The 144,179-nt window shown below is 42.0% G+C and overlaps 2 protein-coding genes across 2 annotated transcripts in view; both read left to right on the top strand.

Annotated features, from left to right (window-relative positions):
- The first annotated feature begins 31,011 nt into the window (after nt 1–31,011).
- On the top strand, nt 31,012–101,155 carry LOC120051851 (regulator of G-protein signaling 3-like). The gene is made up of 16 exons (XM_038998740.1): nt 31,012–31,159; nt 36,599–36,680; nt 45,328–45,433; nt 51,228–51,618; nt 53,473–53,588; nt 58,495–58,738; nt 59,376–59,456; nt 69,344–69,455; nt 70,060–70,103; nt 71,581–71,703; nt 72,218–72,997; nt 81,106–81,176; nt 87,630–87,728; nt 88,253–88,314; nt 90,187–90,353; nt 99,986–101,155. Exons 1-16 carry the CDS (start codon nt 31,106–31,108, stop codon nt 100,181–100,183), a joined length of 2,730 nt encoding a protein of 909 aa, XP_038854668.1. The 5' UTR covers nt 31,012–31,105; the 3' UTR covers nt 100,184–101,155.
- A 42,524-nt stretch (nt 101,156–143,679) lies between these two features.
- cmlc1 (cardiac myosin light chain-1) overlaps nt 143,680–144,179 on the top strand; it is a 765-nt gene continuing 265 nt past the window's right edge. Inside the window, exon 1 of the mRNA XM_039003479.1 lies at nt 143,680–144,179. This exon is cut by the window's right edge and continues 265 nt beyond it. Within this exon, the coding sequence (XP_038859407.1) occupies nt 143,734–144,179 (446 nt within the window). The 5' untranslated portion in view covers nt 143,680–143,733.

Genomic DNA, 144,179 nt, shown 5'->3' with positions numbered 1-144,179 from the left:
ATATTAATTGAAGCAAGACAAAAACAAACAGCAACAATACACTTCTTCCCTTTTGACACATGACTCACATTGTGATTTATATTTTTGTCACGTTCTGACCTTAGTTCCTTTTTTATGTCTTTATTTTGGTTGGTCAGGGCGTGAGTTGGGGTGGGCATTCTATGTTGTTTTTCTATGTTTTGTTCTGTTGTTATATTTCTATGTGTTTGGCCTAGTATGGTTCTCAATCAGAGGCAGGTGTCAGTCGTTGTCTCTGATTTGGAGCCATATTTAGGTAGCCTGTTTTCTATTGTGTTTTGTGGGTGATTGTTTCCTGTTTCAGTGTTTGCACCATACGGGACTGTTTCGGTTGTTTGTTCGTGTTTTGTTATTTTTGTTCTGTGTTCATTTTGATTTATTAAAAATCTATTATGGACACTTACCACGCTGCACATTGGTCCGATATTTCCTACTCCTCCTCAGACGACGAAAAGCCGTTACAATTTAAAAAAACAACAACAACACTGCCGGTTAAATCAAAATAACAAATACAATTTGAATTACAACCCTTGATAACTCGATCTTAAAATAATTGTATTGCATAAGGTAATTAAAGGAATAGTAAAATAGACTAGAGACAGGTTTCTCTCATTCAGGGGCAGCGCTCTCTCTCTGTCCTTCTCTGGTGGTCCAAATCACACGTAGGACTGTTGATAAATTATAAACTTCTTCACAATGATCAGTGTTTGCATATTACATTTAAATCTTATCCAATGTCTCTAGCCTGTGTTGTTATTTTGCTGAACACTAGATGGTTGAATTTTATTTTTGGCAGTGAAACGAGGCTACTCAGGCAAGAAAAAAAACCTCACCAAAAATGTTGTTTTGTTGTATTTAAAAAAAAATGTGAATCACGTTTTTATTTGGCATAGCCCCGATGGCATTGCCAGGGGTATGTGTGCCCCAGTTTGGGAATACCTGCCCTAGTTGATCCTGCCCAGTGGAGGCTCCTCAGAGGAGGGAGGAGAGGACCATCTTTCATTCAGAGACTTGTCCCGAAGCCACTCCTGCATTGTCTTGGCTGTGTGCTTAGGGTCGTTGTCCTGTTGGAAGCTGAACCTTCACCCCAGTCTGAGGTCCTGAGTGCTCTGTAGCAGGTTTTCATCAAGGATCTCTCTGTACTTTCCTCTGTTTTCTTTCCCTAAATCCTGACTAGTCTCCCAGTCCCTGCCGCTGAAAAACATCCCCACAGCATGATGCTGCCACCACCATGCTTCACCATAGGGATGGTATTGGCCAGGTGATGAGTGGTGCCTGGTTTCCTCCAGACGTGACGCTTGGCATTCAGGCCAACGAGTTCAATCTTGGTTTCATCAGAGCAGAGAATTTTGTTTATCATGGTCTGAGAGTCCTTTAGGAGCCTTTTAACTTCTCTAGGATAGGGGGCAGCATTTTCACGTTTGGATGAAAAGCATGCCCAAATTCAACTGCCAGTTACTCATCCCCAGAACATAAGATATGCATATTGTTAGTAGATGTGGATAGAAAACACTCTGAAGTTTCTAAAACTGTTTGAATCTGTCACGTTCCTGACCTTATTTTCCTTTGTTTAGCTGTGTTTAGTTGGTCAGGACGTGAGCTGGGTGGGCAGTCTATGTTGTTTGTTTCTATGTTTAGTTTCATTGTTAATTAGCCTTATATGGTTCTCAATCAGGGGCAGGTGTTTGACGTTTCCTCTGATTGAAAACCATATTAAGGTAGGCTGTTCACACCGTTTGTTTGTGGGTGATTGTCTTCCGTGTCAGTGTATGTACCACACGGGACTGTTTCGTTTGTCTAGTCTGTTCCTGTTCGTGCGTTCTTTGTTTTATGTAAGTTCATATGTTCAGGTCGGTCTACGTCATTTGTTATTTTGTAATTTCTCAAGTGTGCTTTGTGTTCGTCTTCTTTAAATAAATTCATCATGTATTCCACACAAGCTGCGTTTTGGTCCGATCCATGCTCCTCCTCAGACGAGGAGGAGAACAATCGTTACAGAATCACCCACCAACAAAGGACCAAGCAGCGTGGGAAAAAGCAGCAGCAGCGATCGCAGGAAATACTGGACGGTAAAGGACCATGGGCACAACCTGGAGAATATCGCCGCCCTCGTGAAGAGCTGGAGGCAGCTAAAGCCGAGAGGCGGCGGTATGAGGAGGCAGCACGGAAGCAGGAGCAAAATCTGGACTACACTACGTGAGAGGAGATCGACAGGTGGGCGATCGACCCAGGGAGAAGGCCGGAGCCCGCCTGGGATTCTCTGGCGCAGTGTGAGGAGGGATACCGGCGAATGGAGGAAGCACGACGACGCGGTAGGAAGCCTGTAAGTCAAGCCCAAAAATTTCTTGGGGGGGGGGGCCAGGTGCCATGAAGCCGGCTCAATGCGTCTGGTCTCCAGTGCGTCTCCTCGGGCCGGCATACATGGCACCAGCCTTACGCATGGTGTCCCCGGTTCGCCAACACTGCCCAGTGCGGGTTATTCCACCTCCCCGCACTGGTCGGGCTACGGGGACCATTCAACCAGGTAAGGTTGGGCAGGCTCAGTGCTCAAGGGAGCCAGTACGCCTGCACGGTCCGGTATATCCGGCGCCACCTCCCCGCCCCAGCCCAGTACCACCAGTGCCAACACCACGCACCAGGCTTCCAGTGCGTCTCCAGAGCCCTGTTCCTCCTCCACGCACTCGCCCTATGGTGCGTGTCTCCAGCCCGGTACCACCAGTTCCGGCACCACGCACCAAGCCTCCTGTGCGTCTCCAGAGTCCTGTGCGTCCTGTTGCTGCTCCCCGCACTAGCTTTGAGGTGCGTGTCCTTAGCCCGGTACCTCCAGTTCCGGTACCACGCACCAGCCTGCCCAGAGCCGTCTGCGCTGTCCGTCTGCCCAGCGTTGCCTGCACTGCCCGTCTGCCCAACGCCGTCTGAGCCGTCCGTCTGCCCAGCGCCGTCTGAGCCGCCCGTCTGCCCAGCGCCATCTGAGCCGCCCGTCTGTCCTGAGCCTTCAGAGCCGCCCGTCTGTCCTGAGCCTTCAGAGCAGCCCGTCTGTCCTGAGCCTTCAGAGCCGCCCGCCAGCCAGGAGCAGCCAGAACCGCCCGCCAGCCAGGAGCAGCCAGAGCCGCCCGCCAGCCAGGAGCAGCCAGAGCCGCCCGCCAGCCGGGATCAGCCAGAGCCGCCCGCCAGCCGGGATCAGCCAGAGCCGCCCGCCAGCCGGGATCAGCCAGAGCCGCCCGCCAGCCGGGATCAGCCAGAGCCGCCCGCCAGCCGGGATCAGCCAGAGCCGCCCGCCAGCCGGGATCTGCCAGAGCCGCCCGCCAGCCGGGATCTGCCAGAGCCGCCCGCCAGCCGGGATCTGCCAGAGCCGCCCGCCAGCCAGGATCTGCCAGAGCCGTCAGTCAGTCAGTCCGGAGCTGCCCCTCAGTCCGGAGCTGCCCCTCAGTCCGGAGCTGCCCCTCAGTCCAGTGGCGCCCTCTGGGATGGTCTTCAGTCCGGGACTCGCTGCAAGGGTCGCCGTTCCAGAGGCGCCACCAAAGCGAGTCGTGACTATGGTGAAGTGGGGGCCACGTCCCGCACCCAAGCCGCCGCCATAAGAAGGCCCACCCGGACCCTCCCCTTCTGTGTCAGGTTTGCGGCCGGAGTCCGCACCTTTGGGGGGGGGGGGTACTGTCACGCCCTGGCCTTAGTTATCTTTGTTTTCTTTATTATTTTAGTTGGGTCAGGGTGTGACATGGGGGATGTTTGTGTGTTTTTGTGTAGTCGAGGGAGTTTGTAGTGTCTAGGGGGTTTTGGTAGAGTTTATGGGGTTGTGTTCAGTGTAGGGGTCTAGGTATGTCTATGGTTGTCTGAGTGGTTCTCAATCAGAGACAGCTGTCTATCGTTGTCTCTGATTGGGAGCCATATTTAAGGCAGCCATAGGCATTAGACAGGTTGTGGGTAATTGTCTATGTCTATGTTGCATGTGTGCACGTAGGTTTGTAGCGTCACGGTCGTTTGTTGTTTTGTATTAGTTTGTAAGAGTGTTTGTTTCGTCTTCGTTATAATTAAAGAAGATGTATTCGTATCACGCTGCGCCTTGGTCCTCTCTTCCACATAAAGACGATCGTGACAATAATAATAATTAATAATAAATCTACTTCCTGTTTCCATGTTGACCAATCCATCTGTGAACTCCGAAAAGCCATTCAAGGACCGCTCCACAAGGCCGTGCTCCCAGGGAATGACACTGGTTCCTGTAGAATACGCCTCACTCTCTTCCACAATGTTATAGTGTTCTTAACTATGAAGTTGTTAATGTTCTTAGCTTTATCCTTTGAAAATGTACAGGTAAAAAGATTCTGGGGGTGAGCATGCACACCTATTGTTCCTCTTTGGTGCATTTAGCTATATGTCGCAAGTAAAAGCCTTGGGTAGCGAGTTGATAAAATTCTGTCTGGAATGTTAAAACCACCCTCAGACTTAAGAAGATGTAAAACGTTCATTTTTATACTATGAATTTGCCCTCAGAACAGCCTCAATTCGTTGGGGCATGGACTCTACAAGGTGATTCGAAAGTGTTCCAAAGGGATACTGACCCATGTTGACTCCAATGCTTCCCACAATTGTGTCATGTTGGCTGGATGTCCTTTGGGTGGTGGACCATTCTTGATACACACGGGAAACCGTTGAGTGTGAAAAATTCAGCATCATTGCAGTTCTAGACACGAACCAGTGCGCCTGGCACCTACTACCATACCCCGTTCAAAGGCACTTAAATATTTTGTCTAGCCCATTCACCAGCTGAATGGCACACGTAGCACACCGCTGTGGCGGTCCCGAAATTTCGTCAGCCGGTGATTGTCAAGCAAATAACATGAACACATTTAGCATCTCCTGGCTCCCACACATAGCCTACAAGCCACTGCTACTGTCACGGATCCCCCCGGTAATGCTGCGCATTCTGTTTCCCAGTTCCAGAGGTCTACGTCACCGGCTTTCTAGGCTTCACTGAACGGGATTCATTATCATCAAACCCGGAATGTCTTGTCTGATTACACACACCTGGTTTCCATTTCCCCTGATTAGAATGTTATATAAACTCAGCAAAAAAAAGAAACATCCCTTTTTCAGGACCCTGTCTTTCATAGATAATTTGTAAAAATCCAAATAACTTCACAGATCTCCATTGTAAAGGGTTTAAACACTGTTTCCCATGCTTGTTCAATGAACCATAAACTAGTAATGAACATGCATCTGTGGAACGGTCTTTAAGACACTAACAACTTACAGACGGTAGGCAATTAAGGTCACAGTTTTGAAAACTTAGGACATTAAAGAGGCCTTTCTACTGACTGAACAACACCAAAAGAAAGATGCCCAGGGTCCTTGCTCATCTGCGTGAACGTGCCTTAGGCATGCTGCAAGGAGGCATGAGGACTGCAGATGTGACCAGGGCAATAATTTGCAATGTCCGTACTGTGAGACGCCTAAGACAGCTGATCGTCCTCGCAGTGGCAGACCACATGTAACAACACCTGCACAGAATCGGTACATCCGAACATCACACCTGCGGGACAGGTACAGGATGGCAACAACAACTGCTCGAGTTACACCAGGAACGCACAATCCCTCCATCAGTGCTCAGACTGTCCGCAATAGGCTGAGAGAGGCTGGACTGAGGGCTTGTAGGCCTGTTGTAAGGCAGGTCCTCACCAAACATCACAGGCAACAACGTCGCCTATGGTCACAAACCCACCGTTTCTGGACCAGACAGGACTGGCAACAAGTGCTCTTCACTGACGAGTTGCGGTTTTGTCTCACTAGGGGTGATGGTCGGATTCGCGTTTATCATCGAAGCGGGATCGATTTGGAGGTGGAGGGTCCGTCATGGTCTGTGGCGGTGTGTCACAGCATCATCAGACTGAGCTTGTTGTCATTGCAGGCAATCTCAACGCTGTGCGTTACAGGGAGGACATCCTCCTCCCTCATGTGGTACCCTTCCTGCAGGCTCATCCTGACATGACCCTCCAGCATTAAAATGCCACCAGCCATACGCTTGTTCTGTGCATGATTTCCTGTAAGACAGGAATGTCAGTGTTCTGCCATGGCCAGCGAAGAGCCTGGATCTCAATCCCATTGAGCACGTCTGGGACCTGTTGGATCGGAGGGTGAGGGCTAGGGCCATTCCCCCCAGAAATGTCTGGGAACTTGCAAGTGCCTTGGTGCAAGAGTGGGGTAACATCTCACAGCAAGAACTGGCAAATCTGGTGCAGTCCATGAGGAGGAGATGAACTGCAGTACTTAATGCAGCTGGTGGCCACACCAGATACTGACTGTTACTTTTGATTTATTTTGACCCTCCCTTTGTTCAGGGACTCATTATTCCATCTCTGTTAGTCACATGTCTGTGGAACTTGTTCAGTTTATGTCTTAGTTCTTGAATCTTGTTATGTTCATACAAATATTTAGTTTACTGAATATTTATATTTACTGAAAATAAACGCAGTTGACAGTGAGAGGACGTTTCTTTTTTTGCTGAGTTTATGGGCCCTCTGTTCCCTCTGTCTTTGTCGGTTATTGTTCCCATGTCCGTTGGTCGTGTGAGTACCTATGCGTTGGTGCAGCTGTTATGCTGCGTGCTTTATATATTGTGTATTACGGGTATCGTCCCATGTCGTTCAGCGGTTAACAAAGAAATAGGTATTCCTATATGCTTAATTTAGAGTTATTAATGTGACTTTAGTTGTACAAACGTTGGGCTATATGTTTTGATTTTTAATACATTGTAAGGCTGCATGATGCGACTCTAATGATGTCGCTTAAAAAGGCAGATTTTTTTTGCGCAGGCTGTACACACTACATCATTCACAATTTGACAAGCACTTGATAATGCCTAGAATTTCACGGCGGCATGCCCTTTGTATGGCCTAAAGAATTCTATGCTTTTCTAGCCAATGGCCGTTGTGCCCTTCTGCCTGAGTGCTGCACGTGCCATCATGTGATCAGGTCTTTCTCATAGGCTACAAGTGAAGACAGACACATCGGGGACGCAACTGCGCGCGTCCTTATCCAATTGAAGATATTGAAGATTTTATAATATTGGAAGAATTGTCCACATTTACTTTTCGTCAGCCAACAAGATGAGTAGGCCTAACAAACAGCAAACGCACTAGCCTATATCAATCTACTATCCCCCGTAGTACAAAGGACTACCTATTCTGTGCGAGAAATTAATATTCAAAACATAGTCTGGGACAGTTGTGGGATGCGATAGATCCCAAACAAATACAACCACTAGATCCCAAATTAATACAACATCAATACAACCACCTTTTCTACGCAATATGGCTGACACAACAGATCAGAACGTTTAGCTTAAAATGTTGATAAACTATTAGGCTATTTCTTCACATTATAAGCGCAGCAATGCGCACATGGTAGTAGGCTATAAGCGCGAATGTTCCATTAGCTGAAAACACCATTATCAAAAGTGACCACAAATGCAATTATGCAAGTAATGCTTTTATTATAAAGGTGCATTTTTATGGTGAAAATTATCTTCATTTGTATGGTGAAAAGTATCTTCCCCAAACTTGAAACTCACCCGCTGCTTATGTATGGCAGTTAGGTATTACACCCCTTGTAAAGTGGATTCATGTGCTTAATTTATTTGGCCACTTTAGTTGTGATATAAACCTTATTGAAACATGTAGTCCTATGGGCTAGGCTACATGAAGTGTGCGACTATGATTCGAAAAACTCTCAAAAAAGTGATAATATATAATTCACAAGTGATAGGCTAATATTGTCACCCATTTATTAATGATTTTATCTTGTATTTACGTATACTAAATAATATATGAGTGACATTTTTTTAAATTTATGATGGAACGTTATCATGCACCTGTATTGAAACAGGGGTAGTGGGAAAAAAGATATGTCATCTATGCACTTAAATAGCGAATGGAGGACGTTTTCCCCCGTGATTTATTTTCATGCAAGCCAGGTAGGCTATACTCCTGTTGTAAAGATAAGCAATGTGCTTAATATTAGGAAAGTTGAGAAATAAATATAGTAGGCGTAGTCTATATAAAGCTGATCCTCCTCTTTTTACTAGAGGCCATCACTCGTGCAATTGCATAGCCTATTGAAATGTTGCGCAACATGAGCTCATGGGCTCTCAATAAGTGTTTGATTAGATTTTCAATAACATTTGCATTGATGTCAGAGTGATTACAGGGACAATCGAGTGCTGAGTACAAGACAGTTAGCAAGTTTGGTAGGGTACTAATGACCATCAGAACTTGGAAAAGCCTAATTACAGTGACTAAAAGGTCACGTGGAATTTGACTGCCATCATGACTCGTGACCGCAGGTGTGGCAGCCCTAGGCACATGTACACAATCCATATCTCAATTGTCTCTAGGCAAATCCTTCTTTAACCTTTCTCCTCCCCTTCATCTACACTCATAGACTGACTAGGTGAATCCAGGCAAAAGCTATGTCATGGAAAGAGCAGGTGTTCTTAAAGGGGAATTTAACCCTGGGGGAATCTGGGCTTGTTTTCATCATGTCTGAGGCATTTCTAGGACAGTGGTCCCCGTCCCTCCCCCAAGGCGGAATTTTTTGAAAAGGGGACAGACACTAACAACAATCCTTTAAACAAAAGTGAAAGAACTGACCATACACAATGGCTTCAAGTGATATCTCTCATCAACACGAATTAGACGATGGAGCATCTATTAACTACATGGTGACATTCAACATGTATTGCATATCCAGCAAGCTAGCTAGCTTACTCCCAAGTTTACTAGTAAACAGTGAGGAGAACCAATAATACAACCATTTACTGTTGTAGATCTCTAAAACTGAAGCTGGTTTTACCATAAAAAAAATATTTGCCTAAGCATACCTGATAGCCATTGCTGTAGGTATATCCTGTCTGCCTACCTAGCAAGGCTCATTTGTACGATCTGGTCATTGTGCAAATGTTGACGGTTATGCCATATTTCTTTCTATTAGGCTATATATTGTTGTGAATGTAATATCTGTGCCTGTGCACATGTATGCACGTTTAACTAGTCTACCCTAATGTTGATGTTATGCTGGCATGGTTCAACTGTTGTTCAAACTGTACAATAGATAATTAATATTTTTTTTGTCTTACATACGGTATAGTGCCTGGGATTCTTTCTGGAGTGGATTCTAGATACAGAAACAGAATTCCATTACCTGCGTGTGTCATTGTAGCAGAACTGTATCCTGTAAACTTTATCCCTATTGAAAGATTAGACATTATGCTGGATTTCAAGCAGATGACTCATGAGGAACTGAATGGTAGTTTGATCATGACAACACTCCTCCCACAGCTTTACAAGTATTCCCTGAACTACTGTATGTGTCTTTGGAATGGCAATTTCACCATGACCCATCATCTGCTGATCACCAGTTCTCTTAGCTACAGATTTTTACACCAGATAATGTGATTTAACCAAAGATTTTTGCTATCCATTACTGGGAGTTACAGGATAGGTACTGTTTGGTGTAGCACAGAGAATTTTTGACCAACCTTAGCGATGCTGTCTTCATCCTCGATTCAGGGAAAAAGGAGCCTCATAAAATGTCCTTGTCCAGTGGCAGGGGTCAGTTCGAATTTAGAAAATGCTCCGTTATTAAAATAAAATAATTCTCCATAAAGTAACTCATGGAGTGTCTATTTCAAGTCTTCTCACTCATTGATTGAGACAGGTCTCTGACATGCAGCACTTTGGGGTGGACACCCACCTGTCTCGATCAATGAGAGAAGACTTGGAATCGACAAGATGTCAGCAGAAATCTTTGGGTAAATCACATTATCTTCTGTAACAATCTCTAACTACAGTTCTCTGAACTTGTGTGTCTTTACACCTGAAAAATACTTGGACACACTGAACTGTACTACACTATTGATACTATTTGTTTTGTATGTTACTTTTACCATATAACATTGTTCTTGAATACCCAGGTCTCTTGAGTTAGCATTAAATATTGTACACTCTAATGTATTTTACATTTGACAAATAAACAAACATTATTTTGATATCTGGTTGATGCTACATAGCCCTGTACATCTTATTTAAATACTTGATCTTCTGTGAATCCATAAGGGCAGACAAATTTAGAAGATTTTGATAAAAATATATCCATATTTATGCTATGGTGGTTCTACATCAGGGCTATCCAACCCTGTTCCTGTAGCGCTACCATCCTGTAGGTTTTCACTCCAACCCTAATCTAGCCCACCTGATTCTAATAATTAGCTGCGTTTACACAGGCAGGCCAATTCTGATATCCATTAATTGGTCTTAATCACATCAGATCTTTTTTAGAACTGATCTGATTGGTCAAAAAAATCTTAATTGGGCTGCCTGTGTAAAAGCAGCCATAGTCCTTTATCTGGCTTCGATACACTGGCAATGGTGGGCTGGGGAAGCTGATACTCTTTGTGCTTATGGCAATGGGCTTGTCCTGTCTGCGGTGAATAGCCAGCTGAATAAGACTCTGCCGATAATGGTGTAGGGCTTCTTAACCACCAACTGTTTGCTCCTCTTGCAGAATATTTGCTTGTACTGCACCTCTCCTGGAAAGACATGGTTGTTGTCTTAGCATTTTACACTTTTTGTGGAAGGGACGTAGGGCAACACACCTTTGTTGGTAAAGGTATCAACCTAATGGGACCAGCTAGCATATTCATTATGGACAATGAGAGGACATTGGGAGCTGCTTTTGAGAGGAAAGATCAGTCAACGAAGTGAATGGGCTGGGAGACTAAAGGTGTGAAAAGTCTTAGGAAGGCAGTTCTCACACAGTATGAATTGTTGTGTATGGGAGATTGAAGAGAAATGGCACCTCAATCGCTCTCATACACAACAATACATTTACTGTCTAAGCACAACTCTTTCAACCAAAACCCCCTTCCTCATCTCAAAGTACTGTATGTAAACCTCCCCCAGCCCATTGACTTGACTGATCATTCTTGTCAATAGTAGCCCTTTGCAGGGGAATTTTGTAGACGTGTCTTGGTATTGTGTTTTGAGGATAATCTCTGCAGAGAGAATAATGAGGTGGTTGAAATTACTGTTGTAGTCTTGATTTTCTACCTTTCAGTGTCCCTTACTGGTTTGTGTTCCACAATATTGTTGTGCTCCATAACCGCAAGGTGTGTCAGCTCCCTCATGCTTGTGTACACAAAAGGCCCCCGCTTTGCAGTATTTTTCAGCAAGGCACTGTGGAATGACTCCAGATAACCTGAGTTTTACAAAGAGAAAAGGTACAAATTGAAGATTAGTAGACTAAATTGATTACATGGTCCATAACACAAACCATACAAACACTACCCAATTCATGTGTATACCATGTTAACCCACTATTCCCCGGGCACGATGGCCTTTCCCTTGCTGTGAGCTAACTAGTGTCACTAAATTGGCAGCAACATTGCCAGCCAGCTGAGATTGGCTGAGAACCAGCTAACCAACCATAGACGATTTATAGAAATGCATCATTGCTACCAACACAGAGTTAGCTATATCGACAATTATATTTTTAGTAATGGAGTGTTTTCCAGACAAGTGTAGAATAGATGGCTACCAAATTGAGATACTCTTTATCTAGTAAAATTAACTAGTTTACATTAGCTAACATCAGTCAAAGATAGAACGAAAGAACAAACAAACATATTTACTCTACTGTAGGTAAGCTACCAGTCTAGCAGTGACTACCATGGCATAGACAAAATTGAATAACAGTGTTGTGGCAGACCAGGGGGTTGGGTCAAAACGGGTACACAGATTAGATACGGACAGAATAGGATTAGCTCAGTTTCAAAGGTGTTTATTTAAATAATAGTTCAAAAGAAAAGAATAGGTCTCCCCCATGAGACCCTATCCGGGATACCGTCTTCTTGGCTCCGGGACTTGCTGTATCCTGTGGGGATCAAAAACTGAACTCACTCCTGTTACCTCTGTCCCCAACTATATGGGAGTCCTGTCTTCCCCCACTCTCTCCCCTGTGTGCTGCCCTTCTGGCAGCTTTATGGGACTGGTACCGCTGGTGAGCAATCAGTCCCAATTAGTCCTGGCACGTCCAGCAGATGGAGCCATCGCCTCGTGATGTATACTCTGTCTGTCACCAGGCCTCGACGAGTCTCCCCCTGGTGGCTGACCTGCTGTATGCCACAGTGTGTATACCAAAAGATAGCTATATGATTTACAGGACTGTAACGTTAGCTAGTTAACTTAGCAAGCTAGCTAACGTTAATTGAGAATGTTCCGTTTTCTGGTGAAGAAAAAACATTGCTGGTATCGCATCACTTCTCAGCTGTCGTCGAAATGTATCAGTTCAGCCTGAAAATCCTTCTGATAATGTTTGGTCACCTATCATTCTTGATAGCCCCAAGGCACTGGCAGAATCGGAGTGAATCTCTGGTAGGCAGAATGGTGAAAGATAATTAATTTTCGCGCTTGTTTGTAACTAGCACAGCCACAGAACACCACACCGTCATGATGACAAACAGTGATAAACAAAGGTTATCATAAAAAATCTTGCCTAGAGAAGTTCTGAGATTACTGCGTTCGAAGTAAACAATGACATTATTCAGGTTTGTGGGCATTCCCCCTCTACCTAGCGGGCGGTATCAACATTCGCTATATGTTTTGTATACTCAGTGTAGAATTTCAATACTTATATCGGCACCTAAGTATCATTGTAATATCGTATCGTGAGGTCCCTGGCAATTGCCATTTTATAACCTCATATAGAAGCACAATGTTGTATTCAGGAATTCCTATAATTGATTGAAAATAAATGTTCTCAGTAGTAATCAAGCATGTGTTGTTTGCTGTTGTTGCTAATATTTGAACGATTACGCTCTTTGTTATTTGTGTCATGTATTGTATATGATCTATCCTACTGGATGTCATTTTTCAAAGTTCTATGTAGCACTCTCATATCCTCCCCTCCCTAAGGCTACTAGGTAAATCCATTGCTCCATTGAAAAGGGAAGTGACCCCTGATAAAAAAAAAGTACATGCCGTATATCTTGTGACAGAAAAATATGAAGTGGCGTTATATAAAAGGCTGTTGTTTTGCCGTATCAAAACTACAGTCATGCACTGTTGCTTGAGTGCTTGCGTTGCTATCAACATTAGCCTTGCATAGAGCGGCTGTGGTCTTGTGTAGCCAGGCGTCATGTTGTTTTCATGTTGTAAGGCAACAGCAGCAGCAAAAGTGGTTTCTTTACTCTTTAGAAATCTTGAAACGCATTGACACTAAAACACAATGGCTACCGTTCATTACAGTGCATTTTAGAAGACAATCATACCAGTCTGTATGATTTCCTGTCAAAAAGTTGCTACTCGTTTAGCACTACTGATATACCATAAACCAAGTGCTACTTGCTTTGTAAAAATGCCATGGAATGAAGCAATGGGATGCATTGTTCACCTTTTGTTGTCTGTGACCCACTCTGGCATTCATCACCATCTTAGTGTGGCTTTAAGTTGCTGCTTGGCTGGTGAGAATGAGTAACTCATAAAGATGAAAGTCCATTAACAGATAACAGACCACTGCTTGGATGACTAGGATCTTAGAGCTCACCTGAACTGGCAACAGTAAAACATGGTGTAGGGTAAGGTTGCCCCCTAGACGCTGATCTTGGGTCAGTTTATTATATCCCCCACTAATGGTTAAAGTAACTGTCCAGTGTTTACCGATGAACTACAATATGATTTAAATATTTTTCCATCCAAAAAAGGGCAATTAAGTCTGTTAAAAGGAAAATGTTCTGTTGTAATAGTGTGGGTGTACCCCCACAACAGAATGGTGTGGGTGTGTACCGGTCATTAAAAATATGAATGATAGTAGACCGCTGATTGGCCAGCTCATTCTCCTCAAGAGGAGGACATCCTCTATGAGGAAATAGCAAGCATTTTTTAAACAATCTGTTTGAGATACAAGTTTGAGGTGGGGTTTTTGAAGTGCTTTTTCTCCAATTTATTCTTTGGCCACATATGAGTATAATACAACAACATTGTTTGGGTATGTGGTAGCAAAATATGAACTTTTAAAAGTGAGATTTTCGCTGGACAGTTACTTTAAGGTTAGGATTGGGAGAGGGGAAGCTGATCCTAGATCTGTGCCGAGTGGGAAACTTTACCCCGGAGCTAGTTGGAGGGGTTTTAATGTGTTGGGAAGGGCTCAGGTGGTTCCTCAGAGCATTCCAGGGGCCCATGAGTGGTCTGGTCCATGTTTTGAGTGTGGCTGGCTCCAGGGTGAAATCCCGTCATGATGCTCTGGTGTGAAAGGGCAATCTGGAGCACGGAAGAGGCAAAGAAGTCACTCAATTGTTTCTAGCCGTAGCAGCAGGTGGACTGGCCCCTCCCTCCATTCAAATGAGTCCCCAACCAATCAGAGGACCCCCATTTCCAACCTCTGTTCAAAACCAAAAGGTGGGTAAGAATTATGAGCACACACAGTTGTCTTTTTCTCTCTGACTGGCCACACATTCACTGACAAACTGATTTATTTGGGTCATTGAGGATTCCTTTGGAGCATGGATTGAGCCAAGTAATGTGGAGAAGGGTTTTATTTAGGCTAGCAGTCTTCAGTCTTTGTTTACTGTTGAGCATCATTATGATATGGACGACTGTCAAGTTGCAGTGATAAGTTCAGGCAAAGTCAAGTTACAGACATCCTCAACCCTTTTACAAACCTTTGGTGAGTTTTTCTGTTTCTACTTTCTTTATGGGTTTGTCTGTTTCTGCACGCTGACAATATGTTACTGTTTTAGTAACCTAATGACCTAATATGCCTTTGTTTTTATTTTGAAACGTTGAATCAACCCAAAAGTTTGTATTTTATTTAGGTTGTTTTTCATCCTATTTATGTGCACATTTTTATGGTGTTCTTTAGGGGGCCTTTTGGAGGCTTAGCGGGGGGGTTTTCTAAAAGGAGATTGGAATTCCAAACCCCCTTCGTATTTAATAATTAATGTTTGGCACAACAGTAGGAAGCTTGAGAGAGTAATAGAGTAGCATGACGGGAAAGTGGGAACCTGGGGTTCGACTGTGTGTAGTCTTGATTTGGCAGCGCTGCCACTACACCCAACCCTGGCTTGCATTCCAATTGGCACTCTATTCCCTATTTAGTGCACTACTCTTGTCAAAAGTAGTGCAATATATAGGGAACAAGGTTTAAGGCTTTGTAAATTACAGTTTTAATTGTGGAATTGAATTAGTTAGAATATTAGAAGGATTGGTTAGTTCTGCTCTTCATTATGGCCTTCATGTGACCAAACATGCCTAATCATCCATACGGAGGCCATAATTATCTGATTAATAAGTTATTAATGTGGCAAACTGTCACATTTTAATAACATACTGTCATCATATGATCCAGGACAGCCCTTCCTGCGCCTTGCTCCTGTTTTTTACTGTACGCCCTACTGAATGTTTCTTCTTTCACATATAGGTCAGCTGAGAGTGTCAATAATGCCACAAAATGGCTGCCTTAATATTCAGAGTAAGTATGTTATGCAGTATACTGAAGATCAGGGCCCATATTCATAAAGGGTCTCAGAGTACGAGTGCTGATTTAGGATCAGTTTGGTATTTAGATCATAATGAATAAGATTACTTGGACAGGGGTGACCTGATCCTAGATCAGCACTCCTACTTCCTAGATACATACGGCCCCTGGTTGTGGTTGAATCTTGAATGTGTGGTAAAGTTAATGAAATTATTAATGATAATATGGGTCTGTGATTGAATAAACCGTTTGGACAACTATCCCGGGCTCAAGTTGTTCTCCCCATTAAACACCATTTTCTTTTATTGATGTTAAATAAGTGTAAGTATTCCATGTTATTTGGTCTGCAGTAGACGGTTGGATGTGTAACCTCTTGTGTACTCGTCACAACTCTTCATTCACAGTCATTGAAGCCAGAGGACTCCTGGGGAATGAAAATAGGAAATGTGATTTTTATGTCAAGGTAAATTCTTGCTTCCCTTAGTTTGTTTACAGTTGAAACTAACACCGGGATTCAATCTGATCATTCGTTGTAGCGCGCTTGACATTGGTTAATTTTTGATTGAGCCGGCATAAGCAGCATTTCTCTCTGTGAAAAGGCGCATTATCGACATGGCTCTACAATGTGTAATTGGATTGAATCCCGGCCTAGGTGTTCAAACAATTACTCCATTCTTTACAAACAAGAACATAAACAAAAAATGCATAGCTCCAAAAATTCAACTACCATATGGATGTCACCTTCTAGCATTACATTTACCCACCAAGTGGCAGGGCTGCAGTTTTTCTGAAAAAACTAATCCCAGATTTTAACTTTAAATGTCTTGTCTGCTGGTCTGTTTGTGTATTATGAGTCCAATTATTGTCAATTTCAGCTAGCGATGATCCCAGACCTCAATCACAGTACTCATCGGAAGACAGAAACTGTACTAGACTGCAAAAATCCTCTCTTCCTTGGGACCTTTTTGCTGTGAGTGGTGTTTTTTGAAATTCTTGTGAAATCCCCTTCAGTCTGTTGAAATGTTTGATACATACATATGTTAAGCCTTATTATAAGATATTATGAGAGCTCTTACATACTTCAAGATTTTAATAAGCTAAAGTGTTATCTATCTCTGTTACTCAGGGCTATTAGTGTGGAGGATTATCAGAAGAGACTGCTGGTCACTGTGTGGAATTGCAACCCATCCTCCAGGTATTTGGTCTTTCATGTTTTTCATTATTTCAAGTATTATTTTGTTTTTGATAATGATGATAATTATAATTCTTATTATTAGTTGTATATAGCTTTGTTCGTTGAATATATGGTTTTATTATGGTATTATTATATGGTTAATTAATTATATTATTATATGTGTGATGAAGTTTGTCAACCTCCGGTCCATGGAATGTTGTTGGCTGGTCCCTAAGATGGTTAACTGACCCTAATTTAATCAGTTATACAGTGCTAATGTAAGCAGCCCCTTAAAGAGGATAAACTATAGCTTGCCAGTCCCTGGCATCAGAAAGGTTGAGAAACACTTGGCACAGGGCAGTACAAGAAGATCATTTTGAATTTAGGCAGATTTCACTGTGATCTAGATTTCACATTTCCAGGCAAGCATCTCCTTGAAGCCCTCTCCTGTCAGCTGTTCCAGTATTGGGCAGATTACAATTTATGATATGGAGGAAGGAGAACTCGGATTACATTTTCATTGACTGGAAAAATGAGAAAAATAAGGGTCATATTTCTAGTGACATTTCCCTTTGGAACCGTGGATGTAGGGTATAGTTGCCCCTATATCTTGGGTCAGTTTAGCATTTTCTCCATTAAAGGTTAGGAATGGGGGAGGGGAAGCTGTTTCTCGATCTAAGGGAAACTTAACTCTGGAGCTCTTGTGTCTACAGGAGGAGTGAGTTCCTGGGCTGCATGAGTTTTGGAACACACTCGCTCATAACTTCATCAAAGGTGACTATAACCCCCACGGATTATCTTCTAATACTACAGGTTGGGACTCCTGTTTTTTGTTGTGTGTTTGAGAAGAAAAACCGAATAAAAATGTTTTGGTCAGGTACACAGTTTTGCAGATGTTATCGCTGGTGCAGCGAAATGCTTACGTATGTTTCTAGTGCCAACAGTGCAGCAATATCTAGCAATACAATATCAAAAAATTAAGACCTATCAGAATGAGTAATATCAGATTGAGCAGAGTCCGGAATATAAATATGCAGTATATAGGATGAGAACCATGACTAGAATACAGCATCTACACAAAACATGGGCAAAACAGCATGCAAACATCATTAAGTGACCAGAACACATGCTTGTGCTGTCGAGACAATTATTTTATTAACTGCTATTTTTTTTAAATCTCATCCACTGTTTACCGCTACACAGCTTTATATAACACACACACACACACACACACACACACACACACACACACACACACACACACACACACACACACACACACACACACACACACACACACACACACACACACACACACACACACACACACACACACACAAACAGCCATCTGTGGGCTCTGGGCTGGCCTTCGGTTGGGCATCAGCTGCTGGAGTGCAGTGAACCTCAAAGTTACTGTGCATGCAACCCTGAGGGAGGCGGTCATGAGATAGATTAAGTTAGCTGGGCAGGGCTTTGGCGCTGCTACACGTCCTCGTCATGAAAGCATTCTGAAAGTCACAAAGTAGAATTTAGAAAATCAACCTCCCTGCAGTCTCTGTTATTTTAACCTATTTTATTCTCTCCTCTCCTCTCTTTCTTCATTGTCTCTATCAACCCTGTCTCTTCATTCATTCTCTCCTCTCTCTCTTTAATGCCCTACTCTCGTTTTCTTACTCATCCCGTTTCACAACAACAAACACATTAACCCACAGAAACATATAAATGTTAACACTAGCGTGACCAATCATCAGACAGATTTTGTTTAATTTTGACACCCCCCCCCCCACCATCAGAGGCTTATGACTTTTGACTGACCGTATTATACTGTGTCTGCTAGGTGATCAGTGGCTGGTATTATCTCCTGGGCGAAGAGCTGGGGAGAAGCAAGCATCTGAGAGTGGCTTCGAGACACCTCACAGGCAGGCAGGACTCTGCTGGTGAATTGAGACGGGCGCATCTGGCTTCTAAGCCACGGGGTAGGTGGGATTCACCGGATAATGAGTCCAGTTGGACAGATTTTTCTCATTCTTTTTCCTGCTTACAACTGTGGAAAAGGAAAGTGCTGCGCAGCTACTCTATATCTAATAACATTTTATGGCTTTTCGAACGTTACTATTGTAACGGCTCTCGTTTGTAGAAGGAAGAGTGGACCAAGGCGCAGCGTGGTAGGCGTACATCGTCTTTTTATTGATGACACCAAAACAAAATAACAAAGACAAAAACGAAAGTGAACAGTTCTGTCAGGCACAGACACTAAACAGAAAACATGATCCCACAAACCCCAAAACGAAAATGACAACTTATATATGATTTGACAGTACCCCCCCCCCCCCCAAAGGTGCGGACTCCGGCCGCAAACCTGAACCTATAGGGGAGGGTTCGGGTGGGCATCTACTCTCGGTGGAGGCTCCGGTGGGGGACGCAGGCCCCGCTCCGCTTGAGGCTCCCCCCACTTCGGTGGTGCCTCTGGTGCAGGGATCGTCGCCGGGACCTCCGGACCATAGATCGTCGTCAGGGACTCCAGGCTAGGAACCCCCCCCCCCCCCTGTAAGCTCCGGACTGGGAACCGTCGCTGGAGGCTCCGGACTGGGGACCGTCGCTGGAGGCTCCGTGCCATGGATCATCACTATAGGCTCCGGGCCATGGATCTTCACTGGAGGCTTCGTGCCCTGGATTTTCACTGCAGGCCCTGGGCCATGGATCATCACTGGAAGCTTCGTACCATGGATCATCACCGGAGGCTCCGGGCCATGGATCATCACCGGAGGCTCCGGGCCATGGATCATCACCGGAGGCTCCGGGCCATGGATCATCACCGGAGGCTCCGGGCCATGGATCATCACCGGAGGCTCCGGGCCATGGATCATCACCGGAGGCTCCGGGCCATGGATCATCACCGGAGGCTCCGGGCCATGGATCATCACCGGAGGCTCCGGGCCATGGATCATCACCGGAGGCTCCGGGCCATGGATCATCACCGGAGGCTCCGGGCCATGGATCATCACCGGAGGCTCCGGGCCATGGATCATCACTGGAGGCTTCGGGCCATGGATCATCACTGGAGGCTTCGTACGTGAAGCCGGAACAGGTCTCACCGGACTGAGGAGACGTACTGGAAGCCTGGTGCGTGGAACAGGCACCGGATACACTGGGCCGTGGAGGTCTCGAGTGTAGAGCTGGCTTACTTTCGCCCGGCAAATGCGGGGCGCTGGCGTAGGACTCACTGGGCTGTGAAGGCGCACCGGAGACCGGAGGGCCGAAGAGACGTACCAGAGACCAGGAGCGCTGAGCCGGCACAATCCGTCCTGGCTGAATGCCCACTCTAGCACGGCAAATGCGGGGAGCTAGCACAGAGCGCACCGGGCTGTGAATGCGCACTGGAGACACAGTGCGCATCACCGCATCACCACATAACACGGTGCCTGACCGGTCACTCGCTCCCCACGGTAAGCACGGGGAGTTGGCTCAGGTCTAAACCCTGACACCGCCATTCTCCCCATTTTTTTTGGAGCTGCCTCTCGGGCTTCCATTGTTGATCTAATTCCTCGTATCGTCGCCGTTCCGCTCTCGCTGTCTCCATCTGCTCCCTTGAACGGCGATACTCTCCAACCTGCGTCCAGGGTCCTTCTCCATTCAGGATTTCCTCCCATGTTCACTCATCCTGGCCACGCTGCTTGGTCCATTTTTGGTGGGATCTTCTGTAACGGCTTTTGTGGTAGACGTACATCGTCTTTTTATTGATGACACCAAAATAACAAAGACAAAAAACGAAGCGAACAGTTTGTGTCAGTCACAGACACTAAACATGATCCCACAAACCCCAAAAGGAAAATGACAACATATGATCCCCAATCAGAGTCAACGATAGACAGCTGCCTCTGATTGGGAACCACACTCGGCCAAAAACAAAGAAATAGAAAACATAGACTTTCCCACCCGAGTCACACCCTGACCTAACCAAACATACAGAATAACAAGGATCTCTAAGGTCAGGGCGTGACAACTATGCCTTTAGTGAAACCGATATGTCCCGTAAACAAATTCATTGAAGTGTTTCACTTTGGATTGTCCTGAGTGATTCAACATCAGGGAAACAACTCAATTGGAAAGGCAAGCTGCTGAATGGGATGCCTGACATATACCTCAACGTGCTCTTTACTCATCCATTTTTCTCATCCACTTTGACATGCAGGCGATTACGTTTGATTTCCTCCGAGTGGAAGGAGGACAGGTGGGAGAGAGGGAGGAGGCTCTCTCTGACATGGAGCTGTTTAGAATGTGCGAAAGCAGCCAATGGTATTGTCTCTGTTGAATGGCTCCCTTTCATCCAGGATGTTTTAGGAGACAGTGTTACTTGAGAGAGTTGTAATCACCAAGGTTACACTGAGGAAGCCCTAGTGACAGGATAGGGGGTAGGAGTCAGGACGCATCCCTTTTGCTCTGTGTCTCTGTAAACAGAAGTCTATGTAACCGCAATCTAGAGTGATCTCCACATCCCAGAGCTCTCAGCACACTACTCTCTCTGAGTTGAACTCCAGAGACTTGACTCGCTACTGGAAAGCTTAGCAGTGCACTGCACATCAGAGTGCAGAGAGCTAGTCCGGACGCTGTTTCTTTCATTGCAAAGTGGCTGCTACTTTTGAGCTGAGATGTTTTGGAAGAGCAGTGCTTCAGCTTGGGATTCTTTGGACTATGTTTCAGAAGCTGCCTTGTCCAACCATGATGCTCCAGCCTCTGAGACGGTGCTGCCTCCAAGCCCAGAGAATATGCTATGCATAACAGTGAGTAGTACTCCATCTCTCCTCCTTTCTAGTTCTAGATAGGACAGTACAGTATAGATGAAAGTGTGTTTGACATCCATGTGATTGCCAAAGCATGTGTTGGAAAAATTCATACTGATTCATGGATATCGGCAGTGTTTCTAAAAGCTTTAAAGGCACATTTTCATATTTTTATTTTATTTAACCTTTATTTTAGCTGGGAGTCCCCTTGAGACCAAGTGCTCTTTTTCAAGGGAGCCCTGCATGAACACAATTTATTACATTTACAACATACAAAGTAATAAGTATACTTTGTTACAAGCAATTTAAAAAGCAAAACACATTCCTCAGCAATTAACACCTGAATTGCCCTAGAGGCACCAGAGCATGAAGGTGCAGAGTACTCTGCAGATCGTTTCATAAATGGGGCGCAAAGAAAGTTTACTGTATTTAATTCTGTACTGATCAACGGGACCTCTAGAGTTAGCCATCCCTGTGATTGGGTCTGGTGGCTCGTATGTCTGTAATTTAACAATGAGTAATCTGAGAAGTTTGAATGAGGGCTTTATAAACAATAAGAGAGTAGTGCATTGATCTATGAGACTTGAGAGAGCCATCCTACTTTCTGATACGGAATGCAGTGATGTGTACTGAACCTATTGCTCGTAATAAAGTGTAGTGATATAATGATAAACTATGATTTGTTTTATGTTATTTAATGAAAAGCATTACCTATTCCTATAAAAATGTATTATACATTTCTTAACTACATCATAAACATGCGTTTTTTTCATCAGTCCAGATGCCCAGATATTTATATAGTACCGTCATACCTTAATGGCTCATGAGCTAAGTACAACTAATTGTCTTACCCTATCATAACCCAAAGTAGAAGGTTGTTGTACTCCATTGTTTATCTTTTTGTTGTAATTTAGTTTTTGTAAACAAACAATGTACAGTGGCAAGAAAAAGTATGTGAACCCTTTGGATTTCTGCATAAATTGGTCATAAAATTTGATCTGATCTTCATCTAGGTCACAACAATAAACAGTCTGCTTAAACTAATAACACACAAACAATTATACGTTTGTCTTTATTGATCACACCGTGTAAACATTCACAGTGCAGGGTGGGAAAAGTATTTCAACCCTTGGATTGAATAACTGGTTGACCCTCCTTTGGCAACAATAACCTCAACCAAATGTTTTCTGTAGTTGCGGATCAGACCTGCACAAAACGGTCAGGAGGAATTTTGGACCATTCCTCTTTACAAAACTGTTTCAGTTCAGCAATATTCTTGGGATGTCTGGTGTGAACTGCTCTCTTGAGGTCATGCCACAGCATCTAAATCAGGTTGAGGTCAGGATCCTGACTGGGCCACTCTAGAAAGTGTATTTTCTTCTGCTGATGATTTACTTCTGTGTTTTGGGTTGTTGTCCTATTGCATCACCCAACTTCTGTTGAGCTTCAATCAGTGGACAGATAGGCTAACATTCTCCTGCAAAACGTCTTGAGAAACTTGGGAATTAATTTTTCCGTCGACGATAGCAAGCTGTCCAGGCCCTGAGGCAGTAAAGCAACTCCAAACCATGATGCTCCCTCCACCATACTTTACAGTTGGGATGAGGTTTTGATGTTGGTGTGCTGTGCCTTTTTTTTCTCCACACATAGTGTTGTGTGTTCCTTCCAAACAACTCAACTGTAGTTTCATCTGTCCAAATAATATTTTGCCAGTAGCTCTGTGGAACATCCAGGTGTACTTTTGCAAACTTCAGAAGTGCAGCAATGTTTTTTTGGACAGCAGTGGCTTCTTCCGTGGTGTCCTCCCATGAACACCATTCTTGTTTAGTGTTTTATGTATCGTAGACTCGTCAACAGAGATGTTAGCATGTTCCAGAGATTTCTGTAAGTCTTTAGCTGACACGCTAGGATTCTTCTTAACCTCATTAAGCATTCTGCACTGCCACCTCTACGGAGAGTAGCAACAGTGCTGAACTTTCTCCATAGACAATTTGTCTTACCATGGACTAATGAACATCAAGGCTTTTAGAGATACTTTTGTAACCCTTTCCAGCTTTATGCAAGTGAACAATTCTTAATCTTAGGTCTTCTGAGATCTCTTTTGTTCGGGGCATTGTTCACATCAGGCAATGCTTCTTGTGAATAGCAAACTCAAATTTTGTGAGTTTTTTTCTATATTGCAAGGCAGCTCTAACCAACATCTCCAATCTCATTTCATTGATTGTATTCCAGGTTAGCTGACTCCTGACTCCAATTAGCTTTTGGAGAAGTCATTAGCCTAGGGCAGGGGTCGGGAACCTATGGCTCCCGAGCCAGGTGTGGCTCTTTTGATGATTGCATCTGGCTCGCAGATAAAACAAAATATTCTCACTTGTTTTAATCCATCCATCGATTTTTCACTGCTCATGTCCTGTTCAGGGCTGCAGGAGCAATTGTCCATTATTTTTATTAAATGATACTGGCCTACGTTGGCCGTTGCTAGGTAAAACAGGTAAACGCCTCCTTTTGAATCAGTCTGCTCGGTCATTAGCTCAAAGCTAACCCTTCGACGAAGAAGATGGCGAAAAGAAAAAAAGATGACGAGTATCGTACATTTCAGGACGAATGGACCGAAGAATTCGCCTTTGTGGAGAGAGCAGGTTCTGCGGTGTGTCTAATTTGCAATGACAAAATTACATCGATGAAACGGTCGAATGTAAAGCGGCACTTCGACACGCGCCATGCTACCTTTGCATCAAAATACCCTGCGGGAGACAGCAGAAAGAAAGCGTGCCAAGAGCTACTGAGCAGGGTGCAAGCTAGCCAGCAGCAACTCCGCGTATGGACCCGGCAAGGTGACTATAATTCCGCTAGCTTTGCTGGATCTTTAGCAATAGTGAGGAACGGAAAACCATTCACAGATGGCGAGTATGCTAAAACGTTCATGCTGGATGTAGCCAATGAACTTTTTGATGATCTTCCGAACAAAGACAAGATAATTAAACGGATACAAGACATGCCTCTGTCGGCAAGAACTGTTCATGATCGTACCATCGTGATGGCAAACAAAGTGGAGGAAACGCAAGTGAAGGACATAAATGCAGCGCCGTTCTTTTCCCTGGCTTTGGATGAGTCAACAGACGTGAGCCATTTGTCGCAGTTCAGCGTGATTGCAAGATATGCTGTTGGTGACACACTGCGCGAAGAAAGTCTTGCAGTTCTGCCATTAAAAGGGTCCACAAGAGGTGAGGATTTATTTAAGTCTTTCATGGAGTTTGCTCAAGAAAAAAATCTACCTATGGATAAACTTCTCTCAGTGTGTACTGATGGTGCTCCGTGTATGGTGGGGAATAAAAAAGGATTTGTGGCGCTTCTCCGTGAACATGAAAATAGACCCATCCTAAGTTTCCATTGCATTCTACACCAGGAGGCACTTTGTGCTCAGATGTGTGACAGGCAGTTTGGGGAAGTGATGTCGCTGGTCATTCGTGTGATCAACTTTATTGTTGCTCAGCCTTAAATGATGAGTATTAAATTAGTATTATAACAACATTATTTAAGAATAAATTCAGAGGCTTATTATACTGACATTTAGTTGAATTCACTTTTAAAATATATTATATGGCTCTCACTGAAATAAATTTCCAAATTTTTTGCTTTCATGGCTCTCTTAGTCAAAAAGGTTCCCGACCCCTGGCCTCGGGGTTCACATACTTTTTCCAACCTACACTGTGAATGTTTAAATTACGTATTTAATATAGACAATAAAAATACAATAATGTTTGTGTTATCAGTTTAAGCACACTGTTGTGACTTAGATGAAGATCAGATCAAATTTGATGATAAATTTATGCAGAAATCCAGGTAATTCTAAAGAGATCACATACTTTTTCTTGCCACTGTATAGCTTCAAAATATGATTGAAAGTTGATGTCATGGATGGTCAGTCTTTGCATCCATAACACCATCTATGTGGTTACATTTCTCTAGCGCCATCCCTCAGCTTTTTTGTAAACACAGTGGTGGTGCTACCATTGGGCTAAAACACAAACTCGGGATTGTGGCTTTAACTTAATTGAGTATGTGTTAGGAAATAATTTTTCAGACGTGATCAAACATTCGTAAATTATGAATTGATGTGCACTCACACAGTTGTATGAGCTGATTGCATGTTGGTCCCACCAGTGCTAAATGTTTTTCATTTTGACTGTCATTACAGAAGGCAGATTTTTGTATGCATATTGGAATTGTTCTTTTAATTTTCCAAACATGAACCAGACATTACTAATACTATGTGTTCAAATTGAAGATGCATGGATGATGTGCATAGGGTTTGGCTTTGTATCCCGTTACACTACTAGCTAGCTATTACATTAATTGTTTCATTCCTTTTTACTTAGAAAGGTCCTTGTTTTGAAAGAAAAGCACACAAAAAATCCATTAAAATAACATCACATTGATCATAAATACAGTGTAGACATTGTTAATGTTGTAAGTGGCTATTGTATCTGGAAACGGCAGATTTTTTAAATGGAATATCTACATAGGCGTACAGAGGCCCATTATCAGCAACCATCACTCCTGTGTTCCAATGGCACGTTGTGTTAGCTAATCCAAGTTTATCATTTTAAAAGGCTAATTGATCATTAGAAAACCCTTTTGCAATTATGTTAGCACAGCTGAAAAGTGGCCTCCTTTTAGACTAGTTGAGTATCTGGAGCATCAGCATTTGTGGGTTTGATTACAGGCTCAAAATGTCCAGAAACAAAGCACTTTCTTCTTAAACTCGTCAGTCTATTCTTGTTCTGAGAAATGAAGGCTATTCCATGTGAGAAACTGAAGATCTCGTACAACGCTGTGTACTACTCCCTTCACAGAACAATGCAACCTGTCTCTAACCAGAATAGAAAGAGGAGTGGGAGGCCCCGGTGCACAACTGAGCAAGAGGACAAGTACATTAGTGTCTAGTTTGAGAAACAGACACCTCACAAGTCCTCAACAGGCAGCTTCATTAAATAGTACCCGCAAAACACCAGTCTAAACGTCAACAGTGAAGAGGCGACTCCGGGATGCTGGCCTTCTAGGCAGAGTTGCAAAGAGAAAAACATATCTCAGACTGGACAATAAAATAAAAGATTAAGATTGGCAAAAAAACACAGACACTGGACAGAGGAACTCTGCCTAGAAGGCCAGCATCCCGGAGTGTATATACAATTGAAGTCGGAAGTTTACATACACTTAGGTTTGAGTCATTAAAACTCGTTTTTCAACCACTCCACAAATTTGTCGGTTAGGACATCTACTTTGTGCATCACACAAGTAATTTTCCCAACAATTGTTTACAGACAGATGATTTCACTGTATCACAATTCCAGTGGGTCAGAAGTTTACATACACTAATTTGACTGTGCCTTTAAACAGCTTGGAAAATTCCAGAAAATGATGTCATGGCTTTAGAAGCTTCTGATAAATTATGTAAATTAGCCTGAGTCAACTGGAGGTGTACTTGTGGCTGTATTTCAAGGCTTACCTTCAAACTCAGTGCCTCTTTGCTTTACACCATGGGAAAATCAAAAGAAATCAGCCAAGACCTCAGAAAAAATTAGTAGACCTCTACAAGTCTGGTTCATCCTTGGGAGCAATTTCCAAACGCCTGAAGGTAAGGGTGTTCATCTGTACAAACAATAGTACGCAAGTATAAACACCATGGGACCACGCAGCTGTCATACCACTCAGGAAGGAGACGCGTTCTGTCTCCTAGAGATGAACATGCTTTGGTGTGAAAAGTGTAAATCAATCCCAGAACAACAGCAAAGGACCTTGTGAAGATGCTGGAGGAAACAGGTACAAAAGTATCTATATCCGAGTAAAACGAGTCCTATATCGACATAAACTGAAAGGCTGCTCTGCAAGGAAGAAGCCACTGCTCCAAAACCGGCATAAAAAGCCAGACTACAGTTTGCAACTGCACATGGGGACAAAGATCGTACTTTTTGGAGAAATTTTCTCTGGTCTGATGAAACAAAAATAGAACTGTTTGGCCATAATGACCATTGTTATGTTTGGAGGAAAAAGGGGGAGGCTTGCAACCCGAAGAACACCATCCCAACCGTGAAGCATGGGGGTGACAGCATCATGTTGTGGGGGGGTGCTTTGCTGCAGGAGGGACTTATGCAGTTCACAAAATAGATGGTAACATGAGGAAGGAAAATTATATGGATATATTGAAGCAACATCTCAAGTCATCAGTCAGGAAGTTAAAGCTTGGTCACAAATGGGTCTTCCAAATGAACAATGACCCGAAGCATACTTTAAAAGTTGGTGGAAAATGGCTTAAGGACATCAAAGTCAAGGTATTGGAGTGGCCATCATAAAGCCCTGACCTCAATCCCATAGAAAATGTGTGGGCAGAACTGAAAAAGCGTGTGCGAGCAAGGAGGCCTACAAACCTGACTCGGTTACACCAGCTCTGGAATGAGCCAAAATTCACCCAACTTATTGTGGGAAGCTTGTGGAAGGCTACCTGAAACGTTTGACCCAAGTTAAACTATTTAAAGGCAATGCTACCAAATACTAATTGAGTGTATGTAAACTTCTGACCCACTGGGAATGTGATGAAAGAAATAAAAGCTGAAATACATAATTCGCTGTACTATTATTCTGACATTTCACATTTTTTGAATAAAGTTGGGATCCTAACTGACCTAAGACAGGGAATTTTTACTAGGATTAAATGTCAAGAATTGTGAAAAACTGAGTTTAAATGTATTTGGCTAAGGTGTATGTAAACTTCCAACTTCAACTGTATATAGTCAAACGTTTGGACACACCTACTCATTCAAGGTTTTTCTTTATCTTTACTATTTTCTATATTCTAACACATATGGAATCATGTAGTATCCCCCCCACCAATTTTTAAAAATATTTTAGATTATTCAAAGTAGCCACCCTTTGCCTTGATGACAGCATTGCATGCTCCCAAACAGCTTCACCTGGAATGCTTTTCCAACCTTTTTGAAGGAGTTCCCACATATGCTGTGCACTTGTTGGCTGCTTTTCCTTCACTCTGCGGTCCAACTCATCCCAAACCATCTCAATTGGGTTGAGGTTGGGTGATCGTGGAGGCCAGGTCATCTGATGCAGCACTCCATCACTTTCCTTCTTGGTCAAATAGGCCTTACACAGCTTGGAGGTGTGTTTTGGGTCATTGTCCTGTTTGAAAAACAAATGATAGTCCCACTAAGCACAAACCAGATGGGATGGCGTATCGCGGCAGAATGCTGTGGTAGTCATGCTCGTAAATAAATTACAGACTGTGTCACCAGCACAGCACCCCCACACCATCACACCTCCTCCATGCTTCACACTGGGAACCACACATGTGGAGATCAACCGTTCACCTACTCTGCGTCTCACAAAGACACAGCGGTTTGAACCAAATTGTTTTAATTTGGATTCATCAGAGCAAAGGACATATTCCACCAGTCTAATGTCCACTGTTCGTGTTCCTTGACCCAAGCAAGTCTCTTTTATTGGTGTCCTTTAGTACTGGTTTCTTTGCAGCAATTCAACCATGAAGGCTAGATTCACGCAGTCTCCTTTGAACAGTTGATCTTGAGATGTTCACATTTTATCTTGAGATGTGTCTGTTACTTGAACTCTGAAGCATTTATTTGGGCTGCAATTTCAGAGGCTGGTAACACTAATAATCCTCTGCATCAGAGGTAACTCTGGATCTTACTTTCCTGTGGTGGGCCTCATGAGAGCCACTTTAATCATAGCGCTTGATGGTTTTTGCGACTGCACTTGAAGAAACTTTCAACGTTTTTGAAATTTTCCGGATTGACTGACCTTCATGTCTTAAAGTAATGATGGACTGTCATTTCTCTTTGCTTATTTTAGATGTTCTTGCCATAATATGGACTTGGTATTTTACTAAATAGGGCAATCTTCTGTATACCACCCCTTGTCACAGCACAACTGATTGGCTCAAACGCATTAAGAAGGAAAGAAATTCCACAAATTAACTTTTAACAAGGCACACCTGTTAATTCCATGTGACTACGTCATGAAACTGGTTGAGAGAATGCCAGGAGTGTGCAAAGCTGTCATCAAGGCAAAGGGTGGCTACTTTGAAGAATCTCAAATATAAAATATACATTGATTTGTTTAACACTTTTTTGGTTACTAAAGGATTCCATATGTGTTATTTCATAGTTTTGATGTTTTCACTATTATTATTCAATGTAGAAAATAGTAAAAATAAAGAAATACACTAGAATGAGTAGGTGTGTCCAAACTTTTGACTGGTACTGTATATATAGCCTTATCCATATAGATCATCTTTTTACATTTTAATGTTAAATTTGACTTCTGCTATTAGGTTTTGCGTTAGCAGAGTTTTAATGGAAAGGAATGGCCTAACAACAACATCCACAAACCAATCATGTCAATGGTGGACCTCCCCCCACCCCCCACTCTTACTGTAATAAGTTATAAGTGCTTATGCTGATAATAGAAAAAGGCAAAATAATGACAGGGAAGTGTAGGCTATTGATGTTGGTGTCTTTCAAATAGCACTTCATTGTCCTGCCTTCTAACTCTCTTACTCCACCTTCCCCCGGTCCGCTTGGCAGTCGCTACTTTTCCTAGTCCCACAGACAAAGATGGGAAGTAGCATTTTTTTTATTTTTTTATTTTTTTAAATCTGCTGTTTGATTCCACTTACAAGTACTGTGGGTGTGTCCGAAATGGTACCCTATTCCCCATGTAGCCTAGTGCACCACTTTTGACCAGAACCTATGAGAATAGCACTATGAAGCTCTGGTCAAAAGGAGTGCACTACAGTATACAGGGAATATGGTGCCATTTTGGAAGCACACTGTGTTTTCCCTCCTGTAGAGGGAGGGGCCTTTTCAGCCCACAGTGGAAGCTGGTCAAACAAATAACTCAAATAACCTTTTCTTCGCCTCAGAATCAGGGATTCACAAACCCTCACTTTTTGAATCATATTTTAATCTCTTTACGATTAAAAAAAAGTGTTGTATTGTCTGCTGTCCAAAGCATTACTGTTATTCTGTGGTGGAAATTAAAAAATACGTTATGTTGAGTCATTTAATCGTAACACAATAAAAACAACACAAAGATAATATTTGGAAATAAATATAAAATAGATAGTACAATACACTTTTTTCTAGTAAAACCATCCTTCCTAGTCCTTCCATGAAGGCACTTCAAAGTACTTTACACATCTTTTCACAAACCCTGATTCCTATGAAGGTGACAAAGTCAATTTATTGGAAATTTGTGTGTGGGTTAACATGAGTCACATGAGACTAGTGTAAATGTACTGAGAGTGGAGGGACACCACTGTGCCTGTTTAGTTCAGGAAACACGTTGGCTTATCAAGCACAGACATACTGCTTGGCCACAGGTTGGGGGTTGGAAGGTGGTTTCCTGCTATTCTTCTGCCGAGTTGGGTTCCCATGAGTGGAAATGCTTGGTTCACAGCATTAGAGTCCAGCAAAGCAGGCTACTGGTCCAGCTTCACATTGCACTTGCTCTATCTGATATCCTACTGAATAATATGCTATCTGCCGCATGTATAATTTAATCTGCTGAAGCTATGCATACCATTCACGGGCTTTGCAGGGTCTGCATCGGACGGAATCTGCCTCAGGTTTGTCACACTACTTTCTTCAGGTCTGACACAGTTGGGGGGTAGAGAAGGACTGGGGAACTTCAGATTACACTGCACACAGTGATAGTGTGCACTGGGAGACTAATAAATATAATACATCAGCAGTGTTGTATTAGCAGTGCTCTCATTAGACTGCCACTTCCATTATACTGTATAGGTGCAGGGGGAAATTGACCCTAGACACTGATCTTGGCATTTTCCCCACTAATGGTTATGGTTAGGATTGGGGGGAAGGTGATCTGAGATCTGTACCTAGGGGATTGTATTGATAGCTTCTAGTTAGTTTCAGTCATGTCAATATTCTGGATGGTACTGTAGTTTGGATGTTCAACCGGTAGAGTAAAGACTTGATGGAGAAATGTTGTTCATACTTCAAGCTTCAGGGATTTCATCTGAGCTGTACAGCTGAGTTCCAATGTACACCTTAGCCAAATACATTTAAACTCAGTTTTTCCACAATTCCTGACATTTAATCCTAGTAAAAATTCCCTGTCTTAGGTCAGTTAGGATCACCACTTTATTTTAAGAATGTGAAATGTCAGAATAATAGTAGAGATAATTATTTCAGGTTTTATTTCTTTAATCACATTCCCAGTGGGTCAGAAGTTTACATACACTCAATTAGTATTTGGTAGCTTTGCCTTTTATTAATTTTTTACTTGGGTCAAATGTTTCAGGTAGCCTTCCTCAAGCTTCCCACAATAAGTTGGGCAAATTTTGGCCCATTCCTCATGACAGAGCTGGTGTAACTGAGTCCGGTTTGTAGGCCTCCTTGCTCGCACACGATTTTTCAGTTCTGCCCACACATTTTCTATAGGATTGAGGTCAGGGCTTTGTGATGGCCACTCCAATACCTTGACTTTGTGGTTGTTAAGCCATTTTCCACAACTTTGGAAGTATGCTTGGGGTCATTGTCCGTTTGGAAGACCCATTTGTGACCAAGCTTTAACTTCCTGACTGATGTCTTGAGATATTGCTTCAATATATCCACATAACTTTCCTACCTCATGATGCCATCTATTTTGTGAAGTGCACCAGTCCCTCCTGCAGCAAAGCACCCCCACAACATGATGCTGCCACCCCCATGCTTCACGGTTGGGATGGTGTTCTTCGGCTTGCAAGTCTCCACTTTTTTCCTCCAAACATAATGCTGGTCATTATGGCCAAACAGTTCTATTTCTGTTTCATCAGACCAGAGAACATTTCTCCAAAAAGTACGATCTTTTTCCCCATGTGCAGTTGCAAACTGTAGTCTGGCTTTTTTATGGCGGTTTTGGAGCAGTGGCTTCTTCCTTGCTGAGCGGCCTTTCAGGTTATGTTGATATAGGACTTGTTTTACTGTGGATATAGATACTTTTGTACCTGTTTCCTCCAGCATCTTCACAAGGTCCTTTGCTGTTGTTCTCGGATTGATTTGCACTTTTTGCACCAAAGTACGTTAATCTCTAGGAGACAGAACACGTCTCCTTCCTGAGCGGTATGATGGCTGCGTGGTCCCATGGTGTTTATACTTGTGTACTATTGTTTGTACAGATGAACGTGGTACAGGCGTTTGGAAATTGCTCCCAAGGATGAACCAGACTTGTGGAGGTCTACTTTTTGTCTGAGATCTTGGCTGATTTCTTTTTATTTTCCCATGATGTAAAGCAAAGAGGCACTGAGTTTGAAGGTAGGCCTTGAAATACAGCCACAAGTACACCGCCAGTTGACTCAAATTATGTCAATTAGCCTATCAGAAGCTTCTAAAGCCATTACATCATTTTCTGGAATTTTCCAAGCTGTTTAAAGGCACAGTCAAATTAGTGTATGTAAACTTCTGACCCACTGGAATTGTGATACAGTGAAATCATCTGTCTGTAAACAATTGTTGGGAAAATTACTTGTGTCATGCACAAAGTAGATGTCCTAACTGACTTGCCAAAACTTTAGTTTGTTAACAAGAATTTTGTGGAGTTGTTGTAAAACGAGTTTTAATGACTCCAACCTAAGTGTATGTAAACTTCCGACTTCAACTGTAGATCTAAGTTGGCTAAACTTGAAATACATAGCTTAGCTAGCTACTCACAAGCATGTGAGCTTGAGAGATTGTTTATGAGAACTGTGCTAATTCTCTATAATGCCTGCTACATGTACATTATTAGTGAATGTGCATGGTTCTGGTTAAATTTGTAACAAAAGGGGCATTTTCATAGACCGACTTGAAAGCCAGATCAGTGATTATTGCAAAAAGTGCAGGTTAAACTATTTTGATAAAATAATATAATTATTTGTGGGTCTTATGGTTGTGGATAGGCTAACGTGTAGCCTACAGAATATAGCCTTTTGGAATATAATCAAATATGGGGCCTATTGCAACCATCGATGGCACTAGATTATCGCCAGATTATGACTCGCCAGCTGACGTCTCGTCGAACCGTGCTGAATTCCATTGCACAGCTGATCTCAATTGCAACCATTATAGGTCACCCTAAAATATGATGTCCGTATTACCTTAGTCCTGTTTGCAACCAAAGTCTTTCAAGATATGTTCGCCCTCTGGTTGGTATTGTATGATTGGAAACTAATGTTGGTGTGGCTTATTGTTAATACTTTATTTGTTTCCTATTTTATGTAATCCTAAAGTGTCTGGTATGGTACTTTCTTATCAAGATCGTGGGTAAAATATCCCTGGACAGTCCATATTTGAAATGTGTAAATACATAAAGTCAATCAAGGGGATTGAGTACTTTGTGCAGAAGAGTGTGGGCCAGAATCAAACCCACACCGACCTGGTAGGCCTATATGTGCACGCTGAAGGCAGTGGCCTAACCCCTAGACCACCGCATGCCATGTTTGAACAAAATTTTGATCTTAGGATACACTTGTATGTCATATTCTAGTGGGGTTATGCAGACATACCAATATCTATCTGGGGTTATTCATCTATAGAGAACGATGGTTGTTGACGTGTATGTCTGCATTTCAGATACATTTTTGTACATTTGAACAATCGGGAGATAATTATTTTGATAGCAAGCCCTGATCCCAATGACTTGACTGCCCCTGCATGGAGAGAAACTAAACTGCCATTTTTCAGTGATTTGCAAAGTTCATTTGAATTTCCTGATGCAGCAGGAAAATCCTCTGCGACAAAAGAGTGATCAAGTTAAGATCCAACATCTGTAAAGCCAGTCAACATCTGTGATACACATTGTGTTGAAAACCTGTTTATCATCCTTAACAATGACTGCTTTCTTGGCACCAACCCATACTAAGCTAAAGGAATTCATTGGAATGCTAGTTGAATCATTTCAGAATAACTGTGCCAGTAGCTCGAGTGTTGTAGACCTAAGTCCACATAACCAGAGCTGAGATGCTTTATTTCCCCATTTCTGTTTGAACTGGTGCCTCTAGACAGACATCTTGATTGGGACTATTCAAACACTGTCACTGTCTTTACTGTTAGTCCAGGCCGTGGTTAGTAAATTAAAGGTCAGTCCACCTCAAAAACCACAAGAAAGAGGATTTCGACCCCCACCATCTCAGATTGTTGAGAAATTAATACTGCAGTTAAAAAAATATGACTAGCATTCCTTATTTTGTTGAACTATAATTTGATCTCTGAGAAATTAAGCTAATTGATTGCACCCAAATTGGCCATTTAAATGTATAGGATTCATATAATATTCAATAAATATATTACCTAACATCCGATTTGAATCACACTTTTTTCTAAAAATGACTGACTGCCCCTGCAGTTAGACCAGAAGAATCCATACAAATAGTTCTGACCACTAGATGGTGCTGTTCCTGGTATTAATGTTAAAGGTATAGTTCACTCAAATTACAAAATGAAATATTGGTTTCCTGTAAGCAGTCTATGGACAAGGTATGACAGCAATCCGTGCTTTGGTTTTGTTGTCCACTGTTTCAAATGCTAACTTTTTAGCATTTGTGGCACAAATCCAATGCAAGTCAGTGGTACCTAATATTATCATTTTCACGCTTCATGGCCAAATCATCCTAAAGTATCTACAAATATATTGTGTAGCTCAATGATGTTACTTATAGAAATGCTAATATAGTGTCCATTGAATTGCATTGGATTTGTGCCACAAATGCAAAAATGTTAGCATTTGAAACCGTGGCCAGGTAAACAAAACCAAAACATAGGTTGCTTTCATACTTTGTCCATAAACTGCTTACAGGGTAAGGACACCAATGTGTAATTTGGGTGAAATATCCCTTTAAAGTTGAGCGGGGGAATATTGTTTTACAAAAAAATCACCTAATAGCAGGAACAGCACCACCTAGTGGTCAGAACCTAGTAATATCAGGTTGTAGTATGCGACAAACCTAACAACTTCAATAACTAATTTCTCTGATCACCAAATTCACTGAGAATGCATTACATAGGGTGAAGAAACAATACTCAGAGCCACAGCTCCATACTACTTGTCAGACATAGAGAACTGATACTGTCGATTTGTTGTTGGGCTGGGATTGGCGTGGGGCGTCCATGGGTGGCTTTTGACCATTTCTTTGGATTCCTCAAAGTTTAGTCCAAATTGGATGTCAGGTACTGTTGAATATTATATGAATCCTATCAAATGAAATGGGCAATTGGGGTGCAATCAATTAGCTTAGAGATCAAATTATATTTAAAGAAAATAATGTTGCATGAATGCTAATCTTATCTGCTTTTAACTACAGAAATGATTTCACAACAATCTGAAATGACGTGGAACGACCCTTAAGGATGTTCGGAACAGTTCCCATGTTTGTCAGCAAATGTCTCCTTGGTCAGATCTCCCAGCAACAGCGTGCTCCGCTGTTTCTCTGGCTTCTCCACTCTTTAGTGTTTTTAATATCGCTGGCGGCTTGAGGCCGTGGCATTAAAGCTTTTGTCCTGGGAAAGCTCCCATGGAGCCCAACTTTTCATTCTTTACTGACCTGGTTACAAGGGACTCTGCACTGCTGCTGCTGCTATTAGTGGCTGTAGGGGGTCCAAGCCAATGGAAGATGTCACATTTGTAATGTTTACTTCTGGCCTTGGGATTTTCATGAGAAACTGATTCTCATACTGTACTGTATAGCTGCGATCACACTGCACTTAGCCCAGGGTTAACAACCTTCCTAGCCCTGGGTTAAGAGAGATTTCAGCCCAGGCTAAGAACAATGCAGTGTAAAAAGGCATTATTTCTCAATGTTTGTACACTTAGACAGTGATTGATTAATTCTACGATTCAGTGTCAGTTTTTCCTTTTAAATTTGTATGAATACAATTACATGGAGGAGGGACCTCATTCTACATCAGCAGTTCTACTCTGAGACGCTTTATGAATGTGCTCCCTAATCTAGCTCCACTTTCTTACATGGGTAGGAAGGCAGCAAGTTCAATGGGAATTCAAAGTAATATGATCTCTTTGGCTCTGGCAGGTGACTATCCTTCGGGGTAAAGATGGCTTCGGCTTCACCATCTGCTCGGACTCACCTGTGCGTGTTCAGGCTGTCGATCCAGGTAAGTTGTTGCCTGGTCCCAGATCTAATTGTGCTCTCTTGCCAGCACTATGGTAAGGATGTTTGAGCAAGGCACTTAACCCTAATTGCTCCAGGGTCGCATGATAACAGGGCAATTCCACGGTTACAGAATGATGCTGAATCTCAGATTCTTTTGTTTAAAATGTATATCAAACCGAAAACAATGATTGCAAAGTTTAAAAAAAACAACATATGCATAAGGACGACTTTTAACATTTTCCACTGACTATTTCATAAAAACACATTTACTTGAAGAACAGTGCAGATGCAAAGTTTGGTAACAGAATGACAGTTTGTGCCGTCATTCTGTTACCAAACTTTGCATCTGCACTGTTCTTCAAGTAAATGTGTTTTTAAATAAAATATTCAGTAAAAATTGTTAAAAGTTGTCTTTGTGCATGTATGGTTTGTTTAAAGCTACAATCCTTAGTTCCTACAGTGGTTCCTCAATTTAAAGTTTTGAAGTTATGCTACGGTGCATTGAGATACATTATGATATAGTACAGTATATTGCGTCACCGCAAGGGGGAGTTAGAATGCTGATTATGCTTTTGGGTTCAGTGTAATGCATTGGTACAGAGGCGCTAATATGTGTCTCTCCTCACTGAATGAATGACGTCAATTGAAGAATGATGGAAACCAGATAGAAACTGATAATTGTGCATATGACTTCACAATTGAATTTGAATGAACTGAATAATGAGGATAAAGAAGAAGAGGGTGATTTGAATTTAGAACAATAGTGTAAGAATTGTTCTTCTTCTGGGCCTCCGAGTGGCACAGCGGTCTAACATGCTGACCAGACCGCTCGCGTCTGCATGTTGATTTTGTCCACCCACATCAGACGCGTATCAGGACACGCAGGTTGAAATATTAAAACAAACTCTGAACCAACTAAATTAATTTGGGGACAGGTCGAAAAGCAATTAAACTTGCTTGCTGTTGTCCAGGGATATAAACATTGTTGTTATTTTACCTGAAATACACAAGGTCCTCTACTCCGACAATTAATCCACAGATAAAAGGGTAAACAGAGTTAATTTCTAGCAATCTCTCCTCCTTCAGGCTTCTTCTTCTTTGGACTGGCTGTTGGCAATCAACTTTAAGGTGCATTACCCCCACCAACTGGATGGGAGTGTGGACCTCAGTTCATCTTTCAGTCACCCACATGGGTATATGCTCCTAAAAACCAATGAGGAGATGGAAGAGGCGAGACAACCAAGTTCTATTTTAGTGCCTGGCAATGCAGATGCTCGCGAGCAGTGTGGGTGCAATGTTTGAATAACATGTATGTGTAAATTTATGTTGCGACGCAAGCGGGGTGGTCAGCATGTAAGGCACTGCATCGCAGTGCTAGAGGCGTCACTACAGACCTGGGTTCGATCCCAGGCTGTATCACAACCTGCCATGATCAGGAGTCCCATAGGGCGGCGCACAATTGGCACAGCGTCGTCCGGGTTAGGGGAGGGTTTGGCCAGGGGGGCTTTACTTGGTTCATCGCTCTCTAGTGACTCATTGTGGCGGGGCGGGTGCCTGCAGGTTGACCCCGGTCGTCAGTTGAATGGTGTTTTCTCTGACATCATTGGTGCAGCTGGCTTCCGGGTTAAGCGGGCGGGTGTTAGTGGTTCTTCCTTTAAAAGTTGCGTCATACTGCAGCACACCTTGCGGGCTGCCGCAGAATTCTATGGCACGTTATTTCATTGTCAGCCGTTGTTACCATTAATGCTAGTTAGTGCTAGTTTGACCACCAGAGAAGCATTTGATAGCCTTCAATATTGGCTGTACTAGAGAATTTAAATATTTTTTGTAAGAACACTATACGGGATTGATTTTAAGAAATGTAGCTTAATTAATATGATACATTTTATGGTGTTTCTATTCCATGACATGAAAAATGAAACCCTTAGGGTTTCCGTTAGGATGTAACGGAAAATATGGCGCTGTACAATGTGACGGTCGGGAGTAGGCTTCAGTACTAAGAGCATAACATTTCCACACCCTAATTGGAGTCTAACCAATACCCAAACGGAGATTCAGTGAAAATAAAAATGTTATTGATTTATCAAGACCAGTCCCCATGCTTGTCTCAGAGCAGCGTGAAACGTTGCTGAAATAGTTGACCACAGCGGGTAGGTTATTGCTTCATATCCTATTGCTTCTAACTTCAATATGCTTTTTAAATAAATAAGACCAACACTACTTTTAACAACACATTAATCAACACTAGTGAAACTCATGTCGCCTACTCTAGGCCTACAGCCAATAATTAGATTTAGAGGTTTGGAGGGGCATTTTTCATTAGGGCAAATCTGATCTGTGAGAATATCTAAGGGGCTTTTGTATAATTCTAAATTAATTAATAATAATAATAATCGCTTTGTTTAAAAATAACAATATTTTAGAGATTTCATTTTTAAATAACCTAAAGTGAGTGAGGAAAAAGACAATTCTTGAACATGGGGTGAGACATTGTTACTAATTTGTAAAGAAAGCCAGTTTGTTATTTAGAATGATTTATTTCTGTTTTTAGAGGGAGAGAAACCAAAAGCCTACCGTCGCCTCATGGTTCTCAAAGGTCGCGGCCATGATTGGGAGTCCCATAGGGCGGCGCACAATTGGCCCAGCATCGTCCAGGTTTGGCCGGTGTAGGCCGTCATTGTAAATAAGAATTTGTTCTTAACTGACTTGCCTAGTTAAATAAATGTCACGTTGTACAGGGCCATATTTTCCTAACGGAAACCCTGAGGGTTTTGTTTTTCTTGGAATAGAAACACAATAATATCAAAGTAATTAAGCTAAAATTCTTAAAATCATTCCCATATACTATATTCTTACAAAAAATGTTTTAAATTCTCTAGTACAGCCAATAACTTTCGGTTATTTGAAAACAAAATTATCTCCAAAATTTCGTTAATGTTTTCAACCACTTGTTTTTCACAAGGGATATTAGCAGAACAATCGACACGATGTGGTCCCAAAAACACCTCTGATATAGGGTCCAGCATATCTCTTGCTGATGTCATTGAATGTCTCTGTTTAAGTAGTATTTTAGTATTTTGATAGTTTGACTTAAACAAAGTATGTGGATGGGGCCTCCCGAGTGGCGCAGTGGTCTAAGACACTGTACCGCAGTGCAAACTGCGTTGCTACAGATGCTGGTTTGATACCCGTGCCGCCCGACACAAGGAGACCCATGAGGCAACGCACAATTGGCCCAGCGTCATTCGGGTTAGGGGAGGGTGTGGCTGGCCGGGATGTCCTTGTCCAAAAAATAGGCATGTGGGCTTTTGTTTTTTTCTCCCTCTAAAAACAGAAATAAATCATTCTAAATAACAAACTGTCTTTATTTACAAATTAGTAAGAATGTCTCACCCCATGTTCAAGAATGGCCTTTTTCCCTTCATTCAGATTACAATCGCTCACTTTCGGTTATTTGAAAACTAAATAATCTCCAAAATATAGTTATTTTTTAAACAAGCCATAGAAAGTTGGTTGCAATTTCAGTTTAATCCACCAGAAAAGACAGAACAAATAATACAACAAATATTGTGGTTAAACTCAAATATACTGATAAAAAAAAACTATCAATTGGAACCTTTAACAACTGGAAGGGAAAAAGTATTATTATTATTAACCCTGCATTATAATTATATAAAAGCCCCTTTTAGATATTCTGTGTTTTTATTTACAATAGTGATGGACAGCTGGAGGTATTTTGTTTTTCACAAGCGTAGCAGGCTGTGAATTCTGTAAACAAGGTTTCTAGGATGGGCTATTAGCAGGACAATATATATAGGTCATATTGGTCATGGCTCCTGAGTGGCGCAGTGGTGTAAGGCTCTCCATCTCAGTGCAAGAGCCATCACTGGTATGAATCCAGGCTGTATCACATCTAACCATGATTGGGAGTCCCACAGGGTCGTGTACAATTGGCCCACTATCAACTGGGTTTGGCTGTCATTGTAAATAAGTATTTGTTCTTAACTGGCTTGCCTAGTTAAATAAAGGTCCAATTTAAAAAACAACTGTCAGCAATATTATTTGGCCCCCCAAATTAATTATGAAAATAGTTTTCATAAAAAAATAACAATAAAAGAAAATACTCCCAAATGCAATGTCCCAAGAAGGAAGTCACCGAACCTAAAATATATATATATATATATATATATATATATATATATATATATATATATATATATATAGCTAACTTGTTATGCAAGTGTTGCACACCAACAGATGGGGAAAAAACAATTAATTTCTACAATACTCTTCATTTTAACTTGACTTTCCAATTAAGCCCTCTTGTAGTTTGTAGTCTATTTCTTCGGAGCCTAGGCCTATGTAAAATAACTTAACTGGCAGAGGTAGGCTATGAGGCTTAAACATCCACTATTCCAAGATTAACCTGTAATGTGCCACATGTAGAAAATACATTAGCCAATTCATTCTTAATCAATCCAAACAATTCAAATTCGAATTTGACTTCTCCAGGATAGGGGGCAGCATTCGGAATTTTGGATGAAAAGCGTGCCCAAATTAAACTGCCTGCTACTCATGCCCAGAAACTAAGATATGCATATTATTAGTATAAATGTTTTTTGGGGGGATTCAGTTCATTTGCATGGCAAAGAGGGACTTTGCAATTAATTGCAATTCATCTGATCACTCTTCATAACATTCTGGAGTATATGCAAATTGCCATCATACAAACTGAGGCAGCAGACTTTGTGAAAATTAATATTTGTGTCATTCTCAAAACTTTTGGTCACGATTGTACATCCATGTGTGGATTTACCTAGGAATGATATATAAATACCCATTTGGTTCTTGAAGAATATCACTTTAAAATTTCTCATGAGCTTAGTTCAAATGTCGTACCCCATCAGAACCCAAAATATAAGCTTGTTTTACACCAATGTTTGTAAATGATGTACGTGTAAACAAACACTCTACAGCCTCAAAACATGGTTAAAACTATAATGTTTATCATGGCTGGTCAGTACTTGCATCAGCTTTTTAGGAAAACAGAGGCATGGTGTCCGATTTGTTATTGTTTCAATTAAGGTTTAACTTTGCAATCATTGGTTTTTGTTTGGCATACAAATTAAAGTGAAAAGTCTGAGTCTCAGCATCATTCTGAGGGGTATTCCAGAAACCAGAAGTTGTGCAAACTCAGAATTTCCGACTCCAGAAAGAGAGCTTGAAAGAGAGCCTGATCAGAAACCATAGCAATGTATTCTCTGAAGCAAACCTGCTATCTACTAGTTTAACCTAATCTTAACTTGTCCTGGTGAATAGATACGGGACTTCTGGTTCGTCACTATGGCCTTTCCCTTCTTGGAAAATCCACTTGACATCGGAGTCTGCTTTGTTTGCCGTGCTTTACAAAGGGAACAAATTATTGGACCTCGAATACATCCTTTAGATCAGTGGTTCCCACACTTTTTACACAACCTCCAGCTGCGTATCCCCTCTAGCACCAGGGTCAGTGCACTCTCAAATGTTGTTTTTTGCCATCATGAGTGCCATCATGAATGAGTGTGAGTTTGTCACAACCCGGCTCATGGGAAGTGACAAAGAGCTCTTATAGGACCAGGGCACAAATAATAATATAATAAATAATTTTGCTCTTTTTTTAACCATCTTACATATTAAACCTTATTTGTTCATCGAAAATTGTGAATAACTCACCACAGGTTAATGAGAAGGGTGTGATTGAAAGGATGCACATAACTCTGCAATGTTGGGTTGTATTGGAGAGTCTGTCTTAAATAAATAATTTTCCACACACAGTCTGTGCCTGTATTTAGTTTTCATGCTAGTGAGGGCCGAGAATCCACTCACATAGGCACGTGGTTGCAAAGGGCATCAGTGTCTTAAGAAGGATTTGCCAAGGCAGGATACTCTGAGCGCAACCCAATCCAGAAATCTGGCAGTGGATTCTGATTTAATTCAATTTTCACAGAACCGCTTGTTGCAATTTGAGGTTCTCCTGTTCAGATATCGGTAAGTGAACTGGAGGCATGGCATGAAAGGGATAATGAATCTTGAGTTCATTTGAACTCAAAAAGTCATACAATGATGGAAAGACCTGTGTGTTGTCCTTGTTAATGCAGACAAAGAGCTCCAACTTCTTAATCATAGCCTCAATATTGTCTAGCACATTGAATATAGTTGTGGAGAGTCCCTGTAATCCTAGATTCAGATCATTCAGGTGAGAAAAAACATCACACCGATAGGCCAGTCATGTGAATAACTCGTCACCATGCAAGCTTGGGTGCTGCCATAGAGTTACGTTAGAAGTGCCCATCCAAGAAGGCTCAAGGTCATTGGCCATAGATAAAATGACGTCAAATCACGTTATATCTACATTAGCTTTGATTGGACTGGTCATGTCAACATCATACTTTCAAAATCTTAGCTAGCAAGCTGGCAGTCATCATCATGAATCAAATCTCCTTGCAAATGCTTTTTAATCCTTTTCATATGAAGAGAAATAATGAAGAGAAATTATAGATAAAACGTATCGGTGCTCAGACAAGGCTCCGCTGATAGCCAGGTGTAGCAGTGGTAAGGTATTGGGACTGCTGTTGACAGCTTTATGTAGGCCCTAACAGTTTGTGTGCACTGTTTGTCACCGTTATAGTGTAATGAATGTGTTGTGTAGTGGCTTTGCTGGCATGCATCAAAAAAATGTTTTGGGGTTTGCCCCATCAAAATGTGCATGCTAAAATCGCCACTGCTAACGTCATTGGTGCTATAGATGGGACACATTCCCCATTCAAAGACCCTCTAGACCAAATGGAGACTACATGAATAGAACATCTTTTCACAGCATAAACAGGTAGCTATTGAATACTGTAGCCTACACTTTCACCAAACCAAATCATTTTCAGAAACAGTCATTAAATTCAATGATCTTCCTTCCTTCTTTTGTCAGATGATCTGTGACTACCATGGGGTTACAACTAAACATAGAACAAACACATTATTACCTGTGTTGTCATGAAAAGCACTCTAGGAATTCAATCAATTATTATTCATCTGACATAGGCTATGGAATGATCCTACCATTGCAATTGTGGCATAGGCACAAATTACATATTAGGCCATAGCCTTGACACTTAATATCACCAGCGTTGCAATAAAAGTGCTCTATAAAGTGAAAGCATTATTACTAAATCACCCATGTGTAAGTTAGGCCTATTAGATATTGGAACCATGCCACTTCACTTGCGCATGTACTCTGTGTGCAATTTTTTTGCCAGTCTCCCACTGGCTTTTGCAGTGGGGGCTGTATTACTTTTTTGGGTAAATATGTGAACATATTCGTTGTATGTTACAATTGTTTGTTGTTCTGGACTTATGAAATATCAGGCTCTGTCTTTTGACTCCGTATCTATTGTCTTTTCTGTCATCGACATGAGGACCTTTTTGAATGTTGCGTGCACACCCCAGTTGTCAGATCAACCAATTTGCGCTTCGCTTAGCCTAATAACTTAAATGAGAAGCAGCCGTTCTGGAACCAAAAAATCCTGGAGTCCCTCATCTGGTTAAGACAAGCCGGATATGTTTAGGAAATCCTGAATTTGTTAAACAATCTTTCTGGAATACCCCTCTGTTATCTTGGACTTGCCAATATGGCAGACCCTAGCTGTGACCCCACTCTCTGAGGGTGTCTCAGGGAGAGTTAGAATATGCGAAGAACACATTTCCTATTCACACATGCATATTAATACACACGTGTAAATGTGTGAAATAGGACAAATATAGGCACCCACCAAATTATTATTTATTATTATTGTCAGGTAAGTGGTAATATAATCTCGGGCCCACCTATAACCTTAAATTTCACAATTTCAACAATTCGGTTTAGGGGGGAGAAGTATGAGATACAACACTAGCGTAAGTGCCAGAACCACTTTAGTAAATCCACCCACCTCTTTCCACATGTCTGAGCCAAATGTCCTCTGCCCTTCCAAAACTCAAAACATGCTCGGTGCAGGTGAATTCTGATTTGTCCTAATATCCAGTGACACAAAATCAGCACACAGGAACAATAGTTCCTCGTTATTCGTCATATCCCACAGTCTGGTGACAGATGTAACGATACCAATTATGTTACGTAAGTCTGTCCACGAGAGGTAAGGTGTAATAATATGACTATCTGTTCAATGAGGAGTCTGAGAGTTACCTTTTGGCAATTCATCCACCCAAACAATCATTTCATTGAATGGTGTTGTCTATAAATTAGTCTCTTGTGATAATGAAAAAGCCTTGGTCAGGAGGGGTGTGGATGAACCTACACCTGGCATCTTTTGAATTTCATAAGGAGAGGTCTTCATTTGGCCCCGAGACTTGGCCCGAGAGTGTCTCAGAGGAGAGGGTGTGGACTTGTCTGCTACCCTGCCAGCTCGCCGCAGGCCAATGCTCACGCAAGATTTGGTGTTGGGTTGGCGAGATTAAACATTAGTGGTTGTTCATGGAGTTACTGGATGAGTATGGCTTCTGTTACTACCATACCGTGTAGCATTATTGTTAATATTGGTTGCATTTTCATTTATACCTTCTGTTTCGTTATGAGTCATTGTGTTCTGTGTGTGTGTGTGTGTGCGTTTGTGTCTCAGGGAGTCCAGCGCACCAGGCTGGCTTACAGCAGATGGACACTGTGCTGCAGCTCAATGGCCTACCAGTGGAGCAATGGAAGTGTGTCGACCTTGCTCACGCATTCAGGTAGCCTACAGTCCTACACTGTCCGATCTCCCTTTGGGTTTCACCTGTCCTGAACATACAGTAGATTAGGGCTGACCCGATTTTGTCGACTAGTCGATTGTTTGGTCGATAGGCTGTTGGTCGACTGAGATTTCTTTAGTCGAGCAGTCGCAATATTTATTTATTTATATATATATGTATATATACACTGCTCAAAAAAATTAAAGGGAACACTAAAATAACACATCCTAGATCTGAATGAATGAAATATTCTTATTAAATACTTTTTTCTTTACATAGTTGAATGTGCTGACAAGAAAATCACACAAAAATTATCAATGGAAATCAAATTTATCAACCCATGGAGGTCTGGATTTGGAGTCACACTCAAAATTAAAGTGGAAAACCACACTACAGGCTGATCCAACTTTGATGTAATGTCCTTAAAACAAGTCAAGAGGCTCAGTAGTGTGTGTGGCCTCCACGTGCCTGTATGACCTCCCTACAACGCCTGGGCATGCTCCTGATGAGGTGGCGGATGGTCTCCTGAGGGATCTCCTCCCAGACCTGGACTAAAGCATCCGCCAACTCCTGGACAGTCTGTGGTGCAACGTGGCGTTGGTGGATGGAGCGAGACATGATGTCCCAGATGTGCTCAATTGGATTCAGGTCTGGGGAACGGGCGGGCCAGTCCATAGCATCAATGCCTTCCTCTTGCAGGAACTGCTGACACACTCCAGCCACATGAGGTCTAGCATTGTCTTGAATTAGGAGGAACCCAGGGCCAACCACACCAGCATATGGTCTCACAAGGGGTCTGAGGATCTCATTTTGGTACCTAATGGCAGTCAGGCTACCTCTGGCGAGCACATGGAGGGCTGTGCGGCCCCCCAAAGAAATGCCACCCCACATCATGACTGACCCACTGCCAAACCGGTCATGCTGGAGGATGTTGCAGGCAGCAGAACGTTCTCCACGGCGTCTCCAGACTCTGTCACGTCTGTCACATGTGCTCAGTGTGAACCTGCTTTCATCTGTGAAGAGCACAGGGCGCCAGTGGCGAATTTGCCAATCTTGGTGTTCTCTGGCAAATGCCAAACGTCCTGCACGGTGTTGGGCTGTAAGCACAACCCCCACCTGTGGACGTCGGGCCCTCATACCACCCTCATGGAGTCTGTTTCTGACCGTTTGAGCAGACACATGCACATTTGTGGCCTGCTGGAGGTCATTTTGCAGGGCTCTGGCAGTGCTCCTCCTGCTCCTCCTTGCACAAAGGCGGAGGTAGCGGTCCTGCTGCTGGGTTGTTGCCCTCCTACGGCCTCCTCCACGTCTCCTGATGTACTGGCCTGTCTCCTGGTAGCGCCTCCATGCTCTGGACACTACGCTGACAGACACAGCAAACCTTCTTGCCACAGCTCGCATTGATGTGCCATCCTGGAGCCACTTGTGTGGGTTGTAGACTCCGTCTCATGCTACCACTAGAGTGAAAGCACCGCCAGCATTCAAAAGTGACCAAAACATCAGCCAGGAAGCATAGGAACTGAGAAGTGGTCTGTGGTCACCACCTGCAGAACCACTCCTTTATTGGGGGTGTCTTGCTAATTGCCTATAATTTCCACCTGTTGTCTTTTCCATTTGCACAACAGCATGTGACATTTATTGTCAATCAGTGTTGCTTCCTAAGTGGACAGTTTGATTTCACAGAAGTGTGATTGACTTGGAGTTACATTGTGTTGTTTAAGTGTTCCCTTTATTTTTTGAGCAGTGTATATATATATATATATATTTTTTTATGGTGTACAAGACACCTGTCTGATTCACGCCTGTCTCAGGGTACTAATCCATTGCGGAGGCCACAGGGATAGCACAATCCATTACTGTAAGACGTGATACTGAAATTGTATATGGTTATATTAATTAAGAACAATGGTGCAACATTAATAAATCTAATATTATTTTATAGCAAATGCACTTTCTCCCGCATTGGATACGGTCGTTGTCCGCGGTTCTGAAACATATTCATTCGTGCGCCGTAGAATTTGCACCTTTCCCTTTGTTGCTATATGCATAATAGAAAAGTTAACCAGCATTTTGGGATTGAGAACAATTTTTTATTTAACTAGGTAAGTCAGTTAAGAACAAATTCTTATTTACAATGGAACAGTGGGTTAACTGCCTTGTTCAGGGGCAAAATGAAAGATTTTTACCTTGTCAGTTAGGGGATTCGATCTAGCAACCTTTCGGTTACTGACCCAACACTCTAACCACTAGGCTACCTGCCACCCCAAATTCAGCAGAGGCAGCAGCAGCAGAGACGAGGAGCAGCCCTTCCTTAGCCTAATTGTCTAAGAAAATTGAGAGAATAAACCCTGATTTAATTAGGTCTATAATCAATAGCCTAACTGTTAAATGGGCCTGGCTTTATAAATCATCCATATACAGTCCATTCGGAAAGTTTTCAGACCGCTTGACTTTTTACACATGTTCTTACGTTACAGCCTTATTCTGAAATGGATTCAATTGTTTTCTACATCAATCTACACACAATACACCATAATGAAAAAACAAAAACAGGTTTTTAGAAATGTTTAGAAATGTGTATTAAAAATGTCAAACTTAAATTTTCAATTTACAAAAGTATTCAGACCCTTTACTCAGTACTTTGTTGAAGCACCTTTGGCAGTGATTACATCCTCGAGTTGTCTTGGGTATGACGCTACAAGCTTGGCACACCTGTATTTTGGGAGTTTCTAACATTCTTCTCTACAGATCCTCTCAAGCTCTGTCAGGTCTCTCCAGAGATGTTTGATCGGGTTCAAGTCAGGGCTCTTGCTGGGCCACTCAAGAACATTCAGAGACTTGTCCTGAAGCCACTCCTGCATTGTCTTGGTCATGTGCTTAGGGTCGTTGTCCTGTAGGAAGGTGTAACGGTGTTCCTCCTCCTCTTCATACGAAGAGGAGGAGTAGTGATTCGACCAACGTGCAGCGGGTTGTGAATACATAATGATTTATTAGAAAAACTAAGACAAACACGAAAAAAACACTTGATACTTTTACAAAACAACAAAACGAAGTAGACAGACCTGGACTACGAACTTACACGTAACGAAGAACGAACGAACAAGTACTGACTGCAAACAAAACGAACGAACGATACAGTCCCGTATGGTGCAACAAACACAGCCACAGGAAACAATCACCCACAAACAAACAGTGAGAACAACCTACCTTAATATGACTCTCAATCAGAGGAAACGTCAAACACCTGCCTCTAATTGAGAGCCATACCAGGCAACCCAAAACCAACATAGAAACAGAAAACATAGACTGCCCACCCAAAACTCACGCCCTGACCAATAAACACATACCAAACAACAGAAAACAGGTCAGGAACGTGACAGAAGGTGAACCTTCAAACCAGTCTGAGGTTCTGAGCGCTCTGGAGCTGGTTTTCATCAAGGATCTCTCGATACTTTGGTCCGTTCATCTTTCCCTCGATCCTGACTAGTCTCACAGTCCGTGCCTCTGAAAAACATCCCCACAGCATGATGCTGCCACCACCGTGCTTCACCGTAGGGATGGTGCAATTTTTCTTCCAGATGTTTATGCTTGGCATTCAGGCAAAAGAGTTCAATCTTGGTTTCATCAGACCAGAGAATCTTGTTTATCATGGTCTGAGAGTCCTTTAGGTGACTTTTGGCGAACTCCAAGCGGGCTGTCATGTCTTTTACTGAGGAGTGGCTTCCGTCTGGCAACTCTACCATAAAGGCCTAATTCGTGGGGTGCAGCAGAGATGGGAGAACCGTCCAGAAGAACAACCATCTCCACAGAGGAACTCTGGAGCTAGGTCAGAGTGACCATCGGGTTCTTGGTCACCTCACTGACCAAGGCCCTTCTCCCTTGATTGCTCAGTTTGGCAGGGCCCAGCTCTAGGAAGAGTCTTGGTGGTTCTAAGAATGATGGAGGCCACTGTGTTCTTGGGGACCTTCAATGCTGTGGAAATGTTTTGGTACCCTTCCCTAGATCTCTGCCTCGACACAATCCTTTCTCGGAGCTCTACGGACAATTCCTTTGACCTCATGGCTTGGTTTTTGCCCTGACATGCACTGTCAACTGTGGGACCTTATATAGACAGGTGTGTGCCTTTCCAAATGATGTTCAATCAATTTAATTTGTAGAAATATCTCAAGGATGATCAATGGAAACAGGCTGCACCTGAGCTCAATTTCAAGTCTCATAGGAAAGGGTCTGAATACTTTCCAAATGAACTGTACTGTATATCTACAGAAATAAGACTGATCTAGCTTATGTTGCCTGTTTGAGTGTTTGTTTAATAGACTACTGATTCCGTGAGCACCAAGCCTCAAGCAAAGGAAAAATATCTGATAAAGCAATTTCACAGATTCTGCTGTTTTTATTCTTTGCTATGCTGTTTTTCATGAGAACAGACTGGTATTACTTATAACAGACATAAAAATTATATTGTAATCGAACACCATCTGTTCACCTCGTTCCTATACCCTCCCTTTTCTTGATCTGATTACAATTATTATTATTATGATCATCATTGTAATTATGAATGTCGTTATCGTTAGTAGGCTTTGTAAAATAGCCTTGTATAACCACCATCAAGCCGTAGGCCAAAGAGCGTGTCCTGTTTAGTTTTTATACCTTAACTAACTTAGGCCTATATTTAAATATAGGCTACTATATCAATCAATCAATCAATCAATCATTAATTCATTCAAGCCATCACACAGCATATGAGACATTCATGCTTTGAAATCAAATCAAGGATTTTAGTTTTAAAATGAAATAAGGGGGCTTTGAATAATTAGCCTAAACAATAACTAAACCAGAATTCACGAATGCATGCAACAGGTTTCGTCTGCTGTAATAAAGGCTTTATATATTTATTTATTTTCATTAGAATAGACTCTGTGGTACACTTATTTATTTAGTGTTGTGTATACTGTTCCAAATGGTCAGAAATAATTATAATATTGTAATCTAACAGCAACTGTTTGGCACACATAATACTCACACAACTCTTGATCCTATACTTTCCTTTTTCAGAATCTCCAGTAGTTTCCACAACTAAGTCAAATGTCTTCCCCTTCCCTCCTGAGCAACGAGTAAACATTTGCCCGTTTCAAGTTTATTTTTCACGTCCTCCGCATCCATTTTCCTCTCATGTGTTACTGTGTTCGGAGTTTGTTATAACCAATTTATTGATGTGAATATGATAGGCTATAGATCAGGCCCTGTTGGTCACATGCATGTGATGCTTACATGTTTCACGTAAGGAGAGCACGGGTTGAGAGAATAGGGAATGTTTTTGAGGGATAGGGAATGGATTTGGTATCATAAGTTTTCAGTCAGAAACAAGTAAGAAACTAAATGGCTGTAGTGATGTTGCAGCTTCAGCACAGACAGCGCAATAATCACTTTCTGTGCTGTGGTGCCTTTTAACTGGCTTTTCACTCCAGTCACACGGGCACTCGTAATTTTTTTAGCACAGTTTGACCATCGGTCTCTTTCTTGAGTCGTCATTTTGTTATTTAATCAAACAGTGTGCTTAAAGCATCAGACAAGCTCAGTGCATATGTAGTTAAATTTATTCAAACATATGGATATGGAATATGGAAATATGCATTTAAACATTTAGACCAATCAATTGGTTGAAAGAACAGGATGACTCTCGGTCGACCAAGATTTTTTGTTGTTGTCAGGGACAGCCCTACAGTACATACAGTGCAACAGGTTCTCTCCTATCAAATGTGTTGTCTGAATCAACTGTCCTCTCCGATCACAGAAACTGCCACAATGAGATCACTGTAGTGGTATGGAGGACCCTACCTATCATGAAGCCGTATTTTGAGGGCCTGATCCACAGACCATCTTATAAGGCATCTGCCTACGACACTGTGGTGTCCCCGGTGGGGAAGAAACGAGACAAGACCCCGCCTTTGCTGACCCACCCCGCCCATGGCAGACGGAGTGGACGTAAGCAAGGGCTGGTGTCAGAGGGCGGCCTTGGATCCTTGTGGAGGGACAAGCGAGAAGACAAGGGAGAGTACTACAAGGGACAGGAGCCAGACTACGGGACTACTAAGATGAGGACTCGGACCCTCAAAGGCACCCGGGTGACCTCATCAAATGGTGACAACTACATTATCCTCTCCCCTGTGGACCCGGGAAGCCAGGTGATTGTATAGACTACATTATCCATGGAGCTCAGCAAATCTTTTTGTGACTCATAGGCTGTATTCCCAAATGGCACCCTATCCCCTATGTAGTGCACTACTTTTGACCAGAGCCTTATGGGCCCTGGTCAAAAGTAGTGCACAAATTAGGGAATAGGGTGCCATTTTGAATGCAGGCTTAGGTTTAGCGCTCACTGTTCCTCTCTTGATTCATATTCAGCTTATGTTTACTCAACGTATGTAGTTCTGTCCTTGAGCTGTTCTTGTCTATTGATGGTCTGTATTGTGTCATTCTGTATTATGTTTCATGGTTTGTGTGGACCCCAGGAAAAGTAGCTGCTTCTTTTGCAACAGCTAATGGGATCCTAATAAAATACCAAAATTATACATGTCACCGCATGCACCACCGTCCATACTGTAGACCTTTAACCCCCTTGTCATCTTCTGACCTCACTAGACGGTTTTAATGCTTTTCTACTTCTCAGATCTTGCATCCCGTTTATCAAGACCGGAATGGTACACTTGGTAAGCAACTTTGATAAGATTAACTTACCAGATTTGGTAACACTTTACTAAACACTTTAAAAACGTAAGCTTGCAGGTATAATGCTTTTTAACGCTTGTTAAAAGCATGTATGAGGCTTATAATACGTATTTGTTTGGGTAGTGAAGCTGCTACTTTTAATTTGGCTCTATACTCCAGACAAGACGAACTGGCAACAGACAGGGAACACAGAAGACAAAGGGTTGTGAGACAGTGGATAGTGGAATATATATGGAGGGAACGGGGCAACAGAAGACAAATAGCAGAGGGGCTAAGGATCTTGGAGATGGGGAAAGAGACGATAAAATGGAGGGACAGTTTTCTGGACTCTACCCAGAGGTGCAGATCCCAAGTGGACAGCCATCCCCTCTGCCCACGACGCTAGCGGGGAGCAGGGGTCCGATGGCGGTCCACCTGTCGTCAGTACCTGGAGGTGGTCTGAGAAGAGCGGCCCGGGCTTTCTTCCAGGTACAGCGACAATGAAGGACAAACACCTGGGCAGAAGGTGTGCTGACATCTGCCTCTCGCTCCGGGAAGAGCGGGGGATGATAACCTAGTGAACACTCAAAAGGCGAGAGGGCCGTAGCAGAACAAGGAAGTCTGTTGCGAGCATATTCCACCCACACGAGTTTCTGGCTCCAGGTGGTGGGATTAGTGGAGACGAGGCAGCGTCTCCAGGTTGTCTCCAGGTCCTGATTGGCTCGCTCCGACTGGCCGTTGGACTGGGGATGAAAACCAGAGGACAGGCTGGCCGACGACCCAATAAGGGTGCAGAACGCCTTCCAGAACCGGGAAGAGAACTGGGGACCGCGATCGTAGACCATGTCGACCGGCAGTCGATGGATCAGGAAGCCCTGCTGCACAATGAGCTGGGCCGTCTCCTTAGCTGAGGGCAACTTAGGAAAAGGAATAAAATGGGAGGCTTTGGGAAACCGGTCCCCCGCCACCGGGGTACGGCTGGGAACACTGTGCCTTGCAGACCAGACTCTCGATTCCCCAGACAATAGCAGCCGCTAGAAGGGAGGATGGTCTCGGGGTCCGAGGGTGTAGTAGCGGGGCTGTAAAGACGTGAGAGCACGCCAGGCTTCACATTCTTGGACACCGGGCGGAAGGAAGCAGTGAAATGGAAGCGAGTGAATAACAGGGCCCATCTCGCCTGCCTGGAGTTGAGGCGCTTGGCGGTGCGGAGATATTCCAGGTTCTAATGGTCCGTCCACACCAAAAATGGCTGTTCTGCCACTTCTAACCAGTGCCTCCACTCCTCCAACGCCATCTTGACACTGAGTAATTCTCCTTTTCCCACATCGTAGTTCCTCTCGGCGATGGGAAAGGAAGGCGCAGGGATGCAGCTTCTGGTCTTGGGCAGAGCGTTGGGACATGACAGCCCCCACTCCGACGTCCGAGGCTTCGACCTCCACCACGAATTGTTCAGTGTTATTTAGAATGGAATATGTATGTGTTTATGCAACAAATGTTAGTGCATCGTATTTTCCATATGCACAAAAAGCTTATTTCTCTCAAATTTGGTGCACAAATTTGTTTACATCCCTGTTAGTGAACATTTCTCTTTGGCCAAGATAATCCATCCACCTGACAGGTGTGACATATCAAGAAGAATGTGTTCATTCGTGTTCAAAAACATATTATATTCTTATTTACAATAAGTGACTCCAAAGTGACACAGTACATTATTTAGCATTAATTTCTATTGGGCACAACATAATCTGAAACACAACCAGAACAAGCGTCAAATGTATCCAACAACTTTGTAGAGCCACAAGTTTGATGTGGTCATTGCGTGCTAGGAATATAGGACCAATTACTAAACGTTTGACTACTCTAAAGACCGACTCCCCCTAAAAAGCAACTTCTTGTTTTGAAAATGACCTATGTGGCATCGATATGAGACAAACATTTATTCTGGTGTCAAATTTTACTACAAAGTGTACAGTAAAAATAATAATTCTGGTCATAAAGTCAGTCTCGTCCTAAACTGGGATTTGCGAGTTGAACAAAATGGTATGTCATGGATTGCACGCGACCCCATCGTAATGCCCATGGTCAATTTGGTTTGGCATTCGATATCCCTATGGGGCTAGTTAGGGACCATACTCACCACCTGGATTCGGTCTTATGTAGCAAAATGTGAAAGGGTGTTTTTTACATTGGATAAAAGTAGAGACTCAGAGCTACAAAATGGTATATCATACACTGCATTTGAGGAACAATGGGAAAGTAATTCTGCTTAGAAAGTTGATCAACTTGTAAACTCACTTTTGAGAAAATCGCCTTTGAATGTTTTGGTATCTAGTGAAGAGCTCTTCTTTGTCTACACCCATTCAGCATCGTTCACACCCTGTTAAGCTTTAACCCCACCCATCTCGCTCTCGAAGCGCACACTTGACGCTCTGGCCGATGATTTGTTTACCTCTGGATAACACAAACAGCCTGACCAGCACTGCTGGCAACAATTTCATTACGCTTTTTTTTTGACACCGGCCATATTCAACGGGTGTTGTCACGTTAGATAACAAGCCAGCCAACTAACGTTAGCTAGTTAAACAACAATGAACAAAGTGCCAACACTGCCTAACATTATGCTCTAACTAGAAAAGCAAACAGCTCTGGGAAACGAATAACGTCTGCTAGGGAGCCAGACGGGTGACGTTAGCTAGCTAGCTAACAGTACACTTTAGCTTAAGACATATAGCTAGGTAGGTTAACAACGTTTAAGATCACACACGTCACATAATGTTAGCTAACGAGCAAGCCTGCTAACGTTAGCTAGTTAAACAACAATGAACAAAGTGGCAACAATGCCACAGTGCTGGGAGCTAACCAACCAGGTCCAATGTTAGCTAGCTAACATTAGGCTCTAACTAGAAAAGCAAATGGCTCTGGGAAACAAATAATAAGCTAGGGAGCCAGCCAGCTAACGTTAGCTAGCTAGCTAACAGTACACTTTAGTTTGAAATGAAACCACTTTCTGTCAATTATAAATGTGTAATATCTGAAAATGTAGCTAGCTATCTTACCTGTACATCAACATGCTTCTCCCTGTCAGGAATGCCATACCATGGTTGCCCTTAGTTTGAAGATGTAATCCGGAGACAGGTGTTTTCTCCATCTTTAGCTATCATACACTAATTCCACTGATTTCAAAACGTGATCCCCCAGAAAATGGAGAGCAACACTTATGCAGCTCCACTACACAATACATTTTTTTTAAAGCCGCGTTCGACAGGATTACCAACACAGACTGATGAGCTCAAATAGACAGACGCCTTCAATATGGCAGACCAACCCGAACTCCTCTCTCGGCATGTCCAGCCCACTCATAATCTCAGCCAATCATGGCTAGAGGGACGGTTGCTAACTTTTTCTGGGGCTTAACCAACAAGGCTCGTAAGTTAACAATTTTATTCGTATTTACTGATGGCATACAAGTTTGTTATTAAGGCACATTAAAGTTCACATGTTCGAGAAGGCATTTCTGCCAAAATAAACGCATTTCGATCAATTTTTTTTTTTTCAAATGACTCTCCTGTGAAGTCGTGACTTGTGACATATGCCTAGTTTCCTTAATAGGGTCACAAATTACGCAATGTACATGGGACAATATTTTTAAATGTCAATAGCTCCAAATTTCAATGACTTAAAAACCTTAAATCAACTATACTGTAAATTGTTGAAATTAATTTACAAATATTGAAAGCATTTAATGAGACAACTAAAAGATCCCAAACATGAAAACATTATCCCATTTACATGGTGTAATTTATTGACGGTCCTTAACTATCCCCAGAGATAGGCTATCCAAAGTCAAACCAACTTTGCCACAGTTGCTCACCAGCCGGCTGAAGCTAATTGGCAAAATGATTTGGCTAACTCTTCCCACCTGCAAACAAACACAAGAGACATTCACATCAAACCACACCCCGAAACAACTGACGTTTGAATTCAGTCATGGCTGCTAGAATTTCTTAATGAACCAAATCTAAATATCATACCCCCCCAAAAAATGTATACTCCCCTGTGAGAGGTTAGCATGTCTTGGGAGTATGATCTTTGAGCCTCAGTAACTTTCTCACACATCATTATTCACGATTCATTAATGATTATCCGTAATCAAGGCAGCATCCACATTAATGTAGACGTGTTCAGAAACGATTATATTCTTACTTACAATAAAAGTGACTCCAATATATTATTCACCATTCTTTTCTATTGGGCACAACAACCTCAAACGCAACTAAAACAAACTGCAAATGCAAGTTTGTAGAGTCACAAGCTTGATGAAGTCATTGCGTGCTATAGGAATATGGGACCAAATACTAAACATTTCACTACTTTAATACTCATTGGAATTTGTCCAAATGCTTATGACACCTTCAAAATGGGGGGACTAGATAAAGTTGAAGTCGGAAGTTTACATACACTTAGGTTGGAGTCATTAAAACTCATTTTTCAACCACTCCACAAATTTCTTGTTAACAATCTATAGTTTTGGCAAGTCGGTTAGGACATATACTTTGTGCATGACACAAGTAATTTTTCCAACAATTGTTTACAGGCAGATTATTTCACTTATAATTCACTGTATCACAATTCCGGTGGGTCAGATGTTTACATACACTAAGTTGACTGTGCCTTTAAACAGCTTGGAAAATTCCAGAAAATGATGTCATGGCTTTAGAAACTTCTGAAAGGGTAATTTACATAATTTGAGTCAATTGGAGTTGTACCTGTGGATGTATTCCAAGGCATACCTTCAAACTCAGTGCCTCTTTGCTTGACATCATGGGAAAATCAAAAGAAATCAGCCAAGACCTCAGAATTTTTTTTGTAGACCACAAGTCTGGTTCATCCTTGGGAGCAATTTCCAAACGCCTGAAGGTAAGGGTGTTCATCTGTACAAACAATAGTACGCAAGTATAAACACCATGGGACCACGTAGCCGTCATACCACTCGGTAAGGAGACGTGTTCTGTGTCCTAGAGATTAATGTACTTTGGGGCGAAAAGTGCAAATCAATCCCAGAACAAAAGAAAAGGACCTTGTGAAGATGCTGGAGGAAACAGGTACAAAAGTATCTATATCCACAGTAAAACGAGTCCTATATCGACATAAGCTGAAAGGCCGCTCAGCAAGGAAGAAGCCACTGCTCCAAAACCGGCATAAAAAGCCAGACTACAGTTTGCAACTGCACATGGGGACAAAGATCGTACTTTTTTGAGAAATTTTCTCTGGTCTGATGAAACAAAAATAGAACTGTTTGGCCATAATGACCATTGTTATGTTTGGAGGAAAAGTGGGAGACTTGCAAGCCGAAGAACACCATCCCAACCGTGAAGCACGGGGGTGGCAGCATCATGTTGTGGGGGTGCTTTGCTGCAGGAGGGACTGGTGTACTTCATAAAATAGATGGCATCATATGGAAGGGAAATTATGTGGATATATTGAAGCAACATCTCAAGACATCAGTCAGGAAGTTAAAGCTTGGTCGCAAATGGGTCTTCCAAATGGACAATGACCCCAAGCATACTTCCAAAGTTGTGGCAAAATGGCTTAAGGACAACAAAGTCAAGGTATTGGACCTCAATCCTGACCTCAATCCTATAGAAAATGTGTCGGCAGAACTGAAAAAGCGTGTGCGAGCAAGGTCGCCTACAAACCTGACTCGGTTACACAAGCTCTGTCAGGAGGAATGGGCCAAAATGCACCTAACTTATTGTGGGAAGCTTGTGGAAGGCTACCCGAAAAGTTTGACCCAAGTTAAACAATTTAAAGGCAATGCTACCAAATACTAACTGAGTGTATGTAAACTTCTGACCCACTGGGAATGTGATGAAAGAAACAAAAGCTGAAATAAATAATTCTCTCTACTATTATTCTGACATTTCACATTCTTAAAATAAAGTGGTGATCCTAACTGACCTAAGACAGGAAATCTTTACTAGGATTAAATGTCAAGAATTGTGAAAAACTGAGTTTAAATGTATTTGGCTAAGGTGTACAGTTGAAGTTTACATAACTTCCGACTTCAACTGTACATACAGACAAGTGCTTTCATTTCTAAATGGCAAAACATAAGTATGAAAATACCCTCAAATAAAAGGTGACATTCTATATTGTCGCTTCATATGAACATTTTATCTCAAATCCAAAATACTGGAGTTTAGAGCCAAATTAAATGTTTTATCTTCACTGTCTAAATAAATACGTAGGGGAGTGTACTGTACAGTATGTTAACTCTATGTATATTTTTCTGAGAGGATATTGTTGCATTCATGTTTTACCAAAACAGGTAAGATTTATCAAACTCACCCAAGCGGTGGACTTCAGAAGGGCAATGGCTTTCTACAGGACACTGCTAGCGGGTTACAGGCCACAGGCTTATCTTCTCAACGCTCCATCATCGGTAAGACGGCTACCATGCTGCCCCCATCTGGCTACCAACCCAGCTATGGCAATTACCAGAACTGCACCATTGTCCAGTCTCATCTGCCCTACTCCAATTACGGAACCTATGTCACGCTGGCGCCCAAAACCCTCATCTTCCCCGTCTTTGTTCAGGTTGGCTCTTTTGTTTTATTAATTTGTGTTATTACATGATCATGTTTTTCTAGAGCTGACTGGTGGGTCTGTTGGTGTTGTTGCTGTCAGTCATATTTGTCCCTTGGCTGAACTGATCAGATGCATGATTGGTGTGTCTGGATGAGAAGCAAGTAGAAGACTATCAAACTGACAGCAGGGTAGTGTTTGAGGTGACGTTGTAGCGAAACATATCAAATTGTTGTGGAACGCAAAGCGAAAACGATTGTTTCTTATTTGACAAGTTCCAACAGTACCTCCCCATTTGATTGTTTTCTTCCTTTTCGGGCCTAGTGAACATGACCCAGCATTAGTGAGATTCATGATTGTGATGGTGTAATGTTATTTAGCATCCAATTTAAACTCGACCTAAGAGGTTTGATTTCAGAGAGATAGACAAAATCATATCCTGTGTGTCTAACTTGGTAGAGCATGGTGCTTGCAACACCAAGGATAGTGGGTTGATTCCTGCTGGGGCAAACCATACAAAAAATGTATGCACGCATTACTGTAAGTCGCTTCGGATAAAAGAGTGTACTAAATGGCATATTCAGTATATATGATATAAAATCATGTATTATTAGCACAGTGGTGTTTACTGGTCTGTTCTCTCTTGTAGCCCCTGGAACTGTGTAGCGAGCGAACACTTCTTCTCTCAGAGGAGATGATCCTGCATGAGAGCCAGTACATGGTTATCAAGGTACAACGTCCTTTCTCTTCTGTTGTGTTATTTACGCTGACACTTCACATTGTTGCTCTTCTACCTGTGTAATTACACTGTAATGACATAGTTAGATTATTACATAATAGTTTAGCCGTAGCTTTGTAATTGCACAGCAATGAAGTTGAGTGGTTCTTGTTTTTACACCAGTGGAATAAGGAACATTCCCTATTCTTCTTGTGCATTTAAAAAAAAACTAAACTCCGTTTCTATTGAATTATAACACAACTACTGAATCACCATTGTAATACCAAGTAACTTAATGTTAGAATAATGATCACATAAGCTATGCACAACAATTAACATTGACATTTCCTACAAATACGCCTTTTTTTATTTAGTCTTGGAATTTGTTAAATAGTTATATTTCCTACATTATTGGTCTGCCTTTGCACCAGAGTCATTTTTCAGCACTAATGTAAATTTTCTCTGTCAGGTTTCTAGTTTGCTCCAGTGACACCCCATAGAGAGATGCACAACCATGCAGTATTATTAGGACGGATTAAACATTACCTGGTAAAAGCCAGATCCATATCACTGAACAATGTATTAGAAATGGAATGCTATGACTGTGTCCCAAATGCCATCCTATTGGCTATGTAGTGCACTACTTTTGACCAAGTCACGTAGGGCATTGTTCAAAAGTAGTGCACTATAAAGGGAATATGGTGCCATTTCGGATGGAATGATATGGGTGTCTTTAATGGTGATGTAGGATACACAGAACTTGATATAGTTTCTTCTCAGATACAGACTGACGGTTTATGATAAAGTAATACAAATGTGTGCTGCCTTTTCACCAAGAAGAAAGGAGATGGCTGGATTTGATGTGTCTTACAGTAAACTCAGCAAAAAAAGTTACGTCCCTTTTTCAGGACCCTGTCTTTCAAAGATAATTCGTAAAAATCCAAATAACTTCACAGATCTTCATTGTAAAGGGTTTAAACACTGTTTCCCATGCTTGTTCAATGAACCATAAATAATGAATGAACATGCACCTGTGGAACGGTCGTAAAGACACTGACAGCTTACAGACGGTAGGCAATTAAGGTCACAGTTATGAAAACTTAGTACACTAAAGAGGCCTTTCTACTGACTCTGAAAAACACCAAAAGAAAGATGCCCAGGGTCCCTGCTCATCTGTGTGAACGTGCCTTAGGCATGCTGCAAGGAGGCATGAGGACTGCAGATGTGGCAAGGGCAAAATCCGTACTGTGAGACGCCTAAGACAGCGCTACAGGGAGACAGGACGGACAGCTGATCAACCTCGCAGTGGCAAACCTCATGTAACAACACCTGCACAGGATCGGTGCATTCGAACATCACACCTGCGGGACAGATACAGGATGGCAACAACAACTGCTCGAGTTACACCAGGAACGCACAATCCCTCCATCAGTGCTCAGACTGTCCGCAATAGAGAGGCTGGACTGAGGGCTTGTAGGCCTGTTGTAAGGCAGGTCCTCACCAACATCACCGGCAACAACGTCGCCTATGGGCACGAACCCGTCGTCTGTGGACCAGACAGGACTGGCAAAAAGTGCTCTTCACTGGTGAGTTGCGGTTTTGTCTCACCAGGGGTGATGGTCGGATTCGCGTTTATCGTCGAAGGAATGAGCGTTCCACCGAGGCCTGTACTCTGGAGTGGCATCGATTTGGAGCTGGAGGATCCGTCATGGTCTGGGGCGGTGTGTCACAGCATCATCGGACTGAGCTTGTTGTCATTGCAGGCAATCTCAACGCTGTGCGTTACAGGGAAGACATCCTCCTCCCTCATGTGGTACCCTTCCAGCAGGCTCATCTTGACATGACCCTCCAGCATGACAATGCCACCAGCCATACGCTTGTTCTGTGTGATTTCCTGCAAGACAGGAATGTCAGTGTTCTGCCATGGCCAGCGAAGAGCCCGGATCTCAATCCCATCGAGCACATCTGGGACCTGTTGGATCGGAGGGTGAGGGCTAGGGCCATTCCCCCCAGAAATGTCTGGGAACTTGCAGGTGCAAGAGTGGGGTAACATCTCACAGCAAGAACTGGCAAATCTGGTGCAGTCTATGAGGAGGAGATGCACTGCAGTACTTAATGCAGCTGGTGACCACACCAGATACTGACTGTCACTTTTGATTGTGACACCCCTTTGTTCAGGGGCACATTTTTCAATTTCTGTTAGTCACATGTCTGTGGAACTTTTTCAGTTTATGTCTCAGTTGTTGAATCTTATGTTCATACAAATATGAGTTTACATTTTATGGTCCTTATTGATTTAATTTATAATAACTTTTTATTAGCCGGGATAGTCCACTGAGTAACACTTGCCACTGTTTTCCAGGCAGTCCTGGAACAGTATTTTAGGCATATTGTCTCAGCTTAGCTTTGCTTCCCTTCAACAGTGCGCAGATGTATGTATTTCATGGTTCTGTTATTTTATAAAATGTTATACTATACATTACTACAGTCAGGTCCATAATTATTGACACCATTGATAAAGATGAGCAAAAACAACTGCATAAAATAAATAATACAAATACTGTGCTATATTGCATGCATACACCACAAAAAGTGTATTTTATACTACTACAATTTCTTAGAGACAGATTTTGTTTAACAAGTAGTAAAAAAAAAATATTTAAAAGATAGGAGTCAAAATTATTGCCAACCTTGTTTTCAGTAATCCAGCACCCTGACAGCACTGAGCCTTTTTCTAAAATGTTTTATGAGATTAGAGAACACTCTTCTTTCCAGATCCAGATCCTTCCAGATCCTTGATATTCTTTGTCTGTGCTTATGGACTGCCCTCTTCTACATTCAAACCACAGGTTTCAATGGGGTTCAAGTCCGGAGACTGAGATGGCAAAAGAGTATGAGTCATAATGTCCATTAAACCTAGCGGTCAAATAAGGAAATAGTTCCAATGGTTTTTCCACCATTCATTTTTCCCATAGGGGATTTTAGAAACTCTTAAAATAAGGGTTGTGTTTCGTGTAGGCTTACCCTGGCGTGACATTTTGATAACCGTGTAAATCTCTCTAGTACAAGGTGACTTTCATCACGCGTTCTCTTTATTTTCAAACTTTCCCGCAAGTTATTTTGGCTGCTGTATTTAACATTCAGCAAACTTGCATCCCTCTTCGAAAAGTCTATTAGTATAAGAAAGGCACTCACTTCCTCATGCTCGTTGTGCAGTATGGTAAATCTACACACAGTAACCTATAATGACAAAGCCAAAACAGGTTATTCAAAATGTTTGCTAATTTATAAAAAAATAAAACATACCTAATTTACATAAGTATTCAGACCCTTTGCTATGAGACTTGAAATTAAGTTCAGGTGCATCCTGTTTTTCCATTGATCATCCTTAAGATGTTTCTATAACTTGATTGGAGTCCACCGGTGGTAAATTCAATTGATTTGACATGATTTGGAAAGGCACACACCTGTCTATAGAAGGTTCCACAGTAACAGTTGACAGTGCATGTCAGAGCAAAAACCAAGCCATGATGTTGAAGAATTGTCCGTAGAGCTCAGAGACAGGATTGTGTCAAGTTACAGACCTGGAGAAGGGTACAACAAATGTCTGCAGCATTGAAGGTCCCCAAGAACACTGTGGCCTCCATCATTCCTAAATGGAAGAAGTTTGGAACCACCAAGACTCTTCCTAGAGTTGGCCACCCGGTCAAACTGAGCAATCGGGGGAGAAGGGCCTTGTTCAGGGAGGTGACCAAGAACTCGATGGTCACTATTGCAGTGCTCCAGAGTTAATTTCTAGAGATGGGAGAACCTTCCAGAAGGACAACCATCTCTGCAGCACTCCACCAATCAGGCCTTTATGGTTGAGTGAACACTGGTCAGTAAAAGGCACATGACAGCCCGATTAGAGTTTGCCAAAATTCACCTAAAGACTCTCAGACTCTCAGAAACAAGATTATCTGGTCTGATGAAACCAAGATTGAACACTTTGGCCTGACTGCCAAGCGTCACATCTGGAGGAAACCTGGCACCATCCCTACGGTGACGCATGTTGTTAGCAGCATAATGCTGTGGGGATGTTTTTTAGCGGCAGGGACTGGGAGACTAGTCAGGATGGATGAAAAAATTTATTAAGCGAAGTACAGAGAGATCCTTGATGAAATCCTGCTCCAGAGCGCTCAGGAGATCAGACTGCTCACCTGCCAACAGGACAACTACCCTAAGCACACAGCCAAGACAACGCAGGAGTGGCTTCGGGACAAGTCTCTGAATGTCCTTGAGTGGCTCAGCCAGATTTGAACCCGATCGAACATCTCTGGATAGACCTGAAAATAGCTGTGCAGTGATGATCCCCTTCCAACCTGACAGAGCTTGAGAGGATCTGCAGAAAATAATGGGAGGAACTCCCCAAATACAGGTGTTCTAAGCTTGTAGCGTCATACTCAAGAAGACTCAAGGCTGTAATGGCTGCAAAAGGTGCTTTAACAAAGTACGGAGTAAAGGGTCTGAATACTTTTTCATTTATTTATTTGCTATTTAATTTTTTTCAACTGTATTTAACCAGGTAGGCCAGTTGAGAACAAGTTCTCATTTACAACTGCGACCTGGCCAAGATAAAGCAAAGCAGTGCGACACAAACAACACAGAGTCACACATGGGATAAACAAACGTACAGTCAATAACACAATAGAAAAATCTATATACAGTGTGTACAAATGTAGTAAGATTAGGGAGGTAAGGCAATAAATGGGCCATAGTGGCGAAATAATTACAATTTAGCAATTAAACACTGGAGTGATAGATGTACAGAAGATGAATGTACAAGTAGAAGTACTGGGGTACAAAGGAGCAATAACAGGAGCAAATAACAATATGGGGATGAGGTAGTTGGGTGGGCTATTTACAGATGGGCTGTGTACAGGTGCAATGATTGGTAAGCTGCTCTGACAGCTGATCCTTAAAGTTAGTGAGGGAGATATAAGGCTTCATTGATTTTTAAAATTCGTTTCAGTCATTGGCAACAGAGAACTGGAAGGAAAGGCAGCCAAAGGAGGAGTTGGCTTTGGGGATGACCAGTGAAATATACCTGCTGGAGCGCGTGCTATGGGTGGGTGCTGCTATGGTGACCAGTGAGCTGAGATAAGGTGGGGCTTTACCTAGAAAATACTTATGACCTGGAGCCAGTGGGTTTGGCTACGAATATGAAGTGAGGGCCAGCGAACGAGAGCTTACAGGTCGCAGTGGTGGGTAGTATATAGGGTTTTGGTAATGAAACGGATGGCACTGTGATAGACTACATCCAATTTGCTGAGTAGAGTGTTGGAGGCTATTTTGTAAATGACATCGCCGAAGTCCAGAATCGGTAGGATAGTCAGTTTTACGAAGGTATGTTTGGCAGCATGAGTGAAGGATGCTTTGTTGCAAAATAGGAAGCCGATTCTAGATTTAATTTTGGATTGGAGATGCTTAATGGGAGTCTGGAAGGAGAGTTTACAGTCTAACCAGACACCTAGGTATTTGTAGATGTCGACATATTCTAAGTCAGAACCGTCCAGAGTAGTGATGCTAGACGGGCTGGCGGGTGCGGGCAGCGATCGGTTGAAGAGCATGCATTTAGTTTTACTTGCATTTAAGAGCAGTTGGAGGCCACGGAAGGAGTGTTGTATGGCATTGAAGCTTGTCTGGAGGTTTGTTAAGACTGCCAGAGGTCCGGACAACCGGCCCTCCGATTTGACACACTGAACTCTATCTGAGAAGTAGTTGGTGAACCAGGCTAGGCAGTCACTTGAGAAACCAAGGCTGTTGAGTCTGCCGATAAGAATGCGGTGATTGACAGAGTTGAAAGCCTTGGTCAAGTCGATGAAGAAGGCTGCACAGTATTGTCTCTTATTGATGGCGGTTATGATATCGTTTAGGACCTTGAGCGTGGCAGAGGTGCCCCCATGACCAGCTCGGAAACGAGATTGCATAGCGGAGAAGGTACGGTGGGATTCGAAATGGTCGGTGATCTGTTTGTTAACTTGGATTCCGAAGACTTTAGAAAGTCGAGTGTCGAGTGTCTCCCCCTTTGAAGAGAGGGGTGACCGCGGCATCTTTCCAATCTTTAGGGATCTCAGACGATACAAAAGAGAGGTTGAACAGGCTAGTAACAATTGCGTAGGATAATTTAAGAGAGAGAGAGGGTCCAGATTGTCTAGCCCAGCTGATTTGTAGGGGTCCAGATTTTGTAGCTCTTTCAGAACATCAGCTATCTGGATTTGGGTGAAAGAGAAATGGGGGAGGCTTGGGCAAGTTGCTGTGGGTGGTGCAGAGTTGTTGACCGGGGTAGGGGTAGCCAGGTGGAAAGCATGGCCAACCATAGAAAAATGCTTATTGAAATTCTCGATTATCGTAGATTTATCGGTGGTGACAGTGTTTCCTAGCCTCAGTGCAGTGGGCAGCTGGGAGTAGGTGCTCTTATTCTCCATGGACTTTACAGTGTCCCAGTACTTTTGGGAGTTTGTGCTACAGGATGCAAATGTCTGTTTGAAAAAGCTATCCTTTGCTTTCCCAGCTGCCTGTCTATATTGGTTCCTAACTTCCCTGAAAAGTTGCATATCGCGGGGGCTATTCGATGCTAATGCAGTATGCCACAGGATGTTTTTGTGCTGGTCAAGGGAAGTCAAGTCTGGAGTGAACCAAGGGCTATATCTGTTCTTAGTTCTACATTTTTCGAATGTGGCATGCTTATTTAAGATGGTGAGGAAAGCACTTTCAAGTAGTGACCAGGCATCCTCTACTGACAGAATGAAGTCAATGTCCTTCCAGGATACCCGGGCCAGGTCGATTAGAAAGGCCTGCTCGCTTTAGTGTTTAAGGCAATGAAGCAGTGATCGCTGAGACTTTTGTCAATGTGATGTTTCAGTTAGAATTTTTTTATACATTTGCTCAAATTTCAAAAAATCAGTTTTTGCTTTGTCATTATGGGTTATTGTGAGTAGATTGATAAGGGGGGGAAACGATGTAATCAATTGCAGAATAAGTCTAATGTAACAAAATGTTGAAAAAGTCAAGGGGTCTGAATACTTTCTGAATTCATAAGCATTCACATCCCTGTTAGAATTACCTTTGGCAGTGATTACAGCTGTGAGTCTTTCTGGGTAAGTCTGTAAGAGCTTTGCACATCTGGATTGTACAATATTTGAACATTATTCTTTAAAAAAATGTCAAGTTAAAGTTTGTTGTTGATCACTGCTAGATCTTCAAGGAGATTTAAGGCAGAATTGTAACTAAGTTTTGGAAAGCAACTCTTGTCTATATTTGGCCTTGTTTTAGGATATTGTTCTACTGAAAGGTGAATTTGTCTCCCAGTGTCTGTTGGAAAGCAGAGTGAACTAAGGATTTTGTTGTGCTTAGCTCTATTCCGTTTCTTTTTATTAAAAAAACTCCCTTGTCCTTGTCGATGACAAGCATACTCATGACATGATGCAGCCACCAGCAGGCTTGAAATTATGAACAGTGGTACTCAATAACGTGTTTGGAAGGATGCCTGTTTCTTTTTAGTGACTGGGTGTATTGATACACCAGCCAAAGTGTAATTAATAACTTCACCATGCTCAAAGGGATATTCAATGTCTGCTTTGTTTAATTTGTTTATCCATCTACCAATAGGTGTCCTTCTTTGCGAGGAATTGGAAAACCTCCCTGGTCTTTGTCGTTGAATCAGTGTTTGAAATTCACTGCTCGAATGAGGGACCTTACAGATAATTGTTTGTGTGGGGTACAGAGATGAGTTAGTCATTCAAAAATCATGTTAAACACTATTATTGCACACACAGTCCATGCAACTTATTATGTGAGTTGTTAAGCAAATGTTTACTCCCGAATTTGGGTTGAATATTTATTGACTCAAGACATTTCAGCTTTTAATTTTTTATTAATTTGTCAACATTTCTAAACATAATTCCACTTTGACATTATGGGGTATTGTGTGTAGGCCAGTGACACAAAATCTCAATTTAATCAGTTTTGAATTCAGGCTGTAACACAACAAAATGTGGAAAAAGTCAAGGGGTGTGAATATTTTCTAAAAGCACTGAAGCTACGGCCCTGGGTGGGTTTGACTTTGAAAATCAGAAGCATATGCAGAAAAGTACCTGATACCTACGGGAGAATATGGTGGTGGCTATTTTGCTTCCACTGGTCCTGGGGCCCTTGTTAAGGTCAACAACATCATGAACTTTACCAAGTACCAGGAGGTTTTAGCCAAACACCTGGTTGCCTCTGCCAGGAGGATGACACTTTGCCACAAGTGTATCTTCCAGGAAGACAATAACCCCAAGTACTAATCAATATCCACAAAGAAAATTTGTTAATTGACCACAAAAATCAAAATTTTGCAATGGCCATCTCAGTCTCTGGACTTGAACACCATAGAAAACCTGTGGTTTGAATAGAAGACAGCAGCCGTAAGAGCAAACAAAGGATATCAAGGATCTGGAAAGATCCTGTATGGAGGAATGGCCAAGATCCCTCCCAATTTGTTCTCCAATCTCATAAAACATTTTAGAAAAAGTGTCAGTGTCGTTATCATCACAAGGGTGTAAGAGTATTATAAACAGGGGTGCCAATATTTTTTACCACTATTTCTTTATTTTGTATTACTTGTTAAACAAAATCTCTTTGTCTGAGCAACTGTATTGGTATAAAATAATGTAATTTCCCCATTCCTTTGTTGAATACAATAATATAGCTCAGTATTTGTATTATGGATGGACTTTCCAAATAAAGTGTTACCATTTATTTTATACAGTCTTTTTTGCTGATCTTTTCAAGGGTGCCGATAATTATGGAGCTGACTGTATATACACTGAACAAAAATATAAAACGCAACATGTAAAGTGTTGGTACCATGTTTCATGAGCTGAAATAAAAATTCCTGAAATATTCCAAAGACAAAAAATTTAATAAATAAATGTTGTGCACAAATTTGTTTACATCCCAGTTAGTGACCATTTCTTGTTTGCCAAGATAATCCATCCATCTGACAGGTCTGGCATATCAAGAAGTTGATTAAATAGCATGATCATTACACAGGTGCACCTTGTGCTTGGGACAATAAAAGGCCACTCTACAATGTGCAGTTTTGTCACACAACACAATGCCCCAGATGTCTCAAGCTGAGGGAGAGTGCGATTGGCATCTGTCGAACAGATCCGTTGCCAGAGAATTCAATGTTAATTTCTCCAACATATACCAGCTCCAACCTTGTTTTAGAGTATTTGGCAGTACATCCAAACAGCATCACAACCGCAGACCGTGTGTAACAACGCCAGCCCAGGACATCCACATCCAGCTTATTCAATTGCGGGATCATCTGAGACCAGCCACCCGGACAGCTGATGAAACTGTGGGTTTGCCCGATTGACTTTCTGCAAAAACTGTCAGAAACTGTCTCAGGGAAACTCATCTGCGTGCTCGTTGTCCTCACCAGGGTCTTCACCTGACTGCAGTTAGACTTGATGTCAACATTGTGAATGTTTGGGATGTTTGGGATGCTCTGGATCGACGTGTACGACAACGTGTTCCAATATCCAGCAACTTCGCACAACCATTAAAAAAGAGTGGGACAACATTCCACAGGTCATAATCAACATCTTGATCAACTCTATGCGAAGGAGATCTGTCACCCTGCATGAAGCAAATTACTGGTTTTCTGATCCACGCCCCTACCTTTTTTCAAGGTATCTGTGACCAACTGAAGCATCTCTGTATTCCCAGTCATATGAAATCCATAGATTAGGGCCTAATGAATTTATTTATATTGACTGATTTCCTAATATGAACTGTAACTGTGTTTATTTTTGTTCTGTGTACTACGCTCTGTGACTCAGTGCCTTGCCCTCTGTCTCCCCCTGAAGGTGACATTGCTCATCTACACAGACCTGATGCTGCTGACTAGGGAGGATGAGGCAGGCCACTGTAATGTGCTGCAGAGCCCCCTGTACCTCCACCAGCTCCGCCTGCGGGATGGTGAGCACACACACACACACACACACACACACACACACACACACACACACACACACACACACACACACACACACACACACACACACACACAGAGTTAGACATAGATACACATAGTGCACACACACTTACACACACGCCTGTGTTGTGTTTTTGTTGGCTGATGGGACCTCTTTGTGCTGGAGGGATGGGGCCGGGTGGATTTGGGGACTGTGGAGGCCTCAGTGACTTTGGAACTGGAGCTCAGCTGATGCCCCATTGATGCCTTGTCTGCTTCGAACAATGGACTTGTCTCCCGCTCCGACAAGTACAGAGGCAGGCGAGGTGTTTGGGTGGACGGGGGGGCTGTGTATTCTTGACCTTCCCGTTACACCCCATAGCAGCACTCATCAGCTGGGGGATCTATGTGGGAATGTCCTATAGGGCTGAATTATCAAATTCCTCCCTACTCGTCTGTACTTGGAAATGTCAGAGGATGGAAGTGATATGAAGGATGAATTTTTGGATGATGCGATCAAAGGATAAACAAAGTCTATTTAAGGATGTGGGATTTGCAGTCCGTTTCTCTATGCTGTATGAGATGTCTTTTTTCTCTCATCCTGTACAGTTCCTGCTGATGTTTTGAGGTTGTACATCATCCACTGGACAGAGGTAAACATGAATGAGCTTTTGTAATTTGTTTTAATTATTTGACTTATTATATACAAATCCAACAATACAATGTGTGTCTGGTGTCCGGGGGGTTTTGAATAAGAAAGCAAGAAGACAAATTTCCATACAAAATACAAATACTGTATTATGTTTCAGGTAAAACCCAAATGCAGACTGCATTGAAGTAACAATGTTCATTACAGCAACAGGGATGTTCTGGGACCTAAAACAGTGCATATGAGGAGAGACGAGACATAAACGAGCTGGTTTTAGAATATTGTGTTGTAGGACAGCTGAGTTACTGAAGACAGCGGGCAATCAACTCTCAGTAGTTTATATCGTTTCCACGGTATCATGTATTTACTTGACGTGATGAAACATTGAAACATTTAGTTGCAAGCTACTTTCGTAGCAAGGCATTGTAGAATACAAAGTCTTATGAAACACATTCCTGACACTGGCTCTTTCTATCTTGCCATAACTGATGTGACAGAGAAATATCAGCTGCAGCTGGCTATCCTATCAACTATCATCAAACTATGCTAGCTAGCTGCTGTCAGCTTGGCTAAACACAAGGTCAGCGCAGGCTTTAGCCTACACATAGAACTGAATTAGCTGACGATCTTGAGATGGCAAGTCAGAGGGGAGAAGTCCTCAACTTGAAAACTTTGTTTTCTCCATAGCAAAGCTAGCTTAGTTTACCTCGCTCTACTCACTACTACACTGACTTTTGGTGTGATTGAATAGCAAAGAAACACCCACATCAAACCACACCCTCAAGACAACTGTCGTTTGCCTTCAGTTAAGGCCGCATGAGCATTGATGAAAAACAAAGCCAAATCAGGATGTGCAGTCGCCCTTTAAAAGTAATCCAAGAAGTAATCATCTATTTTTTCAAAAGTATCAGTAATCTGATATTTTAGCTTGAAACGTTACTGATTACAGTAAAAAAAAATGTAATCAGATTATGTAGCTGTGAACAATGTATATCTTGTCCCCACGCACAGTGAAAAGGATGGTTCGGGAGGCAATGAAAAGTCCAAGGGCCACAGGAGAATTACAGAACTTGGTTGCATCTTGGGATCACCAAGTTTCCAAATGTAAAATTAGATGCCACCTCCATGAAAATAGGCTATTTGGAAGGGCAATACTATTTTTATTATTTATTTTATACAGTCGTTTTTGCTTATCTTTATCAGTGGTCATTTTTGAGGTGTCTGTATACATATAACTAAAATGTTTACACGGTCTATTAAAGCCTTGTTTTGACACATTGTATGCCGCATTCGATTCAGGACTAGCTCTTGTTTACAATAGACCACCTCAAAAAAGGCGGTCATGCCTCGAAAAAGGTTTCAAAATGTTTAGCTAAGGTTCTAGAATATTGTGTTGTAGGACAGCTGAGTTACTGAAGACCGCGGGCGTTCAACTCTCAGTAGTAAATACGACCCCTATTTCTCTGTGTTGTCTATTGTAGAGGAGTGAGTGCCTGTTCAGTCTGGAGGCGTACACGGTGGAGCAGAAGAGGCGGGTACATCAGTGCCTGCGGGAGAACATTGACAAGCATCTGGAGCAGAGAGATACACTTGTACATGACCAGGTACACTGCCTACTAGGGTTAAATTGAAATGGACACCCTCCACTTCTTTCCAACTTTCGAGAAATTCTGGTTGGCGAATTCCATATTTCCTGCTTATGCCTTCCTGATTCCAGGAATATGTCAACCAGGATTTCTGGAAAACTAGGACATTTTTGGAAAGTTATGTACATTTTTCAACTTTTGCAATTTTCCTACTGTCTGCATATCTGACATATCTGCATATCTGTTTCTTATCAAGTCCATTCAAACTCACACTGTACAGTGTCAGATGAGGCTAGAATTATACAAAATTATATCCTTTTGTGAAAGGCAAGTTGCAGAATGGTTAACCTTGATCACATAATGATATGTAGTAATTTGGATGTGAGGTGATTTGTAGTTCAGGGATTCTGCACAATCCCACTGCAATGTAGTTATTTCAAAGGCACATTCGCTACATTCTAGATCGCCTCCAAAGCTAAAGCAATGAACCAATGATTGAATAGCTGAGTGTTGCCCCGCTGTGTGTTGACAGATGTTGGAACCAATGGCTGATGTCCATTGTGAGCTTGGTATCCTAAATCTGGGCCGTCAAGCCACCGAAGAGCCCTCCTCGCAAGGCCCTTCCTCCGAACCCTACAGCATGAGCAGCCCGCCAGCCAATATTCTGAACCTCATCCCCCTGGTGGTGCGCAGCACAGAGGACCTCGGACAGAAGTTGCCCCTCACGCCCCCGCCGTGTACCATAGGTAAAACCTGCAAAAGCATGAGCCTGGAGAGAACGGGCATCTGGAAGGAAAGGGAGAATGTAGGGGAGGAGGGATACGAGGAGAGGCAGCAGGGTGAGGGAGAGAGCGCCACTGAGATGTCAGAGACAGCGTGCATGGGTGCCATACCTCTATCCCCCTCTCCGTCCTCCTCGCTCACAGTCCCAGACGTGCGCTTCCTCGATCGCTCCTTCAACACAGAACCCATGGGGGAAGGAGAAGAAGAGGAGGATGAGGAGGACTGTGACAAAGACGGCCTGGAACGTCGGAGCATCGGGGAGTGCTCTCCCTTTAGGAAGCGGGGTGAGGGCGTGAGCGGTGGTGACGAGCCGAGGGTCCTCCACAGACGCACGCTTAGCGAAGGCAGTCTGCTGCAGGAGCTGCGCTCGCCACGTTTCATCTCCGACAGCACCATCCACCGCCTGGACAGAGGCCATGCTCCCCCACCGGGCGGCTGGATGCGGCCCTCCCCCAAGACCCTGAGGAAGGAGTTGACAAGGAACGGAGGCTCGGTGCACCAGCTCTACATGCTCCTCTCAGGGAGGAAGGTAAGTCTCTGCAAGTACCACTGCAAGTAAGATGGCGGTGCTGTTCACCTCAAGATAAAAACGTTAGACTAAATATTAGCACTTCACATACTGGTGGGCAATAACCTTCAATCTGGATAACAACACAAAACGTTTAAGATTGAAATGGACGTTAATGAACTTTAAAAGGAGAACATCTTTCTGAGATTAGCCTTACTTGACATACAGACTAGCTCAAATTTGCTTTCTTTAAAGAGAAATTAATGGTTAAAAGCCTGGGTAAAAGTCTTACTGGCACAAAAATAGGCATGATCTGTTCCCGAAGGAAATTGCAGAACGGCGCAAAGTTCTGTACCCAATCTTCAAGGAGAATAGATTAAAAGGGAAATGTGTAGCTCTTGTAGTCGATAAACTGTATATTGATAATCAAATGTTCCGAGACACAAATACTACTCTATGGCTATTCTAAATATGACAAAGTTCCTATAGAGGAGTCGAATAATGGAACACCCAATAATAGCCATGGTAGGGATTGTGAGAAAAATATAGTGCCTTTGGAAAGTATTCAGACCCCTTGACTTTTTCCACATTTTGTTACGTTACAGCCTTATTCTATAATGGATTAAATAAATACAAATCCTCAACAATCTACACACAATACCCCATAATGACAAAGTGAAAAGAGGTTTTTATAAAAATACTTTCTATTGATCGTCCTTAAGATGTTTCTACAACTTGATTGTTGTCCACATGTGGTACATTCAATAAATAGGACATGATTTGAAAAGGCACACCCCTGTCCCACAGTTGACATAGCATGTCAGAGCAAAACAAACCAGGACGTCGAAGAAATTGCCCGTAGAGCTCCGAGACAGGATTGTGTCTAGGCATAGATCTGGGGAAGGGTACCAAAAAATGTCTGCAGCGTTGAAGGTCCCCAAGAACACAGTGGCCTCCATCATTCTTAAATGGAAGAAGTTTGGAACCACCAAGATACTTCCTTGAGCTGGCCGCCCGGCCAAACTGAGCAATCGGGGGAGAAGGACCTTGGTCAGGAAGGTGACCAAGAACCCGATTGTCACTCTGACAGAGCTCTAGAGTTCCTCTGTCGAGATGGGAGAACCTTCCAGAAGGACAACCATCTCTGCAGGACTCCACCAATCAGGCCTTTATGGTAGAGTGGCCAGATGGAAGCCACTCTTGGAGTTTGCCAAAAGGCACCTAAAAACTCAGACCATGAGAATCAAGATTATCTGGTCTGATGAAATGCCAAGCGTCACGTCTGGAAGAAACCTGGCACCATCCCTACGGTGAAGTATGGGGGTGGCAGCATCATGCTGTGGGGATGTTTGACTGGGAGACTAGTCAGGATTAAGGCAATAATGAACAGAGCAAAGCACAGAAAGATACTTGATGAAAACCTGCTTGAGAGCGCTCAGGACCTCAGACTGGGGCGAAGGTTCACCTTCCAACAGGACAACGACTCTAAGCACACAGCCAAGACAATGCTGGAGTGGCTTCGGGACAAGTTTCTGAATGTCCTAGAGTGGCCCAGCAAGAGCGTGGACTTAAATCCGATACAACATCTCTGGAGAGACCTGAAAATAGCTGAGCAGCATTGCTCCCCATCAAACCTGTCAGCTTGAGAGGATCTGCAGAGAAGAATGGGAGAAACTCCCCAAATACAGGTGTGTCAAGCTGGTAGCATCATACCCAAGAAGAATAAAGGCTATAATTGCTGCCAAAGGTGTTTCAACAAAGTACTGAGTAAAGGGTCTGAATGTTTTTTTTTTAGCTAAAATGTCTAAAAACCTGTTTTTGCTTTGTCATTATGGGGTATTGTGTGTAGATTGATGAGGGAAAAAAACAATTTAGTCAATTTTAGAATAAGGCTGTAGCGTAACAAAATGTGGAAAAAGTCAATGAGTCTGAATACTTTCCCGAATGCACTGTAGAAAAGCAATAAAATACAACGATTGTTAAAGAAATAAACTACAACTACACTATTCCATTCTAGATAGGGGATGTTGGAAAATAATTTGTATTAGATTTTCCATTTATAGTATTTCATCAATTGATAAGACACTATTAGAAGAAAGGATAATTAGCTCAATAATACATCTTCAAATATCAACATGGTAAAGATAAAACACAGCAAACCGAGGACATGGAAAGCACAGTACGTGGGTATGTGCGGATGTATTGGAAGGTGGGGTGTGTGTTTTTGTGTTTGGAAAGTGTGGAGTTAAGTGAGGGAAAAAGGATAAAGGTTGCAAATCCAAGAGCCCATGTGTGTTTGTGAGCAGGGGTTGTGAGAGAGAGCTTTCCATTTTGTGCAGATATTGGATATACCATTTTAAAATAAATGATAAATATAGTTTATTTATTTATTGTCCTAACATGATGGAATGGTCCCCAAACCTATACCCTAGACAGCCACCTGAGTGACCCCATATACTGTTTTTTGGGCCTACTGTAAGTAGCCTATACACATACACATCAGAAAGATGAATGCGGTCAGAGACCGCAGGGTTGCAGGGATGGTCCTACAAAGCCCCCTGATGGGAGAGCATAATATTCAAGGAAATTCTCAAAGCTGCTAATGAGAACCTTGATGACCTTGTACCTAGCCGGTGGGGTGCCCCCACCCATGTAGTGGCAGTGCTGGCAACATTAGCTGCAGTAACCCATGGGAAGGGGGTCACACTCGGACAATCAGAGAGGGGCCATATTATTGTGGCCCTGGTGGCACAAAATCATCAAAGGTCTGACTGCACAGAGATGCCTGGGAAAATGGTCACAACGGGGGACCAGCGTGTGTGTGTTTCAGGGGAATGGGGTGTATCTGATCTCCATCACCTAGGACTTGACAATGGTTAATCAAATCTTCACATCAAATCGCCCGTTTTTGCCCAATTTTGCATGCCTTCTCAAACAGCTGCAACGGTAAATGCATTCGTAAATCAAGTCCTTTCCTGAGTTGGGCTCAGGGATGGAAAAACTGTTGAGAATCTGAGTTTGTTTGTTTGTGGGGGAAAGGGGTTGACTGTGTTTGTGTGTGTGTGTGTATATGTATCCCACAACTTTTTGTAGGGAGTAAAGGTGTTAGGGACAATATAGGATGATTCACAATAATTGTTTGCTAAAATAATAATTGCTTGCCAAAAATTAAATTTTTTGTAATGGCAATCCTGGTTAGAGGTAACAATCCTTTGCAAGAAATGCCTACATTATTACTAATATGGTTTGTTAATTATGGATTTTTATATATATATAATATATATACAGTATATACATATACATACACAGTACCAGTGAAAAGTTTGGACACACCTACTCATTCCAGGGTTTTTCTTAATTTTTTATATTTTCTACAGTGTAGAATAATAGTGAAGACATCAGAACTATGAAATAGCAGATATGGAATCTTGTAGTAACCAAAAAAAGTGTTAAACAAATCAAAATATATTTTATATTTGAGATTCATCAAAGTAGCCACCATTTGCTTTGATGACAGCTTTGCACTCTTGACATTCTCTCAACCAGCTTCATGAGGTAGTCACCTGGAATGCATTTCAATTAACAGGTTTGTTAAAAGTTAATTTGTGTAATTTCTTTCCTTCTTAATGCGTTTGAGCCAATCAGTTTTGCTGTGACAAGGTAGGGGTGGTATACAGAAGATAGCCCTATTTGGTAAAAGACCAAGTCCATATTATGGCAAGAACAGCTCAATCAATCAAAGAGAAACGACAGTTCATCATTACTTTAAGACATGAATGTCAGTCAATACGGAACATTTCAAGAACTTTGAAAGTTTCTTCAAGTGCAGTCGCCAAAACCATCAAGCGCTATGATGAAACTGGCTCTCATGAGGACCGCCACAGGAAAGGAAGACCCAGAGTAACCTCTGCTGCAGAGGATAAGTTCATGAGAGTTGCACCCCAGATTGCAGCCCAAATAAATGCTTCACAGAGTTCAAGTAACAGACACATCTCAACATCAACTGTTCAAAGGAGACTGCGTGAATCAGACCTTCATGGTTGAATTGCTGCAAGGAAACCACTACTAAAGGACACCAATAAGAAGAATAGACTTGCTTGGGCCAAGAAACACAAGAAATGGACATTAGAATGGTGGAAATCTGTCCTTTTGGTCTGATGAGTCCTAAATTTAGATGTTTGGTTCCAATCGGCGTTTCTTTGTGAGACGCAGAGTAGGTGAACGGATGATCTCCGCATGTAATGGCGCCGGAGGGGATGGCTGCCATTTTACGGGCTCCTAACCAACTGTGCCATTTGTTCGTTTTTTCGCATTTTTTGTAACTAATTTTGCTGCTACCGTCTGTTATGACCAAAAAGAGCTTCAGGACATCAGAACAGCGATTACTCACCTCAACTGGACAAAGATTTTTTCTTTAATGAGTCTGACGCGAAGAATATGATAAGAATCTTTGTCAAGAGAAGGCCCAAATCCCAGTCATCAGCGTGAAGAAAAAGACGGAGGAAAGGGGGAGGAGGGTGGGGTGCCTTGTAAGAGTTCACAGACGAGTAGGTAAACCACAACTTCCCTCCATATTATTGGCCAACGTGCAGTCAATGGAAAACAAACTGGATTACAATTATAATTAATCTACAATTAAGACTATCGTACCAACGGGACACTAACTAATATCTTATGTTTCACCGAGACGTGGCTGAACGACGACACGGATAATATAGTAGAGCTGGCTGGCTTCTCCGTGCATCAGTAGAACAGAGCAGGTACGTCTGCTAAGACGAGGTGTGGGGGTGTGTGTGTCTATTTGTCAATAACTGCTGGTGTGCATTGTCTAATATTAAAGAAGTCTCAAGCTATTGCCCGCCTGAGGTAGAATACTTAATGATAGGCTATAGACCACGCGATCTACCAAGAGAGTTCTCATCTATATTATTCGTAGCCGTCTATTTACCACCACAAACCGATGCTGGCAGTAAGACCACACTCAACGAGTTGTATAAAGCCATAAGCAAACAAGAAAATGCTCATCCAGAAGCGGCGCTCCTAGTGGCCGGGAACTTTAATGCAGGCAATCTTAAATTTGTTTAACGTAATTTCTACCAGCATGTCACATATGCTACCAGAGGAAAAAAACTCGAAACCACCTTTACTCCACACACAGAGACTCATACAAAGCTCTCCCCCGCCCTCCATTTGGCAAATCTGACCAATTCTATCCTCCTGATTCCTGCTTACAAGCAAAAACTAAAGCAGAAAGTACCAGTGACTCGCTCAATACGGAAGTAGTCAGATGATGCGGATGCTAAGCTACAGGACTGTTTTGCTAGCACAGACTGGAATATGTTCTGGGATTCATCCAATGGCATTGAGGAGTATACCACCTCAGTCACCAGCTTCATCAATAAATATATTGACGACATCGTCCCCACAGTGACTGTACGACAATCCCCAACCAGAAGCCATGGATTACAGGCAACATCCGCACTGCGCTAAAGGGTGGAGCTGCTGCTTTCAAGTAGCGGGACACTAATCCGGACGCTTATAAGAAATCCCGCTATGCCCTCAGATGAACCATCAAACAGGCAAAGCGTCAATACGGCACTAAGATTGAATCCTATTACACAGGCTCTGACGGATGTGGCAGGGCTTGAAAAATATTACGGACTACAAACTCTGCGATCTGCCCAGTAATTCTAGTCTACCAGACGAGCTAAATGCCTTTTATGCTCGGGTCAAGAAAAGCAACACCGAAGCATGCATGAGAGCACCAGCTGTTCCGGACGACTGTGATTACGCTCTCCGTAGCGGATTTGAGCAAGAGCTTTAAACAGGTCAACATTCACAAAACCATAGGGGCAGACGGATTACTGGGACGTGTACTCAAAGCATGCGCTGACCAACTGACAAGTGTCTTCACTGACATTTTCAACCCGTCCCTGACCAAGTCTGTAATACCTACATGTTTCAAACAGACTGTGCCCAAAAAAGCAAAGATAACCTGCCTAAATGATTACCGCCCAATTGCACTCACGACAGTAGCCATGAGGTGCGTTGAAAGGCTGGGCATGGCTCACATCAACACCATCATGCCGGAAACCCTAGACCCACTCCAATTCGCATACCGCCCTAACAGATCTACAGATTACGCAATCTCAATAGACAAAGGAGCAGATCATGGACTATAGGAATAGGCTCCCATTAACATCGACCAGGCTGAAGTGGAGCGGGTTGAGAGTTTCAAGTTCCTTGGTGTCCACATCACCAACAAACTATCATGGTCCAAACACATCAAGACAGTTGTGAAGAGGGCACGACAACCCCTTTCCCCCCCCAGATCCTCATAAAATTCTACAGCTGCACCATTGAGAGCAATTTGACCAGTTGTATCACTGCCTGGTATGGCAACTACTCAGCATTTGACCGTAAGGCGCTACAGATGATAGTGCGTACAGCCCAGTACATCACTGGGGCCAAGCTTCCTGTCATCCTGGACTTATATAATAGGCGATGTAAGAGGAAGGCCCCAAATTTTTTTTAAAGACTCCAGTCACCCAAGTCATAGACTGTTCTTTCTGCTACAACATGGCAAGCGGTACCGGAGCGCCAAGTCTAGGACCAAAAGACTCCTTAACAGCTTCTACCCCAAATCCATAAGACTGCTGAACAATTAATCAAATGGCCACCCGGACAATTTACATTGACCCCCTCCCCTTTGTTTTTACACTGCTGCTACTCGCTGTTTATTATCTATGTATAGTCACTTTACAATTTACCTCGTCTAACCTGTACCCCCGCACATTGACTCGGTACCTGTTCCCCCTGTACATAGCCTTGTTATTGTTATGTAATTTTCTTGTGTTACTTTTTGATTTTGTATATATATATATTTTTTTCTCACTTTAGTTTATTTAGTAAATATTTTCATAACTCTTTTTAACTGCATTGTTGGTTAAGGGCTTGTAAGTAAGCATTTAACGGTAAGTCTACACCTGTTGTATTCGGCACATGTGACAAATAAAATTTGATTTTGATTTGTGGTTCCCACTGTGAAGCATGGAGGAGGAGGAGTGATGGTGTGGGGGTGCTTTGTTGGTGACACTGTCAGTGATTTATTTAGAATTCAAGGCACACTTAACCAACATGGCTACCACAGCATTCTGCCGCGATACGCCATCCCATCTGATTTGCACTTAGTGGGACTATCATTTGTTTTTCAACAATGACCCAAAACACACCTCCAGGCTGTGTAAGGGCTATTTGACCAAGAAGGAGTGTAATGGAGTGCTGCATCAGATGACCTGGCCTCCACAATCTCCCGACCTCAACCCAATTGAGATGGTTTGGCATGAGTTGGACCGCAGAGTGAAGGAAAAGCAGCCAACAAGTGCTCAGCATATGTGGGAATTCCTTCAAGACTGTTGGAAAAGCATCCCTCATAAAGCTGGTTGAGAGAATACCAAGAGTGTGCAATGCTGTCATCAAGGCAAATAGTGGTGTCACGTTCTGACCTTAGTTCCTTTTTTAGGTCTTTATTTTAGTTTGGTCAGGGCGTGAGTTGGGGTGGGAATTCTATGTTTGTTTTTCTATGTTTTGTTCTATACGTTATATTTCTATGTGTTTGGCCTAGTATGGTTCTCAATCAGAGGCAGGTGTCGATCGTTGTCTCTGATTGAGAATCATACTTAGGTAGCCTGTTTTCCTACTATGGGTTATGGGTAGTTGTTTTCCGTTTTAGTGTTTACACCATTCGGTACGGTTTCGGTTTTCATTTTGATTCTCTTGTTCTTTTTGTATTTTGTATTCATTCTCATTAAAAGTTATTATGGATACGTACCACGCTGCATTTTGGTCCTCCTCTCCTTCCACCAACGAGAATCGTTACAAGTGGCTACCAAATATATTTGGATTTGTTTTAACACTTTTTTGTATACTACATTATTCCATGTGTTATTTCATAGTTTGTGTTCACTATTATTCTACAATGTAGAAAATAGTAAAAATAAAGAAGAAACCCTGGAATGAGTAGGTGTGTCCAAACTTTTGACTGGTACTGTACTTGCTCTCTTCCTTATTTTTCTCTGCCTTTCTCATGTTCTAACTCTCTCTTTTTGTGTTCCTTTCTTTCCTCCAAGGTATGCAGTGAATCTGACTGTAACCGTGAGTTTAAACATGGCTGCACGAAAAAGAAGAAATCCATGAACCTGTAAGTTATGAAAAAATTTGGACATTGGAAAAAAATATATTGTGGTCTTGACAGCATAATAGAAGAACTACACTGAATGATATCCCTATGAGTTTTGTCCCTAGGACATATCAAATATATCCAGATACAACACTATGACACATGAGTGTCAAACAATTTTACCAGTAGGACATTTACGAGTCACTACAGAGAAGTAGCTACCTGATGTTATCTTTTAGCTGCTACCGTAGCTAAAGCCCTAAAGCCAATGTGGCCGACTGTGTTACTTTTATATATGTCACTGGTTGCATCTCAAATGGCATCCCAAATGGAACCCTATTCCCTACTTTTGACAAAGTATTTTCATTTCAATTTAGTGTACTGTTAGCTAGCTAACATTAGCTGGCTCGCTAACTAACATTACGTCATGCGTTGGGATTCATTGTTTACCTAGCCAGCTATCTAGCTACATTTCTTAACAAAAGACTCTCTCGTCTTAGTGTGCCAGAGCGCAGAATAATAAGCATTTTTGAACGCTTTTGAATATGTCCGGTGTCAGTAAACGTTGGCAACAAAGCGCAATTCAATTGTTGCCAGCAGCACAGTTACAGTCACCAACGCTCTGGATAACATGAAAACTGCCTAACCAGCTCTGCTATTGGGAGTAAAATGGTCAGAGTGGGGTGATCTCTCATTATGTGTCTGGAAGTCGCTAGCCAATGTTAGCCAGTTAGCTTAGGTGCTTGACTGTCGTTGTGAGGTCAGAGCTTTCAGAACAACCCTACTTATTGGCCAGAGCGAACAGTGTGCGCTCTGAACGTGAAACCACAGATAAGCTCTGGGCGAGTAATGTTCAGTGAGCTGTTCTCTCTCTCTCTTAGATGTCTGGAAGTAGCTGGCAAGTTAGTACAGAATGGTTGGATCAACCCTCAAAGAGATGGGTGGGCTTAAGAGGGTGTGAACAATGCTTAAAGGGTGTAGACAAAGAAGGGCTCTCCAATAGTTGTACCAAAACATTGAAAGACGGTTTTCTCAAAAGTGAGTTTAGAAGTTGATCAACTTTCAAAGCAGAATTACTTCCCATTGTTTCCTCAAAAGCAGTAGCTCTGAGTCTCTACTTTTATCCAATGTAAAAAACAGAAATTGAAATGTTGCTACATAAGACCGAATCCAGGTGGTGAGTGACGCACTCTATCATAGTCGCTATGGCTAATTTGCATATACATTGTGTTTAGTCAAAATGTAGATTTTTCGCTGTTTGGGAGTTTCATCTGGTTTTAACAAAATAATGTCTTTGCTTTCATAATCTGCATGTCTTTTTGCCAAATTCAGAGTATAAATATAGATTTTAATATTATAAATGTAGAATGAAACATAGCAACTGAGCACTTTCACATCGGTTCGGTGGAGGCTAGCTTGTAACACATCAGGCTAGCTAGATTAGCTTTCTACTGCATTGATGGATTCCCAGGAGAGAGAAATAGTAATGTTGTGGTTGGAGCTGGTTCAGATGATCAGTGGTGACTACTTTTTGACAGCTGAGCTAGAGAACATCTCCATCAGCAACTCCGCAGACAGCACAGACACCGAAGAGCTCGCCAAAGTCGAGGTCAAGCCCCTTAATCGAAGACCACCCCGTTAATGGTGGATCCATCAATTACGGTGCTTCAGTCAGTCGAGGGGGAATATGTCAGAAATGGAAAAGGATCGCGAGTTCAGGTGCACTTGCAAGTCCAACAAAGGGAACCCCTGTTATTTTATTTTTATCCCAGAGGAGATGGTCAAGAGACATGACCAGATGAATTAACTCACCAATGGTAAGTGCTTGTCATTCAACTGTTAGTGAAGTTTAGTTGGCTGTGAGGGAGTAATGTGTACAGTGTGCACGTTTCTGTGTCTGGTTATCTGTCAGCAGGGTTGGGGAGTAACAGATTACATGACATATGTCATGAAGACGGGTTACATAAATGCATGAAAAATATCTAGTGCTCATTGGCAAGATCGCTGGTTCCCGTGAACCTCTGCAAGAAAACGGTCCTACACATGTATGTTTTCTTTAGAGTAATACAACTATGTTTTCTGTTATTATTGGGGCTGCAACAGAATTAAAAAGTTAATGAGGTATTTAAGAACACCTTCCTAATATTGAGTTGCACCCCACCCTTTTGACCTCAGAACAGCCTCAATTTGTCGGGGCATGGACTCTGCAATATGTCGAAAGCGTTCCACAGGGATGCTGGCCAATGTTGACTCCAATGCTTCCTACAGTTGTGTGAAGTTGACTGGATGTCCTTTGGTTGTTGACCATCCTTGATACACATGGAAACTGTTGAGCGTGAAAAAATCCAGCAGCGTTTCAGTTCTTAACACAAACTGGTGCGCCTGGCACTTACTATCATACCCTGTTCAAAGCCACTTCAATATTTTGTCTTGCCCATTCTCCCTCTGAATGGCACACACACACACAATCCATGTCCCAATTATCTCAAGGCTTAAAAATCCTTCTTTAATCTGTCTCCTCCCCTTCATCTACACTGATTGAAGTGTATTCAACAAGTGACAAAAAGGGATCGCAGCTTTCACCTGGTCAGTCTGTCATGGAAAGAGCAGGTGTTCTTAATGTTATGTACACTCAGTGTATGCACATATACATGTAAAGTAAATGTAGCCAATACATTCTGCTGCTTATGTTTCCAAACGTATGTGTACAAATGTGTACATGTATACACGTGCAAGTGTATGCATATACGTGCACGTACGTGCGCAACAACGATGCAGACAGACACTATGTCTGTATAGTTAGAGCAAGATGTAATTTATATGTAGTGTGAGTCTGAGTGACAGTGAAAGAAGAAGAACATGGGCACTCATGTCAATGGAGTTTGTTTTGTATTAAGTAAATAGTTGTTAACTATTTAAATACATGTCTTAAAAGTTACTGAAAACTTTGACTGTTTTTTCTCAAAACATAGTTTGGTGACACTCAGCATGTAATGGCACGTAACTCGCTTTATTTTTGGGATATGCATAGGCACTTAAATAACGTTTAGTCTTGTGTAAACCTTATTTAAAGCTACAAAAGTGTCAGTGTTCAACCTTAACATGTGTTGACAATACAACAGAACAGATTAACCGGAATTACATTTTCTCTCACAGGTGGCCAAAAATAACTATCTGAAAGAACCACCCCTACTAGGCCACGCCTCCAGTCTTCTGATCTGACCCTGTAGATGGCTCAATAACCCAGCATCAACAGCCAAACTTAAAGAAATCATTAGGCCAAAATAACCCAATGTGTGTTCTGTCCAACATTTACCCAAATTGGGTTGTTTTTAAAGCAGCATTTTTTTGAGTGCGCGTAGTCTTCCTAGTCTGTGGATGTTGTAGAGCGTGAACCTGCAAGAGCAAGTCAGTGCTGTGATGTTTACAGAGAACAACAGGCTGTTGTCCAGGGTCACGCCAAGATTCTTTGCACTTTGGGAGGGGGACACTGTGGAGTTGTCAACCGTGATGGAGAGGTCTTGTGGCGAGCAGGCCTTCCCTGGGAGGTTGATCTTGAGGTGGTGGGCCGACATACAAGCTGAGATGTCTGCCAGGCACACAGAGATGTGTGTCGCCATCTGGGTGTCAGAAGGGGGGAAGAGTAGTTGAGTGTCATCCGCATAGCAATGACAGGAGAGACCATGTGACGTTTTGACTGAGCCGAGTGACTAGAGATAAGAGGAAAGGGCCTAGAACCTTTGCCCCGAGGAACACCAGTAGTGAGAGCACGTGGTGCAGACACAGATCCTCTCCACGCCACCTAGCAGGAGCGGGTTGCCAGGTAGGATTGTGCAGAGCCTGAGACACCTAACCCTGAGAGGGTGGAAAAGAGGATCTGATGGTTCACGGTGTCGAAAGCAGCGGATAGATTTAGGAGGATGAGAACAGAGGAGAGAGAGTCAGCTTTAGCAGAGCGTAGCACCACTGTGACACAAAGGAAAGCGATCTCAGTTGAGTGAGTCGCCTTGAAGCCTTACTGGGTAGGGTCAAGAAGATGATTCTGAGAGATAACGATAGAGTTGGTCAGAGACTACACACATGTGTTTTGGAAAGGAAAGAAAGAAGGGATACCGGTCTGTAGTTTTTGACATCAGGGGGGTTGAGTGTTGGTTTCTTGAGGAGGGGAGTGACTCTGGCCCTCTTGAAGTCAGAGGATGCAGCCAGTGGTCAGGGATGAGTTGATGAGGGAAGTGAGGAATGGGAGAAAGTCTCCAGAGATGGTCTGGAGATGGGAGGAGGGGATGGGGTCAAGTGGGCAGGTTGTTGGGCCGGTGGACATCACTAGTCACAGGATTTCATCTGGAGAAAGAGGTCAAGCCGTAAGGTAGTTCTGTGTGAGTGGGAGCAGTTTATGAGTGAATGATGAGCGGATGTCGTCAACCTTTTTTTCAAAGTGGTTAACAAAGTTGTCCACAGAGAGGGAGGAGGGAGGCGGTGGAGGAATAAGGAGGGAGGATAAAGTGGAGAAGATTTTCCCATGGTTGGAGGCAGAAGCTTAAAATGTAGAGTGATAGAAAGTGGACTTGTCAGCGGATACAGAGGAAGAGAAGGTACAGATGTGGGATCTTAACTTGATCACTTTTGTCGCAGAGAATTTTCCTGCTGCATCAGGAGATTCAAATGAGCCTTGTGAATCTCTGAAAATGAGCAGTTCTCCTCTCCATGCAGGGGAAGTCGAGTCATTGGGATCAGGGCTTGCTGTCAAGTAATATTCTCTCTTCAGTGTGCACATATAGTCCTACCGTGTTCGTGTGGGTTTGATTCCAGCCAACACCCATCTGGCACAAATAACTCAATCTCCCCCGATTTACTTGATTAAGTTACACGTTTCAAATATGGACAGTCCAGGATATTTTACCCACAATCTTGATAAGAAATTACTATACCAGACACTTTTGGATAAGATAAATAGGAAACAAATAAAATAATATATATAGGCTACATCAGCATTAGTTTCCATCCATACAAAGTGTTGGATAAATTGCCACAGTAGATTTGGCATGGTAAACAAGGAAATATTTTTTTTATATTGTACGGCCCTTAGTCTGATCAAAAAGGGCTAAATTGTTCAAATGGCAACACCTAGGTAACACCAACATCATCTTTTAGAGAGCGATAATGAGGTAACCAATAATGGTTGCAATTGTGATCAACTGTGGGGGTGAATTTAGCGCGTATTGATGGTTTAACGAGACATCAGCTGGCAATAATTTAATCTAGTGCCATCGATGGTTGCAATAAACCCTATGTTATTTGATTATATTCCAATAGGCTACCCGATAGCCTAGCCATGCGATAATTTGATTTGGGCCATCAGTTGATTGACAGATGTAGGCCTACTGTAGAGCGATAAACTTTCCTCCAGTGTGGATGCTCACCCAAGTTTTATAGTTATGTGACAGTGACTGCATGGAATTCAAATGAGGAGATAGACAGGTGATAGAGGGAATAAAGAGAAAATCTTCACTAAGGAAAAAATGAGTAGCCCTGTGCCACCACCGTGATGACCAGATGCTCTCAGATTATGAGAGCACACATAGTCAGATGATGAGATAGCAGCTGGAGTAGCAGTGTCCTCTGGGGTAATCCATGTCATGGCCAAAAAGTGTATGGACAGAGCGAAGATTGAACACACACTCGCATCATTAGCAAAGAGAAAGAGCAGGCAAGCCAGTGTGAAGCTGTATTGCATTAGTGGAAACCAAGACTGTTCTCAGGGCAGGTCTGACTAGCAAAAGTGACTTTTCGTAGCAGGTTAGGAGAATTTACGCAGCAGTTTTAGCAGAACTAACGTGGCAGGTATGGAGAATTAGGTTAAGGTTAGGAAAGGGTTAGGGTTAGCTAAAATTGTCCCAGGCCTGCCCCGAAAACTGTCTTGGTTTCCACTAATGCTATGCTGCCAGCACGATGGAGAGATGGGGCAGGCAGAAAGTACTGTGGTGTGCATATGTCTTGGTAATCAGTATCTCTTGTCTTGCATGCTTTGCAAATTCACCAAAGTATGTGTCACAACTTTTCCCCCCATCTTTTCATATTGAAATGAACAGCTGCAACACAGGGAGATCGGCTGACATGACGAAATTGTGGGTGCTATCCTGTTTGACCTCCTCTGGTTTCTTCTCTGTTCTTCAGCTGATGCAGACTCAATCACAATCATTACCAAATGTTGCTATGCTCAAATGTTTCTATCATGATATAACTACTCTAATTTTCAATCCCAAAATGATCTCCTCATTTTGGAACAAGAACTGTGGAGACTAGAGACATTTGCTTCTTTAAAAAAAAAAAAAAATCGGATTTATCTTATTTTTGATTTACCTAGAATGTTGTTGTTTCATCCAAACCTTTTTCATTTTCTTCAAGCTCATATAATCTGCTAGCTAGCTTGACTCTATGGGTTATACTCATCATAAAAAAATATGTTTTCTACAGGGCCAAGGACATGAAAAATCGCTTGACTTTCTTGAGGAAGAACGATTTCTATGGCAGCAACCCAACAAACAGTCTGGAGAAAGTCCTGAAGTCAGTCAAGTAAGAGCCTCCTTGTAAAGAACACTCCGGATATGAGTTTCCCCTAGTTACAGATCTAGGACCAGCTTCCCCTCCCCCAATCCTATCCTTAACCATTAGTGGTGGAAATGCAAAACTGACCCAAGATCATCGTCTAGTGGCAACTTCACCCTACACTGTAAAGCACACTCCATCCACTGGTGCATGACTAGACCTCAGAGGAGGATACTGTGACTCAAACTGACTTCATACACTAGTCATTTGAAAAGCATTACAATAACAAACCAATACTTGTCGTTCAGTTTGTGATCAGCATGTCATGTTTTTGCAATGAGAGAACCGTTACTGTTACCGTTTTCCTCAATCACCTCAACTCCGTGCTGCTCACAGTAGGAAATACTTTTAATCATAGTCAGAGTATAATGATAAACACTTACAGTACCAGAGGCACAGTGTGAGAGAAGGGTTTTTCTTTGAAAAGCTCACACACAATAATAAGAAACGTGATGTATTAGTCCTTTGTCTTTCTGTGCTGTCATTTTTAGGCCCTCGCCAGAGGAGGCCCTGAAGTGGGGGGAATGCTTTGATACGCTGCTGGCTCACAAATGTACGTGTTTCAACGCACAAAGATCCTAATGTCTTTATTTAAAGGTGCTACACATAGGATTTTTCATTGTAATTTCAGAAAATGTCCATAATGTATTTGCCGTTAATAGTGGAATGATAGTATTTCACAGTATTACTTCCCCGCCAGTGTTGTGATTGGCTGTGATATATGCCTGTTGATTTCTCCCGCCGGAGCGGCATCTGTTGTCACAAAGGGAAAGAGGTTCTGACTTTGTGGCTGTGTTATCTGGTGGCAATATGATTTTACAGCGATTTAGATGGTACAATGATTCCCTACACTATTCAGTGCTTGTTTTCTCACATAAATTGAAATTGAGCGAACAGTGTAGAATTTTAGCAAGCAGAAAATGAGAGATTTCCACTAGATAACAGTCAGAATCGCTTTCCCATTTTGGCAACAGATGCCTGTCATCAATAGACGAATATCACAGCCAATGATCAAGTTTGCAGACGACACAACAGTGGTAGGCTTGATTACCAACAACGACGAGACAGCCTGCAGGGAGGAGGTGAGGACCCTCAGAGTGTCGTGTCAGGAAAATAACCTCTTACTCAATGTCAGCAAAACAAAAGAGATGATCGTGGACTTCAGGGAACAGCAAAGGGAGCACCACCGTATCCACATCGACAGGACAGCAGTAGAGAAAGTTTTAAGTTCCTATCACCGACAAACTGAAATGGTCCACGCACAGTGTGGTGAAGAAGGCGCAACAGCACCTCTTCAACCTCAGGAGGCTGAAAAAATGTGGCTTGTCCCCGAAAACCCTCACTAACTTTTCCAGGTGCACAATCGAGAGCATCCTGTCGGGCTGTATCACTGCCTGGTTCGGTAACTGTACCGCCCACAACCGCAGGGCTCTCCAGAGGGTGGTGCGGTCTGCACAACGCATCCCGAGGAGCAAACTACCTGCCCTCCAGGACACCTACAACACTCGATTCCACAGGAAGCAAAAAAGATCATCAAGGACAATAACCACCAACCAAGCCACTGCCTGTTCACCCCGCTTCCATCCAGAAGGCAAGGTACATCAAAGCTGGGACAGAGAGATTGAAAAACAGCTTCTATCTCAAGGCCATCAGATGTGTTAAACAGCCATAACTAGCACAGAGAGGCGGCTGCCTACCTACAGACTTGATATCATTGGCCACTTTAATAAATGGAACACTAGTCACTTTAATAATGCCACTTTAAGAATGTTTACATATCTCGCATTACTTATCTCATATGTATATACTGTATCCTACACTATCTATTCTATACTATCTATGGCATCTTAGCCGCTCTGTCACTGCTCATCCATATATTTTATATATTCTTATCCCATTCCTTTACTAGATTGTGTGTATTAGATTTTGTTGTGGAATTGTTAGATATTACCTGTTAGATACTGCTGCACTGACGGATCTAGAAGCATAAGCATTCCGCTACACTCGCAATAACATCTGTTAACCATGTGTATGTGACCAATCAAATTTGATTTGATTACAAAACTTTAAGTATTACTGTGAAACACTATCATCCCACTATTAGTGCCAGATACGTTATGGACATTTTCTGAAATGCACATTTATTTTTGCATTGTCATCACCTTTAACTTTTGTTTAGACTTTTGTTGAGGCAATGTATATTTTCCAAGGGAGCCATGCAAAAAATACCTTGGTCTCAAAATGACTGTGTCAATGAATGAATTTGACAATTTTAAAATGTACAATTGCAATGTGAATACTGCAAGCATAAGAACACAGTCAACAGACTTATTTCCATTGCGGTCCTGTATTTTGAAATATACTATTTAATAACACAATATTTAATACAAAAACACGATATAATATGATATATTGTCTTGGACAGATGGAGTGGCAGTCTTCCAAAGGTTCCTGCAGACAGAGTTCAGTGAGGAGAACTTGGACTTCTGGTTGGCCTGTGAGAAGTACAGGAAAATCAAATCCCAGTTCAAAATGGCCTCCCGAGCAAAACAAATCTTCTCAGAATACATGTCCATACAGTCCTGTAAAGAGGTAAAGCCAATACACAGTACACACACACCATGGTTCATCTTTAGAGTAATAATTTAGTGATGCTGCTACTATTTGAGCAGTTAGAGTTTTTCTGAGAAAGTGTGTTACAGATAAGATGTATTGTTCTTATTTATACCATTTAGAGATACAAAATGGAGTAGGGTGAAGTTGCCCCTAGGTGCTGATCTTGGGTCAGTTTGTCCTGTGTTTTTTATAGATATATATATATATATATATATAAGAGTGCATTCGGAGTATTCAGACCCCATGATTTTTTTCACATTTTGTTACGTTACAGCCTTATTCTAAAATTGGTTATTGTTTTTTTCTACACATCTTACCCCATAATGACAAAGCAAAAACAGGTTTTTAGAAGTTTTTGCTAAGTTATTAAAAATAAATAGCTGAAACATCACATTTACATAAGTATTCAGACCCTTTACTCAGTACATTGTTGAAGCACCTTTGGCAGCGATTACAGCCTCGAGTCTTCTTGACCGCTACAAGCTTGGCACTCCATTGTTCTCTGCAGATTCTCTCAAGTTTTTTTAGGTTGGATCGGGAGCATCGCTGCACAGCTATTTTTAGGTCTCTCCAGAGATGTTCGATTGGGTTCAAGTCCGGGCTCTGGCTGGGCCACTCAAGGGCATTCAGAGACTTGTCCCGAAGCTACTCCTGCGTTGTCTAAGCTGTGTGCTTAGAGTTGTTTCCTGTTGGAAGGTTAACCTTCGCCCAAGTCTGAGGTCCTGAGCCTTCTGGAGCAGGTTTTCATCAAGGATCTCTATACTTTGCTCCGTTCATCTTTCCCTCGATCCTGACTAGTCTCCTAGTCCCTGATGCTGAAAAACATCCCCACAGCATGATGCTGCCACCACCATGCTTCACCGTAGGGATGGTGCCATGTTTCCTCCAGACGTGACGCTTGGCATACACGCCAAAGAGCATACATGCCAATCTTAGTTTCATCAGACCAGAGAATCTTGTTTCTCCATGGTCTGAGAGTCTTTAGGTGCCTTCTGGCAAACTCCAAGCGGGCTGTCATGTGCCTTTTACTGAGGAGAGGCTTCTGTCTGGCCACTCTACAATAAAGGCCTGATTGGTGAAGTGCTGCAGAGATGGTCATCTTTCTGGAAGATTCTCCCATCGCCACAGAGGAACTCTGTCAGAGTGACCATCGGGTTCTTGGTCACCTCCCTGTCACCGCCTTTCCAAACCATGTCCAATTAATTGACTTTGCCACAGGTGGACTCGAATCAAGTTGTAGATGCATTTCAAGGATGATCAATGGAAGCAGGATGTACCTGAGCTAAATTTCAAGTCTCATAGCAAAGGGTCTGAATGCTTAGGTAAATAAGGTATGTGTTTTATTTTTTTATAAATTTGCAAACATTTCTAAACCTGTTTTTGCTATGTCATTGTGGGGTATTGTGTGTAGATCGAGAAGGAAAAATATTTATTTAATCCATTTTAGAATAAGGTTGTTACGTAACTAAATGTGGATAAGGTAAAGGTGTCTGAATACTTTCTGAATGCACTGTGTATTTAAATACAGTACTAGTCAAAAGTTGACACGCCTACTCATTCAAGGGTTTTTCTTTATTTTTTATATTTTCTACATTGTAGAATAATAGTGAAGACATCAAAACTATGAAAGCATGTAGTAACCAAAAAAGTGTTAAACAAATGAAAATATATTTGAGATTTTTCAAATAGCCACCCTTTGCCTTGATTACAGCTTTGCACACTCTTGGGATTCTCTCAACCATCTTCATGAGGTAGTCACCTGGAATGCATTTCAATTAACAGGTGTGCCTCGTTAAAAGCTAATTTGTGCAATTTCTTTCCTTCATAATGCTTTTGAGCCAATCAGTTGTGTTGTGACAAGGTAGGGGTTGGATACAGAATATAGCCCTATTTGGTAAAACCAAGTCCATATTATGGCAAGAAAAGCTCAAATAGGCAAAGAGAAATTACAGTCCATGATTACTTTAAGACATAAAGGTCAGTCATTCTGGAAAATTTCAAGAACTTTGAAAGTTTCTTCAAGTGCAGTCGCAAAAACCATCAAGCGCTATGATGAAACTGGCTCTCATGAGGACCCCCACAGGAAAGGAAGACCCAGAGTTACCTCTGCTGCAGAGGATAAATTCATTAGAGTTAACTGCACCTCAGATTGCAGCCCAAATAAATGCTTCAGAGTTCAAGTAACAGACACATCTCAACATAAACTGTGGAAGGGACTGCGTGAATCAGGCCTTCATGGTCGAAATGCTGCAAAGAAACTACTACTAAAGGACACCAATAAGAAGAATAGACTTGCTTGGGCCAAGAAACACGAAATGGACATTAGACCGGTGGAAATCTGTCCTTTGGTCTGATGAGTCCAAATTTGATTTTTGGTTCCAACTGCCGTGTCTTTGCGAGATGTAGAGTAGGTGAACGGATTATCTCTGCATGTGTGGTTCCCGCCGTGAAGCAAGAAGGTGGTGTGATAGTGTCACCAGCAAAGCACCCCAACACCATGTGATTTATTTAAAATTCAAGGCACACTTAACCAGCATGGCTACCACAGCATTCTGCCGCGATACGCCATTCCATCTGGTTTGTGCTTAGTGGGACAAGGACCCAAAACACACCTCCAGGCTGTGTAAGGGCTATTTGGCCAGGAAGGAGAGTGATGGTGCTGCATCAGATGACCTGGCCTCCACAATCACCCGACCTCAACCCAAATGAGATGGTTTGGGATGAGTTGGACCACAGAGTGAAGGAAAAGCAGCCAACAAGTGCTCAGCATTATATGGGAACTCCTTCAAGACTGTTGGAAAATCATTCCTCATGAAGCTGGTTGAGAGAATGCCAAGAGTTTGCAAAGCTGTCATCAAGGCAAAGGATGGCTACTTTGAAGAATCTCAAATATATTATTTTTTAAAAACTTTTTTGGTTACTACATAATTCCATATGTGTTATTTCATAGTTTTGATGTCTTCACTATTATTCTACAATGTAGAAAATAGTAAAAATATAGAAAAACCCTTGAATGAGTAGGTGTGTCTAAACTTTTAACTGGTACTGTATATATACACCTATCGGTTTTGATTCAGAAAATGTGTACTTTTCCACCTAAAATAATTATTTCATATTATTTTTTGTGGCTGACTGCAACAGCAGATGTGGGTAACAACTGCGCATGTGCGCTCTCATGAGGCAAACTCTTACAGGTTGACTACACTGCTCGCGTCGAGTGCGCGAGTGGTGCAATTTTTTGGGGAAATCTATATTATTAAATGATTGCACCCACAATGCTCACGTGCGCCAACGAGCATCTGCGTTGCCAAGGGCTAAAATAGAAGTCAGTTCTATTTGTGACGCAGATCGCGCTGCAAGTCCTGCCTCTCACATCTCCTCATTGGCTTATAGAAGCAGGTATCCACGTGCCATTTCCTCATTGGTTATACTCACGTGGGTGACTGAAAGATGAACAAGGTCGGTTGCGGTAGTGCACCTAATTTATGAAAGTTGCCAATCTCAATATAAAGTCCAGAGAAGAAAAAGCCTGGGAGGAGAGATGACTAGAAACAATTCGGTTGACCGTTTTTATGTGTGGATTAATTGTTGGAGTAGAGAACCTTGTGCATTTCAGGTAAAATAACAACTCAATGTTTATATCCCAGGACAAATTAGCTAGCAACAGCAAGCTAGTTAAATATGACAAATTAGCTAGCAAGCGCAAACTAGCTAGCTAAATTGCCATAAATGTTTAATGCTTTTTGACCTGTCCCCAAATTAATGTAATTGGTTCAGAGTTTGTTTTGATATTTTAACCTGTGTGTCGTGATCGCGTTTGGTGTGGGGGGACAAAATAAATGTATGCACGATGGCGCACGCGGCTTCGGTTCCGTGTGAGTTTTATGGGGGAGAAGGAGCTGGCGCAAAAGTTAAAACCAGTTAGCCTGAAGTTATTTCTGAAAAGTGAAAATCCGAAGAGATGGTATCAAGAGCAAGGTGGAGTTCGGTCCCTGGCTGCAAGAAATCTAGGGAAGAAGACACAAAATGTCACTGTTTTTCGTAGATGACTCGTAGCGATGACACAAAACTGTAAATTCGATGTCAACACTCCTACAGCCAATCTTGCTAATCTACGTGTGTGTAGTAGCCTTGCACTTCATTGACTACGAAAGAGATATACAATCAGAAATGGGGAAAAAACACAGACAACGGTTCCTTCTATATTCTGCATTGTTGTATTCGGGGCGTTTGACAAATATAATTTGATTTGTATTCCCATGGACTGGATATGGTACCGTGCCAAAATACAGAGGCGCTTATGAGAAAAGTGTCAAAGCGAGCATCTGGAGGTAGGTCATCTAATCATTGCAGTTTGAGTTGATCGTATTGTGTTGTAACCATTGCACCATATAATGTAGATATGGCCTGGGCGCTCTACCGGTTAGCATGTGTGGCCTGTCTTTATGACAAGGGGTTGAAGAGATGAGACAGTAATTGTGTCATCTAACATTGCAGAATAGACAGAATAAAATGTAAAGTTGTTGCATTTTAATTACTTGTCTACTCGCTTATTTCATAATCAGAATCTCCAATGTCTGATGTGTGCGCTAGCCATGGTTTAATTTCATTTAACATTTCATGCTTTTAACAACTGTATATATCACGTTTTAGGGAAGACCTAGATGCAGACAGTGTCAAAGTAACAAACATTTATTACTAGAACAGGGGGCAGGCAAAACGACAGGTCAAGAAGGGCAGGCAGAGGTCAGTAATCCAGATCAGATTCTAAAAGGTACAGGACGGCAGGCAGAATGGTCAAAACCGGGAAACTTGAAAACAAGAACTAAGAAAAAGACAGGAGCAAGGGGGAAACCGCTGGTAAGCTTCACGAACGAAACGAACTGGCAAGAGACAAACAGAGAACACAGGTTTAACACAGGGGATAATGAGGGGAGATGGGAGACACCTGGTGGGGGGTGGAGACAAGCACAAAGACAGGTGAAACAGATCAGGGTGTGACAGTTTTGCAATGCGTGAACTACATGGCCCCAGGTAGGCCTATTTGGTTGCATGTAGTCTGGTCTATTGTGTATTCGTAACCTCCACCTCCCCTGTCGATAGTGGCCATGAGTATCCTAACAATATAATTACTTTTAGCCCCATGGCCATAAAACATTCATTAGATATTATAAACATGGTATCACATTATACTTGTTAGGATGGAAGTTTCGCTTTGTCAATACACATAAGAATAATAATTTGGCATACAACCCATACTATACCAACGGTCAATTCCTTTCACATTTAGAATTGTATATATAACGAACTACCATTGTGCCACAAATAACTGTGAGGTCAATGACCCCAACTCACTCGCCGATTCTGGCCTAAATAGATTGGTCTTCAAAGAACCAAGCAACAGCAAGCTCCTCTGGCAACCATGTGAGTTGATGTTGTCAACTGAATATTTTCACAACTTTTCCTGATGTGTTGCGTATTATTGCGTATTATTAGCATGACAACATTTCAGGCAACTGTATAGCCAACTGACATTTACTCCTGAGGTACTGACCTGTTGCACCATCTACAACAACTGATTATTATGTGACCATCCTGGTCATCTATAAATGTTTGTTCTAAAACGATTTTCAATCTGGCAATGTACTCTTATCTCCACCCGGCATAGCCAGAAGAGGACTGGCCACCCCTCAGAGCCTTGTTTCTCCCTAGGTTCCTGCCTTTCTAGGGAGTTTTTCCTAGCCACCGTCCATCTACATATGCATTGCTTGCTGTTTGGAGTTTTAGGCTGGGTTTCTGTATAGCCCTTTATGCTGACGTAAAAAGGCTGTTATAAATACTTTTGATTGATTGCGTGGAATACCTTGGCCCAAGATCCACCTGGGGTATATGATTGCCCATAGTCTGGTGTGTTTATTTGTATTTATTTTTGCAGTCACAGTACCTAACCTAACACACACACACAATACAGTGCATTCTGAAAATATGCAGACCCCTTCCCTTTTTCCACATTTTGTTACATTATAGCCTTATTCAAAAATGGATAACATTTTTTTTGCAAATGTATTAAAAATGAAAAACAGGTATTCAGACCTTTTGCTATGAGACTCGAAATCGAGCTCAGTTGCATCCTGTTACCATTGATCATCCTTGAGATGTTTCTACAACTTGATTGGAATCCACCTGTGGTCAATTCAATCGATTGGACATGATTTGGAAAGGCACCCACCTGTCTGTATAAAGTCCCACAGTTGGCAGTGCATGTCAGAGCAAAAACCAAGCCATGTAGTCGAAGAAATTGTTTGTAGAGCTCCGAGAAAGGATTGTGTCGAAGCACAGATCTGGGGAAGGGTACCAAAACATTTCTGCAGAATTGAAGGTCCCAAAGAACACAGTGGCCTCCATTATTCTTAAATGGAAGAAGTTTGTAACCCCCAAGACACTTCCCAGAGCTTGCCGACCGGGCAAACTGAGCAATCGGGGGAGAAAGGCCTTTCTGAGGTAGGTGACAAAGAATCCAATGGTCACTCTGACAGAGCTCCAGAGTTCCTCTGTGGAGATGTGAGAACTTTCCAGAAGGACAACAATCTCTGCAGCACTCCACCAAGCAGGCTTTTATGGCAGAGTGGCAAGACGGAAGCTACTCCTCAGTAAAAGGGACATGACAGCCCGCTTGGAGTTTTTTTTAAATGCACCTAAAGGACTCTCAGACCATGAGAAACAACATTCTCTGGTCTGATGAAACCAAGATTGAACTTTTGGCCTGAATGCCAAGAATCACGTCTGGAAGAAACCTGGCACCATCCCTACGGTGAAGCATGGTGGTGGCAGCATCATGCTGTGGGGATGTTTTTCAGCGACAGGGACTGGGAGACTAGTCAGGATTGAGGGAAAGTTGAACGGAGCAAAGTACAGAGAGATCCTTGATGAAAACCTGCTCCAGAGCACTCAGGACCTCAGCCAAGACAACGCAGGAGTGGCTTCGGGACAAGTCTCTGAATGTCCTTGAGGCCCAGTCAGAGCCTGGACTTGAACCCGATCGAACATCTCTGGAGAGACCTGGAAGTAGTTATGCAGCCAAAGGTGCTTCAACAAAGTACTGAGTAAAGGGGCTGAATACTTATGTAAATGTGATATGTTTTTTTAATTTTGAAATAATTAGCAAACATTTCTAAAAAAAAAAAAATTACTTTGTCATTACGGTGTATTGTGTGTAGATTGATTTCATTTTTAAAATCAATTTTAGAACAAGGTTGTAACAAAAGGTGGAAAAAGTCAAGGGATCTGAATACTTTTCGAATGCACTCTACCTGTAACTTAGACTATTCACAAGTCCTTGGAGTCTTCCACTTCCTGAAAACCAGTGTAGGCGATAGATATTTGGCTCGAATGGCATTTACCACGGAGGACACACCATAGTGCTCTCCAAGCAGCACGTTAAGATATGGCAGCCCTTTTTGGTTTAGAGGCGAAAGAAACGCAAAGGTATTATGGGCGAGGTTCTGGCTAGCGGAGTAGAACACTTTAAAAATTAAAGGGAGAGCCGCACACTCTAGGAGCTCAGATGCAATAATTTAATAACCAAAGTTTCCATCAGGGTATAAGGACAAACACTGCGGGGTGACTAGTTTAGTTTATATAGTGTCAAAGGACACACAAACAGGTGTCTGTAATCATTGGCGGGTGTGGCCTGATATCATTGGTTAATTCTCAGATGTAAAAATAACATACCAAAAATATGAAAGGATAGCATACGGTCATAGATACAATTTGGTTACAAACATTTACAATCGCAAAATCATAATAATCACAAGAATGGCTTCACATCAAAGTCTACGTTAAGACTGAAGGGAGCAAGGCTCTTTAAATTAAAGATCCAGGCCGCCTCTCATTTTATCAATAAATTGTCGAGGACATCCCCTCTCCTAGGGAGGGTGACCTGTTCGATGCCGATATAACGTAGGGATGAAATCGAGTGGTTTGGCTTATCTTTCACATGAAGATGGGTAACACAACCTGCAACCCACCCTGATCCAAAGTAATTATTTTTAATGGAGCATAATCCATAATCACATATCAATGAAGCATGTTGCCAATTCCTGTTGTGTTTTTTTTTTCTATTTTAGTTTTTCTGTCTTCTGTTGGGGTTGGGGGGTATTATATTGTTTGTTTTCATTATCTGTCTGTTTGTAAAACTGAAAATTCATAAACAAAATGTAAAAAGTATCATTCAACAATACATCAGCGTCCCTCCAGTAGTTTTTTTCATCACTCGCAAGTATTTTGTCGTCAGACATGTTTGTAGGTTGTTGTTTACTTCTTAAAACTAAATATGTAACACTATGCTACCGTCTTCACTTTTCCTCAGAAAAAAAAATAGCCTCTGATTGTGAATAAGGGCCTTACGTGCAGTTTCTATGTAAAGGGATTCCCCCACGAGAGCGCACATACACAGTTACCTATCTCTGCTGTTGCAGTCTGCCACATAAAGTTAATGATATAAAATAATCGCAATCGTTTTAGGTGGAAAACTACACATTTTCTGAGAGGGGGAAAAAAGGCAAACGCCACCTACCTAGTTTCAGTGTATGGAATCACTTGGGAAATGTTGGATTTTAGGCAGACTTCCCCTTTAATAGACCAATAAGAAAGAGTTCCAAACCTCTCTGCCAATAACAGAGTTTTCTGTTTTCCCCTCCCCACTCAGACCACTCCCAGACAATTATTGCTTAAGAAATTGCTCTTGCTAAGAAGCTATTTTTGTTTCTTGACCATTTTGAATGAAAACAAATCACAGTAAGGTACAGTATTTAACTCTTACCCAGAAATGATTTGATAGTGAGATGATAAAAACAGCTGCATTGATCCTTTAAATCTATAATCCTTAGTTACTCCATCCATTTTTGGACATATAAATTAGTGATATAGGAGCTTTGTTCAATTGTTGAACCAAAATATACACTTTTTTTACTCCAATGTTTGTAAACAATGTACATGTGAATAAACACTGTATACCCTCAAAACATGGTTAAAATTATAATTTTGATATGATGGATGGTCAGTCTATGCATTTGAGAGTGGTTACATTTCTCCAGGCCTGTCCCTCAGCTTTTTACCAAAAGAGGCGGGGTAACCAATTTGTTTCAATTAAGGACTAGCTTTAAATTGGGGGAAGGGAAGCTGATCCTAGAGTTGTGCCTAGGGGAAACCTCACTCCGGAGTATATGAAACATTAGCAGGGTGTGATATTTAAAGTGGCAATCAGCTGTTGAAACAATAAAATGTTCTCCTCGCCACGGTTTCGCTAAAAAGCTGAGGGATGGGGCTGGAGAAATTTAACCACTCAAATGCATAAACAGAACTATGGATGCAGAAGTATAGTTTTAACCATGTTTTGAGGCTATACAGTGTTTGTTTACCTTTTCTTACAAACATTAGAGTAAAACAAGCTTATATTTCGGGTTCTGATGGGGTACAACAGTTGAACTCCGCCCATGAGGCATTTGTTATATTCTACAAAAATCAATGGATACATATCATTAATTTATAAGTACAAAAATGTATGTAGCTACTGCAGATCCCTTTTAAGAGCCTCCTTCCAATAACAGGTGAATCTGGACTCCTACACCAGAGAGGTCACCAAGGAGAACCTGCAGAGCACCTCGGCATTGACCTTTGACCTGGCCCAGAACAGGATCTATGGCCTCATGGAGAAGGACCCGTACCCTCGCTTCCTGCGCTCGGACCTCTACAGGGACTTGACCAACCAAAAGAGGTTCAACACCATGGTGCCAGATCTGCCCTGAGTTGGAAGAGAGATTGAGGACATTGGATGACTTGGAGTCCTGGTTCGTGTTCATTAGAGGGATGGACATTGGGGAGCTGTGCCAAGGTGACATTCACGTTGTCTAAATTGGTTTAGATAATGGGTTGGTACTATTTTTGTCAGTGTTATATTTACCTCATCTGATTCTCCATGGGCATTTTCCCAACCTGGTTCTGTGGTCATTGGTTTCTAACGAGTCAATTACATTTTTTTTTTGAACAAATACAGCTCCCATATCCTCATGGGCCTTCCTGTTTGTGGCATAGCCCAAACCTTCACTGCCTTCTATTTCTGTGTGTAACACAGGCAGATTTCTGACACTTCTCTATTCCAAAGACTATAAGATGCTATACACTATATCTAGGAGGTGTTCAACATAGCCAAGAGGCCATCCGGTGTATTCAAACCGTTGTGCAATCCACAAACATGGTGCAATGAAATCCCCCCCCCCCCAAAGAATTATACAAGCAATCCTATATGATCTTTTAATATTTCAGCATTGGAAGCTCTGCAATACAAGGTGGTTGTCCCTGCTTATAGAAAACCTTGACCATCAGCATCCAGATTCTAAGTGCAATATGAATGTTTTATGTACAGTGCCCTCAGAAACTATTCACACAACCTTTTCCTCATTTGAGATTAAAATGTATTTCATTGTAATTTTTATCAAAGATTTACACAATACTCGAACATATGTGCAAAAATAAATATAGATATAAATATAAAAGGAAAATTAAACACTAATATATCTTGATTAGATAAGTATTCAACCCCCTGAGTCAATACCTGTTAGAATCACCTTTGGAAGCGATTACAGCTGTGAGCCTTTCTGGGTAAGTCTCTAAGAGCTTTCTAGAACCTAGATTGTGGAACATTTGCCATTCTTTACAAAAGTAGTCAAGCTCTGTCAAATTGTTTATTGATCATTGCTAGACAACCATTTGCAGGTCTTGCCATAGATTTAAGTAGATTTGAATTCAAAACTGTAACTCAGCCACTCAGGAACTTTCACGATCTTCTTGGTAAGCAACTCCAGTGTAGATTTTGCCTTGTGTTTTAGGTTATTGTCCTGCTGAAAGGTGAATTCATCACCCAGTGTTTGATGGAAAGCAGACTGAACCAGGTTTTCCTCTGAAATTTTGCCTATGCTTAGCATAAACTCCCCAGTCCTTAACGATTACAAGCATACCCATAACATGATGCAGCCACAACTATAGAGATGAAGTCAGAAGTTTACATACACCTTAGCCAAATACATTTTACCTCAGTTTTTCTTTTCACAATTCCTGACATTGAATCCTAGGAACAATTCCCTGTCTTAGGTCAGTTAGGATCACCACGTTATTTTAAGAATGTGAAATGTCAGAATAATAGTAGAGAGAATGATTTATTTCAGCTTTTATTTCTTTCATCACATTCCCAGTGGGTCAGAAGTTTACATACACTCAATTAGTATTTGGCAGCATTGCCTTTACATTGTTTAACTTGGGTCAAACTTTTCGGGTAGCCTTCCACAAGCTTCCCACAATAAGTTGGGTGAATTTTGGCCCATTCCTCCTGACAGAGCTGGTGTAACCGAGTCAGGTTTGTAGGCCTCCTTGCTCCCACACGCATTTTTCAGTTCTGCACACACATTTTCTATAGGATTGAGGTCAGGGCTTTGTGATAGCCACTCCAATACCTTGACTTTGTTGTCCTTAAGCCATTTTGCCACAACTTTGGAAGTATGCTTGGCGTCATTGTTCATTTGAAAGACCCATTTACGACCAAGCTTTAACTTCCTGACTGATGTCTTGAGATGTTGCTTCAATATATCCACATCATTTTCCTACCTCATGATGCCATCTATTTTGTGAAGTGCACCAGTCCGTCCTGCAGCAAAGCACCCCCACAACATGCTGCCACCCCCGCGCTTCACGGTTGGGATGGTGTTCTTCGGCTTGCAAGCCTCCCCCTTTTACCTCCAAACATAACGCTGGTCATTATGGCCAAACAGTTCTATTTTTGTTTCATCAGACCAGAGGACATTTCTCCAAAAAGTACGTTATTTGTCCCCATGTGCAGTTGCAAACCATAGTCTGGCTTTTTTTATGGCGGTTTTGGAGCAGTGGCTTCTTCCTTGCTGAGCAGCCTTTCAGGTTATGTCGATATAGGACTTGTTTTACTGTGGATATAGACACATTTGTACCCGTTTCCTCCAGCATCTTCACAAGGTCCTTTGCTGTAGTTCTGGGATTGATTTGCACTTTTCACACTAAAGAACGTTCATCTCTAAGAGACAGAATGTGTCTCCTTCCTGAGCGGAATGACGGCTGCGTGGTCCCATGGTGTTTATACTTGCGCACTATTGTTTGTACAGATGAACGTGATATCTTCATGCATTTGGAAATTGCTCCCAAGGAAGAACCTGGAAGAGGTGCGTACTGGCGGCAGAGAAGTCAGGCGTAGGAGAGCAAAAACTGTGTTAGGCACTTACAATAAACAATTCCGGACAAGGACATGGGGGAACAGAGGGCTAAATACACAACATGTAATGATGGAATTGAAACCAGGTGTGTGGGAAGACAAGACAAAAATGAAAAATGGATCAATGATGGCTAGAAGACCGGCGACGCCGACCGCCGCCCGAACAAGGAAAGGAACTAACTTCGGTGGAAGTCGTGACAGAACCAGAGTTGTGGAGGTCTACAATTTTGTTTCTGAAGTCTTGGCTGATTTCTTTTGATTTTCCCATGATGTCAAGCAAAGAGGCACTGAGTTTGAACGTAGGCCTTGAAATACATCCACAGGTACACCTCCAATTGACTCCAATTATGTCAATTAGCCTATCAGAAGCTTCTAAAGCCATGAAATAATTTTCTGGAATTTTCCAAGCTGTTTACATACACTAAGTTGACTGTGCCTTTAAACTTCTGACCTACTGGAATTGTGATACAGTGAGTTATAAGTTAAATAATCTGTAAACAATTGTTGGGAAAATTACTTGTGTCATGCACAAAGTAAATGTCCTAACCGACTTGCCAAAATTATAGTTTGTTAAGAAATTTGTGGAGTGGTTGAAAAACAAGTTTTAATGACTCCAACCTAAGTGTATGTAAACTTACGACTTCAACTGTACCTGGAAATATGGAGAGTAGTACTCAGTAATGTGTTGTATTGGATTTGCCCTAAACATAACACTTTGTATTCAGGAAAAAAAGTTAATTACTCTGCTTCTTTTCTTACAGTATTACTTTAGTGCCTTGTTGCAAACAGAATGCATGTTTTGGAGTATTTTTTATTCTGTACAGGCTTCCTTCTTTTCCCTCTGTCATTTAGGTTAGTATTGTGGAGTAACTACAATGTTGATCCATCCTTAGTTTTCTCATAATGTGAGAAAACTGAGGATCACAGCCATTAAACTCTGTTTTTATGTCACCATTGACCTCATTGTGAAATCCCTGAATGGTTTCCCTCCTCTCTAGCAACTAAGTTAGGAAGGACTTCTGTATCTTCGTAGTGACTGGGTGTATTGATACACCATCCAAAGTGTAACTAATATGCACCATGCTCAAAGGGGTATTCAAAAAAAATGTTTTACTTGCTCGACTGAGGGACCTTACAGATGTGTGTTGTGTACACAGATGAGGTAGTCATTCAAAAAATAATGTTAAACGCTATTATTGTCTAATAAAATGCATTTGCTAGCACGTACCCAGAGAAAATTATTTTAATGTAGAGGTGCTGACTAATGGTGAATAAACTGTAAGCTATATAAAAAAAGACTTTTTAAACGCTATTATTGCACACTGAGTCCATGCAACTTATGAAGACTTGTTAAGCAAACTTTTACTTATGAATTTATTTAGGGGTTGAACACTTATTGACTTATTGAAAAACTTAATTACAATTTTGACATTATGGGGTATTATGTGTAGGCCAGTAACAAAAAGTATCTCAATTTAATCTATTTTAAATTCAGGCTGTAACGCAACAAAATGTGGAAAGAGTCAAGGGGTGTGAATACTTTCTGAAGGTACTGTATAAAGGAGAAATAGTATAGTACCCTGTACATTTTTGTATATTAGTATCTTATATAATAGTAATTGTTTTAGGGAGGCTCATATACTACATACAAGTAACAAACAGCGATAACATGGAAAAGCAATTTGTCATGAATAATTAATCTCATGACATCCACAGCACATATCTGACTTTTAGAGACCCCTAAGGAGAAAAAACATGTTAACTAAACAAAATGGGTCATATGAAAAAGCAAGACCGAAGTTATAGAATAACTGGTTTGTTACTTATGCTGCAAATGTACAAAGACACTGCTTATTAAGAGTGCATTTTGGTGTATTCACTATGTACAATCTAACACATGGAGGCATTTTAATTAGCCTATAGTCAACTGACACGTGCGTGTCACACGAGATGTCATTTTGAATATTGATTAGCTCCCAATGTGTTTATTCCAGAGACTTACTGTTTCTTTCCGTGGCTGCAGCTCAATCCCCTCTTTCCACTGATATAAAGCTTGGCCTATTTCATAATATAGGGTTTGTGAAAGCGGTGTTTTTCTACACATGAGAGGATCCAGACAAGAAAATTGTCACAAAATCATATTTAAAACCCAAGCCTTTTGAGCTGGCAACTCATACGACCCCATCAGAGGAGACTCACAAACATGACAATGTCGTCTGAACTTTGACACCCACGTCCTAATTTCAAAGATGTCTGAACCGTTTGAGCTACAAACTAATAGTCACCAACATCAACAGATAAGACTCACAAACATTCAGCAATCACTTGTTTTACTATACATCGCACACAAGCTTCAGGGGCGTCATCGGAAGGTAACCTGTGAAAATGGGACAACATGAATAGGGTATAAAAAGTGCCATAAACAAAGTGACTAAATATGGGTATAGATGTATATAAAAAAATGGTTTTGCTTATATCTCCTACATATAGACCCAGTCGGTATTAGATGGACCGTCGCGGCCCAGCCTGCCTGTGGGGGAAACAAACTGTGGTAACCTAGGTTACTCTATTGGCTCACAGCAAAAACACAGTTTTGTTGTCGTCTGCTTGTTTTAGTCAATTACAAAACTACATTTAAGAAAAGTACAACATGTATAAAGATAACTTTTCAGCATTGCCTGCTCCATAGCATTCTCACTACTTAGAAAGATGTAATATTGTAGGGCTTCCCTCATGCCCCTTTTCATGACGAAGCTAGCAGCCATGCGAGCGAGCGTGTGTGTGTGTGCTAGCTAGCTACCGACCGGAACATTATGCTAGCCAAGACCAACAACACAAACAAACTGACTATACAGATACAAGTAGTGGGTGAACTTACAAACTGACTGTACTAAACAAGTTAAATGTCTTACCTGTGATGAAATGTTTTCCACACACATAGCTACGTGTAGCCTACTTGGACACCGAGTCCCCACATTTCCCACTCTCCTACGCTGAATAGCATGAAGCCACAGGGCTCTTCTCGCAGGCTCCATTTTCCTACGTGGGAGCACTGCAAAATCAAAGACGAAGTTGGCTCTTGTACAATGGGAATATTTGTTTTCCCCAATTTGTGAGCGTGGTCGAGGGGAATTCCTTATTATTACGTGACTATTGACTCAACTATAGCACAGACACTTCAAAAACATATTCCTTTTGATTTATTTTTGGGCTGTTTTGCCATTTATGAATCTGTTGTCAATGTGTTTCTATGGGCTATAGCAGTAAAAGCCAAAAATTCAATATTTTATCAAATAATTGTTTTATATATTTGTTTTTATACCTAGAGGGGTCCTAAAAAGCTATTTAGCTAAATGATCCATGGCATGACTATCTTAAAACATGTTAGCTTAGTAGATAATGCAAACCAAGGGCTTAGATCAGATGTTTAAATAAAATGACTGATACGTGCAGTGACTGTAGATTCTGAACTTGTATCATTTTAATTGTCAGTTCCTATTCAATGGATGCAAAGAGATATACTGATCGTTTTACTGTATTTCTTAATGTATTGTTAACATTAACTTCAATGCAGTATTACCACAATGTTACTTTTGTTCTCCACCATTAGGCAAAATAAAGTAATCTGTGAAATGGCTGTTGCTTTAGACATTTAAAAAAATATTAAATGTCTGTCTAATCTTGTTGTCATGTCAGACTAGTCTTGTTTTTATCAATACCAAAATACAATAAAATCAAGTATAACATGGCCTCGTATCATTTAATTGCATAAACTGTTGTCATGACGTTGGCCTAGGGGTAGGTTTATGACAGTCATAAATACCTCTTTCCCCCCTTTTCCCTCTCCCTACTATAACTGATGTGACATAAGAAAACCCCTTGGTTAACATAGAGATTCTGGGAACATCAGAAGTGGGGGGAAATGAACTATATTCTGGTAATCCGACCAACTGAACATATGCGGTGGTACTTAAGGTATATTATGTCAGTTCGGTTGCCCTCTGACACATTCTCATCAATGATAGAATGACAAACTCTACTGTGGAAAGTCTAAACGTCAGAGGTATCGGATTCACATGGAATTGTTGTTTAATTCAAATGTTTGAATATGAAATTATTTGTGAAGAGATTAAATGTAATTTTAGCTTCCAAATGAGAGATTTGGATTTTCATAAATTTGGGCTTCTGCTCAACTAGGGGCCCGCCCCTGTGAAGAGACATGGGTTATACACTTTTCAGACACACCCCTCTCCCTCCACTATAAAAGCCATTGACAAAAATATAACTTCCTGTTCCGGGTACATTTAGGATGACGATCCGATGTCAGAATGGTTCAGATAACAACTACAGAACTAAGCCAACATCAGCATGGACTTTGGTTGTAAATGGTATGAACTTTGAACTCGTATTCACTACAGAAGTGATACCTCCTAGCCGTTGAGTTAGCAACAGCTGCTACAAACGTAGGTTAGGAAGGACAGTCAGAGTATCCCATCTACTACACACAACGTTACTCCAACGTATCCAGTAACCACCAGAGACATTCTTCAAAGGACAGAGGACTCGGGTTGGCGATACGGTCTTCCATCTACCACCAACCTACTGAAGCGCAGCTCAGAGTAAATATTTATTGCATTTTCCTTTTTCAAATGGGCGGTAATTTAGAATGCATAAGATACTGTATTTACGATAGCACAGCTCGCCTATGTTCCAGTCTCCCGCTCTTTCACTAAAATCCCGCCCCTTCCCTTTGTGTAACAAGCTGTCATATCTATTCTGCCCGCTAGGGACGTTTTCTTTATGACGGCACTTTGTAATCAAGTTATGATTTAATTGTGTATGTGTGTTTCTGTGTGATTAGTTAGGTATTTAGTAAATAAATAATTAAACCCAATTTTGTATTGCTGATTCAACTTGTTAGCCAGGATTCTTGCAGATAACCAAGGATTTACCACTTTCAGATGAGACTGAATAAAATGACGATTAATGTGACTGCTATGGATGTAAAATATTACTAAATCTTTAAGAGTTTATTCGGAAGATAACACCTCTATAAATATTATATCGTGGTGTCCCTCTCTAGTTAATTACGTTTACATGATTAGTTCAATCAGGTAATATTAATTACGGAGAAATTATTTTATAGAATAGCATGGCATAGCAATTAATCTGGCATAGTCAAAGACACGACACTGTCAAGCTATTCCACAGCCCAAAGGACACTGGAAGTTGTGGTTAGTGTCCTCACTAAGATTAGAAGGTTCGATCCCAGGTCGAGGTGTACTTTAAAGATGGGTCCCGATGCCTCTCTGCTTGGCATTAAGGAGATGGATTGAGGGTAAGTCCCTGCATTAGACTACTGTCCTGTCCAGGGGGTACATCAAGCTGCTAAATGCTACAGAAACAGGAGATAGCCATCTGGCCCGGACAAAGGGCTTAGTAATTGCTACTGCACCTGCATATAGTGCCAGCTGGTGGATGCGACTATGTGTACTGTCACCTACAGAACACTAGAGGGCAGTGACAATCCTACAATAGGAATGACTTTAACAAAGACTGTAGATAAATGTGCATCAGTAACTTTCTCACTCATTTACCAAAATAATCTGAAATGCAACCAAAACTAACAGCAAATGCATCCAACAAATTTGTAGAGTCACAAGCTTGATGTAGTCATTGTGTGCTATGAATATGTGACCAAATACTCTACTTTTTACTACTTTTTAAAAACTTCTTATGGCTGCAGGGGCAGTATTGAGTAGCTTGGATGAAAGGTGCCCAGAGTAAACGGCCTGCTCCTCAGTCATATTTGCTAATATATGCATATTATTATTAGTAGTATTGGATAGAAAACACTGAAGTTTCTAGAACTGTTTGAATTATGTCTGTGAGTATAACAGAACTCATATGGCAGGCAAAAACCTGAGAAGTTCCACTTCCTGTTTGGATTTTTTCTGAGGCTGCTAGATTTTCAACCAAGCTCCCATTGAAATTACAGCGAGATATGGATGAGTTTTCACTTCCTACGGCTTCCACTAGATGTCAACAGTCAATAGAACTTTGTCTGAAGACTCTAATGTGAAGGGGGGCCGAAGGAGACAGGAATGATTCACCACTGCCATGAGGTGACCACGCATTGAACACGCGCGTTCACGTGAGAGGCAGCTCCGTTCCATCGCTCTACTGAAGTCAATGTAATTCTCTGGTTGGAACGTTATTCAAGATGTATGTTAACAACATTCTAAAGATTGATTCAATACATTGTTTGACATGTTTCTACTGACTGTTACGGAACTTTTGGACATTTCGTCACGTTATAGTGGAGGCGCTTTGACTTTGGAATTGTTTACCAAACGCGCTAACCAAAGTAGCTAATTGGACATAAATAACGGACATTTTCGAACAAATCAAGCATTTATTGTGGACCTGGGATTCCTAGGACTGCATTCTGATGAAGTTCATCAAAGGTAAGGAAACATTTATCATGTATTTTCTGGTTTCTGTTGACTCCAACATGGCGGCTAATTTGGCTATTGTTCTGCGCTCCGTCTCAGATTATTGCATGGTTTGCTTTTTCCGTAAAGTTTTTTGAAATCTGAAACAGCGGTTGCATTAAGGAGAGGTATATCTATAATTCCATGTGTATAACTTGTATTATCATCTACATTTATGATGAGTATTTCTGTTGAAACGATGTGGCTATGCAAAATCACTTGATGTTTTTGGAACTAGTGAATGTAACGCGCCAATGTAAACTCAGATTTTTTGATATAAATATAAACTTTATCAAACAAAACATACATGTATTGTGTAACATGAAGTCCTATGAGTGTCATCTGATGAAGATCATCAAAGATTGGTGATACATTTTATCTCTATTTCTGCTTTTTGTGAAAGCTATCTTTCGCTGGAAAAATGGCTGTGCTTATTGTGGTTTGGTGGTGACCTAACAATCGTTTGTAGTGCTTTCGCTGAAAAGCATATTTGAAAATCGGACACTTTGGTGGGATTAACAACAAGATTACCTTTAAAATGATATAAGACACATGTATGTTTGAGGAATTTTAATTATGAGATTTCTGTTGTTTGAATTTGGCGCCCTGCACTTTCACTGGCTGTTGTCATATCGATCCCGTTAACGGGATTGCAGCCACAAGAAGTTCAATTAATACACATTTTATAATTTCAAATCCAAAGTGCTGGAAGACAGAGCCACTGTCACTGTCCCAATACTTCTGGAGCTCACTGTATATCCGCTTCAGGTCAAATTTAGGGCCAGCAATATGCAATTGCAATTCACTTAAACAATTACTTGAAGGTATTTCTACAAGTTCAGGAAAGACGAGAGGTTTAAATATACATTTAACTGAACTTGAGGACATAAATTCAAGTAATATTATTTGCAGACAGCACACAAACTGAGGATTGGGTGTCCTCCAGACCAGTATCCATCTAGCCAACCATTTTCCTGAGATATTGATTTCTCTGCCTGCACCCTACACTCTGGTCTGATGTGGAAACAAGTTCAAGTCAGGACGTGCAGGACACAGAGTTTCCTGTTCAACTGGTGTTTTTTCCCCGCTTCGGGGGAATAGGTTTCGGCAAACTACACTCTTAGAAAAAAGGGTTCCAAAAGGGTTCTTCAGCTGTCCCGATAAGAAAACCCTTTTTGGTTCCATGTAGAACCCTCTGTGGAAAGGGTTCTACATGGATCCGAAAAGGGTTCTACCTGGAACCAAAACTAGTTCTTCAAAGGGTTATCCTATTGAGACAGCCGAAGATGCCTTTTAGGTTCTAGATAGCACCTAGTGAGGAGTAAATGTAAATGTTCGGGGGGGGGGGGGGGGGGGGGTGTAAAATCTCTTTAGAAAATGCATTTATTGTTCATGATTCCTTGCTGACTGAGTGACTCTTAGTGTGCATCCCAAATGGCACCCTATTCCCTATAAAGTGCACTATGGGTCCTGGTCAAAAGTAGTGCACTACAGGGATAGGATGTAATTTGGAGGACACTACAGACTTGGCTGCGGCTTTATTTATTTATAGAATTGTGAAACTCTCCAAGTTGTAAAACTTCAGGAAACTTTTGTTGATTTCTATGTTTGAGAAGCGAGCAGGAGACAATACAGCAACAATTAAGCAGTGTAGCAATGTTCCTACTGTAACTCTGGGTCCAGTGGAGTAGACTGAACCAAGAGCTGAGTTTTTTTTGTTTGACAAACACTGAGTTTGTAGTGTTTTACCTCTTTGATCTATGCTCCAATCTGAAGAACCGACTTAATCCGCAACGTTATATTCCATTTTGTTGGACTCGAGTGATACTTTTCCGTGTGCGCATGCACAGGCTAGACAGAGAAGTATCACTCAAGTCCAAGAAAATTGAATAATATAACGTGGCATATAATTTGTGTTTAATTGTTACTCGATTAAATGAATCATGTAACACCTACCTCATTAGGAATTTGGGGCACCATGGGAAAAGTTGTTTGAGTTACTATCTCCCGACTTCAACTCTAAAGATATACAGATATCTCTTACATCAATAACAGTCAATTACTACCTCAGTTTTATTTTGAATGTCGCATAATCCGTGGATCCACAAGAACCCCATCCCTTCTGAATATTCAGTACTACACAAATGTATTTAATCATTTATTTATTAACTAACTAAATAATAACAGAATACATATATTTACATGAGAAGTCCCTAGTGGACTGACATGATATGACGATAGAGGGAGTCGCCTTATCTTACATATATTTGGAAGTTACGCTCGCGGAAATATGAATACTTAGCACCCTAACACCCGCTCATTCGGATTAGGAATGCAATATATGTACTTACGCGTAGCTGTCTTTCTCTGGCGTCTCTCTGTTGAAACCAATTGATCCGTCTATAGGTAGTGGCTCGATGTAAGGCTCTGGTTGTCCATCAGAGGTCACCATGTCCTTCTTAGTTGTAGAGATTCTATGGTCTTGGAGTGTTCGTTAGAATAGATACTTCAAACGTACCAACAGTTGTCTCAAAGGGGATTGTCTTCCTTCCCACCTCAAGTCTTTTAGTCAAAGTTCTAGGACCACCTTCTACACGCACAGCTGCAGACTGAACGTTTCTTGGTGAGGTTATCTTCTTCTGTAGAGACTGAGAGTTTCAGGGCTTCTAACCATTTCGTTCCGCTCACGCGGTCTGTCACACTGGTCTTGTATTTTTAAGTTCCAGGTCACACCGTCCGTCTGCTTGGTCTAGTATGTTAATTCTTAGCAAGTCCTTTAAGCAATCTGGCCAAAGGGTGTTCCATCATGCTGGCACGAACTCTGAGCTCACTGGGGCGTGGCTACGGACTGGGTACAAGTTTAGATGAAAAACAATTCTCATTTAGAAGGCTAAAATCACATTGCTATCTTCACAAAAGTATTGTCATACTTAATTATATTTTATACAACATTTAGATGTAAACCTGACAACTAGAATGTGTACACCTTCAGAGATAGTTATTTAGTTATACCATCATTAATGACATCACAAAATAATAAACACTGACATGATTATTCGTTAGATCCCCACCAACCGTTCCAAACATTTGGATGGCAGAAATACTGTTCCAATGTCCAATATTTTGACGTTAAGAGTTTTTAGATAGCAAGAGTCTCTGCAGCAAAGGAATTTCTTTCCCAATACTGCAGGGCAAGAAAGTTGTCTTTAAATGTACAACCCGCTGTTAAGCAATAAAACCGGCCCAACTCCCCTCTCTCCTCTCCTGTGGGAGAGAGGGGTTCTGGCTGTCTGTCAGCCATTGCCAGTTGATCTGGCACATTTAATCCTCACCAAGGAGAGAGAGTCATGACAACCTGCACCACTATACTGAAGATTGTTGTTTCTAAAATGATGTATTTGGATGTTTTTGGAACCTTTGTTCATGTTATCTGTACCCCCTGCAACTGCAGAACAAGCATGAGGAAGTCGATTGCTGGTGGGGTAAGTTTCTCAAAATCAAGTGAAATCGCAAAAAGTAGTGTCTAATAGTAGAAGTCCTTAAAGATGACGCCCCCCATGCATTTACCTCATATTCCAGACAGACACTCTCAAAGTAAACTACTATTTATTTAACTAGGCAAGTCAGTTAAGAACAAATTCTTATTTTCAATGACGCCTAGGAACAGTGCCTTGTTCAGGGGCAGAACGACAGATGTTTACCTTGTCAGCTCGGGAATTCGATCTTGCAACCTTCTGGTTACTAGTCCAACCACTAGGCTATCTGCCGCCCAACATGTAGTGATGTACAACAAATTGTAACATGTCTATGCACCCGCATGCCTATCGAATCAATGATAGGCTTTCTATGGTGGCGGGGCATGCCTTGCTTTAGCTGTTTATTGGTAGACCTATTTGTTAATTTTTTTTCAGGTTACGCCAAACATTTCATGAAGCTATACACGGTGTTGCAATATTGCAATTTTTTGACTGCTGGCTGGCGGCAAAAATGTAATAACTTTTTCAATCACCCCTTACATCCCAAAGGTGTTCAATAAGGTTGAGGTCAGGGCTCTGTGCATGTTACGGCTGTCCTCGCTGACAGAAGGTGTGGACCAAAACGCAGAGTGGTTAGTGTTCATTCTTTTAATGAAAGTCAACAAAACACTTCAAAATACAAAACAACCAACGTGACAAAACCGAAACCGTCCTGTGTGGCAACAAAACCTCCACAGGAACAAACACCCACAAAACACAAGTGAAACCCTGGCTGCCTAAGTATGATTCTCAATCAGGGACAACGATTGACAGCTGTCTCTGATTGAGAATCATACCAGGCCGAACACAAAATCCCAACATAGAAAATCAACCATAGACAACCCACCCAACTCACGCCCTGACCAACTAAAATAAATACAAAACAAAGGAAAATAGGTCAGGAACGTGACAGTGCAGGCGAGTCAAGTTCTTTCACACCGATCGACAAATCATTTCTGTATGGACCTCGCTTTGTGCACGGGTGCATTGTCATGCTGAAACCGGAAAGGGCCTTCCCCAAACTGTTGCCACAAAGTTGGAAGCACAGAATCGTCTAGAATGTCATTGTATGCTGTAGCGTTAGGATTTCCCTTTCCCCCAAGATTCTGAGCCTGCCTGGCAGGGTTGGTCCTGCAAAGCCAGAGCCCCCTGATGGGAGAGCATAATATACAAGGAAATTCTCAAAGCTGCTAATGAGAACCTTGACGACCTTGTACCTAGCCGGTGGGGATTCCGGTGGGGTGTCCCCACCCAGGCAGTGGCAGTGCTGGCAACACTAACTGCAGTAACCCATGGGGAGGGGTCACACTCGGACATTGAGGGGGCATATTATTGTGGCCCTGGTGGCACAAAATCAAAGGTCTGACTGCCTGGAGATGCTTGGGAATATGGTCAAAACAGGGGACCATGTGTGGGTATTTCAGGGGAAGGGGGTATATCTGACCTCCATCACCTAGGACGTGACAATGTTTAATCAAATCTCCCTATTTCTGCCCATTTGCAGGCCTTCTCATATGACTGCAACTGTATATGCATTTGTAAATCAAGACTCTTGAGTTGGGCTCTGGGATGGTGCAACTGTTGAGAATCTGAGTCTATGGTTGTTGTGGGGGAAAGGGGTTGTGTGTGTGTGTGTGTATCCCACAACTGTTGCGAGGGAGTAAAAGATGTTAAGATGTTACAAAAATTGTTTGCTAAAATAATAATTGCTTGCCATACTGTAATGTTGGTAATGGCGAGACTGGTGAGAGGTAAAAATTCCATAAAACTGCCTACATTACTACAAATATGAATGGCTATTTTATGGAAAATAAGATAAACAGGATTTTTTTATATATACACTACCGTTCAAAAGTTTGGGGTCACTTAGAAATTTCCTTGTTTTGAAAGAAAAGCTATTTTTTGTCAATTAAAATAACATAAAATTGATCAGAAATATAGTAGACATTGTTAATGTTGTAAATGACTATTGTAGCTGGAAACGGCAGATTATTTATGGAATATCTGCATAGACGTACAGAGGCCCATTTTATCAGCAACCATCACTCCTGTGTTCCAATGGCACGTTGCGTTAGATAATCCAAGTTCATCATTTTGAAAGGCTAATTGATCATTAGAAAACTCTTTTTCAATTGTTAGCACAGCTGAAAACTGTTGTACTGATTTAAAGCAGCAATAAAACTGGCCTTCTTTAGACTAGTTGAGTATCTGGAGCATCAGCATTTGTGGGTTTGATTACAGGCTCAAAATGGCCAGAAACAAATAACTAATGAAACTCATCAGTCTATTCTCGTTCTGAGAAATGAAGGCTATCCATGCATTGAAATTGCCAAGAAACTGTAGATCTCGTACAACGCTGTGTAGTACTCCCTTCACAGAACAGAAAGAGGAGTGGGAGGCCCCGGTGCACAACTGAGCAAGAGGACAAGTACATTAGTGTCTAGTTTGAAAAACAGATGCCTCTCAAGTCCTCAACTGGCAGCTTCATTAAATAGTACCCGCAAAACACCAGTTTCAACGTCAACAGTGAAGAGCCGACACCAGGATACTGGCCTTCTAGGCAGAGTTCCTCTGTCCAGTGTCTGTGTTCTTTTGCCCATCTTAATCTTTTATTTTTATTGGCCAGTCTGAGATATGGCTTTTTCTTTCCAACTCTGCCTAGGAGGCCAGCACCCAGTGCCACTCTTGATAATGGCAGACATTTGTATTTTTTGGAGGAGGGTGAAAGGATAGCAGGCCCAGCTGTCAAAGTGAGAGAGGAGGCTATTCTGGATAGAGCAGGTACTTTTGTGTAGTCTATTTCTTGTGAGGTTTTCTGTCCTCAGATACAGAAAGCTGTGAAAGCCTGTCTGCAGATTAAGAGGTCCCAATGAAGAGCAGCGGTTCACAGTCCTGGTCCTGGGGACTCAAAGGGGTGCACATTTTTGTTTTTGCCTTAGCATTACACAGCTGATTCAAATGATCAAGTCATCATCAAGCTTCAAGTGGTATTTATGTATTCATTGGTGACGATATCCTTGATATGATCCTGCTATTGTCACATGCCACACATGCATCTATCCAATGTCATCATGTTTTGTTATAAGGGATATTGTACTTAGATTATACAGTTAGTATTATTAAAAGAGATGCTTTACATTGAAATACAGATACAGATGTAGTAGTCCCAGAGTTAATGATCCAAGGTCAGTTTTGCAGGTATGTTTTGATGTGAGAGGAAGCCAGTCCCTTCATTGCCTACCTCACCCGCTCTTAAGATAACCTTCAAGGCCGACTAGGAGCCCAAGTCTGGTTAGGAGACACCGCTAGAGACACCATGTAATTGTGATGAACTGAGAGAATATTAGGGTAGCACTGTAATTCATTAATCATATGCTGTCTTCCCTGCTCCTCTGTTATCACTTTCCTTTTCTGTCTTCTACACCTCTCCCCACCTCTTTCTTCCTTTTTTTTTATAATGCACACCATTGTGCATTGAAGTACAGATTGAACTTGTTTTATAATATAATATTACAACTAATATTTGTAATGCATGTATTATGTATTTATAACACCTGGATAATGAACTTTCAATCAAGCATTTCACATTCTCCACTGGTTGAAATGAAGTATCTCATTGAAATACTTCACCTATCCTGTGTCCTCAGATTAATGCAGACGAAGAAAGTTAGATATGCATAGGTGTAGAGTCCTGATTTTTTTCTGTATATATGAATTACAAACAACTCTTTATTTAAATCATGTTTCTAGTCTATTGCAGAGTTACAATGTGTAATCATTGATGGCCCAGGAGCAGGAGTGGTAAACACTGTTGAAGTGTATAATTGTAATACATACATGCAGACACAGCATCATTCAAAGAATGGAGTTTGATACACCTGGTATTGGATATGACTGAAAAAGAATGTCAGAGATTCATACCTGAACCGCACCTTTACTTGCCAAGGAAGAGTACATGATCAGTGAATATATTCAATGTACAGGCTACAATGTGGGGATCTCATGCGTGGTAATAACTACAGCACATGTATATAGGACTTGCATCCTTGGCACAATAACGTTATTATATTCTACTCAATCCATAGGCTTCATTAATGCCATTCAGACTTGAAGTCGATACAACAACTAAACTCAGCAAAAAAAGAAACGCCCTCTCACTGTAAACCACATTTATTTTCAGCAAACTTAACATGTGTAAATATTTGTATGAACATAAGATTCAACAACTGAGACAAACTGAACAAGTTCCACAGACATGTGACTAACAGAAATGGAAGAATGTGTCCCTGAACAAAGTGGTGACCAGTAACAGTCAGTTTCTGGTGTGGCCACCAGCTGCATTAAGTACTGCAGTGCATCTCCTCCTCATGGACTGCACCAGATTTGCCACTTCTTGCTGTGAAATGTTACCCCAATCTTCCACCAAGGCAACTGCAAGTTCCCGGACATTTCTGGGGGGAATGGCCCTAGCCCTCACCCTCCGATCCAACAGGTTCCAGACGTGCTCAATGGGATTGAGATCCGGGCTCTTCGCTGGCCATGGCAGAACACTGACATTCCTGTCTTGCAGGAAATCACGCACAGAACAAGCAGTATGGCTGGTGGCATTGTCATGCTGGAGTGTCATGTCAGGATGAGCCTGCAGGAAGGGTACCACATGAGGGAGGAGGATGTCTTCCCTGTAACGCACAGTGTTGAGATTGCCTGCAATGACAACAAGCTCAGTCCGATGATGCTGTGACACACCGCCCCAGACCATGACGGACCCTCCACCTCCAAATCGATCCCGCTCCAGAGTACAGACCTCAGTGTAACGCTCATTCCTTCGACGATAAACGCGAATCCGACGATCACCCCTGGTGAGACAAAACCGCGACTCGTCAGTGAAGAGCACTTTTTGCCATTCCTGTCTGGTCCAGCGACGGTGGGTTTGTGCCCATAGGCGACGTTGTTGCCTGTGATGTCTGGTGAGGACCTGCCTTACAACAGGCCTACAGGCCCTCAGTCCAGCCTCTCAGCCTATTGTGGACAGTCTGAGCACTGATGGAGGGATTGTGCGTTCCTGGTGTAATTCGGGCAGTTTTTGTTGCATCTTGTACCTGTCCAGCAGGTGTGATGTTCAGATGTACCGATCCTGTGCAAGTGTTGTTACACGTGGTCTGCCACTGCGAGGATGATCAGCTATCCGTCCTGTAGCGCTGTCTTAGGCGTCTCACAGTACGGACATTGCAATTTATTGCCCTGGCCACATCTGCAGTCCTCATGCCTCCTTGCAGCACGCCTAAGGCATGTTCACGCAGATGAGCAGGGACCCTGGGCATCTTTCTTTTGGTGTTTTTCAGAGTCAGTAGAAAGGCCTCTTTAGTGTCCTAAGTTTTCATAACTGTGACCTTAATTGCCTACCATCTGTAAGCTGTTAATAAGTATCTTATCTTCTCTGGGATATGTGGGACGGTAGCGCCCCACCTAACCAACAGCCAGTGAAATTGCAGGGCGCCAAATTCAAAACAACAGAAATCTCATAATTAAAATTCCTAAAACATACAAGTATTTTACACCATTTTAAAGATAAACTTCTCGTTAATCCAGCCAAAGTGTCTGATTTCAAAAAAGATTTACGGCGAAAGCACACCTTGCGATTGTTAGCTCAGTACATAGCCACAGAAAAACAGCCATTTTTCCAGCCAAATAGAGGAGTAACAAAAAGCAGAAAGAGTTAAAATTAATCACTAACCTTTGATGATCTTCATCAGATGAGACTCATAGGACTTCATGTTACACAATACATGTATGTTTTGTTTGGTAAAGTTCATATTTATATCCAAAAATCTGAGTTTAGGCGGGACGCTACTGTCTCACTTGGCCAAAAGCCAGAGAAAATGCAGCACGCCAAATTCAAATAAAATACTATAAAAAAACAACTTCATTAAATCACACATGAAAGATACCAAATTAAAGCTACACTGGTTGTGAATCCAGCCAACATGTCAGAATTCAAATAGGCTTTTCGGCGAAAGCAAACGATGCTATTATATCAGTTAGCACCATTGTAAACAAAGAAAGATAAGCATATTTCAACCCTGCAGGCGCGACACAAAACGCAGAAATAAAAATATAATTAATGCCTTACCTTTGACGAGCTTCTGTTGTTGGTACTCCCATATGTCCCATAAACATCACAAATGGTCCTTTTGTTCGATTAATTCCGTCGATATATATCCAAAATGTCAATTTATTTGGAGCGTTTGATCCAGAAAAACACCGGTTCCAAATTGTGAAACGTGACTACAAAATATCTCAAAGGTTACCTGTAAACTTTGCCAAAACATTTCAAACTACTTTTGTAATACAACTTTAGGTACTTTTTAACGTAAATAATCAATAAAATTGAAGACGGGATGATCTGTGTTCAATACAGGATTAAAACAAACTGTAGCATGCTTTCTGGTCATGCGCCTCTATCTAACAGGACACTTCAAGTGTCTCACCTGAACTGCTCCATGAAGACACAGATGTGGTTGTTTGCACCACCCCGATGACATCTCACCCGGGATAGTACTCCGTAGCTGATGATAGCTGCTTCAAATGACTCCATGACTGTGGCACTCCTGTTGTTGTCAGGGGCCTTCAGAAACACAAGTCTGCTGTAAGCATCCACAGCACCATGGATAACAAACCTCCACCTAAAAAACAAGATACATTTGTTTTACAAAAACATTCTCTCTTATAGTGACACCATTCTGTTTTTATTATTGATAACATTATTGCAGTGCCTTGAGATGAGGTAGTCATTCAAAAATCATATCAACTTCACTAGGGTAGGGGGCAGCATTCTGAATTTTGGATGAAAAGCGTGCCCAAAGTAAACTGCCTGCTACTCAGGCCCAGAAGCTAGGATATGCATATAAATTGGTAGATTTGGATATAAACACATTAAAGTTTCCAAAACTGTTAAAATAATGTCTGAGTATAACAGAACAGGCAAAAACCTGAGGAAAATCCATCCAGGAAGTGCTTTTATTTTGAAATGCCTGTTTTTCCATTGAAAGCCTATCCACCATACAAAGACTTAGGACTCAGTTCACGATCTCTATGGCTTCCTCTACATGTGGCCAGTCTTTAGGCATTTTTTCAGGCTTTTACTCTGAAAGTGCTGTTTCTCCCTCATTTTTCAATGAGAGGACAGTAGACATTTCCAGACATGAGTCCAGCGCGTGTCACTCCTTGACAAGAGTCACTAGAGACTCAAAGCCTCAAGAGGGTAGAACACATTTCAAACTTTGCTTGTTAGGGGGAGGTAGTTGCAGAAACAATGTAATGTTTAGTCGACTTCCTCAATGGTTGGTCCAGATGATCCACCACCTCGCCTTTCTTGTTTCTCCTTTTCTATTGACGAAGCTTTTGTCCGGATGAAATATTATTGATTATTTATGACAAAAACAACTTGAGGATTGATTTTAAACATCATTTGACATGTATCTACGGTTTGCTTTCGCCGTAAAGCCTTTTTGAAATCTGACAGCGGTTGGATTAACAAGAAGTTCATCTTTAAACTGGTGTATAACATTTGTATCTTTTATGTATGTTTATCATGAGAATTTCTGTTTTGTTGAGTTTCACGCTCTGCAATTTCACCGGATGTTGTTTTAGACAGTGTTTTACTGAACAAAACGCGCTAACAAAACTGAGGTTTTTGGATATAGAGGGACTTGATTGAACAAAACGAACATTTATTGGGTAACTGGGAGTTTTGTGAGTGTAACCATATGAAGATCAAAGGTAAGTGATTCATTTTATCGCTATTTCTGACTTTTGTTACTCGTCTACTTGGCTGATTACTGTTTGTAATGATTTGTCTGCTGGGCGCTGTTCTCAGATAGTCGCATGGTTTGCTTTCGCCGTAAAGTCTTTTTGAAATCTGACACCGTGGTTGGATTAACAAGAACTGAATCTTTAAATTGATGTATAACACTTGTAGGTTTCATGAATTTTTATAATGAGCATTTCTGTTTTTGAATTTGGCGCTCTGCAATTTCACTGGATGTTGGCCATGTGGGACGGTAGCATCCCACACCCCCTAGAGAGGTTAAACACTTACTGCACACAGTGTGAGTCCATGCCACTTATTATGCGGCAAATAATAGAATCCATTTTAAATTCAGGTTGTACCAAAACAAAATGTGTAAAAAGTCAAGGTGTAAATATTTTCTGAAGGGATTATATTAGAGGTCGACCGATTAAAAAAAAAAAAAAAAAAGAAATCGGCATGGCCAATTAATTAGGGCCGATTTCAAGTTTTCATAACAATCTAATCTGAATTTTTAGACGCCGATTACATTGCAATCCATGAGGAAACTGCGTGGCAGGCTGACCACCTGTTACGCGAGTGCAGCGTCAAAAGGGCCTTGTGGCTGCAATGAGCCAAGGTAAGTTGCTAGCTAGTATTAAACCTTATCTTATAAAAAACAATCAATCTTCACATAATCACAAGTTAACTACACATGGTTGATGATATTACTAGGTTAACTAGCTTGTCCTGCGTTACATATAATCAATGCGCTGCTTGTTAATTTATCGTCGAATCACAGCCTACTTCAACTTTGCCAAACAGGTGATGATTTAACAAAAGCGCATTCACAAAAAAAGCACATTCGTCGCACAAATGTACCTAACCATAAACATCAGTGCCTTTCTTAAAATCAATACACAGAAGTATATATTTTTTAAACCTGCATATTTAGTTAAAAGAAATGCATTGTAGCAGGCAATATTAACTAGGGAAATTGTGTCACTTCTCTTGCGTTTACTGCAAGCAGAGTCAGGGTATATGCAACAGTTTGGGCCGCCTGGCTCATTGAGAACTAATTTGCCAGAATTTTACATAATTATGACATAACATTGCAGGTTATGCAATGTAACAGCAATATTTAGACTTAGGGTTGCCACCCGTTCGACAAAGTACGGAATTGTTCCTTATTTCACTTAAAGAATAAACGTTTTGATTTCTAAATGATAGTTTCCGGATTTGACCATATGACCAAAGGCTCGTATTTCTGTGTGTTTATTATAATTAAGTCTATGATTTGATATTTGATAGAGCAGTCTGACTGAGCGGTGGTAGGCAGCAGCAGGCTCGTAAGCATTCGTTCAAACAGCACTTTACTGCGTTTGCGAGCAGCTCTTCGCAATGCTTGAAGCACAGCGCTGTTTATGACTTCAAGCCTATCAACTCCCGAGATTAGGCTGGCAATACTAAAGTGCCTATAAGAACACCCAATAGTCAAAAGGTATATGAAATACAAATGGTATAGAGACAAATAGGCAACGTGTCATAATTCCTATAATAACTACAACCTAAAACTTCTTAACTGTAAATATTGAAAAACTGTGAATATTGAACCACCAGCTTTCATATGCTCTCATGTTCTGAGCAAGGAACTTAAACGTTAGCTTTTTTACATAGCACATATTGCACTTTTGCTTTCTTCTCCAACACTGGATTATTTAAACCAAACCAAATTGGATATGTCCAACATGTCCAACCAAATTGGACATGTTTCATTATTTATTTGAGACTAAATAGATGTTATTTATGCCTAGCTAAATTAATTGTTTACCTAGCTAGCTAGTTACATGTCTTAAGCTAAAAAGTGTACAACACCCATTGAATATGGCTGGTGTCAGGAAATGTCGACAAAAAAGCGTATTGAAATTGTTGCCAGCAGAGCTGGTTAGGCTGTTTTCATGTAATCCAAAGGTAAACAAATCATTGGCCAAAGCGTCAAGTGTGCGTTCTGAACGCTCCGAGAGCTAAACCGAGATGGGTGGGGCTAAAGCTTAAGACGGTGTGAACGATGCTGAATGGGTGTAGACAAAGAGCTTTTAACCTCTAATTCCTCCCAAACCCGGATCCGGGAGCACCCCCATCAGTAAAAAAGCTGACTAGCATAGCCTAGCATAGCGTCACAAGTAAATACTAGCATCTAAATATCATTAAATCACAAGTCCAAGACACCAGATGAAAGATACACATCTTGTGAATCCAGCCATCATTTCTGATTTTAAAATGTTTTACAGGGAAGACACAATATGTAAATCTATTAGCTAACCACGTTAGCAAAAGACACCACTTTTTTTACTCCACCAGTTTTTTACTCCATCAGTAGCTATCACAAATTCGACCAAATAAAGATATAAATAGCCACTAACCAAGAAACAACTTCATCAGATGACAGTCTGATAACATATTTATTGTATAGCATATGTTTTGTTAGAAAAATGTGCATATTTCAGGTATAAATCATAGTTTACCATTGCAGCCACCATCACAACTCTCACCAAAGCGACTAGAATAACTACAGAGAGCAACGTGTATTACCTAATTACTCATCATAAAACATTTCTTAAAAATACACAGCGTACAGCAATTGAAAGACACAGATCTTGTGAATCCAGACAATATTTCAGATTTTCTAAGTGTTTTACAGCGAAAACACAATATAGCGTTATATTAGCTTACCACAATAGCAAACATCACAACAGCATTGATTCAAGCCAAACATAGCGATAACGTATAAACCACCAAAATATATTAATTTTTTCACTAACCTTCTCAGAATTCTTCAGATGACAGTCCTATAACATCATATTACACAATGCATATAGAGTTTGTTCGAAAATGTGCATATTTAGCGGCACAAATCGTGGTTATACAATGTGATTAGTGGCCAAAACTTCAAGCAATCTGTCCGGCGCCATCTTGGAGAGGCACCTATTCTAATCGAAAACTATTCATAAACTTGACTAAAAAATACAAGTTGGACAGCAAATGAAAGATAAATTAGTTCTTAATGCAATGGCTGTGTTAGATTTTTAAAATTAACGTTACTGCGCAATACAGCGTGCGCTAAAGCGAGACCGCACCATAATTCATGGCGGAATTATTATTTGACATTTGTCAACATAAGTACGAATTAACAGCATAAAGACTGCTTACTATTAGCTGAGCTTCCATCAGAATCTTGGGCAAGGTGTCCTTTCTCCAGAACAATCGTCTTTGGGTTGAAAGATGTCCTCTTGTCCTGTCGAAATAGCCGCTAACGTTAGCCACCCACTGGAGAGGTGTCCAACTCGTGAAAGCGCATCACAAAGAAATCCAGGAAAATCGCAATAAACTGCTATAAACTGCTATAAGTCGGTTTAAATTAACTACCTTATGATGTCTTTAACAACTATAACGAATAAAAACATGACCGGAGATACAGAACTGCTAAAACGAAAGCTTTGCAGGAGGCCATAGTGATGTCCCTGATGCGCCAGGCGCACCGTTGAAAAGGACGGTACTTCCGTTCCACGGTCTTATATAGGGCCCCAGATTGCGCAATCGACTCCATTCAAATTCTCACCGCTTACTGACATCTAGAGGAAGGCGTATGCAGTGCATGTAGCCCAATGGCTTACATGGGGACTTATAAACTGACCTCAGAACAGGGACCTCGATTTCTGAAATCTCACTCCCTGACAGGAAATGTGCTGCAGAATGAGTTCTGTTTCACTCAGAGAAATAATTCAAACGGTTTTAGAAACTAGAGAGTGTTTTCTATCCAATAGTAATAATAATATGCATATTGTACGAGCAAGAATTGAGTACGGGGCAGTTTAATTTAGGAACTCATTTTTACAAAGTCGAAATGGCGCCCCCATAGGCTCAAGAGGTTAACTAGATACCAAAACATTCAAAGGCCATTTTCTCAAAAGTGAGTTGACAAGTTGATCAACTTTCAAAGCAGAATTACTTTCCCATTGTTCCTCAAAAATGCAGTGTATGATATACCATTTTGTAGCTCGGAGTCTCTACTTTTATCCAATGTAAATAACATGTAAAATGTAGCTATATAAGACCAAATCCAGGTGGTGAGTCACTTTAAAAAAAAATTTTTTGGCGTAACTTATTTTTTAACTTATTGTGTACATAATGTTGCTGCTACCGTCTTATGACCGAAAATAACTTCTGGACATCAGAAAATTGATTACTCGCCGCGGACTGGAATAAACTTTTTCCTTTAACGAGTCCGACGAGAAGGATATCCTGCTTTCACTGGAATAGGCCCAAATCCACACCTTTCGCGTGAAGAAAAGATGCCGGAAAAGGGGACGCAGATCAGGGATACTTCTGAGAATCTGGAGACGAGTGTGTAAACTCCCAATGCCTTCAATTCCTCTTGCTAACGTGCAATCATTGGAAAATAAAATTGATGACCTACTATTAAGATTATCCTACCAACGGGACAGTAAAAACGAACATCTTATGTTTCACTGAGACTTGGCTGAACGAAGATAAGGACAATAGAGCTAGCAGGATTCTCCATGCACCGGCAGAACAGAGACGCTACCTCTGGTAAGACGAGGGGTGGGGGTGTGTGTCTTTGTCAATAACAGCTGGTGTGCGATGTCTATTATTAAAGAATTCTCGAGGTATTGCTCGACTGAGGTAGAGTACCTTATGATAAGCTGCAGACCACATTATCTACAAAGAGAGTGCTCATCTGTATTATTCGTAGCCGTCTATTTACCACCACGAAGCTGGCACTAAGATCGCTCTCAACCAACTCTATAAGGCCATAAGCAAAGAAGAAAATGCTCACCCAGGGGCTGCGCTCATAGTGCCCGGGGACTTTAATGCAGGCAAACTTAAATCAATTTTACCAAATTTTTACCAGCATGTCACATGTGCAAAAAAATAAAATAAATCCTAGACCACCTTTACTCCACACGCAGAGACGCATACAAAGTAGGGGTCGACCGATTATGATTTTAACGCCGATACCGATTATTGGAGGACAAAAAAAGCCAAAAAAATCATGATTAAATCGGCCGATATAAAAAAAAAATATTTGTAATAATGACAATTACAACAATACTGAATGAACACTTATTTTAACTTAATATAATACATCAATAAAATCAATTTAGCCTCATAAATAATGAAACATGTTCAATTTGGTTTAAATAATACAAAAACAAAGTGTTGGAGACGTAAAAGTGCAATATGTTTCATGTAAGAAAGCTAACGTTGCTCAGAACATGAGAACATATGAAAGCTGGTGGTTCCTTTTAACATGAGTCTTCAATATTCCCAGGTAAGAAGTTTTAGGTTGTAAGTTTTAGGTTGTAGTTATTATAGGACTATTTCTCTCTATACAATTTGTATTTCATATACCTTTGACTATTGGATGTTCTTATAGGCACTTTAGTATTGCCAGTAACAGTATAGCTTCCGTCCCTCTCCTCGCCGCTACCTGGGCTCGAACCAGGAACACATCGACAACAGCCACCCTCGAAGCAGCGTTACCCATGCAGAGCAAGGGGAACAACTACTCCAAGTCTCAGAGCGAGTGACGTTTGAAACGCTATTAGTGCGCACCCCTCTAACTAGCTAGCCATTTCACATCGGTTACACCAACCTAATCTCGGGAGTTGATAGGCTTGAAATCATAAACAGCACAATGCTTGAAGCATTGCGAAGAGCTGCTGGCAAAACACACGAAAATGCTGTTTGAATGAATGCTTACGAGCATGCCTACCATCGCTCAGTCAGACTGCTCTATCAAATCATAGACTTAATTATAACACACAGAAATACGAGCCTTAGGTCATTAATATGGTCGAATCCGGAAACTATCATCTCAAAAACAAAACGTTTATTCTTTCAGTGAAATACGGAACCGTTCCGTATTTTATCTAACGGGTGGCATCCATAAGTCTAAATATTCCTGTTACATTGCACAACCTTCAATGTTATGTCACAATTACGTAAAATTCTGGCAAATTAGTTCGCAATGAACCAGGCAGCCCAAACTGTTGCATATACCCTGACTCTGCGTGCAAAGAACGCAAGAGAAGTGACACAATTTCACCTGGTTAATATTGCCTGCTAACCTGGATTTCTTTCAGCAAAATATGCAGGTTTAAAAATATGTACTTCTGTGTATTGATTTTAAGAAAGGCATTGATGTTTATGGTTAGGTACAGTCGTGCAACGATTGTGCTTTTTTCGCAAATGCGCTTTTGTTAAATCATCCCCCGTTTGGCGAAGTTGGTTGTCTTTGTTAGGAAGAAATAGTCTTCACAGAGTTTACAACGAGCCAGGTTAGCAGGCAATATTAACTAAATTTGCAGGTTTAAAAATATATACTTCTGTGTATTGATTTTAAGAAAGGCATTGATGTTTATGGTTAGGTACACGTTGGAGCAACAACAGTCCTTTTTCGCGAATGCGCACTGCATCAATTATATGCAACGCAGGACACGCTAGATAAACTAGTAATATCATCAACCATGTGGAGTTATAACTAGTGATTATGATTGATTGATTGTTTTTTATAAAGATAAGTTTAATGCTAGCTAGCAACTTACCTTGGCTTCTTACTGCATTCGAATAACGGTATCGGTATTGAAAAATCATAATCGGTCGACCTCTAGTACTACACCGGCTCTGACGCTCGTCAGATGTGACAGGGCTTGCAAAGCATTACAGGCTACAAAGGGAATCAAAGCCGAGAGCTGCCCAGTGACGCGAGCCTACCGGACGAGCTAAACTACTTCTATGCTCGCGTCGAGGCAAATAACACTGAAACATGCATGAGAGCACCAGCTGTACCGGAAGACTGATCACGCTCTCCGCAGCCGATGTAAGTAAGATCTTTAGACTGGTCAATATTCACAAGGCCGCAGGGCCGGACCGTTTACCAGGACGTGCACTGCGAGCATGCGCTGACCAACTAGCAAGTGTCTTCAGTGACATTTTCAACCTCTCAGAGTCTGTAATACCAACATGTTTTAAGCAGACCACCATATTGCCTGTGCCCAAGAACACTAAGGTAACCTGCCAAAATGACTACCGACCCGTGGCACTCATGTCTGTAGCCATGAAGTGCTTTGAAAGGCTGGTCATGGCTCACATCAACACCATCATCCCAGAAACTCTAGGCCCCCATCCAATTTGCATACCGCCCTACAAGATCCACAGATGATGCAATCTCTATTGCACTCCACACTGCCCTTTCCCACCTAGACAAAAGGAACACCTATGTTAGAATGCTATTCATTGACTACAGCTCAACATTCCAACACCATAGTGCCCTCAAAGCTCATCAATAAGATAAGGACCCTGGGACTAATCACCTCCCTCTGCAACTGGATTCTGGACTTCCTGACGGGCCGGTCCCCAGGTGGTAAGGGTAGGTAACAACCCATCTGCCATGCTGACCCTCAACACAGGGGCCCCTCAGGGGTGCATGCTCAGCTCCCTCCTGTACACCCTGTTCACTCATGACTGCACGGCAAGCACGACTCCAACACTATCATTAAGATGGCCGATGACAGTGGTAGGCCTGATTTGAGACAACAATGAGACAGCCTATAGGGAGCCTAAACTTGGCCGCGTGGTGCCAGGACAACAACCTCTCAATGTGAGCAAGACAAAGTAGCTGATCGTGGACTACAGGAAAAAGAGGGCCGAGCATGCCCCCATACTCATCGACGAGGCTGCAGAGGAGCTGGTTGAGAGCTTCAAGTTCCTTGGTGTCCACATCACCAAACTAACATGGTCCAAGCACACCATAACAGTTGTGAAGTGGGCACGACAAAACCTATTCCCCTTCAGGAGACTGAAAAGATTTGGCATGGGTCCTCAGATCCTCAAAAGGTTCTACAGCTGCACCATCGAGGGCATCCTGACTGGTTGAAGCACTGCCTGGTATTTATTTTTATTTATCCGTTATTTTACCAGGTAAGTTGACTGAGAACACTTTCTCATTTACAGCAACAACCTGGGGAATAGTTACGGGGGGAGGAGGGGGATGAATGAGCCAAATGTAAACTGGGGATTATTAGGTGACCGTGATGGTTTGCGGGCCAGATTGGGAATTTAGCCAGGACACCGGGGTTAACACCCCTACGGTAAGTGCCATGGGATCTTTAATGACCTCAGAGAGTCAGGACACCCGTTTAACTTCCCATCCGAAAGACGGCACCCTACACAGGGCAGTGTCCCCAATCACTGCCCTGGGGCATTGGGATATTTTTAAGACCAGAGGAAAGAGTGCCTCCTACTGGCCCTCCAACACCAATTCCAGCAGCATCTGGTCTCACATCCAGGGACTGACCAGGACCAACCCTGCAGTGGTATGCAGGGTGGTATGCTGCTAGCATGGCAACTGCTCGGCCTCTGACCGCAAGGCATTACAGAAGGTAGTGCGTATGGCCCAATACATCACTGGGGTCAAGCTTCCTGCCATCAGGACCCCTATACCAGGCGGTGTCAAAGGAAGGCCCTAAAAATTGTCAGACTCCAGCCACCCTAATAATAGACTGTTCTCTCTGCTACCGCACGACAAGCGGTACCAGAGCACCAAGTCTAGGTCCAAGAGGCTTCTAAACAGCTTCTACCCCCAAGCCACAACACACCTGAACATCTGTTCTCATCTATGCTGTCGTGACGTTGTATTAGTTAATGTGGCGACTGTTGCTCATCGAATGATTACAAGTTTCTAATTACGTGATTAACTGAATCAAGCAATTATTAACTCATTAACCTGGGGCACCATGGGAAAACTAGTTTTTATTGAGTTTCTATTTCCCAAATTAACTCAAAGAATATCAGAATATCGATTTTACCACATCCGCTAATTAACCAGTTGCCTCTAACAGTCTCGTTCTGAACGTCGTATAGCCCGGGATTCTGCACGGACCCGGGTCTCACTAATGAATTCGCACCACACCAATCTTAGTTAAATGTTTATTTACTAAAAAGCTAAAATGATTATAAAAGATACACATACACAAAAACACATTCTAGGCTATTGATTAGAACTTAGTATAACGGGCCAACACACTAGGGCGCGTGTTACCCAAAATGGGGATTTAAAAGAGAGAGAAAGAGAGAGAGTACACGAGGAATATACATTTGGGTGAAATTGTCAGCTATGCTCATTCTAACCCTAGCCTTGCCCCAAACTGCCGCTGTTATGAGTCAGAATATAATGATGTAATTACTTGTGGAAGGTCTCCGTGGATTTTCCCGCGTGGACCGTTCAAGCTGCTCACTGACGCACTTCTCCTGCGCACCTCTCTAGGTGTCCTCACGATGTCCGTGTCCTTTGGCTTACTGGCCTGTTCACTTGTCCTTGCTCTGGAAGGGGTCTTCGGAGGACAGATAGCTCTGTAGCTCAGAGCTCACAGCGTAAAGATGAAAGAGTGTAGATACCACGATTCGATGGGGAGTGGAGGCTAGGTGGTTCGGCTTGAATTCACCCGCTTAGACACCGCTACTCATCTGTAGCTTGGGTAGAAAAATATTTCTTTGTCTTCAAACTTGTTGCGTTTTGGGTTCGTTGACCTTTTAGACCTTTGGCTGCAGCTCGGGTCACTTAGTCTCCTCTGTTAATTCTGCACTCACAGGTTTTATACCCTCGGGTCAGAAGTGGGCGTAACCGCCTTCAGGGCAATTCTCTGGGCGTACCAAGTTTAAGGGGCAAGGTATAGATTTTACTGGAATCCAATTGTAGACAACTAACTTCACATTTCATCTTTACCGAAACATTCTCTTTGATTTGGACATTTTCCACACAACGTACAATGTATAAACATCAAGCATATACGAAGAAAACTCTTAACGTTACAATGTTTTCATAATAACGTCATCTATTAACCTTTAATAACAAAACAAAAATGACATACATTTTTATATTCCATCTATCGTCATGACCACCATTGTAGTTGACAGAAACCATTGTTCCAAAGTCCCTTTATTGCATGTTTACAGTTCTGAGGCTGGTTCTCCATAGTGAGAGGGAAGGGACAAAGGAATGTTGTCCGTGGTCTCAGAATTACCATGGGTGTGAGGGGTCATAAAACCCCCACATCTTCAGACCCCTAGATCTCTCCTCCTCTGTTGGGGTTGAGAGATAATCTGTAGGGTTGTGGTCTCCTGTAACCTGACCTGATCAGGACAGTCATGACAATGCATAGTCACTTTAATAACTTTACCTACATACTACCTCAACTAACCGGTGCCCCCACACATTGACTCTGTACCGGCACCCTCCTGTGTGTGTATATACAGTGGGGCAAAAAAGTATTTAGTCAGCCACCAAAAGTTCTCCCACTTAAAAAGATGAGAGAGGCCTGTACATTTCATCATAGGTACACTTCAACTATGATAGACAAAATGAGGGGAAAAAATCCAGAAAATCACATTGTAGGATTTTTTATGAATTTATTTGCAAATTATAGTGGAAAATAAGTATTTGGTCACCTACAAACAAGCAAGATTTCTGGCTCTCACAGACCTGTAACTTCTTCTTTAAGAGGTTCCTCTGTCCTCCACTCGTTACCTGTATTAATGGCACCTGTTTGAACTTGTTATCAGTATAAAAGACACCTGTCCACAACCTCACACTCCAAACTCCACTATGGCCAAGAACAAAGAGCTGTCAAAGGACACCAGAAACAAAATTGTAGACCTGCACCAGGCTGGGAAGACTGAATCTGCAATAGGTAAGCAGCTTGGTTTGAAGAAATCAACTGTGGGAGCAATTATTAGGAAATGGAAGACATACAAGACCACTGATAATCTCCCTCGATCTGGGGCTCCACGCAAGATCTCACCCCGTGGGGTCAAAATGATCACAAGAACGGTGAGCAAAAATCCCAGAACCACACGGGGGGACCTAGTGAATGACCTGCAGAGAGCTGGGACCAAAGTAACAAAGCCTACCATCAGTAACACACTACGCCGCCAGGGACTCAAATCCTGCAGTGCCAGACGTGTCCCACTGCTTAAGCCAGTACATGTCCAGGCCCGTCTGAAGTTTGCTAGAGAGCATTTGGATGATCCAGAAGAAGATTGGGAGAATGTCATATGGTCAGATGAAACCAAAATATAACTTTTTGGTAAAAACTCAACTCGTCGTGTTTGGAGGACAAAGAATGCTGAGTTGCATCCAAAGAACACCATACCTACTGTGAAGCAGCTTTGGGGCTGTTTTTCTGCAAAGGGACCATGACGACTGATCTGTGTAAAGGAAAGAATGAATGGGGCCATGTATCGTGAGATTTTGAGTGAAAACCTCCTTCCATCAGCAAGGGCATTGAAGATGAAACGTGGCTGGGTCTTTCAGCATGACAATGATCCAAAACACACCGCCCGGGCAACGAAGGAGTGGCTTCGTAAGAAGCATTTCAAGGTCCTGGAGTGGCCTAGCCAGTCTCCAGATCTCAACCCCATAGAAAATCTTTGGAGGGAGTTGAAAGTCAGTGTTGCCCAGCAACAGCCCCAAAACATCACTGCTCTAGAGGAGATCTGCATGGAGGAATGGGCCAAAATATCAGCAACAGTGTGTGAAAACCTTGTGAAGACTTACAGAAAACGTTTGACCTCTGTCATTGCCAACAAAGGGTATATAACAAAGTATTGAGAAACTTTTGTTATTGACCAAATACTTATTTTCCACCATAATTTGCAAATAAATTCATTAAAAATCCTACAATGTGATTTTCTGGATTTTTTTTTCTCATTTTGTCTGTCATAGTTGAAGGCCTCTCTCATCTTTTTAAGTGGGAGAACTTGCACAATTGGTGGCTGACTAAATACTTTTGGCCCACTTTTTTTTTTACTGCTGCTTTAATTACTTGTTACTTTTCTCTTATTCTTATCCGTATTTTTTTAAACTGCACTGTCATTTAGGGCCTCGTAAGTAAGCATTTCACTAGGTCTACACCGGTTGTATTCGGTGCATGTGACTAATAAAATTTGATAGAGGGAGGCAGGATGGACAGCTGATCGTCTTCGCAGTGGCAGACCACGTGTAACAACACCTGCACAGGATTGGTACAGCTGAACATCACACCTGTAGGACAGGTACAGGATGGCAACAACAACTGCTCGAGTTACACCAGGAACGCACAATCCCTCCATCAGTGCTCAGACTCCGCAATAGGCTGAGAGAGGCTGGACTGAGGGCTTGTAGGTCTGTTGTAAGGCAGGTCCTCACCAGACATCACCGGCAAACAACGTCACCTACGGGCACAAACCCACCGTCGCTGGACCAGACAGGAATGGCAAAAAGTGCTCTTCACTGACGAGTTGCGGTTTTGTCTCACTAGGGGTGATGGTCGGATTCGCGTTTATCGTCGACGGAATGAGCGTTACACCGAGGCCTGTACTCTTGAGCGGGATCGATTTGGAGGTGGAGGGTCCGCCATGGTCTGGGGCGGTGTGTCACAGCGTCATCGGACTGAGCTTGTTGTCATTGCAGGCAATATCAACGCTGTGCGTTACAGGGAAGACATCCTCCTCCCTCATGTGGTACACTTCCTGCAGGCTCATCCTGACATGACCCTCCAGCATGACAATGCCACCAGCCATACGCTTTTTCTGTGTGTGATTTCCTGCAAGACAGGAATGTCAGTGTTCTGCCATGGCCAGCGAAGAGCCCGGATCTCAATCCCATTGAGCATGTCTGGGACCTGCTGGACCGGAGGGTGAGGGCTAGGGCCATTCCCCCCAGAAATGTCCGGGAACTTGCAGGTGCCTTGGTGGAAGAGAGAGGTAACATCTCACAGCAAGAACTGGCAAATCTGGTGCAGTCCATGAGGAGGAAATGCACTGCAGTACTTAATGCAGCTGGTGGCCACACCAGATACTGACTGTTACTTTTGCCCTCCCCTTTGTTCAGGGACACATTATTCCATTTCTGTTAGTCACATGTCTGTGAGAACTTGTTCAGTTTGTGTCTCAGTTGCTGAATATTATGTTCAAACAAATATTTACACGTTAAGTTTGCTGAAAATAAACGCAGTAGACAGTGAGAGGACATTTATTTTTTTGCTGAGTTTAGTAGGCCTAACCTATTGAAATCTGATGGGATCCTCCTCTTTTTAATAGAGGCCATCACTTGGTTTTCTACCGAATTTGCATAGCCTATAGAAATGTTGCGCAACATGAGCTCATGGGCTCTCATGAAGTGTTTGATTAGATTTTAGATTACATTTGCATTGATGAGTGATTAGAGGGACAATAGAGTGCTGAATACCAGGCAATTAGCAAGTTTGGTAGGCTACTAATGACCATCAGCAGCATCAGAGCTTGGAGAAGCGTAATTCCTGTGACTAAATGGTCATTTTGAATTTGATTGCCTTCATGACCGCCGGTGTAGCTGTAATACGGTCACCGTAACAGCCCTAGTTCCAATTCCTCCCAAATGTGTTTGATGGGGTTCAGGTCAGGGCTCTGTGCAGGCCAGTCAAGTTCTTCCACACCGATCTCTACAAACCATTTCTGTATGAACCTCGCTTTGTGCACGGGGGCATTGCCATGCTGAAACAAGAAAGGGCCTTCTCCAAACTGTTGCCACAAAGTTGGAAGCACAGAATCATCTTGAATGTAATTGTATGCTGTAGTGTTAAGATTTCCCATTCACTGGAACTAAGGGGCCTATTCTGGACCATAAAAAACAGCCTCAGACCATTATTCCTCCTCCACCAAACTTTACAGTTGTCTCTATGCATTGGGGCATGTAGCGTTCTCCTGGCATCCGCCAAACCCAGATTCGTCCGTCGGACTGCCAGATGGTGAAGCGTGATTAATCACTCCAGAGAACACGTTTCCACTGCTCCAGAGTCCAATGGAGGAGAGCTTTACACCACTCCAGCCGACACTTGGCATTGCACATGGTGATCTTAGGCTTTTGTGCGGCTGCTTAGCCATGGAAACCCATTTTGGGTTCCAGAGTGGTGCAGCTGTCTAAGTGCTAGAGCATCTCAGTGCTAGAGGCATCACTACAGACCCTGGTTTGATCCCGGGCTGTATCACAACCGGCCGTGATCAGGAGACCCATAGGGCCCAGTGTCGTCCGGGTTAGAGGGAGGATTTGGCCAGGGTAGGCAGTCATTGTAAAATAAGAATCGGTTATTAACTGACTTGCCTAGTTAAATAAAGGTAAAAAAATAAATAACGCTCCTGACGAATAGTTCTTGTGCTGACGTTGCTTCCTGAGGCCGTTTGGAATTGGTAGTGAGTGTTGCAACCCAGGACAGATGATTTCGCACTTGGCTATCCCGTTCTGTGAGCTTGTGTGGCCTTCCACTTCGGGGCTGAGATGTTGTTGCTCCTTGACGTTTCCACTTCACAATAACAGCACTTACAGTTGATCGGGGCAGCTCTAACAAACAAACGTTTACAGATGTAATTAAACAAAGCAAACAGTGACCAACAGATGAGGCAGGACTTGGAAATCCTAAAGGGGAAAAAAAGGGAACATTCAGGCTAATGTCAGCCAACCAATGATGGGTTACAGCAGCCTTTTTTTAATAGTTTATAGCTTGGCTAATGCACAGATCTGTGATACAGGTCGGATAACCATTCTTTCCTATGCAATATTCAAAACACAAACAATCAAGATGGATTTAGGGCCTGCCTAATAACACATGTAATAACACATGTAAACCGTGAGCCGTTGGTCTGTATGGGTCGATCTGTAACATAGTCAGTAATGTCCAAGCGCAACAGCACTACTTGTGTGCCAAACAGGTATTTTCCATGAACAGCCCTGCATGGTTATTACCTGTATCGTAGGTTTAGTATGAATGGGTCTGACATGGGTTAAACTTCAAATATGCTGGGTAAAACCATAGTTTTTAGTGTCAAGGGGTATAAGTATTTGCATGGGGCGAGGCTCCCAGCACCCTTTCTGATCAATTCATTGTTGCAGCACTTCTGAAATATGAACGGAAGCTAACTTTCAAAAGGTTCTACCTACAAGCTAGCACTTTGCAGTGTCAATATTACAGACTCGTCACATAAACAATATCAAAGAGCCAACAGAGGCTGGTGCTTTGGTCGGGTCAGATATTTAATTTTCTCCCCAAAGATTTTTATTGTTGTTTCTACTGGAACCATAAATGATGAATCAAGCAATACTTACCATCTATGGCAGGTATATAATAATCTACAGCAACCACAGTTGGTTCCTGTACCTCTTGCTTAGGGGTAATGGGATCATCCTCTGCTGATGAGGCCATCTTCTTGCTTTATAAGTCCTTTTAGTGACATTCTATGGATGAACAAAGTACACATTTTCAGAGTAAAGCAAAATACTGTTGAAAAGTGTCATGCACTCCAAAAGGAATTCATTATAAAATGTGGGACATACAAACAGTTTTCAGAACCACTAAGGGTCTAGTGAGCTCTCACATAAAAAGTAAATTTTTATTCATTCTAACTATGGTTATTACAAGTGCAACACTGCATAATACTTCTAAGGTCAATTATATTAATACATCAGGTATTACTGTAGGAATGCATACATAAGTACAGATATATTATCACATAGGAACTATTACTGTATGTCTACATTGTATATTGTTGTGTTCAGAAATTGCTGTGGAAATTGGTATATCACTTAACTAACTAACAGTGCATCGTTGTTAACTTCTAAGGAGCTAGCTAGAGCATACAACTACCTAACAAGCTAAAGCAGCCAACTTACTGTCTAGCTAACAGTAACTACCAGCAAATGGTTTGGCTGAGCTAACCTTAGCTAGCACCACACTGACAGTAGACTAGCCTAGCTAGTAACATTAACCTTAGTTTGCTTTTTAACTAAGGTTGCTAGCTAGCTAACTAGGCTAATGTACAGGCTAGTTACTTTACATGTATGATGGACATCTAAATTCGATCTGGACTATTTGAGTGGGCTTCTATCCGGGTATACATAGCCAAGCTAAACATGGTAAATGGCTACACATGACCAAACTATAGCCAGGCTCCTAGCTAATGCTATTATAATGTAAATAGCTAGTTACCTACTGTAATTACCTAGCAATCAAATAGTTAGCTTACAGTTGGGTAACTAATAAACTGGCTAGCCTAACAACCACTGTTAGCAAACTGGTTTGTGCTGCTATGGCGACGATTAACAAGCTTTTTGGTCAGTTACATTGTTAGCTAGATAATATACCAAGTTAATATTCGCAAAACACAACAAGCTAGATAGAGCTAAATTCCAGATGTGTCACTTATTCCTTAGTTAACGTTAGCTAGCTAACGTTGGTTACATAGCTATGTTGCTAAAGGCAGGCTGGGACCGAGAAAAATATGGTCCCAACAAAATCCTCCGATTATCAAGACAAATTAAATTCAACATTTTAACTACATGTATCTTACTATTTATTTACCTTGGTTGTCCTTGGTAATCGTTGACCGTCACTGCGGAGTTATCATCGATGTCGTTTAACAACATGTGAACAAGTTAACTATAAACATTTTTGGCTGAGTAACAGTTGCTACAATTTCCTGCACGTGGGTATTTCACGACAATTTCTACAATTTCCAGATGAATACATAAAGTGCGTACTCAAATCATATACTGTTTTTACCTACCTCAAGGATTTTTTATTGAACATGGCTCATGTGCTAAGTGATATTGTGTAACGGCTTTCTTCGGTGGAAGAAGGAGAGGACCAAAGCGCAGCGTGGTTAGTGTTCATCTTATTTTAATAAATCCAAAAAACAGAACACTACAAAAACAACAAACGTGAAAACCGAAACAGTTCTATCTGGTGCAGACACACAAAGACTGAAGACAACCACCCACAAAACACAATAGAACACAGGCTACCTAAATATGGTTCCCAATCAGAGACAATGACTAACACCTGCCTCTGATTGAGAACCATATCAGGCCAAACGAGAAACCCCACATAGAAACAGAAAACATAGATCATACCCACCCAACTCACGCCCTGACCACACTAAAACAAAGAAAATACAAAAGAACTATGGTCAGAACGTGACATATTGTCTGCAAAAAAACTAAAAAGAATGTTACAAACACCTCCAGAGGAAAGGCCTGCTCAAGAAATCAGTGAGGTGTCCTATCTGTGGCCACAAGCAGAAACTGATCCTGCATAATGGTACAACTGGCATAGAGAACTTTGGAAAAGTTTGAAATGGGGAGTACTGTAAGAAATGTACGGTGAATCAAACTTTCATCTTGAGATGCTATGTAGTCATTAGCTCGTGTCATAGGTTCTAGGCCTGTACACAGCCAGGCCAGGCTGACATTGACCAGTGGAGACTGGTGGGAGGAGCTATAGGAGGGGCTCATTGTAATGGCTGGAATGGAATTAACCACAAACATGTGGTTTCTATATGTTTGATACCGTTCCATTAATTCCATTCAAGCCATTACAATGAGCCCATCCTCCTATTGCTCACCCCACCAGCCTCCTCTGACATTGGCCCATATATTATTTCACCAGCAGGAACACATTTAAAATAAAAAAAGTTGCTATGAACATGCATTGAAGACAATCTAAGCTTTCCAGTGGCCAGTGTCCTTCATAATTGTGTATGTCCTGCTCGGGAAATTTGATTACCAGTCTTTCTGCAAGGGCTCACGCTCCTCTGTGTCCAGACTGCATTCCAACTCTGGACACTGAACTGCAAGGGAAGAGCGATTGAAGAGCTTAGGAGATGCACACCCTACCTTTGGTCTACAGCTTACCACTCAAGATATTTCATGTCTGTCTGGGAAGCTTTTGTTCTCCTATTTACAACAATGTGGATGTATTTCTACCTCTACTGAAAAGGTAATTGATAATCATAGTGAATTACTATGATTATCAATTAACTTTTCAGTAACAATAGAACGTAGTAGAATTACTTAGTCTACGTTCCATTTCAATTATCCCTTAGTGTTGGTCTCTTAGTGTACCGCCCCAATAGATCCACAGATGCAATCGCTATTGCACTGCACGCTGCCCTATCCCATCTGGACAAGAGGAATACCAATGTAAGAATGCTATAGCTCAGTCTTCAACACCATAGTACCCTCCAAGTTCATCATTAAACTCGGCGTCCTGGGTCTGAACCCCGCCCTGTGCAACTGGGTCCTGGACTTCCTGACGAGCCGCCCCCAGGTGGTGAAGGTAGGAAACAAACCTCCACACAGGGGCCCCACAAGGGTGCGTGCTCAGCCCCATCCTGTACACCCATGACTGCGTGGCCAAGCACTCCTCCAACTCAATCATCAAATTTGCAGACGACACAACAGTAGTAGACCTGATTACTAACAATGACGAGACAGTCTACAGGGAGGTGGTGAGGGGACTGGTGGAGTGGTGCTAGGAAAATAACCTCTCCCTCAACGTCAACAGAACGAAGGAGCTGATCATGGACTTCAGGACACAGAGAGAGCACGCCCCTATTCACATCGTTGGGACCGCAGTGGAGAAGGTGAAAAGCTTCAAGTTCCTCAGAGTACACATCACTGACAATCTGAAATGGTCCACCCACACAGGCAGTGTGGTGAAGTCGGTGCAACAGCGCCTCTTCACCCTCAGGAGGCTGAAGAAATTTGGCTTGGCCCCTAAGACCCTCAAACTTTTACAGAAGTACAATTGAGAGCAATATGTCGGGCTGTATCACCACCTGGTACAGAAACTGCACTGCCCGCAACCTCAGGGCTCTCCAGAGGGTGGTGCGGTCTGCCCAACACATCACCGGGGGCACACTGCCTGCCCTCCAGGACACCTTTAGCCCCTGATGTCACAGGAAGGCAAAAAATATTATCAAGGACAACAACCACCCAAGCCACGGCCTATTCACCCCACTATTATCCAGAAGGCGAGGTCAGTACAGGTGCATCAAAACTGGGCCGGAGAGTCTGAAAAACAGCTTATATCTCAAGGCCATCAAACTGTTACATAGCCATCACTAGCCAGCTACCACCCATTTGCTTAACCCAGCACCTTAGAGGCTTCTGCCCTATGTACATAGACATGGAATCACTGGTCACTTTATTAATAATGTTTACATACTGATTAACTCATTTCATATGAATATACTGTATTCTACTGTATTTAGTCAATGCCACACAGACATTGCTCGTCCTAATATTTATATATTTCTTAATTCCATTATTTTACTTTTAGATTGGTGTATATTGTTGTGAATAGTTAAATACTACTGCACTTTTGGAGCTAGGAACAGAAGCATTTCGCTACACCCGCAATAACATCTGCTAAATATGTGTATGTGAACAATAACATTTGATATGGAAAAAAAATAGAGGTCTTACCTATTTCGTGTACAGAATTATTTGATAAACACATCTCAGTGATGTTGTTTCCTAGGATCATGTTTCGGGTCTTTCAACATTATACAATTTCAGCAATCAGACCTTAGCTTGTGTCATAAGTGATATTATGCTAGTTCCCATGGATTTACTGATCCCCCTGCCATTTAAAAGCGTGACTAACCACTGGCCAATTCCATTTCACAAAATAATGATATGCACTTGTTCCTATCTTTCAGTACAATCGTGGAAGGATGGGGCCAATGTGGAGAAGACAGGAATGGGTGTTTGGGATGATGGAGGTCAAACATAACTGACGGCGCCCAGTTATTCAAATGATGGAAACCGTTTATCCCCATCATCAGACGACATGTGCAAAGAGGTTCCGAAGAGGTTCCACCATTCTGAGTGACTGCTGGGGAGCGTATGCCAGGTCTCTGAATAGGCTAGGTTACAATCACCAGACAGTCAACCACATAAACAACTTTGTGGATCCTCACAGAGGACGTCACACACACAACACATTAAAAGAGCATGGCAGACAATAAAGGGACAGGTTAGGGGCAAACAGACAAAAAAAAGTTTAAAGAAGCATCTCCATTTTATTGAGTGGATGTATTGGTTGGGTAAAGAAAATAAGGAGTACTCTCTCAACGCTTCAAAGACATGCAATTAGTTGTGGAAAATCTCTTCAAGATTAGGAGCGTTTGTCACAAAGTAAGTGGAATAATGTCACCAAAATCACCCTAGAATGAGAGTTCTTTCGAACAGAACAGTACCTGTGTGTTTGTTTCTCCATCCTGGTCCACCCAGGCCGCAGGCAAGGTTAAGGATAGCAGGGTTCGGTACACGAATTGGGTTCTCGGTAAGTCCAGGTCCAAATGCCAACAGGTAAGTCCAAACAGTCCAGCTCATACACTGTAAATCCAGCCGATATATCAATGTTTTAAATTATGTTTTCAATATAGACAAGAAAAATACAGAAATTTGTGTTTTATTAGTTTAAGCAGACTGTTTGTCTGTTGTTTGGACTTAGATGAAGATCGGATAAGATTTTATGACCAATTTATGTAGAAATCCAGATAATTCCAAATGGTTCACATACTTTTTCTTGCCACTGTAACTGAAGCTATAGCCCTCAACCACCAATGCAGTTTTAAAAATAAATAACAAATAATTAAGGAGCAACAATAAAATAACAGTAGCGAGGCTATATACAGGGGGTTCTGGTACAGAGTAAATGTGCGAGGCACCAGTTAGTCGAGGTAATTGAGGTAATATGTACAGGTAGGTAGAGGTAAAGTGACTATGCATGGATAATAAACAGAGAGTAGCAGCAGCGTAAAAATGGGGGGTGGGGTGGGGACAATGCAAATAGTCCGGGAAGCCATTTGATTAACTGTTCAAGAGAATTATGACTTGAGGATAGATGCTGTTAAGAAGACTTTTTGACCTAGACTTGGTGCTCCGGTACTGCTTGCCGTGCGGAAGCAGGGAGAACAGTCTATGGGTGGCTAGAGTCCTTGGCAATTTTTTGGGCCTTCCTCTGACACTGTCTGGTATAGAGGTCCTGGATGGCAGGAAGCTTGGCCCCAGTTATGTACTGGGCTGTACGCACTACCCTCTGTAGTGCCTTGCGGTTGGAGGCCGAGCAGTTGCCATACCAGGCGGTGATGCAACCAGTCATGATGCTCTCGAGGGTGCAGCTGTACAACTTTGAGGATCTGAGGACCCATGCCAAAGGATCTGAGGACCCATGCCCATCCTTTCAGTCTTCTGAGGGGGAATAGGCGTTGTCGTGCCCTCTTCACGACTGTCTTGGTGTGTTTGGACCATGATAATTTGTTGGAGTTTTTGCATTTCTATGTTGGCCTGGTATGGTTCCCAATCAGAGGCAGCTGTCTATTATTGTCTCTGATTGGGGATCATATTTAGGCAGCCTTTTCCCACCTGTTGTTTGTGGGATCTTGTTTTTGTGTAGTGCCTGTGAGCACTGCATTTGCTTCACGTTTTGTTACTCTTTATTGTTTTTGAGTTTCATCTAATAAACATGTGGAACTCTACGCACGCTGCGCCTTGGTCCATTTATTCCAACGATCGTGACAATTTTAGCAACCAGGAAATAGCAGAACGATGTCTGCATTTTGCACCTTTATTAAGTAACCTTCTGTCTTATGTAACCATACCAAATGTAACATATATTTTGAGTGTCCCGGATCTACATTTACTATGTTACATCTAGTCTATGAGACCAGGCTGCCTACACACAGCAACGCAGTGCAGCAGAAACACCGATATTTTGGCGACATCCTGTCACGCAATCAAACCTTTTTGCAACTTTTATGTACAGACAAAAAACTAAAACTGAGGGGGCATAAGTTTGAACTGAGATGTCTAAGCCCCCTTCGTGGCCCCGGGCCCATGACATCACAGGGGACACAGGACTGTGTGATGTGTGGACATACAGTTCCGGCACATATAGTACAGAGAGAGTTGACAACCAATTTGGTCCAGATGTGATCGTGATGCTGATTTCCACACCATATTATTCACAAGGTCATAATGATAAAAGATATAGAAGGGGGCCCCCAGGGGCCATATACTGTGATACACCTCTTTCTTTCCATACCTGTTATTAGGGAGACTCACATTTGATTGAGATGGGCTTTCAAGTGTTTAGAAAAGGGAATTGATCGAGGCTGACAATATGGGGATCGTCTGGAATGTGGATGGTTCCTATCAGTCCTTTACGAGCTGAGCTCATATCACTGAAATACCAGCTCCATCAAAAGAGATGTATGCCAGACACCCAGTAGGCCTCTATCTCTTGCTCTCTCTCTCTCTCTTGCTCTCTCTCTCTCTCTTGCTCTCTCTCTCTCTCAACAGCTCAAAGCCACTCTTGCCCCTGGGATATCGCCTGCCTCATTCCTGCCCTATCTTCTCACTTCTCAGCCCTTAACCAATTGAGTTTTGGTGGACAAGTGCTTATGCACAAGATATATTTTCTTTTTTTGTGTTCACAGTAAGCAAATGATACATTATGAAGCCATCATAAGCCCTTCATAAGGCCTGAAGCATTTACAAGCAGATGTTGAACTATATAAAAGGGTAATATAAGGCTTATGCCACATATGACAAAGCAAAAGACGTGAGGATGGTATGGTAGACATTAGCTTCTAAATAATTTGTGAAGCATTATTGGTGGCCTTAAAAGAGCTTATAGGGGCTTTATTAAGCGTTATTGGATATACCTTGTTTAAAGTGTGACCCTTAATTTTTATGTGTAATTAGTGTAAATTAATGTTAACCTTGGGAAAAAAATTGCACTAGCAGGTTTGAAGGACCATGAAGGAAATATTGAATGGTTTAATATGTGGTCAAAATACTGTTCTCAAAATACTTTTAGTATGAAATGTTTTATGAAAATGTTTATGAGATTACATTTAAATGCACTGTACCTTTGAAAATGAAGTCAATGTTGAATGAGCAGTTGGAAATTAGGGTAGAGCCAACCTCCAAAATCTTAATTGAACCCCAATGTGTAGGATTGTCGAAGGCTTGACAGGCTCTCCAACCTAATGTGTGTGTGTGTGTGTGTGTGTGTGTGTGTGTGTGTGTGTGTGTGTGTATATCAGTGGGTTGGATAAAAAGCCGGAGAAAATTTTCCGTCTCGTGTGGACTAATAAATCTCTCTATCTTGACAGCTGCTGGAAAAGTTCCATTGTGAAGTGAACGGTAAGTGGTTCTATTTAAAGTTTATTCCTTTTATAGGCGTCAGTGTACTGGTTTAGATAACCCTTATCTCACTAAGAACAGTATAAAAGCTCTAGAGGCTTGCACAGTGTGCCCTGTATCACTCGCTCGCTCTCTCCTCACATCCGCACACATTGACGTGGCAGTAGGTATACTGGCAACATGGCCCCGAAAAAAGTGGAACCCAAGAAAGTAGAGCCTAAGAAACCAGAGCCCAAAGCAGAGGCCAAGGCAGAGCCAGCAAAGGCCCCTGAACCTGAGCCTCCCAAGGAGCCTGAGGTGGACCTCAAGAGTATCGTTCTAGATTTCACGCTGGACCAGATTGAGGAGTTCAAGGAGGCGTTCACCTTGTTCGATGAAACACCGACGGGCGAGATGAAGATCAGGTACGCCCAGTGCGGAGACCTAATGCGGGCCTTGGGTCATAACCCCACCAACACTGATGTGCTGAAGCTGCTGGGCAAGCCCAAGGCTGAGGAGATGAACTCCAAGCTGGTGGACTTTGAGACTTTCCTGCCCATGCTGCAGCATATCTCCCGAACCAAGGAGACAGGGACCTTTGAGGACTTTGTGGAGGGTCTGAGAGTCTTCGACAAAGAGGGCAATGG

Source organism: Salvelinus namaycush, chromosome 1 (genome assembly GCF_016432855.1).
Source record: "Salvelinus namaycush isolate Seneca chromosome 1, SaNama_1.0, whole genome shotgun sequence".
Lineage (NCBI taxonomy): Eukaryota > Metazoa > Chordata > Actinopteri > Salmoniformes > Salmonidae > Salvelinus > Salvelinus namaycush.
Note: the sequence above shows the minus strand (reverse complement) of the source record. Positions and strands in the feature narration are given on the sequence as shown.

Excerpts from the sequence above, each read along its gene's own strand:
- LOC120051851 (XM_038998740.1), top strand. The coding sequence starts at position 31,106 with ATGCATACCATTCACGGGCTTTGCAGGGTCTGCATCGGACGGAATCTG. Across the intron at positions 72,998-81,105 it reads TGCTCCTCTCAGGGAGGAAG|GTATGCAGTGAATCTGACTG; the intron begins GTAAGTCTCTGC and ends CTTTCCTCCAAG. Across the intron at positions 87,729-88,252 it reads AAAGTCCTGAAGTCAGTCAA|GCCCTCGCCAGAGGAGGCCC; the intron begins GTAAGAGCCTCC and ends TGTCATTTTTAG.